This window comes from Pararge aegeria, chromosome 24 (genome assembly GCF_905163445.1).
Source record: "Pararge aegeria chromosome 24, ilParAegt1.1, whole genome shotgun sequence".
Lineage (NCBI taxonomy): Eukaryota > Metazoa > Arthropoda > Insecta > Lepidoptera > Nymphalidae > Pararge > Pararge aegeria.
The window spans coordinates 4,270,543-4,396,434 of record NC_053203.1 but is presented as its reverse complement, the minus strand read 5'-3'; the positions used below and the strand labels follow the sequence as shown (position 1 = coordinate 4,396,434).

General features: G+C 36.7%; 5 protein-coding genes across 16 annotated transcripts in view; 2 read left to right on the top strand and 3 right to left on the bottom strand.

The window, feature by feature from the left end:
* Positions 1 to 8,501: 8,501 nt before the first annotated feature.
* LOC120634487 (rho GTPase-activating protein 190) lies at positions 8,502 to 49,966 on the bottom strand. 6 transcript variants are annotated; one of them, XM_039905125.1, is made up of 40 exons: positions 49,872 to 49,966; positions 49,140 to 49,275; positions 46,567 to 46,679; positions 44,916 to 45,060; positions 43,359 to 43,564; positions 42,476 to 42,718; positions 40,990 to 41,090; positions 40,543 to 40,630; positions 40,209 to 40,336; positions 39,552 to 39,714; positions 38,792 to 38,901; positions 37,806 to 37,992; positions 36,241 to 36,356; positions 35,318 to 35,467; positions 34,043 to 34,145; positions 33,274 to 33,427; positions 32,032 to 32,138; positions 30,770 to 30,864; positions 30,075 to 30,230; positions 28,735 to 28,879; positions 28,083 to 28,189; positions 26,946 to 27,130; positions 26,441 to 26,624; positions 25,585 to 25,706; positions 24,981 to 25,058; positions 23,944 to 23,988; positions 22,789 to 22,901; positions 22,024 to 22,113; positions 21,658 to 21,771; positions 21,215 to 21,305; positions 19,865 to 19,979; positions 18,649 to 18,761; positions 18,001 to 18,092; positions 17,451 to 17,558; positions 15,812 to 15,889; positions 14,758 to 14,893; positions 13,926 to 14,057; positions 12,873 to 13,011; positions 11,604 to 11,811; positions 8,502 to 10,158 (listed from the first exon to the last, which is right to left on the bottom strand). In XM_039905125.1, the coding sequence occupies exons 2-39, from the start codon at positions 49,201 to 49,203 to the stop codon at positions 11,613 to 11,615; spliced, it is 4,815 nt and encodes a 1,604-aa protein (XP_039761059.1). In that variant the 5' UTR covers positions 49,204 to 49,275; positions 49,872 to 49,966; the 3' UTR covers positions 8,502 to 10,158; positions 11,604 to 11,612. The 6 variants fall into 6 exon arrangements, with proteins under 6 accessions (XP_039761059.1, XP_039761060.1, XP_039761063.1 ...); XM_039905126.1 differs by having other exon boundaries at positions 18,001 to 18,089; XM_039905129.1 differs by having other exon boundaries at positions 21,670 to 21,771.
* Positions 49,967 to 51,183: 1,217 nt separating this feature from the next.
* On the top strand, positions 51,184 to 92,147 carry LOC120634668. 7 transcript variants are annotated; one of them, XM_039905419.1, is made up of 17 exons: positions 51,184 to 51,317; positions 54,652 to 54,816; positions 56,307 to 56,544; positions 57,971 to 58,144; positions 59,527 to 59,675; positions 60,191 to 60,316; positions 61,078 to 61,266; positions 61,949 to 62,047; positions 63,748 to 63,924; positions 65,877 to 66,130; positions 67,757 to 67,923; positions 68,041 to 82,481; positions 82,624 to 82,788; positions 85,538 to 85,648; positions 86,741 to 86,867; positions 88,091 to 88,344; positions 88,780 to 92,147. In XM_039905419.1, exons 1-17 carry the CDS (start codon positions 51,231 to 51,233, stop codon positions 89,758 to 89,760), a joined length of 17,904 nt encoding a protein of 5,967 aa, XP_039761353.1. In that variant the 5' UTR covers positions 51,184 to 51,230; the 3' UTR covers positions 89,761 to 92,147. The 7 variants fall into 7 exon arrangements, with proteins under 7 accessions (XP_039761353.1, XP_039761352.1, XP_039761351.1 ...); XM_039905418.1 differs by having other exon boundaries at positions 86,741 to 86,885; XM_039905417.1 differs by having other exon boundaries at positions 86,723 to 86,867.
* Positions 92,148 to 92,313: 166 nt separating this feature from the next.
* LOC120634670 lies at positions 92,314 to 97,856 on the bottom strand. Its single transcript, XM_039905423.1, has 2 exons — positions 97,619 to 97,856; positions 92,314 to 93,501 (listed from the first exon to the last, which is right to left on the bottom strand). The coding sequence occupies exons 1-2, from the start codon at positions 97,800 to 97,802 to the stop codon at positions 92,996 to 92,998; spliced, it is 690 nt and encodes a 229-aa protein (XP_039761357.1). The 5' UTR covers positions 97,803 to 97,856; the 3' UTR covers positions 92,314 to 92,995.
* A 1,434-nt stretch (positions 97,857 to 99,290) lies between these two features.
* LOC120634542 (protein THEM6-like) lies at positions 99,291 to 108,733 on the top strand. Its single transcript, XM_039905232.1, has 5 exons — positions 99,291 to 99,438; positions 101,937 to 102,126; positions 103,584 to 103,798; positions 107,148 to 107,336; positions 108,444 to 108,733. Exons 2-5 carry the CDS (start codon positions 101,961 to 101,963, stop codon positions 108,570 to 108,572), a joined length of 699 nt encoding a protein of 232 aa, XP_039761166.1. The 5' UTR covers positions 99,291 to 99,438; positions 101,937 to 101,960; the 3' UTR covers positions 108,573 to 108,733.
* A 14,242-nt stretch (positions 108,734 to 122,975) lies between these two features.
* The window catches only part of LOC120634485 (nuclear factor interleukin-3-regulated protein), a 14,654-nt gene continuing 11,737 nt past the window's right edge, over positions 122,976 to 125,892 (bottom strand). Inside the window, exon 2 of the mRNA XM_039905122.1 lies at positions 122,976 to 125,443. Within this exon, the coding sequence (XP_039761056.1) occupies positions 124,295 to 125,398 (1,104 nt within the window). The 5' untranslated portion in view covers positions 125,399 to 125,443 and the 3' untranslated portion in view covers positions 122,976 to 124,294. The remainder of the gene's footprint in view (positions 125,444 to 125,892) is intronic.

Sequence of the window (125,892 nt, the reverse complement as noted above, 5' to 3'; positions counted from 1 at the left end):
CATCTAGTTTTTAGTAATGTGGAAACCGCTACAACATTTACCACTAGATGTTGCCCGCATTCTTCGTCCGATTTATCAACGTTTTTTTCACAAATCCCGTCATTGTTACTAGCTCTATGCCAAAAATAATAAATAAACAAATAAATGTACTACGACAATACACACAACGCCGTCTAGCCCCAAAGTAAGCGTAGCTTGTGTTATGAGTACTAAGATGACCGACGAATATTTTTATGAATAATATACATAAAAACATAGAATATAGTTTGTTTGGTTGTACGCGCTTATATCAGGAACTACTGGTTATGTAGGGCAGTCTATTTATCGAGGGAGGTATAAAAGATAACCTGATCATGCTGTACTCCTCGATGAATAAAACCGTCCTGCACGTACTTATCTAATTTAAATCTGAATTGTGCGTTATTTTTATTGCATTTACGTGTACGACATGTACGCAGTTCGCAGCGAATATGAATCTTATTTCGAGGAAGGTTGCTATGGCGAACTGCAGCTAAAGTTACAGCCTAGTTATAGCTCATGGAATTTAGTACAAATCGCACGAGAACAAAGGATTTTTTTCCTAAGTCAGGGTATATTCTATCTCCATTCCTAATTTAAGTCAAATTAAATAAATATACTACGACAATCCACACATCGCCATCTAGCCCCAAAATAAGCGTAGCTTGTGTTTATGAGTACTAAGATGACTGATGAATATTATTATGAATAATATACATAGAAACACCCAGACACTGAAAAACATTCATGTTCATCACATAAACATTTACCAGTCGCGGGAATCGAACCCACGGCCTTGGCCTCAGAAAGCAGTGTCGCTGCCAACTGCGCCAATCGGCGCATCATCAATTGGTTCAGTAGTTGGGAGTACTCGGTGTACTCTACTTTACTAATTATTAAAATTGCTCGTATGTCTTTACTATAAAACCTACTGCATCACTATCGTTTTTACATCCCAGTGTCTAATAAATAAAACACAACATTGTTACATAGATGGTTATTTATTATAAAATATGACACATTCTTTTGAACTGTGTTTTACAGTTGAGACGCACATAGCAAAATTGTTTAACGACTGAATCTTCATTGGCTGCTTCATATGCCAAGTGGTAAGTGACACTAAAGGACATTCATATTTATATGATGAGAATTGACAGGTTACTTTCTATAAAAAAAAATGAAATATGGTTTTTATCTTAATTTAATATAGAAAAATTATTGACTTTGCCAAGTTTTGTAAGATACCAATTTTATTGCGTATGCCAAGTTTTATATAATTTACCAAGTGGTTCTAGGGGCCTTACTTCGATCGCTCAAAGCAGTATTATCTTAAAACAACAAAATTATATTTGTGTAACAAAAGGTCAATAATATTAAATGAATACTGCTTTAAGCGAGTAGTACAAGGTCTCAAGGAAGCTTTTTTTTATCAATTTAACAATTTTTACTGAAGTGGCTTCATTTATCGCACTATATAGTACCTTTTATAAAGTAGGTCTAATTCGCCAAGTTTTCAAAGATATAGGATTTGCCAAATTGTCAAGTTCTAAGGGATCGGCTAGTTTTTTTTAAAGTTCTTAGAATTTTCCAAGTTTATAGTTACCTAGTTCAATATATAATATCTATTCTTTATAGTAAGCAGCAAATGAACCTTCAGTCATCGAAGCGTACATTGATACTACTTTAGAACAACCTACAAGAAAGGAATTTGGACGTAAACACAAAGCGTGGAAAAACCACTTTGTTTAGGAATTACAAAATCACTATACATTTTCGAAATAAAATGGCACATAGATTTAAAAAAAAAACTAAAGTGCTGTATTTAAAAAATGAATACAATAATAATAATAATTGAAAACCTTCTATAAAACTCATATGATTGCAAAGTTAATAACAAATCGTATGGCTTTCAATTCTTTTAATATTATTTAAAAAGAAAAAGTAATAAATAAATTACGAAAACTCAATCAATGTACAATATTTACATCGAATTTTTAAAGATAAATTAAATAAAGGCAAATGGTCACGCAACTATTCCAGTCCCTTGCCTCATTGAATATGTGCCGCCTAATGAATTAATACTATCATTGAATTATATTTTTGTAACCCAATGAGGTTGATGGGGATATAGTGTTTACAAATAAGCACATATTCTATGGAGCAAAAACGAGGATGACAACTCGACTCAATTAAAATTATTATAAAAGGGGGAAATCTCGAGTAGAGCAGTGAGGAGAAGCGAAAAACCAATTAAAACTTTAGAAAAATAATATTTGAAACGAAAGTAGATTTCTATGTCTTTTTCGATTCATAGTAAAATATAAAAAATTCCCTCGCATCATTCCCCTATTGGACACGATTATTCGGCCGCCATTTTGCGCGCACGCATCGAACAAGATGGCGGAACGCACGCGCAAAATGGCGGCGTGATATAATGATATTATATCGATAAAAACTTACATAAATACACCTTAACTATGCTTAATGGAGACATCTAGTATTTTAAATATTACTTATGAGTAGTTTACATTGATTTCACATTATTGCTGGGCCTATATTAACTTTGAAATTGAAACTATAAGTTAAACACTTGATATTTTACTTAATGACGCCGATATTTGACATTTCTTGTATATAGAGGTGTCAAATTATTTGTAGAAACACATCCCCAACACCCTACCGGACGTTACATTTTATACTCTACATATTGGGCAACAAGTGAGGTGTGAAAACACCCGTCGTATTTTTACAATCCGAGTCACTACTCATGTCGGGCGTTTTTGAATTTACTCAATACGCTTGGGTGTTGCCAATGTATTTTACCATAATTGGCGTCACAAAACAGGTTTAAATTACAGAATTTTACAATCAAAAAGAATAAAGGCCCCGAACGCAAACATAAATTTTAATATATTATTATAATAATATAGAAATTGCATTTCCTTCTATACGTTTTTTAAAAGCTTCACGAGGATACATTTTGTGTATAAGTTGTGGAATAAACTAAACGATTGCACTGGATACGTTTGTGATTAGAATTTTTAAATTAAAACAATATACATGTTTATTAAATGCATTTAAAAATATATAATTTAAACATTCAACATATTTTGGGTAACGCAATATGTTTTAAACGTTTGAACAAAGTTGCAAGTTCTGTCACTTAAAATTAACGCTAATGCTAATGGCGTGCCTTGGAAAATTAATACAATTATATACCTTCTTCCAATGAGTGTTGTTATTTATTTGTGTAACAAACATTGAAGTATGCTTATACAATATTGTGTTTGTTTGTCTTGCTTTTTTTATTTAAATTAAACATTTTTATTTTTATTTTTATTTTTAGCCTAACTTAATTCCATACTCAGTAAAAAATAACTGGACTTCGTAGACTCCCACCATGGTTTTAATTACAAGTTGCCATCTTTAGCGGCTTAGACTGTGTCATGTCTGTATGTCAATCAACGATGGTTAGACTATTAGAGTGAGGGAATAGAGAGTGCACCTTTGTTTACGGGGATTGACCAACGGGACCGAAATCGTTCAGGTAACCAGTTTTTGTTTTGTATGTAGTGAATCACGATACCGTTTTGTAAGTTTTAAAATGAAGATAAGTAAAATACCTCATTCACAGCTTTTTGTATAAACAAATCAATGTTAAGGTACTTTAGACCGCCAGCGTTCTGTTTAAGTGACGTCACTTATACCAATAATATTAATTTTAACATGTTAGGGACAAAATTTTAGTCATTGCAAGTTCGGTGTTCGATACAATGTTCTCATTGGAGATACTTACTGGAGAGTCCATTAAAAATTCCCAACAGGAATAAAAAAGTTAGTAGCAGGGTGTCACAAACTGCAACAATTAGCTTTCATTGTAATTTTTAATCTACATTGAATCTTACCCTCCAAAACAATTAATGTACGCAAAACAGAAATGTATAACTCCCAGCTCGTAGTAATTCCACTCCGAACTTCTATTTCGTTTTCTATACTTATAGTGCTGTGGGGCATTGTTAGTCTCGTTTTTTTTAATTACATATTATAAAAAATTGGTGGATACGAACATATTTAAGCCAATCATAACGCTCCGTATTTACGCGTGGTACTTCGTCCAGCCGCTATTGGTCGTTGCATAAACGTCATGATGGCGTCCGCTGATTTGCTATTTCGTTTAGTCAGCGTTAATTAGATTACTAATTTTTCCAAACGAATATTGCTGTAAATCAACAATATTCGTAAAATTTATAGTAATAAAAATTTAATTACGACCTCATCTTGCGGGTAAAATTTTGTCTTAAACATTAATATAAGCATAATAAATAAAAAAATGTGTAACGATGAAATATATAACTGGAAACAAAGTATGCTCGAAAAACGTTGATCACGCTTCGGGGTCCCTATTCATCAGTTTGTTCACAGGCCCCAGTTCCGAGCATACTAAAACTAGTGGGTAAATCCAATTAATTTCATATTGTATATTTCATTTTTACACTCGCTTGTTTAAACGTTACAAGACGAGTAAATAAAAAGTTGATTTATAAAAATATTCTTTTTGCAACGATTTTCGCACGAAAAAATAACTTCTACAGTCAGTCTATTTATAAAACACTTAAATATACAAAACAGGCCATCCGCTTCATAAACGGAGCACAATTAAGATTTCGCCTAAAATATATCAGATAACAATATTTCTTAAATAAAGTTAAAAAAAAAAAATACAGTGTGATGCTTGTAACATAAGGTAAAAGTAAAAAAAAGCATAAAAAAATAAAAAGTTTTTTTTTTTAAATTTTAAAATTAAAAACATTATATTCAACATAAATTATGTGATACAATGGTGCTATTTCGGTCGAACAACCATCTTTAATCATACTAAATTGACAGTTGAAAAGTAGTGCACGGTGGCGATAAGTAACTACAGTTGCAATGCACACAAGTGTGCATTGACGCATGGTGCTCTTAAGGTACGCTTCCGATCAACGCATCAAGCGACAGTCGTCTTTTAGAGACGTATAATAAGCGGCTGACGCTACTTAAGGTACACATCCGATTATAATGACAAGCGTCAGTGTCGGTCGCGTCCGACGGAAGATACTCCTTAATATCAATGCAGTTTTTTTGCTATCTGATTCCTAATGCCACAATTGATTTATTACATAAAATATTTAATAGTATCGACGCAAGGCGTCAAAATGGACAGTAATAAAAGAACTCTAAAAGGATAAAAAATTATGAATTATTTAGTCGTTCAACATTGATCATAACAATGAGAGTAATAACGAATGTCTTTCTGATCTATTCGTTAATCTGATCCCGTGGTGTTTTTTTTATATGATGAAAAATACACATTATTTTGGAGGATTCCTTTATATTCTATTACACTAGAAACCGCAGCAAAACATACGCCAGATTGGCTCCCCATAGGAATTAGAGTCAGACGTCAAGACTGCATCGGTCGCGGTTGACTGTCGCTTGACGTTATCACAGAAGTGTACCTTAATGGGACTGAAAGCGAAAGCTTTATATGTTATCTGTCTGTCAGCTAGGTACTGCGATCTCAATCGTCCACAGCAGTGCCGAAGCTGCCTTATACCACACACTATATTGAACCTTATCATTTTAATATTTAAAGTATAGTCTCTTCTTCAAATTCGCCGAATTTCACTCATTATCCGTAACAAAAAGATGGTACGACTTTAAGACCTGTCAGTTTAGTACAGTTAAGGATAAGTTTAAGAGAATAAGGAATAGTTTGGTGCTACAGACATTTGTCAAATCATCTATGTCACAGTAACTTTTTTGTAGTAGCCGACTACAATTCTTAACGGATTTGATCGAGACTGCATCTTCTAGCTATCTTTTACGCGCTAAAGTGTCAATTATGTTGACGAAGTTATCTTCGTCAACATAATCTGAAAGCGCACAATGTTCACATAAAGAACATATAGTATGTTTTTTTAGATTCCAATGTGTAATTTATCAAGTTGGAACTTTGGAGTAAAATCTGGTAAATATGTATGAAGATGTCAAAATTTGACGTCTGGTACTCCAAAATGACAGATTCGTCTAACGCTATCGTGAATGTGACGTTGGTATACATGAAAACTATCACAAAGTCAGAGAATCAGTTACTTTGACACAACATTAATGCTTAACACCAAATTAGACCTTATGCCAAAATGTCAAAGCAAAAGCGATTTTTGTAAATAATTATTAAAATGAGATCGTATTTTATCTACATTGAGTGTTAATTTTTTTTGTAATGTTTTTTTGTGTATAAAAACGTTCGCATCAAAAATTAACATATTACAAAAAAAATAAAGTCGGAACGATTATCATGAACATTCATAAGACATGTTAGTATTTATAAAAAAATTCTAAAATGTACTGGAAACATAGGATACCATTTTGGACGTAATCATGTGATAAAAAAGATAAGTTCTTAATTGAAAAAACAATGCGCAATCCGATAAACGCACGTTTTAGTTAGTGAAAATTTTCATATGAGAAAAAATCAGTCTCAATGTATAAAATTGAAATACTAAAGCTGCCTTTGCACTCAGGTCTATTATCTATTTATCATTATATTTTCCATTATGACACATGCCAAATGATTTTTCATAGCAGCCTTATGTTTTATTGCAAAGAACCTCCGCTGTATAACACGAATGCTGATTATACGAAAGTGAATGATAATATATATCCAATATCGCTTTCTAGAAAATATTAATGAACGAAAAACAACACACTAGAAATGAATGTTGTGTACGCGTCACCTTGTCGCCACGAACGAGACTCAGAGCACTCGAATTTTAACAAAGAATTTGTATAAATTTTAATCATTTAAAAAGAGGGAAGTTAATTACTTATTCGCAACTATTTGTATAAATCTATTACTTTACTTGTACTTTCGACCGAAGTGACGTTATTTCATCATATATCAACCCATTCCCGGCTCACTACAGGGTACTGGTCTCCTCCCACAATGAGAAGAGGGACTTCACACACCTTTGAGAACACTAGGGAGAAATCTCAGGTATGCAGGTTTCCACCGTTGAAGCAAGTGATATTTTAATTGCTTAAAACGCACATAACTTAGAAAAGTTAGAGGTGCGTGCTGGGATTCGAATTTTAGACGTTTCAAAGTAGATAAATAAATAAAAATAAATATACTACGACAATACACACATCGCCATCTAACCCCAAAGTAAGCCTGTGTTATGGGTACTTAGATGACTGATGAATATTTTAATGAATAATATACATAAATACTTAGAATATACATATAAACACCCAGACACTGAAAAACATTCATGCTCATCACACTAACATTTTCCATTCCTTGGACTCAGAAAGCAGGGTCGCTGCAAACTGCGCCAATCGGCCTTCAAATCGATACGATGTACTCACTTCGTCGCTCGTCGGATATTCGATACGATGTACTCACTTGAGATACTAGTGACATTTCTAGTGTCTTGTTATTATGATTTCTACGTATACAGTAAACGAAATGAAAAAAAAACGTATTTGATATTATCATCGCAATTTTCGTTCGTAGTTTCGTCAGTCGATATAATATATCGTTTATTGTACGCTAATTAAACTAACCCATCATATAAAAACAACCCAATTTAATTACCAAAACGGTTAACATTATTGACCCCTCGTTTGATGGCAAGAGTTCTTTCAAACGAATAAGCAGGTAAAAAACGGTTTTTTAGAATATAAATTTAAGCGTTGATGGCAAGAGTCGTTTTGTACAGTTTATTTTCAGTAACTATCCACGTTTCAATCTTTTATTTGGTTAGTAAAAAGGTAAATAAATGTATACATTTGATGTTTGTGATAAGTCGAAGAGGGCGTGAACAATGTTGAGGGGGTGTTAAATTATTGCCGAAAGTTAGTTTTTAAATCTATTTATATTATATCATGATCTGACAGCCGGACCGGTGACTTCGTAAGTTAACTCTTGTGTGAAAGTAGTGACTTGATGTAAGCTTCTAAATATATATTTAAATTGCGTGAATATAATTACAGACAGGTTGTCTTGGATCTTCACATAATACAAATTTCATTAAAAAAAATTGTGCAGTTAAATTTATCAAACACCACTACAATTTTGTTCAGACCCTCGCGGACCACAAAATAATATAACAAAATATAAAGTATAAAGCGAAATCCGTGTAAATATAATGTGCTAAAATACATGACTTCAATTTTGTTCGTACAACACACACGCACTTAAGTAAGCGGACGGCAATGTTACGCAAAATGCGTATTCATTGCGAATAATTCCAAACAAATAAAACTCAACGACAATAGTGCATGTACACATATTTCATATACGCTGACATATAATATCGTAAAAATTAGCATTTTGATATAAGTGGCACACGTTGCCACGCCCTTTTAATAACGAATGATTTGGATTTTGCTCAGTCAAGAAACTTTATAGAATAAATAATAATAAACATGTGAATAATGTTTTGAAAACACTTTGATTGTAATTTTTGAATATTTACATCATTTATTGTTGATGGAGTTGTGACATACAGTTTTCGAATGACTTAAATCGTTAGATGGGACACCGAAAAACATTTTTTTTCTTTTTACTCATTTTTGAATGATCTTTGCTTTATCACGTTCTTAATATCGCCATAAATATAATAGTCACTAAAGATGCACTGTAACGACCTTCGCGTACAATATCGACTCCACACAGACTTGTATCAAATTGTGATCTTTATATTAGATGATGTAAGGTAAATTGTTAACTGCTGGTACAGACCGCGTGTTGCCCGAGCGTCATATACGCAAAAACAACTTTATGTCACATGATATAAAGGTCACGTTTCAATGATTAGATATGAATCGAGTCGACGTTAACATGATATTATGGTATGCGAAGTTTATCATAATGCACTTTTACCGACCAATATATTTAGTCACGCGACAGTAAAGTGACCGTAGTATAGAAAAGAACATTAACCAATGTGCATTAAACATAAAACTCAGTCAGTCAGTGTTATATTATAACTGTTGTTATCGTCTGAGTTGTGTGTTAGTTTTTTTTATTTTTTTTTTTTTCAGTTTACGCACGCACTCTTACAGTTCTTGCGGAGGGCGAGAGGTGCTAATGTTAATAATAACTGAAAAGCTAAACTATAATGACAAATGAGTGAATTCACTAATTTCACAGTGGACTTATTTCATTCAAAAGGGGTAAATATGTCAAGATTTAAATCTTTGGTTCTCCAAATAATAAACTCTCCCTGTACACGACTATGCCATAAATAATTTTGAATATGTAATGGCCTTAAATGGCCGATTCGTTGCTGCCCGCATTAATAGGCGCCTTTAAACCATACACGCGTATCCCTAATTAATTATATTAACAATTATTCAATAATTAATTATTCATCGACTGAACGGAATGTGCACTTTACGTGGTGTTGCCTTTAATTGATAATTCAAATATAATAATATCATATTGTTTAATATACCAATAATACTTAGATTAAAAAAAGTTTTATTTATTTTTTTATTATATTCGTTAAATACTTTTTTGTGCAGGAATCTCAACCTTACGCCTAATAGAAATGCGATATAATTTGATTAACACCTACCATTAAAATACTGATCCGATTTTAGTCCACCGTACATAGTCAGTTCGCACGATCCAACGGCCAATCGGCCAACATTCCTTTACAGTTACACTATTCGACGTATAATCAAAAATAAAAGCGCTAAATATCGTTTACGGAAGCGACGCGGTGTAACTCTAAGCATAATATGATATGACAACACTTGTAAAAATAATCCGCCAATTTCATATACCGTTAAAAACCCTACAGTACAACAACAATAGCCGCCTGACTCCCCACCGGGACCGGCGGATCGGACGTACAAAAGTGGTCGGCGCGCCTCGGTGGAAACGTCAGAGAAATATAGACACTTATCCGGAACCAATAAAGCCTACAATCGCGTGTCCATAGCCGCCTTACGCACTATTATATAATTTAACCTCACTGGAACGGTACACGGTAATATAAACGTTACAATTCACGTTTTGCTACGTCACTCTTAAAGCTGACGTCAGACGTCGTCCATCACAAATGCAACCTGCATTGTGGGTTCCTGGAATGAAAACATACAGTAAACCATTGATTTTAAATAGCATTCAACAATTTTGTTTACGCGTTTATTGTGCCGCAAACTGGAACTTTGTGAACGTATTCAAAAGCATACAAAATCAATGCTTCAATGCGTTTAAGGCACTTCAATGCGCGCGACAATTTTGTAGTGTGTAAAGACTTACTTCAACATAGACTTATTATTTTACTGCTTATGGCCTTACGGGCTAAATATTTGAACAAACAAAATAGCACCAACTCATTGGTGCTAAACGTTAAAAGAGCAGCAGGTTAACCCACGGAATAACCTAGTACCGCTGATTTTACAGTCCATTTAACCGAATAGAACGAGCATCCTTATCTGTCGGTAGGTATTTTAGTATATTCCAAATAAGGTTATGCCGTATTAACTGTATAACAAAAATACGTATTTCATTGGTGAATGAATATATGTGGGTCGAATCAGTGTTCAATATTTGTTCGCAGTTGATATTCTATTAATTGATATATCCTGCTTTTGTTGAACAGATTCAGAATTAAGTTAATGTAAACCGTTGAATAGGAGACTTCGCGTTACAGAATAAATTATTCACCTTTAAGCGCGCTAACAGGGCACTTAGTTTAAGATTTGTAGCTCTAAAAGAAGTGGTTCCGTTCGCGAACAAAACACAATAACGTCATAGCAAAATAGACCTAATAGGATTCATCTTAGAGTCACAAATGCTTACTTCCTTTTCAAACTTTCTCCCAAGAACATCAACTGTAGAATTTAGAACAAATTTGAGCTTTAATAAAATACATATAAGTACTATTTTACTCTGATGTTGCACGCTTTAAATCTTACTAATCTTATGCACTCTAGCGTAGCACTAATTGAGAACTTTAATGAGATTCATGTAAGAGTAGCAAATGCTTCTCATTTATGCTTTACAAACGTTCTGCCAAGAACAACATCAACTGTAGAATTTTGGAATAATTTGAGCTTAAAAACAATATATGTAAGTTCTTGATTATCAATTTAGAAATGAGGAGATCCGTAGGAACACTAGATTTACCGACAGCGAGTCGCGAAGCTAAAGTGGCAATGGGCAGGGCACATAGCTCGGTGAACCGATGGACGTTGGGGTCTTAAGGTGCTGTAAAGGCACCGGTAAACGCAGCGTAGGTCGGCCCCCAACGAGGTGGACAGATGACATCAGGCGAGTCGCTGGGAGCCGCTGGAGGCAGGCGGCCCAGGACCGTGACCGACCATGTCCAGCAGAGGACGTCCATTGGTTGAAATGATGATGATGTAAGTTCAATTTTACTCTGGCGTTGCTCGCTTGCGATCATACTAATCTCATTCACTCTCGCGTAGTCCTACCCACAGCGAACTTTAAATACCGGCGTCCTTTCGAATAACCATATATTACATCTAAAGAGGTGTTGTACAGGATGGTATTTACTCACACACGGTCCTCACACCATTACAAAGGCTTCCTGACCGCGGAACAGGAAGGGGTGCTGGTCAATCATGGTCTGGACGATGTCCTCAAGGTAGGGCCGCGTCATCTCGAAACGGCCCATGTCCGAGAAGTGCACTGGCAGGAGCGTGGGCCACCAGCAGATGGCTAGGTTCTTGCTGTCCATCGAGTTAAGTTTTGAGTTGTCTGCGACCCTGTGAAGGAAGCATTGACATCCGTAATGTATCAAGGTCACTCCATCGTGGGTCTAAAGCCGGCGATTCATATAAAAAATCAAGCTTAAATTTGAATCAGATACCTAGAGAAACATTGCCGAAAAACATAACAAAAAATTCTGGAAAGTTCAAAGATAATATAAGCAAAATTTTGGCAATTCTTATCTTGATTCCTCCGTATATCATTGATTACTTCATTATGGCATTTTCCCCATTGCGATTCGTCTCTTCATTTTCGGCTCACAGTTCCCTTTGGGTGTAAATGTTGTGCATTTATATAAAATAGCCCTTCGCAATGCCTACATAGTGCCTACAAGAACCGTCTTATAATGTTAGTGTTAAGCTGTTTTAACGGACATAGATTATTATCATTACTTTCATCTTGCTTCATTGATGCTCCAAAATGTTGTGAGCCTTATTAAACTAACCTTCTCATCTGCTAATACACTTTTCCTTGAACGATTCTTCGGGGAAACTTAATTGAAAAATAGCATAGAATTCATAGATATAGTATGAAAACTAAGCTTACTTTGCTATACTCCGCGAAAAGCAGGAAAATCTGGCTTTTCAATATGAATTATTATTCATTGTAGTCATTGCCTGAGGATGCTCCGGTGTCGGAGCTAAACGTGCGTAGAAGTTACATTGCCGAGGATCTGTTTGGTGTGGAGTATAAAGATTGAAGTAATTATAAATGGTGTACATACAGACTCTTCTCATTTTCGCGGAATATAGCAAATTAAGCTTAATTTTCATAACTAACCAAAGTGTTTTTCTCATCTGCTTATACACTTTTCCTTGAACGATTCTTTGGGAAAATTGATTTGAAACATAGCATAGAATAATTATTCACATCCGAGCTGAAAATAATTTTGGGAAGACATGCTTCGCCGATGGTATTCTTATAAATCAAAGTCTATGGGACTAATACGTACGGACACTAAAACTGTCTCGTTGGTGAAGTGGTTGTTTGATGCTAAACACATAACGAGATCCTGATATAAATAAGGAGGATGTTGATGAATCTCCTGTGTACTTACCTAGCGAAATGGTTCAGCAAGTAGTCGAGGGTGGACCGCGCGGGCGGGGTTAATGCAGAGGCCAGTAGTGCGCGTAGAGCCAACAGCCTCCAACTGCGATCCTTGAGCTCTACGCCGCCCGCTATGCAGCCACGCATCGCTATCAAGACAAACATATTTTATTTTTACATATCTATATATATATATAAATGTTATGTTGGTTTGTGTACGCTTCAAAAACTCAAAAAGTTCTGCACCGATCGAGCTGAAATTTTAGCATGATATATAATACGCATCAAGGATTCAATCACAATGTGCCACAGCGAAGCGTGGCAGGGTACAGCTAGTACAACATACAAATGAAAACCGATACAAAACTTCAGAGGCTTTAGAGGTACATTATTTATTGTCTCTGACACTTATCCGTGAAACCGAAACGCCATAAGCCGTAAACCATTGCCATAGTTTTTACTGAACGAAATTAGATACAGCCCTAACATCACTTGCAGAAGTAATCAAAAGTATTAAGTTACTCCTATCACTTTATTAGATACGCGTCGCGTAGCGTAGGTACTATGCACGTGTCGGTCTTTTATCTTCAATAGGGTTGTCAAAAGTAAACACTTAGAATGTTTTGAATTAGTTTTCTACGGAAACATAAATACGGTTCGTTTGATTTAATATTGTTACAGGGTGATTCCCTATGAAATATACTTAAGCATCCTTCGACAGTATTTCGTAATTCCGAACTTATAACGGAGCGTGTTTATCTAGAAGATGCCTATTCACTCTTGATTTGAAGGTACTTATATAAAGGTTTTATTATTATATATAGGTTTTGGAGCAAGCTATTCGCCGGAAGAGCAAATCTTTGCGGTGCATATGAGAAACGAGGTAGCAAAGTTCTCTGTAGGTGTCCTTATTATATAATGCGTAGCTGTGCAGACCCTTACAATGCGTCGCAGTTCGATACTAAAAATACCTTGTGTTTTTTTTAATTGAATCTAAGTCCAACTCGCACGTAGCCGGTTTTTAATGAAAAAATATATATTTTTTTAATAGTTTAATATTTACCCGCAATGTCTTCTAATTGCGCCATGCTAGGCTCGTCCAGTAAAGGCGGTAATTTCTTGGAGAAGAAGTCCTTCAGCGCCGTCGCTACGGCATTCACGGGTATATCTAGTGCTTCTAAGTCTATGTTAGGATCTGGAAGGTAAAGACAATATAAACCACGGAATTATTAGGTCAAACTGAACCCAAACGATTTTATGTTCACTTTTTCTCTTTTCTTTGGCACTGAAGATTTTTTATTTATTTTAATACACTTTATTGTACGCTTAAACATAATACAAAGTTTAACAAGAACAACATAACAAATATTAGGTAAGTACAATAGGCGGCCTTATCGCTAGTAAGCGATGCGAAGAGTTACAGTACAGTTAGGGTTAGGGTGTCCACAAAAAAAATAAGATGAAGTAATACGAAAAGTAAACAAAAAATACTAGATTTAAAAACATTACATAACCAATATCTATAAAACATATAAATAACAAGAAATAACTTATTTTTTGTTAAATACATAAAATAATCAGAAATATTTCAACATAAGTAATAGTATGTACGACATAGTATTACCTGAAATTACCTCCTACTTTGCATCATAGCTATGATCCTTTACGGCTTTGGCTGTCTGGAAGACATCGTTATGGTGTAACAATAAAGTCAACAAATTATACCCTCTATACAACTGGATTCCTTAATTCGTACCTTTATTTGACTCCTTCCATATTCTGCAACTTTCCTCAGACAGTTTCAGTTTTCCGATGAATACCACTGTCGCTGTCAAATTACGCCTTTTGTATGTGGACGGCGAGTTTAAATATAAATTTAGTTTCATTTGGATTACCTTCATAAAACTTGCTAAACAGCATATCGACATGCGCTCGATTGCCGGGCACTCTGTACAGCCCTTCGGACGCAAGGCCCTCCCTCTCAATGAAGTCTACGCACTTCTCTACGAACAGTGGCACGCCGTGTGGACCCTGTTGAATAAAACCTCAATTGAAATCTATTTATCACCATCTTATCATACTAACCCTCCTGGAATTACGAGAAGGGTTTAGAATCGTATTTAAAAATTAAATTCTCAAGGACGTGTCAGGTCACACGTCCTTGAGAATTTAATTTTTAAATTTATAATTCCGCCAAGTGTAGGTAATAAAAAACACTAATAAGATAAAAATTATAAAAAAGCAATGTGTCATCTCTTGTTTCAAACGTGTCTCATTGTAACATAGACCTTTGGTTATTACATGACGCTACAGTCGCTATAAGACTGATGTAAAAGGCATATACTAATTTTAGGTAGCGACGGTAAGAGATCCGTAGCTTATTTGGAAAAAGCGCTCAGGCCGCGATTGCCAGAGAGTCGCAGGTTCAAATCCTGTCGGTTCCGAAAATTTTTATATGCATTTTAAATTTATAATTCCTCCAAGTGTAGGTAAAAACACTAATAAAAATAATTAAAGTCCTTGAGAATGTTATGAAGAACTCTCAGTCATGGAAGTTTTCTCACAATATTTAACGAACGAGTGATATTTGAATTGCTTATAAAAGTTAGCGTGTTGATTCCCGAAAGGGACGCTGAAGTCCTAACCAGGCTATCCTAATCTACAAATATTAAAAAAGGAAAAGTGTTTGTGCTTAGATCAATAAAATTAACGTTAAAGTTATTTAAATAACTTACTTTAAATATTTGTCAACTTTTATTGCTTTTTAATTCTATTTGTTTAGTTTTTTTAATTAACAAGTGGAAATTTATAAATCGTGTAAAATGTTATAAGAATTTAAAGTGCTCAGACCAGAAAGTTAACTTAATCGGCCTTTCGATGTTACTTGCCTTTATAATGACGTAAGGCTAAGGTAATTTATGCTAACGTAAAATTAGGATAAGAATTTACCTGAGGACCCCAATTTTGTACAGCGGGAGTGTTTTGTATCTGTGCTGCGTTCTTCTTGTCTTTGCTTTTCGAAAACTCCTGAAAAATAACGTGATTTTGTAGTGAGTGTTCCGCCAATTAGAGATGGGCTTAAACGTTAAAAATTAATAATACTGCTAAATGCTTATGCTAATAATAATTAACACCTAAAATTAGCAGTTATTTTTAGCAACTGTTAAATTTATCACAGACAGATTGTTACATAATTAATTCTCATTTCCTTCATACTTTTATTGTAGTAGTAATGAAGATCAGTCTTTATTTAACACTAATTAAATATAACATTTTCAATTTCAACAGTTAGCAGTTAGTTAAATCAACTCGACTAAATAACAATCTGTCTGACTGAACAGTGAACAGAAAATTAACAGTTTGCACTTTGCAGTTGCTAAGTTGAAAACAATTCCATAGAGAGAGACGGAACGAACATCATTGTCATCGCGTCCTTTTCTTTCCTTTGTTTCGTCGTCCTGCGCTGCGGCCTGCAGTAGTGGGATAAAGGGAGACAAATATATATACGCCCGTGTCATCACGCAGAATACATGTACACTGCTCCGCTGCCATTATTTTTATCTGTGTTCGTAAGAGTTGTGACTTGTGACTAATAGATTTAACAACTATCTCAGAATTTATTTAACAGGTGTTGACCCTAAAAAAAATCCTTCCACAATGACAAGGGGTTAAGGCCGTAGTACACCACGCCGGCCCAGTGCGGTTTGGTGAACTACAAACTCCTTTTCATAGCATAGGTGACATGCATACTAAATTTCAAAGCTGCCCGCGACTTATCTCGTAAACAATTTCCAATTTTACCTTGGGAACTACTTAAGAAATCAGTATAAAAAGTAGCTTATGTTCTTTTCCATGTGAAAGGCTACATGTATGCCAAATTTCATCCATACCCGTTGAGCCGTTTTTGCGTGATTGAGTAACAAACATCCACAGTTTCACATTTATAATATTAGTAGGATTACCTCTGCAACTACTTAGGGAGTTATCAATTTTATAAATTTAAAATGCATATAAAAAACTTTCGGAACCGACTGGATTTGAACCTGCGACTCTCTAGCAATCGCGGCCTGAGCGCTTTCTCCAATTAAGCAACGGCTCTCCTACCATCATTGCCGAAATTAGTATATGCCTTTCACATCAGTCTTATAGCGACTGTAGCGTCATCTAGTAGGAAACGTTGCAGTTTCGATCTACTTTTTCAAAAGTCCATAATACAATGAGACACGTTTGAAACAAGAGATGACACATTGCTTTTTTATAATTTTTATAATTTTAATTTTTATATGAATTTTAAATTTATAAAATTGATAACTCCTCCAAGTGTAGGTGAAAATACTAATAAAAATTATAAAAACTACTTAGGGAATCGGGATAAAAGGTAGCCTATGTTCTTTTCCATGTCGAAGGCTACATGCATGCCAAATTTCATCCAAATCCGTTACGCTGTTTTTGCGTGATTATGTAACATATATCCACACTTTATAATATTGGTAGTATTAGTAGGATTATAAAAGTTTTAAAACTCATCTAGCAGCACTCAGCACCTTAAGCGACGGAAGAAGGTTGCCAGGTTATATAAATACCATACCTTGTGTCTTCGGTCGTGTTTTCCGAAAGCGGTGGGTCGGCGACGAGAATCCGCCGCACTCGACGAGGAGTTGTCCTGCGCGGAAGACGGATATTCTCCTGATAATATCTGCGGAAGAGTAAATATTTAGCAAATTGTACCGCAATAAATAAATGGTTATACCTCATTGATTAGGGCTTCGGCCTCTTTTTCACATTATCCACTTCGAACTTTTCGGAGTTCTGAATAAGTAAATAAATATACTACGACAATACACATCGCCATCTAGCCCCAAAGTAAGCGAACCTTGTGTAATTTTGTACCAAGGTAAATGATGAATAATATGCATAAATACTTATAATAGACAGATAAACACCCAGACCCTCAAAAACATTTATGTTCATCACTCAAACATTTTCCCAGTTGTGGGAAACCCACGGCCTTTGACTCAGAAAACAGGGTCTCAAGGGTATCTCTTATGTACCATTTACACACATTAACTAGGTAGCCGTTATAAGACGAAAAAAAGTCAATATAAATTTAGTAAGTAATACAGAACGGCTGTATTTACCTTATGCGTAGGTTCATGATGCGGGGGCGGGGGCAAAGGCCTAGGCCTCCGCGTTTCGCCGTCCGAGCTGCCTTCGCTTGAATCACTAGCTGCTGTTGAAAGACTCAAACCATTATTACCGGTGGCGTCATCATGTCGCCGCGGACGAGACTCAGGAACACTATTTATAGTAAAATACTTTTTTTTTTCTTCTACAAGTTAGCCCTTGACTGCAATCTCACCTGGTGGTAACTGATTATGCAGTCTATGATGATGATGCGAGAATACAACAAGCGTATTCGCTTTTTCATAGTATCAATTGACGGAAGTAGCCCACCTCATGGTAAGTGGATAACCATCGCACATAGACAAAGCAACACTTATGTGTATGCCCGGAACACGTCCCGGAACGTCTTGTCCCGTGTCCATCAATCTGAGGCGTAGGTGTTAAGGCTCATGTGCCTGTTATAACACCGGAAACCACGCCCTTCATACCAGTAGGTTCCAGAACCACAACATTGCAACAATGCTGCTTTGCCTAGCTTTAAGCGTAAAAGAAAGCAAATATAGACAAACAAACCCTACACCCTTCGCCGTATGTTCATAACATCTAGCACAAAAAGCAGTGTTGTTCGACCTTCAAAAAATATAGCAGTCAAATTCACTTACCCTTGTCTTCCTGCGTTCTCGCCCTATATCCAGTAGGCAATTCGGGCGGACCCACGAACATGCCCAATTTGGGCACTCTAGGACTCTGTACCGCTACTAAGTTACCTAACGACCTAGAAACAAAACAAAATATCAAATATGTGACATTTCTCCCTGGGTGCAGAATATTCTTGATTTTGATTATAAATAAATAATAAATATACCACGACAATACACACAACGCCATCTAGTCCCCAAAGTAAGCGTAGCTTGTGTTATGGGTACTAAGAGAACTGATGAATAATTTTACGAATAATATACATAAATACTTATAGTATAAATATACACAGCCAGACACTGAAAAACATTCCTGTTCATCACACAAACATTTTCGAGTTGTGGGAATCGAACCCACGGCCTTGGACTCAGAAAATAGGGTCGAAGCCCACTGCGCCAATCGGCCGTCAAATTAATTACATATCTACATCATGTAATTAATAACAATCCAAATCAAGAATTACAAAAATGGTGTTATGGTCGACTACTGACATCCCTATCGCAAAGATTTGTGATATATCTATAGGGATATCACAAATCTAGCCAAATTAACATACTCCTTTTTTTTAAAAACCTAAATGAACCTAAATCTAAAGAACTGTCATAATAATAAATAGAATTTGCTTCGAAAGCTTCGAATACGTTGTCTTAGGGCGGAGACTTGGAGTGATATATTTATTAGAAACACTCAAAAAAAAAAATCATTAATTTAAAGCCGCCAAAAACGCAGCATTGGTAGACCCCAGGCTACGTGTATAGACAACAGCAAACACTGTCCAAGACCGCGGTATCTTGATCTCCAATAAAGAATTATACTGTTTTCTTTGAAATAGCTTGGTAAATAACTCATGATTTCATTTGTAGTGTGTAAAAGATAAAAATGGTTTCAGTGCGTTTCAGACTTTTTAATAGTCTGAAGATATACAATTCCGTACTACATTGATTTGATCTATCTCGTAAGTTTCAACCAGCTTCTGCACCAAACAGCGCACAAAAATACATAACGAACCTTTGAATTTCTTGGTTACATATTACAAACCTTTCGTTCAAACCACTCTATGTATTGCTGAAAACTGCATTCAATTCTGTTGTACATTTTAAAAGATCTAAGCAAACAAACGGCTGGTGCTAGTAAATTTTGTACTCTGTAAATATTTGGCATTTTAGTTTGGAAGAATACCTTTTCTTATAATGTCTGGGTGCATGGTGGGCGTGGTGTGCGTGTCTGCGTCTCACGTGCGCACGCGCTCCTCCCGAGGCCTCGCTCGAGCCGGAACTGTCCGTTTCCGAGAAAGCTGCGTGAATACAATGGGATATGTAAACACCATATAATTATGTAGAATGGCCAATGCGGTGGCTTCGGCTTTCCTTTTGTGGAGACCGAGTTCGAGCCCCTGCACGCACCACTATTTTTTGAGAGTTATGTGCGTTTTTAATTTAAGAGATTTAAATATCATTTGCTTTAAACAGTGAAGGGAAACATCGTGCCTGAGAGTTTTCCATAACGTTCTCAAGGTCGTGTGAAGTCTACCAATCCGCACTTGGCCAGCATAGTAGACCACGGCCTGAACACTTCTGATTCTGCGAGGAGACCTGTACCCTGTAAAGGCCGGTAATGGGTGTTGATGATGATGATCATGTAAGCATACGGGCTTGTTCGGGCCCTATAAGTAAACGTGGCATACCGTCGGAATAGTTTAATCAATCAATATAAATGGAACAATAGAAAAGGCCATGGGAAGGTTGGTCCGTAATCATTCTAGGTAGAGAGGTTTGTGATGCCACCCGTTCTCCGTTGTATTCCCGTAGTCGCCTCACACTACACCAGTGGGAAGAGCACGGGTGGTGACAACGGTATTCTGATCTACCGTCACTACACGACACGCTCTGACATTTTGACAGGTATAACTATTCCAATGTTACTCCTAGCTAAAATGCCATGTTTTAAACTATCACAGGCTAAAGTGTGCTGCAATATTATGATAGTCTCAAGTAAACTACGATAGATTAGAAGATACCTATACATTTTGACTTGAAGGTTACATTATCGGTATAGCAGAAAGTGCATTCCAGATCTCAGTAATGCGTGAGTCGAAATACTTGAAGGTCGTTTATCTATCTTATAACTATACCCAGGAGATCCGGCAACTTATCTTGTGAAACACCGATAGTAGAGCGACCTTGAATAAAATACTTCGCCTGTATATCTATAATATTTTTTATGCAAAAAGTGCGGGCAAGCTAGCAGGTGGCTATCTATTTCCCGAAATATACCAGTGAGCTTGGTTTAAGAATATATTATACTAGCTTAGTAAAAGTTAGGTATATGAAAACTAACGAATTATGGAGTATCTCTACGTCATCAAATCAAAAAGGAGATCAGCAGAAGATATGAAGTTACACGACACATGTCGAAGTTATGCAACGATAAAGCTACAATGGCATTACAACTTGGAGTATTGAAATCCCAATGAAAGGTCAGTGGACGTTCAAGGGTTGACTTAATGATAAAGCAATTTAATTTCCTTACATGGCTGATGTAAAGGTGCTTTCTCATGTCGCCTATGCCTTCTTAATCTCGTCATCGATGGCGCCTCCATGTACTCGCCCGTTTCCTTTATCTGTATAAAATTAACGTCATATATAGTTCATATAGATTTCTAAACCTTCAATCAAACAATGTGCAAAGCATATATGTAACATGGGACTCGATATAACGACACAAGACGCATTTTGAGTAAAGTTAAATCGCACTTTTAATGAAACCTGAATAGTGACTCTATATCGAATATGAGAAAATATGCTTTCGAGTTCTTTCAGAAATTCAAGGTGATTCTTTATAACATTTAACACAGATTCAGATATCACGTGATTATTTTACAGGCCAAAAAAACACTACGATTTTATTTGACTCAACACGCATCACGCTACGTTGCGTCGCGACGCCAGTTACAATAATGTTTTAATCCTTACATTAGTCAATACCTGTGCGTATTGCGCGTCCAGTTCGGTTTCCGAGCTGACGCCGGACGGATGGTGGTGGTGACCTTGCTGGCCGCTCGAATGTGACCACCCGGATCGCTGCGACTATAAAACACACCCAGCATAAAACCTTAAAGATTTCGGCCTCCTTTTCAGGGGAACGAGTTTGATCCCCTGCTTGCACCACTAACTTTTGGGAGTTATGAAATTAAACATCATTTGCTTTAACAGTGAAGGGAATCATCGTAAGGATTTTTTTCTCTATAATATTCTCAAAGGCGTGTTCGCCCAATCTGCCATTGGCCAGCGTGGTGGACTATGGCTATTATAATAATGATGATGATAATCAAAACATACCTTTCTCTCCCTTTGGGGCGGTCCTATCGTGATATGCTGAAGGGCGTCGCTGACCATCGTGTAATTGTTCATATCCAATTTACCAGGTTGCTGTAACAATTGATTTGGAAGATATAATTTCCTATTTAAAATAACGTCCCTACTACACACACTTGTGTGAGATTATTCTAAAGAATAATGTGGACTGAATTTACCTGACGGCAGATCAACGACATATTGTAGACTAGCCCCTAGCCTAGTTCGCTGCAGCTTCGTACGCTGTTTTTTGGGTTTTCATGAATCCTGCGATTCAGGAAACCGGAATTTTCCCGGATAAAAAGTATAATCTATCTCTATTCCAAAATTCAATCGAATTGATTCAGTAGTTTTTTTGTGAAAGAGTTACAAACATCCATCGATCCATCCATACAAACTTTCGCACTTATAATATTATTAGAATGTGTTACGGCCCTCGGCAATGTTTGGCATAATAGTCTGGTCCACAAATTCAAAGTTACTCAGCGTGCTGTCCAAAGGATTACAAAAACCAAGTAGCCAAGGGCTTTCCAAACCCTTGGCTAATCCATTGCGCGTCAGCCCCAATAACTCTCGGAACCAACAGTCACTGAGGTTGACCCGTTCTGAAGAACGTCCGCTTACCCGTAAAAGTCGTACAAATCTTAAGAAGGTTGCGGGAATGGTCTGGATAAAGAAACGGGAGAATTTGCGGAAAGCTAAGGCCTTCGCCCAGTAGTGAACGCAAACATGCAGTTGATTGTTTATTACCTTGAGTGTCTGTGAATGTCTCAGCCGCTGGTGATGCGGAGCGGGTGCGCGCGCTCGGCCGGTAGTGAACGCACGTTGACCGTACCCAGCGGGCTGCCAGAGACCCCCGCCATCTAACCAAGCAGAACCAAAAACATTATGACGTCTTCTCTATCCTAAACCTATCACGTTATATGTAAAAGGTGTTTATTAAAATGTGTGTTAATATAAATAATAATATAACTTAAAAGAAAATGAAATACCTATAAAAAGAAAAAAAATGCTTATGGTTACGGTGTCTAGTTTATGTAAAAGATAATTTTATGACATTAGGCCCTTATTAATGAACGTGGCATAGCGCCGGAATAATGACGCAGCTATTTTCATTCTTCAACTAACAGCACGTTTTTAATGAAGTCAGAACGTGAAAAACTTAAATGTTTATTAATAAGACCCTAAGGGTTTTACAGATATAATAATCATAACGGCGGAATAGTTACGCAGTGATTTTGTCACACTTCCACTGACAGCATCTTTCTAATGTCAGAGGGTAAGGCTGAGATTTTTAAAGGCTCTTAGTTTATAAAATTTATTTTGGACATATAAATCTACAACCACTACAAAATAATCGGAATCTTATACATTTCAAGTGTATTTATAAATTACATGCAAAAAGCAATAGCTACGTGTGAATTGACTAATATTAAAAATTAATACCAAATGTTTTAAAAAATTATACTAAAAAATAGTTAACATTCAGACTAACATGATAAATAATTCCAAACCCTACCCTATATACCCCTAGCTATTTATGCCCAACCCGAGATTCGAACCCAGGATTTCAGTAATGATTGTTATTTGTTAGTGATGGCAAAACAAGTGGTCCAATATGAACACTAAACACTACGTATACTTCATATTGAACTTGGCGCTTTCCGATTACTCTAACATTAACTCTACCACATAATCCTGAATTTACAAAAATAACATTTTGCAATTCATGCAGAAATTTAAAAGAATAAAGCCTCCGAATTGATAACCTCCTCCTTTTTTGAAGGAAGTCGGTTAATAAAAGAACCTAAAAGCGCATTCTTAAAAAAACACTATCTAGAAAAAGAAAAAAAACTACAAAGTGAACAAGGTGTCTAATCGCAATTGAAGTTCTCATGCAATCACCTGACTCGTGCGTGCTGAGCGAATCCTCCGAGCAGTTGAGATCGGCTGCGTTATAATAATTAAATATTTATTTTTTGAAGACCTCGAAATTTTTTTAAAATTGTATCATTGGTCTTTGTTCCAGAATACTCAGGGTTTAAATTAAAAGATTTTGTACACAATCATCATCGTAATGCCTTCAACCGATTTAAGTCTACTACTGGACATAGGTCTTTTGTAGAGAGTTCCAAATTCCACGGTCCTGGGCCGCTTGTTTACAACGGCTTCCAGCTACTCGTTTGATGTCGTCTGTCCACATCGTTTGTGGCCGACCAACGGCTGCGTTTACCTGTGCGGGGTCGCCATTCCAGAACGTTGGAACGCCAACCTCCATCGGTTCTTCGAGCTATGTGCCCCGCCCATTTATACTTCAGGTTTGTGACTCGCTGAGCTATGTCGGTAAATCTGGTTCTTCTACGGATCTCCTTATTTCTGATCACGTAGAGATACTCGCAACATAGCTATCTCCATCGCCCGCTGAGTGACTTTGAGCTTTTTTATGAGGTCAGGGACCACACGATGCGTGTACACAATAAATAAGAGAGAACTTTGGTGTAATTCATACATTTGTAACGCAGGCAATTTTTCATATATGACTAAGCCTTAACTGTCTATCTGTCCCTCCGTCAGTCCGTTCGTCTGTCCGTCTGTCAGAACGCTTTACCTTATGAACCATGATAATTGAAGAATTCCTACTCTATTTGCATGTGCAAGAAACCGTATAAAAAGCGGTTTGATATATCATTCTTAAATCAATATGATCGTTTTATTTAACTCAAATAAATATCGGTTTTTTTTAAGCCGGTTTCAAGACTTGATTACCTATTTCACTTCCAAAAATTTCCATACTCATTACGTCAATAAATATTATTCAGCAGATTTTCACAATGTAATCTGTTGTAAAACGTACCGCTTCGTGTGCACCCTTTCAAACTGTATAAGAGCATAACTAAATACCTGTGCCTATCCAAAAAAAAAACACAAAGGTGAATACTTACGTGACAAATCCGCGTGCATTCTATGGTCAGGTGGTGCTGGTTCCGGCGGGGTACTTGGTGGTGGATAGACGCTAAAACCTACAAACAAAGATAGATTTACTTAACAAAATTTAGCTAGTTTCAAAAAAACTAATTTAAAAGACTATTTGTCATTTTGTTTAACAGATGAAAGAAGAAAATACACATATTTAAATTAATGTTTCTTTACCATTTTATATCTTTATTTGTAATTTAAAGAATATCATATATTTTAGAGTTAACAATATCTTACCAACGATTAGAGTCCCAGATCCAATATAACAGTATAAGCAGAGCCATTCAAGAATAGATTAATAAAAGGCGGCCTATATCGCCCTTTATCATTCGCAAAATATTCGCACGACCGCGCGCAAGAGATTGCTAGATTTATTGAACCAATGCCATTAAATAAACTATTATTCAATGGCATTGGTTACATAGAATTGGATTCTAAATTGTATTAATAATACTTCCCCAAGTTTTTACTATGCTTCTATGGCTGTACTTTCGAGTGTTTCCTCAAATGTCATATATTGACCCGTATCACTTTATTAAAGTCGAATTTTTTATTGTTATTTTAACTTACCCTTTAAGAAGCCTCTGTTTTTGGAATTGTTTAAAGTATCGCTGTATTCTGAGTCGATGTCTGCACGTGAGTCGGGGCCAATGAGTAAATCCAACGAGTTAGTTAATTTATGGCCATCCATTCTGTAAATAAGCATAACAGTGATTGGCAATATGGAGATTAATGGAATGACTTGTATGAGTTTTTAATATTTACTTTTATAAATATTAGTAAGAAATATGAAGTAATATACTTTCGATCTACCGGTGATGAACATTTGGGCGGTAATCTTTCAAAATTAGATTACTTGTATACTCATTTTGGCTTTTAATATTAAATAAATAAATAAATATACTACGACAATACACACATCGCCATCTAGCCCCAAAGTAAGCGTAGCTTGTGTTATGGGTACTAAGTTGACTGATGAATATTTTTATGAATAATATACATAAATACTTATGATATATACTGAAAAACACTTATTGTTCATTACACAAACATTTTTCAGTTGTGGGAATCGAACCCACGGCCTTGGACTCAGAAATCAGGGTCGCTGCCCACTGCGCCAGTCGGCCGTCGAAATATTAAAAATACCGGTTGTCAGAGTTCTAAATTTTTTTTTTAATCCCATGGGATTTCCTTTGATAAACAGTAGCATCCTTTCAGCTATAACTCTGCGTCCTTTCAGCTAGATCAAGATGATCAAACAAACAAAAACACTTTGACATTTATAATATAAGTGTGGTGAAGGAAGTAAAGATAATGGAATCAATTATTTTTTATCAAATTAAATACGAAAAACAATACGAAAAATTCATTATCATTTATGTACATAGAGGATGCCCAGTACTGATACTGTGATGACTGTACTCACTTGTGGTCGATATGATACGAGTGCAGACGTGGTGGAGGTGCGGGTCGCCCGGCCGCAACGTCTGGTAGATTGTGCGGATTGTGTGCGTTATGCGTGCGAGTGTGCGGCGCCTCTAAGCGGAACGCGCGTTCGATCTCGCCTTTACGCTCCCATACTTCCTTGAAGAATGGCGTATAGAATGCCGCTGAAACGATTAAACAATATTATAATATCATTTTTACGGCGGCTTTGAGGAGCAAGTAAAACATTCTGAAAGTCCAGAAAACTCAAGGACTAGTATACTAAAAGTATAAAACTTTTCTCAAAACATACACAACTTCCACTCCAGTGTATAATAAAAAGTGGACTTAAGGGTGTGAGGGAGTTTTCGCACTGCTATGCTTCTGGAGTGATCCAGCGGTGACCCGCATTAGCGGCCCTACGTACAGCTCCGACTAACCAAACACGGAGAAAGACACAGGAAAAGAAGGAGAGAAGGGTGATGTGTACATTTTTATATACTTACATTTATTCTCAGCACTGGACGTATAGGTGGTGAAATGTGCACCCAGTCTATCCGCCGTGGCGTTTCCCTCCGTTATAAGAGCGTGCCCTAAATCCGTGCCGAAGAACGCGTTCGCGGCCGAACCCCCGCCGTCCGTCACCGCGACCATTTGTATTGGTAGATTCGGGATGTTCATAGAAAACGCACTGAAATAATGGTTCGAAAATAAAATCAGTATTGTTGTAAAGAAGGCGTCAAGTTTATTCAAATCTATTGTGTATCTATACTAGCTATTGGACGCGTTCTTCATCCTCCGTTTAATTCGGTTTTTTACAATTTCCCTGGGAACCGTTTGTTTCCTGTTTTACTCTCCATCTTTTTAATTAAATCTATGCCACATTTGGCATAGTCAAGTTGATTGGTTGCTTTAGGGCGTGAAGAACGGACAAAGAAACAACCAAAACCCACTTTCGCATTAATAATATTAGTGTTGGTTACAATTAGTTCGATGTAGCATGGTGCAGGTAACGTATGTTAGCCTCCCATTATCCAATAAATTAACAAGGTTAGATCGTAAGGTTGTGGGTGTAATAGTAAGGTTAGATCACGGATTGGTAGATTACCGACCAATACCAAGAAAACTTATTGTTTTTTTTCTTAGCTAAAACTGTAGTAAGATAAGAAGAAATCGATACGGAGATCAGCAGTAAACAATTTCAAGGTCCACAATATAGTGGTTTGTCTGAGATAGTAAACAAAAATCCTATCTGACTTAGTTGTCTACTAGTTCTCAGATCAGTAAGATTCGCGCCACTAGTTATGTCCACATTTTCTCATCTATCTCATAGAATAAGGTCGAGAAAATAGTAGACAAAATCATCTAGTGTCGGGCATGTTAACCATACAAAGCGTGTTCGAAACTTTAATAATGACCATAATGGTACTGTTCTTTTGCATGAATAAATTAAACATTGCTTAATTTTAACTAAGTTAATATTAAGAAGCGCATTCGGTAGTAGCTCGACTTCACTTTAGGGGGGCCGTGTTCGAATCCCAGCACTTATCACCGTTGAAGCAAGTGATATTTTAATTGCTAGAAACACACATAACTTATCTAAGTTATGTGCGTTTCTATTAATTATTATTTCTTCAACTTACTTTAGTGTCGCTAAACTGGCTTTCCTTTTTGCTGAGTATATTAAAATGAATCCATGTATTAGTTCTTCTCTGAATTGACTAGCGCCGTGAAAACTAGAGATTATGACCTGAAACAATTAGCATAACATATAGATTGCGGTAGACTAGTCTATCCATTATAAGCATAGATATGGTGGAGTGAAAGTAATAAACTGGGCCCGGAAAAGGTAGAGCATAGTTATCATAACTTCGAAGACATTGACTAAAGTGGAGACTTCCTTACAACTAAACTTCTTTCGGAACGTATGCGGCACAACGCTTTAGTGTATTTAATTTTTTTATTAAAACTGAAATAACTTGTCTACATAGTCTGTGACTCCATATGATCTAAAATTTTAACACAGCTGATATTACGGTTGTCACTGCGTAATTTTTTTGGGAACTTTGTACCGCTCGCTCGCATCGCACCGGAAAACTAAATCGCTTAGTGGTAGGTCTTTGTCAATAGAGTGGTAACTAGCCACGGCCAATACCTCTTACCAGACCAGACCAGAAATTATAAATTCCCAAATTTCCCCTGCCGGGAATCGAACCCGAGACCTCCTACTTAAATTCACAGTGCTCACCGTTGCGCCAGGGAGGTCGTCAAAACATAAACCAACAGTTAACGTACCTCGACTTTCCTTTTGGAGTCACCGAGAAACGTCTCGATGAGTATCGATCGATCCCCCGTGAGGAAACACGCTCGATGTAGAAGCAACGGACTCAAGACACGTTCTGGAGAGTACGGGTCGTCGCAGAACATGCATACCATGATGCTAGAATAAAAACAACTTGTCATGTGCAATAGTATATTGATGAAGATATTTTCTTTATCTCCCTTCTTTTTATTATTTACTTATAAGGTACTAAAACCCACGTTGATTATTGTTACAGTAAATTTAAATAAATAATAAATATACTACGACAATACACACGTCGCCATCTAGCCCCAAAGTAAGCGTAGCTTGTGTTATGGGTACTAAGATGACTGATGAATATTTTTATGAATAACATACATAAATACTGAGAATATACATATAAACACCCAGACACTGAAATACATTCATATGCTCATCACACAAACTTTTTCCAGTTGTGGGAATCGAACCCACGGCCTTGGGCTCACAAAGCAGGCCAATCGGCCGTTTATAAAGTGGGTATATAATTACACTTTTGATAACTATAAATTCATATTCGCCAGATATTTTATTAAATAGTTAATAGATAGTTTTCAAGAAACAATTAAAATTATATTTGATTAATACCCAATGTTCATGACATTGAGTTGGTGGGTATTTTGATATAAATACTACTGCATTATCGATACACTTCATTCCTACATGGACTCAAACGATGCAAAGATACCTCCCGGTGTGTTAGTCGTTTATTTATTTTGTTATATATTTATTTAATTTTAGTTAGAATTAGCAATTGTGCGAGACTTTGTTCACGTAAAAAACTACTTTTAATAAAAATTAATAGATACACGTTCTTTATTTATTTTTCATTAATTGTAGTAAGTCTTCAGAAACGACAAACTTTTTTTTTGGTTAGAAATATAAAAAAGTTTTAAACGACATTTATGGCCCCAATATGGCAGTTTAACCCCATAAAAACACAGAATATTGGTTCTTCTGTTTTCTGCACTTGTTTTGTAATTTGAAGGCGGGATTATGTTGTTTTCCTCTCTTGGACGTCCCTAAGCCCTTCGTTACACTTCGCTACCCTCGCGCGGGAACAATTTTGAATGAATAAAATAAAGTAAATGGACCTTATGTCACTTATGTTTGAGTCGCAAATCCTGTACTTCTGATCTTTGTTTTATAAACGTTCATTTCAGAGTAGTCGAAAATATGAGCTTTAACACAATGTAATAAAGATCAATTTCACGATATTGAAGTATATCCACACTCGTAAATACTCCTCGATTACGAGCGAGGATGTCTTTTACTCAAGCAGTACATATCTTACCGTATATCAGCGTCGAAGCAGACAATCAAGTCACGATACAGATGCGCGTAGCTGGCCTTCTCTCTGTTCGCACGTATTAGCTCTTGTATCGCGTCCGCTGTCAACGCCTCCGTGCCAAGTTCGCTCACTGACGCCTCCATGTATGAACAGTGTAAACTGGGGACAAATTACATAGAACTTTTATATATTTATTTATTGTATACATATATAACACCCAATACTGTAACTTTACTGTACTGCACTTTGCTTTAAGTAAATCTTTTTTTTTATTTCTCAGCAAGTTAGCCTTGAATTTCAACTGCCTCGTTGGTATATTGATCAAGGACAATAATAATGTAAAATAGAAATATGCAGCGGCTGTGTGCGAAATAATACTTCATAGGCTTTAGAGATGTAGGCTTTATGTACTGTCTTTGAGACTTATCTGAAATCGAAAACCTAATAGTTTTTTGTTAAACCACTGCCAGTTTTTACTGCAAGAATTTAGATACAGCGCTAACATCACGCTGCAGAACTAAATAAAGTGGCTCCTGTCACATTATTAGGTGCGCGTCTGCGAGCGTAGGTATTATACACGTGTCTGTCTTCAATAGTCATAATATTACATAATATATACATAGTTTGTATGGAAAAACAAATATGCTTTCTTTCTTATATAAATTTATAATATTAGTTAAATTATGTCATGTACATACTTGTCTGCGAGATTCTGCCCTTCCTCCTGTAACCTGGCAAGCTCCTTTTTGTCCATGCCATCGTCTTGGACAAACATCACTACTAGAGGTAGGCCCTGTCAACAAATAAATAATACTTTTAACTGACTACTATTATATATATATAATATTGGAAAACTTTTAACGACAAATAATAAATTCATAAAAGTTAAATTAGCAACTGGTTGCGCCAAGTTATAATTAAGTCTTAAATATTAATTTTAAATTTCATGTGTGTGTGTTCCTATTCTCCCATTTCGAACCTAAAACAGCACTGAACGATTCTTCACGAAGATACCGGCGCCCGCATGCGCCTCAAAGGCAGTGGCGTGCACTTCATACATGCACAAAAGCTCTGCCTACCCTTGAATTTGCGTATAACTTATAAATGCAAAGGATTTTCCATTTCATGGCATCTACCTTCTTTATGCATACCCTGGTCAAAATCCCTGTACACGCCACTGCTCAAAGACACTAGAACGCAGAGCTGTCACTTAAATTAACAGAAGCAAACGATTAAGACGTTTGCGAACGACTTGCATTCCGATTGCGAAAAGTAGCAGGCAATACGAGTTTACTGGCTGCCGTAAAATATCATAATCTAGCTTAGAAGGTTCAATAAGCATAATTCTTTATGTGTATGTGTGCCAAATACTATAACATAAGTGGTGGTGTTCGAGAAGAGAGGACTTTGTGAGGAATATTTGAATAACGGACGGCGTGCTCCTACCGGATACCCATGAAAAATAAGGTCAAGTAAATGCTGTCTTCCTTGTGCTCAGATTCCTTTGCATCTTTCTTTTGTACACCAATTTACCGCAAAAATTACAGACCGCTCATTCGAAATAAAAATCTTAAAATAACTTAATATAACTTGTCGCATACGGTAACTATATGATTACTACCACACTTAATACATTTTTTTTTTAATCCCAAGCGAGCCTTTATTCATCTTGGTATATTTAATTTCCTTCTCCCGGAATAAAATGGCTGCTATCTCTGTGCCAAATTTTATCAAGACCGACACATCGGTTGTGTCGTCGCACATTGATGTGAAATAAAAAAATACTACCACATATAAAATTAATAAGGAGGATTTTAACGAAAGCAATTATCGAAATGGCATTTTGAATTTTTTTCCTGATTGCCATTTTGTCTGTGCTACTAATAAAAATAAGCGGATTAAGTTTAAAGTTTTTCTTATTCAGATTAATAGACTAGAAAATTACGATTATTGTTTTAACCTGAAAGGGCAGTTTGTCCTCCTGTTCCAGACTAGATAACAGAGTTTTCTCGGCGCAGCCTCTGATGTATTCGAACGACTCTTGATCCTGGTACACGCAGAAATATCCTGAGAAACAATATTTACAATATATAAATGGGACCATGGGTTTTCTCTCCGAATGAGAAGGGTTTTTCTGGCGAAATGCAGATTGGTAGATTGGAAAAAATTTTAGGAATTAAGGCACGCAGTTTCCTCATTATTTAAAGTTACAGTTCGAGAAACGCGGCTAGCGTGGACGAAAATCATATCCACTGACGAGGAATAAAATTAACGTGTCCACCTTTTAAAGCACAGGAAATGGGAGAAGTTTACTACCATTTATTATTACACATTATATCATTTGTTAATAAAATTAATAAAATAAATTATTATTTATTATATCATTTGTATATTGTGACAGCCGATTGGCGCAGTGGGCAGCGACCCTGCTTTCTGAGTCGAAGGCCGTGGGTTCGATTCCCACAACTGGACAATATTTGTGTGATGAACATGAATGTTTTCAGTGTCTGGGTGTTTATCTATATATTATAAGTATTTATGTATATTATTCATAAAATTATTCATCAGTTATCTTAGTACCCATAACACAAGCTACGCGTACTTTGGGACTAGATGGCGATGTGTGTATTGTCGTAGTATAACCACTTGTGCGCTAATTTTTGAAGAGTTAATAAAGCTGTGGGAGAAGACATTTTTATTTTATTCTCTTTATTGCACAACCATAAATCACAAAAGTCGAACTTAATGCTAAAGCATTTTATACCGGCCAACCTTCAAACGTGCGAGAAAGACGAGTGAAGGTGTGGTAAAAATAATATATATTTATATACAGCTTATAACTAAATACATATATAACTTAAATAAGAGTTTTACGTTTTTTTTTTTTATTTAATTTTATTCATAAACATAAATAACCTACAATAACCTATGTACCAAATTAAAACTAAATAAAACCTAGAACGACTTCGAGACCACCGCATCAAGGCATAGTGCCTTACCAAAATTTTACTTCAAATTATTCTCTATAAAAAAGAAGCGTGGGACAGAAGAAATTAAAAAACTACATACATAAAACAGCGATAAGAGGAAAACATGGAGATAAAAGTGCTTACACCGCTTTAATTTTATCCTGTCCATGCCTGCGGATTGAAATGGGATTATGTACATATACATAAGGTATTCCTTCATTAACGATACATACCATTAGGAGCAAAGTCCCGTGGCGGTTCGGCGGCGAAATCATCCGTCCGTAGTCTTTGTTCGACACGCCACGAATGACCGTTTATGTTGACCCGCCTTTCGCTGTCGCAGCCCGCTATTAAACGCTTGCCGAATTCTCCTGCTATCCCTTCCACCTATGCGTATACAAACATAATGTGTATTAATAAATAACACTTTTAGTCTCCTCGTGTTATAATGAAAAAATATTTGACATGTGTATGTAATAGAGAAACTTAAACCTACTAAACCGATTTTAAGAATTCTTTTTGTTCGATTGACGGCCGAGTGGGCTTTCCTTGCCTGCTTTCTGAGTCCAAGGCCATGGGTTCGATTCCCACAACTGGACAATATTTGTGTGATGAACATGAATGTTTTTCAGTGCTGGGTGTTTATCTTTATATTATAAGTAAATATGTATATTATTCATATAAAATATTCATCGGTTAACTTAGTACCCATAACACAAGCTGCGCTTACTTTGGGGCTAGATGTGTGTATTGACGTTGTATATTTTTTTTTATTTCTTATATTTATTTATTTTCCACTATTCCCTTCCCTTTCTTTTTATTAAAATATTTAGGAGATATTTTCTTTAGGTATTATTAAAATTTCCGCCGGAAGTAATTGTGTTTTTAAAGCAAGCTAACGTGCCGCTTTATCCGGGTGCGCTGACTAAAAAATGACAATAACAATGATGCGAAGGTAGAAGGGGAGCTCAAAGATATCTTCGTAGCCCTAGCTCTACTTACCCCTAATATGATAAGGTTAATTAAGTTGGAATCAGTCGTTAATGCCCAAGGAGCAGCCGGAGGGCCCGCGTGGCATTGAGATTCACTCGACGAAGTTAGAGACCTGCAACAATAACTGAACTTTAGGGCACAGCTTAACGTGACTTAGGTACTAAACTAATGCCCGTTTTGACTAACAAGGAACAAGGCAACGCCTAGTCTAAGGAGATCCCTAGGTTACATTCATAACATACCATACCATTCACAAATTGTTATCACTTAAGAGTTGGCGGATCGTTTCTTTGCTATTGACATAAGCATAAATCTGTAAGCATTCGATTCAGCAATGCCTAGGTTTAGTGAAAACTGGCATCATACTAACGACGAACAAGGCAATGCCTGAATAAGTAACGATAAGCCTAATGATAGAAGATTCCTAGGCATACATTTAGGTTTCGCCAATCGATTTACACTATGCAGCTTATATAGCCAGACTTATCTGTGATTCTTGCCACGAGTTCGAGTTGCGGTATTTTGTGTTTATATTATATTTTTTTCAATTTTCGTATAGATCTAAATATATTAAAAAATATATCTATGTGTTTCATCTGTCAAGCGTCACGTTTCAAGTTTCCTGAACAATACGCACCACCAATTGGTGTCGCAACTTTAGATGGCACCCAACGTAAGAATTGGTGAATTTTTTTTTTCTCTAAGCATCACGAAATTCGATTCCTAGATTCCTAGATTCCTAGATTTCGTGAAAACGGACATTAAGCTCCATTATTAATAAACGTGGCATATTATCGGAATAGTTAGTGTTTTGTCACACTTCAAATGACCTTCAAACGCTCATATCGTACTCCCTATCTTCTATCATTTTATATATTGTCTTGCGTGATCTGTAAAGTCCTTTTACATCTTTCTTTAACGGGAAAAGATCGCCATGTAGCGAAAAAAGCTACAAAGTTATACCCTCTATCGAAATAGCACTATACATTTTTATTATCAGTTATTCGAACTTAGATAGATTTTACTAGAAGATACAATGAACAGAAGCTCTCTTAAAATCTAATAAAAAAATCGCCATGACTATATAGTCTTATAATGTTTAAACTATTAAAGGTTTATCTTAGCAAAATCTTGTTTTTTTGAATCCTATAAGGCTAGGTTGTGCATTGAAAATATACGAGTAAGGGGAAGAGAATTATCTCCTGGCGCCCATGCTAGTGAAAGCTAAGCAATGGTATCAGTTTTAATTATTTGGGCTGCAGAGTAACATGTTAAAATACAGACCCGACTCTCGTGTTCAGTATGACGGGTAGAGTAGCGTCGAGACAGTTGGCCGTGGCGGGGCAATGCTCTCGCATCGGACAGTGCACGAAGCCGAGATGTTGAAACAGCATCAGCTTTCTGTCCTGCTCCATTCTATCCAGCATTTTGTATCTGTGAAAGTTAAACTATATATCATCAACATAAAAGATTGCTTAAGTAATGTTATCTCTCTTTTTTCCCGTTTTTCTTTTTTTAGTATTGTTTTATATTATTTTAAATTTTAAAGATTTTAAACTAAGATGGATTTCGTGGTTAATCAACATTTCTTAAATACAGTTCAACGGGTACATACCACGATAATATTTTCGGATTTGTCGTCTGGGTCGTAATATCGATATATGGTATAGGTCGACGTAGGGTATGTATGTATGTTTTTTTAGCTGTTTACAGCAGCCTTATGTGCCCAGCGGATTCGCATGCTATGTTCGCATCGAGAAAGCACAATTGTATACACATGCCAAATAGTTTATATTGGAGTAAGCAGTTGATTGTCAGTCTTGCGAACTAAATATATAAAAAAAAAGCATGTGTTTACACGCGTTAGAAAAACTGAAATGTTGACTATAGCTAACTTAATGGTGTCGGTTTTTTGTTACGGTGTGCGCGCGCAACTAGACATATCGCGCATACAAGAACGTGAGGCTCAACACCTATGCCTTAAATAACGGACACAGAGCGGCACTTTGTAGCGGCACGGGTTCCTTGCATGCCCAAATTGATGCTCTGTTTATATGGGATTGTACTTACCATGAAAAAAAAAAGAGCCTCGTCTACTTGTCTGGGATCGCACATTTGTCCCAAACATTAGATTAAAAGTCGTAAAATAAGGTTACATACTGTACACGAGTTTGATACAGTACAATATTTTCAACTGAATAGATTACCTGAAATCATCCTGAAGAACATCTGTTATCTCTTTTATGTCCTCTTGAGTTATGGTGCCGGTGGGTGATATCCTCTTGAAGTGGTAGAACAAATCGGCGTGCTCCAATAACAGTTCCTAGAACAAGGAAATTAATTTTAATACTCCTTCAGTTATTTATAACAGTTCCTAAAACAAGGCTTATTCATATTAATATTCCTTCAGTTATTTATAACAGTTCTTAAAACAAGCATAATTCATTTTAATATTCCTTCAGCTATTTATAACAGTTCTTAAAACAAGCATAATTCATTTTAATATTCCTTCAGTTATTCATAGAAACATTGCAGTTAACTATATTACTAATATGGAAATAAGAGCAAAGGTTCTCTAGAAGAACATATATTACTAATGTAGATAAATGAATTGCATAAATAAAGAGGCATTGCATTGGAATTAGACGGCCGATTGACACAGTGGGCTGTTTTCTGAGTCTAAGGCTGGGTTCGATTCCACAACTGGAAATTTTTGTGTGCTGAACATGAATGTTCTTCATTATCTGGGTGTTTATCTGTATATTATAAGTATTTATGTTTATTATTCATAAAAAATATTTATCCTTGTACCCATAACACAACCTACGCTTACTTTTGGGCTAGAATGCGATTTGCGGTGTGTGTAGTATTGAAGTATATTTAGTATTTAGTACTGCTGCATAGCGGGACACATAAATCATACTCAGAAGAGTATGGAGAAAGATATCAGAATACCTCAACATAACCAAATCATAAATTAGGTCATCAGTTACCAAAAGATTAACGCTTTATGTAGGTGAAGTGGGTTGAATGGGTATTAAGATAGTGTCCGGAACGGATCCCCCACTAGGTAAATTAAGTTGTTAATTATGCTTCGCTCGTTTCGTATCTCCCTCTCTGCTAATAATCGAACACAATCTGCTGTTGTTCCTCAGTCAGAGCCTCTTAACATTCCCTCCCCATTATAATATTTCTCCTTCTGACAGCTGCTACCCCATTGTAACATAGCCGTTCAGTTTTGTAAATTTATTTTAATTAATTTACTTGTAAATTATGCTTCGATCTTTTTTGTATCCTTCTCGTGATCGTCGCACACAATCTACAGAGCCTCGTAACATTCCGTGCCCATTAAGACCACTTATGTCAACTGCTTCCCTGGAATGACGTAGCCTATGGCTTGTAGAGGATCCTTATAAAGTAAATTACCTGTAAATTATGCTTCGCTCTTCTCTGTATCTCCCTCTCGTGATCATCGTACACCCTCTGTTGTTGTTCTTCAGTCAGAGCCTCGTAACATTCCTTCCCAATTAACAGATTTCTTACTTCTGACAGCTGTTTCCCCAGTGTAACGTAGCCGCTCACTTTTAGAAAATTCTTTAAGTTAATTTACCTGTAAACTATACTTCGATCTTTTCTGTATCTTTCTCGTGATCGTCGTACACAATCTACAGAGCCCCGTAACATTCCGTGCCAATTAAGACAACTTCTGTCAACTGCTTCCTTGGTATGAAGTAGCCTATCGCTTGTAGAGGATCCTTATAAATTAAATTACCTGTAAATTATGCTTCGCTCTTCTCTGTATCTCCCTCTGGTGATCATCGTACACCCTCTGTTGTTGTTCCTCAGTCAGAGCCTCGTAACATTCCCTTCCCATTAGCAGCACTCTAACTTCTGAGAGCTGCTTCCCTGGTGTGACGTAACCAGTCTCTTCTAGAAGACGCTTGAACTGTTGACACCACCTACAAGAAGAATCATTAAATATTGCTGAAATAGCACTAAATAACCTACTTCTAAAGACTCATATCCTTTATAACAACTTCTGTTGATCCAGGTTTCTTATAAAGGCGTCATTCATGAATGGATCAAATTCCAGTATTGTACTTTTTCTACATGATTATATTCTCAGCAAAAATCTAGGCAGAAGATATATATACAAAATCGAAATAATACTTCACAGGCTTTAGAATAACATTATGTTCTTTCTCTGAGGCTTATCTGAGAAACCGAAAACCTACCTTTTCGAGTAAACCACTGCCACAGTTTATACTGAAAGAATTCAGACGCAGCCCTAACATCACACGAAAATATAAAACCATGTACTATATGCTACCTAGTAACGTTAAAGGATGCATAAGTTTTCGGTTACACAGATAAGTCCCATACCCAGTACATAATGTATCTCTAAACCCTGTGAAGTAATATTTCGGTTTTAATATGGACGTCGTTGTTTAGATTGCACTCTATATGAAAAAATAATTTTGGAGGATTCCAAAATCCGGAAATGTCAGTTTTTTTATTTAAATCCCTCCTCAATTCCAAAAAACTTGTTAGAAAGGGGTATGAATATACCGGGATTTACCATTATTCATGATACAAAAACTTATGTTTCACATCTTTAATCTGGGAACAGTTCTTTTATATAAAAACTGAACTTAGTTTAAATAAAAATATACGCTGTGACAACCATGTGTTTACTAAAAATAATTTTGGAGGATTCCGAAATCTGGAAATGTTAGATTAACGTAATTGCGCACTCACTCATAATTCCTCTGCTTCTCTTGCGCTTCGTGGAGGTACGTCTTGAATATCGCTGCTGCTTCGTTCGTTTCTAATATTTCGTACGGTATCTTTTGAGACTGCCCTAACGTCTAAGTACAAAAGGGGACGATTAGTATTGAGTTTATTACTCTTAACCATTATTATTCACTAGATATTAGCTTAATCAACCTTCTTAAGTTGCAAAATCGACCAGTTTTTTTTTGTTTTTTTTTAATTTGGACCATCACATCACCATCAAAGACGTAGACTGCTGGGCATATGTCTTCTGTGAAGGGTTCCAAATCAATGTGGTATGTCTATATTGTTAGATGACAACCAACTAGGGGCAGGTGGTTCACTCCCGATTTGAAACTTATTTTGTAGAGTTTAAGGGTATTAAGGGTTTTCTGAGAGATTGCTTAAGCAATTAATTTAGGTTTATTGGTGAAATTTACACGCTTTTGGGAACATTACAAAGAACTCTGAGGCATTCAGGTTTCGACACGATGTATTCCTTCATTTAAATGAAAGTAATATGTAATTGCTTAAAACGCACATAGCTTCGAAAAAATAACATTAATATCACATCAAGCACCCGATGAGGAAAAGTGCCTCTTATCAACCTTTCTTCTTCTCGTATTATAGGTCGGTAGGACACAAAAGTCAGAGAGGCATTGAAGATCTTCACGACCTTGGCATATCAATTATAAGTTTTAAGCATTTCAAAAATGATAATGAATGAATAAATTGAGAAAGTTACCTGGTATCTAGCCCTCTCTCCTACCCTGAGGGTGGTGTCAGCGTTGAGTGGACTTTCGGGCTCCGATCCTGACCCCGAGCCCCCGGAATGCACCCGGCTTTCGCTGAAGTACACGGAGAAGTCCCTGTGACCTCTAAGTTGACGTAATACCACCCCCCAGTCGCTGGAGCAATGAGAAAAAGATGAGTAAACAAATATTTTTTAGCTACTATTTTTTTTTATTTAACTCTCCAATTCTTAAAGAATAGTTAGAAAGGGGTATAATACCGGGTTATATGATGGGGTGTGTAATACCGGGGTTTACCATTATTCATGATAATCATAAACTTATGTTTCAAAACTTTAATCTAGGAAAAGTTCTTTTAGTATGGACAGAAAAATAACGCGATACAAACGTGCGTGAAAGAGTTATGATTTAATTTAATTAGGGTTCTTGTTCTTTTTTAATTACTTTCATAATTAATATGAAATATGTTACTTGAAATTATAATAATACCTTAAAAATGAGTATTCGTGATACTTTTTATATTTAGTCCTATATTCTTTCTTTGTTCCTGTCGTCTGAATTTTATTCTGATATGCCGTCACCACACGTAAATTTAGTGACGTCATATACGACTCCATTTTAAACGACCATATATATCTAAAGGAACTTACTTCTCCTGCAAATCATCAGTAGGCAGTTGCATTCGGGCAAGCACTTGAGGTAGCTTTGATAGTTGTTTGCGCAGTTTCTTCGCCGACCGCTCCTCCTTTAGCCTTCTTATATGACGACGGAAGACAACCTATGGAGTCAATCAGATTTTTATGTTAAATAGTTGAGAATACAAAAAAAAATTGAAGTTTAGTGGTAGTAGGTACATGTCAGTACTCGCCAATCAGTCAATCCGGAGATTCCCTGAAAGTTTCATTGAAATCGGTCCAGCCGTTTCGCAGCCTATACGGAACATACCCACACACTTTCTCTTTTATATATATAGATTAAACATACCTGAGTACCATCGTTGCCAAATTGTTGGACAAACTTGATCCATTCAGGATAGTGACACAACCTCTTGCTCACAGCTGACCATATTTCTCTGCAATAAATCATTTAATTAATAGATTTTCTACCAATTACGGGTATCGCTTCAATATAATTGCCATATCAGTTAGCCTGTTACCATATTAGCGGTGGCGTGCACAGGATCTTCGGCCGGGGTATGCATAAAGCGTGAACATTGCATACAATGGAAAAGCTCCCTTACAAGTCATGTAAAATAATTTGGGTAGGCAGTGCTTTCGTGCATGTGTGAAGTGCACGACAATATTTGTTATTTATTTTTATTTAAATTTTTTTTTACTATTTAAATTTATTCAAGCAAGAAATAGTGGAAATTCTAAAGTGCATGGAGTTGGCAACTTTATGAAATGTCTTAAGGATCTATGAAACACTCACTTGTGATCTTGGACGTGTATTCTGATCAGTTGCGTGAACGCTTCGGTCACGAAGTCCAACGTTTCGCGCCTTATCCGTAACGCCTCAGCGTAGTTTGCGACCTGTTGAAATAACACGGTTCAACACAAAATTTTACCTAGACTTAAAGTATTAAATTATGATTCTTCAGTTCGTAGTTAGACGAAAAAGTAATATATAGAATGAAAAAGTTTGCTTTTGTATTTAGGAGACCGATTTAACTATATTTATAAAAATCCGTTATCAGTTGAAGATGAAGTGCCATCAAGTTAATAATAAAAAAAAAAAACAATAAGTATTCTACTTTAACTATTACAAATGCAAACTTTATACCAAAAAAAAGGTATTTTCTTGTCATTTTTGTGTATAATTAACCAGAAAATCATAATATTGGATAGAAGCAGGCGTTACTTTGCGGAAATCCATAATATATTATAAAAATTAAGATTAATTTGCTATACTCCGCGAAAAGCAAACTGCATGGTGTAATTTATAATTTCTTCAATCCGTGCTGTTCGCGGGGTATAGCAAATTAAGCTTAATTTTCATTATAGAAAATCATAAAGTAAACTTTAGGACTACGAGCAAAGATTATTTCGTAGAGAGCCGTTTAATACATATAATCATAATGTATTATGAAAAATAAAAAGCGGTGATCGCTTAGAGGTTAAGGCAGGTTATTCGGCCCCCGTTTCGGTCAACCGAGTTCGATGCCCGGTGATCATCTCTATCTTTTCGGAGTGGCGGGCGTTTTAAACAATTTAAACAAGTATCACCTGCTTTGCAACAGTGTATAAAATCATCACGAAACCTGGATGCCTGATAGTGCTCCATAACATACTCAAAGGCGTGTGACGTCTACTACCGCACTTGGCCGGCGTGGTGGGCGTCTTAACCCCTTCTCATTGTGGGAGGAGACCCGTGCCCTGTAGTGGGCCGGGAATGGGTTGATGTGACGATGTATAGAAAACAGTGATGCAGATTTTGCTGATGGTTTCCAACACTCTTGAGGCTCGGAGCCCTGTCTATAATTTTATCGATCCACGCATATCATCAGGTTTTCTCACTAAGACTGAACAATAATGGGAATTTATACTAAGCTTTCATTATGAAATTTATGATAATTAAGCTTTATTTGCTATACTCTGCGGAAAGTAGGAGAATCTGTACGGTGTTATTAAAAATTTCTTGAATCCACGTATTGCTCCGAAACAATAGTATAAGTAACTAATAATAACAGTATTGTTAACCTACGTAGAACTTTAAGCCTCGAGGGGTATCGCGTCAGATTAACCTGGTCTAATTTCAAGGTTCGCTCAAAATGTATGATGTTCTTGAAAGTTAAAGGACAAACTAAGGTATGCATAATATGGAACTCCTTCGATCAGTTACGAGTGGTTGTAAATAAATCACGCACGCACGCACGCACGTCATCGCGTACGCGGTTCGTGCGCTTTAAAAACCTTACCTTAATTCTGGCCTTAGACTTGTCCACCATTTGCGCCAACAGAAAGAAGGCATGGTCAACGTTGACGTTGTCGTGGCTGGACGTTTCGACGATCGGAATGGCCCCCTTGAACTCCTTTCTTTGGACGAGCCTCTCTGCCTCTCTCACGCCTTGTTCGCACGCCTCGTCGTTCTTAGACGTCACCAGTACTACGGGCTTCTTTAGTTTGATTATGTTTTGGAGGATGGCAGCTAGGACCTCGTTCTAGAACAAGAGAAATGAACGGTGATATGTTTCATTTAATTACGGCTCTTGATAACTGGTAGAAGCCGTCACGTAAGACTCGAGACGTTCGGTTGCCTCCGAATTTTATGGGGGCTGAATGTGGTCAACGCGAACACGAATTACGAATGTTTCCAACATTGGATGGAAGCAGATGTTACTTTGCTCAATTCCGTGATATACAATGAAAAATTTTGCCTTATTTGATATACTTGTACGAGATTCCATCCAATTTCTTTTCAAAATGTTTTCCACGCTCTGAAATTTTAAAGGCGCTGCCAACCTTTCAAATTTCAGTTCGTGAAAAAGCAATGCTAGGGTCTATTGCGACGTTATGCCACGTTTATGCGTACGCGGCCGATTGGCACAGTGGGCAGCGACCCTGCTTTATATGCAAAGGCTTTTGACTCGATTCCCACAACTGGTAATTGTTTGTGTGATGAACATGAATGCTTTCAGTGTTAATCTGTATTTTATAAGTATTTATGTACATTTTTCATCAGTTATCTTAGTACCCATAACACAAGCTACGCTTACTTTGGGGCTAGATGGCGATGTGTGTATTGTCGTAGTATATTTATAAATAGGCCATAAGACTTTGTTTCGTTTCGTCAAACAATACCTGTTTCTCCCAACTTCGGCCGGGCACCAGACTGACGTCGTACACGCACAGGAACCCGTCAATGCTCAGCTTCCCATCTGGCATCAACTTCTGCTCGTACTCCTTCTCGATGCCGAGCTGGTTCTTGCACACGTACATCAGCTTCTCGGCCGACTGCAGCTTGGTGGCGACGCATCGCTTCACGAACGCCTCCGTTTTGCCTACGGCTTCGAATACATGTCATAAAATTAAAACTTAAAAAGCCCAGAACCAACTAAACTAAGACTAAGGTAAGAAATACAATGAACAAGTTTTAATTTATTTATGAATTGCGTTTGCGTTTTTCGTTCACGTTTATTCTCAAAACTCAGTGGAAACCGTTAATTTTCCTGGGATAAACAATAGCTTAGCTAGCTAATGTTACTGTCCATATTTTGAACTAACTCAATGTCAAGAGTGAAGTTGGTTGGTTGCTTGGTTACGGCGTGAAGGAAGGTCAAACAAACAAACAAACTTTCGAATTTATAATATAATAATAATAACAAAGCCCTTTATTACTGAAAAAAACTTAGTTGTTAAAAACATAAATATCAAAACTATTATTTAAAACCTATTATTTAAAACCTACTATTTATTTTTAACAGTTTCGCAGTTCCTTTCCATGCGTAAATTATTTTTCCTTTCATTTTTGTTATATTCTCGACCTTCTTTAATGGGTTTCATCCTACTATAATTTTTCATAATGTTCTCAAGGGCTTGTGAAGCCTACCAATCAGCAGTTTCCCGGCGTACTGAACTACGGCCTCAAATCTTATTCCGAGAGGAGAACTGACACACCGGACATCCGGACTCTATAGTGTTTCGTTCCCATAGTTAACTGGAAAGAAACCGCGGCGAAACAGCAAGTATATTATAATAACATGCAAAAACCGCATCGAAATAGGTTCATCCGTTTGAGCGCTACCATGACAAAGACAAACTTATAGCACCAGTCTTTTTGTAAAAGTAGGTATAAGTACTACCAGTTGATAAGGAATGTTAAATGACATAATGAGTTCAGGAAACTCCAATTACCTACCTAAGTTCTCTTACTTCATACAATTTGTACTCATATCTACTCGTAATGTGCTATAGAAATTATATCCATCTTCTAACTATAATATAATTATGGTAGATGAGTAATTGTGGACTTTGTATTTGTCTAGTGATTTTTTATAATTGTTTTAGTGTTTTTATCTACACTTGGAGGAAATATTAATATTATGTATTTTTTACAATGCTTATGATTTATTTTTTATTTCACTATTAGCCTTTGACTGCAGTCTCACCTGGTGGTGAGTGTGACGACGCAGTCCAGGATGGTAGCGGGCTAACCTGTTAGGGGGTATGGCTGATATATTTAACCAGTACCCCGAATTGTTTTCTACACGACATCGTACCGGAACGCTTTATCGCTTAGCGACACGCCTTTGTCGGTAGATTGGTAACTAGCCTCGGCCGTAACTTCCCACCAGACAAAATTTCGAAATCGACAGGATTCGTGTTAAGGTTGTAGCATTCGCCATGGTATGCACTTACCTTTGAACGGCTGGAAGCACGCGTCGTCCACAAACTCTGTTTGCTCAACCACCTCAAAGCGGTACTCCTGCTCATCCTGTTCTTTATGCACGCTGCCCCAGTACAGGAAGTGGTCGTTGTTCACCACGCGACCGCTGAAGTCCGACTGTGTACAATCATTAGCATTATCATCCGCCGATGCGTTCATAGGCTGCGCACTCACTTTCCATATTATAGACGGTATTCTGCATATTGACAATTTAAAGGCTAGGAATAAGGCTACACACACAGTCCATATTACTATCAATATTTATTTTCGTATACTATTTATTAGAGGTGGTTCTGCTGCTCCAATGTAGATTGGTAGGCTTTAACGGCCCTTACCACATGTTAGTGATAATAACCAAGACCCTGTCGGTCCCAGAGCTCCCCGAGGTTAGGGGGTTGATACCACCATTTTTTTAATACAGGCTGGTACTAATAAAATTGGATAGAAGCAGGCGACTTTGCAGAAATCCATGATATATTATGAAAATTAAGCTTAATTTGCTATACTCCGCGAAAAGCAGGAGAATCTGTATCGTGTAATTTATAATTTCTTCAATCCTCCAAACCAAAGAGATCTTCGGCAATGTACCCTCTACGCATGTTTCGCTCCGAAACCGGAGCATCCTCAGGAGATTTTGACCGTACAATGATTCATTGTCAAAAGCTAATAAAGCTTTCTTTTCATAATAATGCTACTGAAAATTGTTCTATAGAAAATACGTAAACCTTAATACAGTTTTTGACCCGATCCGGAATTCGAACCAAGTATCGCACCATCCGTAGTTAAGCACACTAACCATGAGAACTATGCAGTAACTAATAATAAGAATTTAATAAATTATACAGGAGTGATAGCGGCTTCGGTCACTGTATCTGAGGAAGCGAGTTCAAGGCATGCACCTGTAACTTTCTAGAGTTATGTGCGTTTTAAATTTATGCAATTAAATATCACTTGCATCAACGGCGAAACCTGCACGCCTCGGAGTTCTCCATAATGTTCGCAAAGGCCTATGAAGTCTACCAATCCGCACTTGGCCAGTGTAATGGAATATAGCCTCAGCCCATTGTGAGACGCGATTCGTAGTGGGTCGGTAATGGGTTGATGAAGATTGACGATGTTTTCCTTCATCCTTCATCATCCGCAGCCTATTAATGTCCATCTACTGGACACAGGCCTCGTGATAGGAGAAACGGTTTTAGAGCATAAGCCCACCACGCTGCTCCAGTGCGGGTTCGTGGGCCTTTACGACTATTGTCAGTAGTTAGTGATAACAACCGGTAACAACGGCTTTACTGTCCGAGGCACGGGGCTTACACCACCAACTTCCTAACTCCGGGCTGGTACCAACCTGGAAAATACACCCGCCCGACCCGTAGTTAAAAATGCGAACCACCAGATCAACGAGGCAATTCCTACATCGTTATACAACTCCTTAATTTCAAGTAATAATTTAATTGCTTTCATTAAAAACGCATATATAACTAAAAAAAATTAGATGCGCGTGCCTCGGATCGAACTCGGTTCCCCAGAAACACAACCGAAGCTCTAACCACTACGCAATCTCCGCTTAACCCACGTACTATAAGGTACCGGTTACATAATTTGAACAGACTTGGTACTTACTTGACTGAGCACAGATATGTGATCGACATTGTAATCATCAGCATCTGTGCGGACGAATCTATTGCACAAACAAGACTTCCCCACCCCTAGCTGCCCCTTATCCTTTTCAGTGCCTGTTGAAAAAAAAAAAAAACAACTATGTTAAAACAAACTTCACCAGTGGCCTGTAAACTTTAAATACAACTTTACATAATATCGATTCGTCAACGGATTTCGTCAGCGTTTTTTTTTCAAATTGCGCGGAGCCATTTACTTTCCCTTCACCGTTCAAGCAATGATACTTTAATTGACAAAACGCACATAGCTAGGAAAGTTAGAGGTGAGTGCTGGGATTCGAACTCGGCCCCCTGTAAGTGAACCTCCTCCGCCTCCGCACGGGGAAGAAAAACATCGTGAGGAAACCAGCATGCTTGAGAGTTCTAAATAATGTTCTCAAAGGTATGTGGAGTCCACCAATCCGTACTAAGCCAGCGTGGTGGCCTTAACCCCTTCTCATTGTGGGAGGACAACCGTGCCGTGTTGTTGGCCGGTAATGGGTTGACATGATGATGATGATGATGATGATGATAATGATGACGATGATGATGATGATGATGATGATGATGATGATGATGATGATGATGATGATAATGATGATGATGATTTGCTTTTCCTGGCCAAGAAATATGCTCTATATGTCTTAAAGATGCAAGATATCTCTGTTTAAAACTAGTTGCTGTTAAGCTGGTTTTAAACTCTTTCATACTGAAAGGAATGCTTTGTCCTATAGCGGGCCGTTAATGGGTTGATAGAAATATAAAGATAGAGATGTTAATATCTAGGAAACAGTCCCCGTGAACTTTCTCAGGATAAAACCTATCTTGTCTGGGATGCTATCATATATCAGAAGTATTGTATGCGGACAAACTCAATGGCCACACTTCACACTTGTAGCTAATAATTGTCAAATCAGTTAAACCATGACAAGAACTGATATTCAAACAAACTTATCGAATATTTTTCTATTTCTAGTGAATATTTTTCTATTTCTAGTTTGGTTGGGGTCCTTTCAGCGTGGCTAGTAAAAACCCAACCGATAAATAAGTGCCGCCAAGAAATTTAGCATTCTGGTATAATACCGCATTAAAGCCAGGTAACGGTTTATTATAACTGATGTCTACCTTACCCCTAACAGCCTGCTACCATTTTAGACTGCATCATCACTTCACTCACTGACTCACTTACCAAGAGACAAAATTGCAGACTAGAGGTAAGTTATAGTAGAAAATAAAATTGTGGTAAACTTTAACCTTTCACCAATGGTAACAATAGTTTTAAATATTTGGCCCCTATGATTACAAAGTTCAATATATCCTTAACTAGACATCAATTCAATTGAGCTTATTGTGTCTATTGTAATGTTATCACATCTTGTTCTCTACTTCCTGTGTCACACTCTTCCTTTACGTCACTTACTTATCAATCAATACACATACCACATAAGTACTCTTACTTTAAACTTTGTATGCATATATTATGCAGTGAAAAAATACCTTTTTACTTCCAGTGGTCAAGGGTCCAAAATGTATGTAGTGGAGGCAGTTTGGAAGACAGTTGTCGCTGCCCCTCCTTTTTTATGGGTGTTGTACAAGTTAAGGAAGGGAATATTATGTAGAATCCTACTACCATCGAGGATTTATGATTACACATATATTAAAGTTGGTTTGGCTAACTGATTCATAATCTATTGATAGCAACATGACTGGAATAATCTGGTTCTTGCCCAAATCACATGTTATGAAGGGTTGGCATACATAGGGTTGGTTTTTTATCAAACTTGAACTTGACTGGTTTTGTTTTTGGCATATTTTTTACGACTGACTACTACAAGGTTTCAAATGCAACATCAGTCAACCCTGTAGCCCGTTTTTTATAATTTTTTTATAGGTTGAAATGTTAAGCAGTCAGACTGCAATAGACACAGATATGTGGCTTTAAATTCCCCTGGTTCTAAAAATGTTATATTCATTTTAAAATTAATCACATACTACACTGGCATACAGGCAAAACAGTTATAAAAACATAAACTGTCTACCAATGTACTGGCATACAACTCTACCAGTATATGTGTCAGTACACCTGACAATGTATATACTCAGAGATGTCCCATCATATTCTATGCCCTACTAATACATACTTTGTGAAAATACACTCATAGGCAATGTATGAAAATTAGTAGTGTCAAATCAGGGTTCAATAGACCATACTGGCCATCAACATGCTAAGAAGATATGTAAATAAAGATAAATAATCATATAAAATATATTATTGCTTATTTCTAGTAAGTCTACAATATCCAGAATCAACTTTGAAATTTCAAGTATATTTCTAGTAAATCTATTACAGGTTCAGGAGGGCAAGCCCTCTGTATTATTTTAAAATCCCTAAAATAAGGATTACAATAATTCAGAATTAAAATCAACAATATTGCAATAACTCTGCTTTAGGTATGGTGGTAAGCCCCCCGAAATGCGGATAATTTCCAAATGTATCTCTCATAGTCAGAAAAAAAAAATTATATTTAATCTACTCACCAGACAAACCAACAACCGAGATTGTCACCAATTTCCCACCAGCATTCTCAGACTTCTTGGCCATTTTTATCACTCAAATGGGTTATTGCACGAAAATGTAAAAACGCTTAGTAAACACATCACAACACTAGATGAACTGAATTAAAAAACAAACAAAACTACTGATTATGTACATTAAAATAAAATAACCTCACCTTTAAAATTTACCATGTAATATTTTTAAGGGTTTCCATTGTACGTTTCTCATATGTACGCAAATAAAGATTCAAGTAAAATAATTATATATGTAACTATACTAAATCCGAGCGAATACATAATATCCTGGTACAGAAAGATTTCGCGATGCTATAAATCCTGTTAGGTGACAAATAAAACACTACATTACATCATTCAAACGGAAATTATAACAAAGTAAAGCAAAGAATCAGAAGAAAACTTGCCTTCAATTAGTGAAAACGTTAAGAAAATATACGAAAACGTATCTTGTAACAGATGTAAGGATTGTTAATAACAGATAACATTTTAATACAGTAAATATGGCTATAATACGTATATTGGTTAATTAAAATGGATAAATTGATCATGTTTAATAAAATATCCATCGAATAATGAATCCTACAGTATTAATTTATTGTGTTCTCGTCATACAAATTGACATTGTGAGACACAATAAAATTCTGTTCACAACTTAAAAGAAATCGTACACAATTATAAAAATAAATTATTACATACATAATCAGCAGTTTTTAAATCGTATAAATCACATTGTTCACTAAAATTCTATTTAATTTCTAGATGAAAAACGCAATAATTTTTGACTGACACAAATCGCGTTGCTTTGTACAAATCAGTATTGCCATTTGCCAAATCACAATTTCACAAATGCGGAATGTATATTGCCAACAAAAAAATTTTTTACTTGATTTTCTATCATTTGGAAACTAATAGGGCAGTTTTCTCATCATTGGCTGATGTGAATTCTAGATTGTAGCATAGTAGGTGGGCAGCTGACTAGATTATAAGACTCTAACTGCTATTGTTACTGTCTGAAAATGTACCTTTCTTTATGTAAAGCAATTTATTAAATCGGTTATGTAGTTTTTGAGTTTATCTATTACATTCAAACAAAGAAAAAATAAAATCTTTACTCGTTATACATTAAGTATACTTAATGTAATACGAGTAAAGAAGTAAGTATACTAAATGTATAAATAGTAGCACGTATATTATTTAACTCATAAATTTAAAGAAAAATGTAAATCAATATAAAAAAAATTATAATAAAGCAAAAAATATATTGTTAATGAAATAAAGAAATGAGAGAGAGATTTCCTTACACTTGAAATACCATTCTACCAAGGTAATGTATGGATTTTATGATAATATAATCATTTTAACTAAGCGATGATAGCCTGGTCACTAGTGGGTGGGGACTGAGTTCAAGCCCCAGCACGCACTTCTAATTTTTCGGTGTTTTTAGATGAAGTTTTATTTTATTCAATTAAATATCACTTGTTGTTGAGAGTTCTCCATAAAGTTCTTACAGGCGTGTGAAGTCCACCAATCCGCACTTAGCCAGTGAGGTGGATTACGGCCCTTTTCATTCTGTCTCGACCCGTGCTCTATAGTGAGCCGGTAATATGTTGATGATGATGATAATCATTAAACCTAACCTTGGATAACATTCTAACGCGTGGTCCCCGTAGTTGTACAGCTAGATTGTATCTGATATATTTTAGTGCTGTTGAATCACACATTTATTCGCAGTTAAACAGAGTCCAATCGCATTAGCTCCAACTATCCACGTGTACCTAAATCTGTATCGATTTTTTACCGAGAGTGTACAACATCTAGGTGTAAGAATTCGTCAATTCTCTATTTCAGAAAATTTATTAACCTCTGAATGACGTGCCGAAGCTCCTTAGAGTATGGATGGTTTGTATACTGATTGTTCAAGGTGTCAAATCTAAAACAGATAACACGATATGATAATTGTTGATTGAATGACAGTGGCAACATTGGATTTAAGTTTGACAGGCCATTACGAAAACACAAGCGCATAAATGTCTCTCCGGGATAATTTCTTGAGAAATGACTTCCACAAATGATGGAAAAGACGTGAAAAGTATTCAAACAAGTGGCCAAAAAGGCAAGACATATTATATTGAACTTTACAAGGTAAGTGTTATTCTTTAAATTGTGATTATAGTAAGAAATAATGTGACGCCGTTCTAGCCGTATAGTTCTCTTTGCGTCCGCCATATTTGTCTCCATCAAAGTCTTGTTTTCGTAATTTCTTGAATATTGCCTTAGCTTTTTCATATAATTAACGTGCTAAATGTATGGATAAATTATACGATTAAGATTTAATTAAAAATTTATTTCTATTCGTTATGTATTTTCACTTTATCGTACCTAATAAATACTGGTACACCAGAACCCAAAAATTGCTGATTCGCTAATAAAAAGCTCAAATTTAACTTTAATATGTGCGTTAATGCTCACACTTTTGATCAAACAACGATTATATAGCTATCTACAAACAATAAATACAAATGATATCTGTATTATTATATGATATTTGTGTGACAAGCCCTTAACCAAGTCACGTACTCATAATCTATGTACCTACAAAATTAGATACCTACAACATTATTTTGCTGTGATGATATCATTGTCAATAGACTGATCTAGTGGTCTCAAATAACTCCTGCTTAGTTTAATTTTTTTGCTTGTACTTCCATATTATAGTTAAGTTTCTTACTTTGTATGAATTGTAAACAAAGTTTAAATTTTATCCCAAAAAAAAACTATTACCAATGTAACAAATAGTTTTTATTTATAACGCCAATATAAGTAATAAAAATATTTGCAAATAATAAACTAGGTATCATGAAAAATATTTACTTTACGTTAGGCAAATTTTGCCATAAACTGTGTTACTACCTTCCAATTTTTTCATGGCTATGATATATTGCTGGTTAAGTTAATATTAGATCTTGTTGATACCTGTATAATATTGTTACTTTTTCTTGAAATATTCATTGTGGGATAAAAAGGGCTTATAAAATACTTTGTGCACACATACTGTGAAATTGAATAGGCTAATATAATACTTTGTGTCAATGATCAGCAACAGACAAAGTAAAAGTAAGATATTTCTTTGTTCAAGTTGATATCGTAGATGGCACTTTGATGCTTTTGTTACATCAAAATGCCCAAACCCAAGCTTACATAAACTGTAAAAAGACTTGGTAAGCTTACATTTAATACAAACTTTTTGAGAGACATTTCCAGTTATAAATGCAAGTTCCATGAAAACATTATCATCATATCCACCCATTACCGGCCCACTACAGGGCATAGGTCACCTCGCATAATGAAAAGGGGTTAGGCTGTTGTACACCACATTGGCCCAGAGTGCTGTGTGGACTCCACATGTGTTTGTGTACAATACAGAGAACTATAAGCATGCAAGTTTCCTCACAATGTTTTCCTTCCCCATGGAAGCAAATGATATTTTAATTTCTTAAAACGCACATAACTTTTGGTTGGGTTTCAAACTCTGCCTCCGAAAGTGAAGGCAAAGTCTACACCACTGAGCTATCACTTGTATAAAAACATAGTCTGGTCTAATAATTGTTTGTGCAATTTGTTAGTCTGGGCTACAATCAACCTGTGTGCATTAAAGTTTTGTTAGCTGCATAGGTAAAACCCAGAAGTCTAAGATACAGATGATTTTACTCTTACTTAAGATACAGTTCCCACAAGACAGCATAATACAGACAAAGTAGCAGGCAACTGCTAGTTAATTATATATGGTAGAGAGATTACTTTTGTGACTTCTGCAAACTCTTCTAATTTTACCTATTCACATTTGTTAGTTAACTGAAAATTTGGGACATTGATGAGATGTGTCAGTAAAATTGAAGATTCAGTGATGTACAAAGATTTGTACCGGTCCTTAAAATAGATGTAAAATATCACTGATAAAGATAGAATATTTTTATCTTATCATAAGTTTATTCAACCGAGCAAATCACTAATTATTATGATTTAAAATTGAAGATGTGACAATTATTGTGTCACAATTAAACTGTTAAAAGGACTATAGGTCTCAGGTGTAAGATTTCTAGCAGGGGTTAATTTATTTCTTAGCTCAGGTCTAGTAAGAAAGACAATGATAGTAACAGCCATTGCTGTGCTTAATCACCACTCTATGATGAAATCAATTCTATTAGGAGATTACATATTATTTGATACATCACTAAATAATATTTAATTCAGTGTATGGGTTCAATATGGGGTATATTTCAAAACTATGCATTTGTATGTTAAATGCTATATATATATTTTACAATAAACTACCCACTGACATCTTGGAGATGTCTCTTAAAAAGTTCAAAGTTTTGTATTAAACATAAGCTTATAGATAGACTAGGTAATCGATAAAAAGCTTGGGTGTGTATTATTGCTCTGAACAGGTTGCTCTTCTCATAATTTCAAATGACAATGTGATATGGTCATAACAGAAAAGAACACCCGGCTACGTTTGTTGTTAGTCGTAGCTTTAGTTTTAAGTTTGCCAATATGGTCATGTAATGAACGCATCAAAAGTGTAATTTATGGGCCAACTTGAATAAAGCTATTTTTGACTTTGACTTTTGACATTATATGCATAAACAGATACTCCCCTTCAATAAACAGACAAACATTTTTTTTTTAAATATTCATTTATACTAAGATTAGCATGTTACATAGTTTAGCTTTGTTTTATTAATATTGACTGCTAGTTTTCTGTAATAATATGAATAAAGAATTCTTGGAATATTTTTTTTTGCAAGCACTTAATGTTTTTGCAGAAAACAATACTTCATTTGAAACGTGAAATTTGAACTTGTTATCTAAACATTATGTTATTGCTTAAGTTTGAACTCCCGTGTTTGGCAAGTATTATTTTTGAAAAGATTTTTATTTGTTACGCCAAAGAAGTATAACTTATAACGCGTGTACATAAGTACACACACGTTTTAATTTATTTTTATTTTTAACTAGCTGTTGCCCGCGACTTCGTCTGCGTTTGATTTTGTTTTTGATGTGGCATTAAATTTAGTTGTAGATCTAAAAAAATTAAAGTATTCAGTATCGTTAAGCCTTAAATAAGGGGTTTGCTGCTGTCCGCTGAGGAGTTCTGTCCTCTATCTCCAACCACAGTTTGGGCAAAATTAATCACATATTATAACCTCTATAGTACAAAAATAATTATTTAAATCGGTTATAATTTGTCGGAGTTATGGTGTAAAGTCGTCGTAAAAAAAAGTTTCCTATATTACTTCTAACACTTCCAAGAATATGTGTACCAAGTTTCATGAGGATCGGTTACGTAGTTTTTGTGAAAGCGTAACAAACAAACTTACATTGACATTTATAATTAATAATTAAGGATTGATTCCCTAATTTTCCGGACCGCGACCCACCAAAATAAGGAATTCGAATTATTAACTTGTTGCAGTCGTTGGACACACGCCTGAGCGGCGAGTGTTCGGGCGAAGATCGCACGCGGCTGGTGTGCGAGGCGTGGCGCCTCGTGCACAGCCTGTGCCAGCACTCCACACCCTCAACACAAACACACTTGATACTATGGCTCCAACAACACACTTCACATACACTACTGCAGGTAAGAATCCCTTGATATCGTCTAGAACTTTTGTCTGGTGGCTTCGGTCGTAGCAAGTTACCATCCTTTTTTTTATATATCGTAGTATATAAACAATACACACATCGCCATCTAGCCCCAAAGTAGACGTAGTTTGTGTTATGGGTACTAAGATGACTGATGAATATTTATTTTTTATGAATATAATACACATAAATACTTATAATATACAGATAAACACCCAGACTCTGAAAACATTCATGTTCATCATACAAACATTTTCCAGTTGTGGGAATCGAACCCACGGTCTAAGACTCAGAAAGCAGGGTCGCTGCCCACTGCGCCGCTAGGCCGGCGACTCGGTTTTTTGTGTGGTGGAAAAGCTTTATTGCTATCTCCGACCCTTGGGCAGGATGGAGGTTATGTGGGACTCCCCCCTCTAAAGGTGGTATACCCAAAGCTAGTTACCACCGTACAGATAAAGACATGGCTTAGCAATTGTTGATTGTAAAGTCAACATCTCCTGAGCATGCTCGGGTGCAGAAAAAGATAGTAGGTGAATTCAATAAATAAATTAATAGATATTATATATTACAACGTACAGATTCTCCTGTTTATCACAGAGTATAGCAAATAAAGATTAATGTTTATTGCAAAGACATTCAGGAAACTGAATAGGAGTACACGTCAAGGGCTTGTTTATAGAAACCAAAAAAAATTCAAGAGCCTCATTCAGAGTGCCTAGAGTGAGATTTTATACTTATTTCATAGTGTAAAAGTTACGGATGGACCAAACCAATGAACAATGAACCAATTATTAATCGAAATATCCAATCAAAATTCGCGTGCTGACCTTAATCGTAGTGTTTTTTTTCAAAGATTTGTTGATATTGTTTGTCATTTAGCGAACAAAAATGGTGACTTAGAGATCATGACGAGTTAAATTTGTCCTATAGGTAACTGGGCTTGCTCAAATAACTTTAAGTCAGATCTGGCATATATTTTTTTTTTATTCCACGTCAAAGATGATGATGATGCAGCGGTCTAACCTGTCAGGGAGTACGGTAGTCATACCCTAATCGGTTTCTACGCGACATCGCACCGGAAGACTAAATCGCTTAGCGACACGTCTTTGTCGGTAGGGTGGTTACTAGCTACGGCCGAAGGCTCTCACCAGACCTGACCAGAGATAATTCAGAAATTATAAATTTCCAGATTTCCCCTGTCGGGGATCGAACCTAGGACTTCCCCCTTAAATTCACAGAGCTCACCGTTGCGTCATAGAGGTCGTCAAAAACTTCGTCGTTCTAACTTATTTTTGTAATATTCCCATGAATATTATGGACAGAATGCCAGACACCCACTTTGTAATTTTTAGTAAATTTCTAGGGAGTGCTATAAATGGCATTGTATATATATGTGCTAAGTTCAAGTCAAGTCAAGTCTAGTCTGGCTTGTTGCAAATACCGTGTCGGTTTCGCTTCTTTTTAAAATCCTCCCAAATATTGCAGACAGAATGGCAGGCACCTGCAAGTAAAGAGCAACACACTTGGCTGAAGGATGCCATCAACGCCTTCGTTGCCGAGTGTCGAGATGGTGCCTCCAAGAGGGAAGGACTAAACCTGTTCTGGGAGACTCAGCTCCTAAATAGGGCAGAATGGTTCCTGAACGTGCTTCCCAACCCATGGGGGCACCAAGTATTGAAGGCTTTACTGGACCCCAATGGGAAACAGCCATCAGACGACGAAGGTTAATACTCTTTCATCCTTGCATACTGGAAACTTGATCTAGCTGTGGCTTCTCCCTTGTATTACCACTTCCCTACTTTTTTATTTAAAATTTAATTTTTTAAATTATTTTATAATTAAGAGTTCAGCCTCCGGAGCCTAGGAGTTGCGTTTTAAGCAATTAAAGAAAACATCGTGTAGTAAAGACACAGTAATTTCAAAGGTGTGAAGACTTCTAGACTGTCCACCAATCCGCACTGGGCCAGCGTGGTGGACTACCTTTTGGCTTTAACCCCTTCTCATTGTGGGAGGAGACTGCACTGGGCCACTGTGGCACTGTAGTGGGCCAATCTGCATATGGTTTGCTATGGTGATACGCTCGACCGTTACAATAAGATCTTCCTCCAAGCGGCTGATCGTGCTCTGAGACCTAGGTCAAAGTTCAAACTATTTATCTTTGTAAGTGGTATATATGGTAATTGTTGTGAACACTTCGTTAGCGCGATGCAGGATTTTTGTGGCGCCATCTAGTTTGATAATGTGGAGACCGCTACAGTTAGCATACAGATTACGGCCTTAACCGCAGTGGGCCAGAAATGGAATAATCGTGATAATTAATTACGTAAAAAAAACATTTATCTATTAAACTGATAACAAACACATAACATATTTATTATCATGGTGATATAACAAAAGTTAAACGGAGTATTCTAGAAATGTCAACTTACCATGCATAAAATATAATTGCTGCATTAAAGTAACGGGTCAATAAATAAATAATAGAAATTGAATAGAAAATCTTTATTGGAGCAAAATACAACAAGAAAACAGATATAGTATTTAGTGCTAGGGTGCAAAGGCGGCCTTATTCCTAATAGTGATCATTAAGAGGCAACCTGATCATGCCAAGCTGAAAAAAAAGGCGGAAAGTTGATCGTGCATTAAGTATGTAAATTTAAATAAACTTACTTGAACTTTGATAGTATATTTACGTACTATAAACACAAACACGGGTATAAACGTATATATACTAGAATAGATATTTTTATGCTATCATTAACTTACACAATACTCAATTACATAGTTAAGTAATAACTTTTTAATAAATTAATCATTGAGTCAAAATAATGACTGACTGACAATCTGCGTGATGACATAGATTTTCAATAAATTCAAAATTCAAACTCAAAATTTCAAAAATGTTTTATTCATGTAGACCTTATTACAGGCACTTATGAAGCGTTCATACATTTAACATGTTACAGCAATGTCAAAAGTGATAACTGCATTTGTTCACTTAAACCAACCTGGTCTAAGAAGAGGCTCACAACAAAGTTAGCCGGGTGTTCCTGTTTTTATCACTATCTCACATTGTAATTTGAAAATATTTGAGAATCAACCAGGTTAGAGCATTATCTACTCTAGTTAAAGTATGTTTCCGCTCCCAGTTCTAGAATGGCTGAAGGAGGAGCGGGGGCTTATGTTCGTGACGCGGCTCCGGCAGCTGGCATCGTCCAGGCGCTGCGACGACCTGGCGTTGCTGCTCGCGACCGCCGTCATGACCCGAGTGCGCTTCACCACCAAGATCGTGCCGGACGTAGTCCAGGCCCAGGAACCCAAAGGTAACTAACTATTTATATATCTTCACTCAACTACGGGCGGGTAATGTGTTTAAATAAAAAGATTTAGACAACAACAGCCAAGATGGAATATATTTGTTTGTTTTTAGCTTATTTATGCGTTGTGTTTTTTTTTTCCCAAATAAAAGATATTATTATTATTGGACCCGGGTTTAATAACAGTGTGCAACTACTAAGTCAAACAATGTTGGTTGGTGGTTTTACAGTCACAATTGGCAGTGTTGGAATGGTACCGTATAATACAACTTCACTATGGCCACCAACTAGGCCTTTTTGACTGACTTACAAAAGTGGAGGTTCTCAATTTGGTTGTATTTTTTTTTTTTTTTCTATGTTTGTTGCCTCAGAACTTTGTCATTTATAATAATAATATATCAAATTACAAAATAGAGAAAAGAAAAAAAAGAAAAAATTAACAATATACAATATGGAATTAAAATTAAATATGCATTATAAATTTATTAATATGTCATGTCATAAATATTAAACAATAATAATGAAAAATTAAAAAAAAAATTAAACAGACAAAACATAAATTTCAATTTTGTTCATAAACCGATTTGAAAAATTATTGATTAATACGAAATGTTTAGGGTTTATTTCTATTTATGGGTGCCTACTTTTTTAGCTTTTAATTTAATATACTTTGGTTTAAGCTAGTAGATGCCAGAATTTAGCTGTTCTTTTTCAACATCAGTATTTTGCTATTTAATAAATACTAATTGTTATGACTTGTGAAGGTTGGCAGCAAAGCGGTGAGGTTCTGAGCGACCTTGTCTTTAAATTCATTCTATGTTTTTTTACTTTTAAGCCCTTGGTTGCCTGGAAGAAAACCCTATGTTGCGATAGGTTACTATAGAATTGATTAATGAATGAATCTATGTGTATTCATTCGCTATAGAATTGATTGATGAATGAATGAACGTGTATTCATTCATTCATTAATAAATTTTATAGTAAACTAACGGTAATAATGTTATGTTATGTATAATGCATAACTTTAACGTCATTATTTTAATAATAAGCTATGGAATCATTTTATAAATACACTAGCTGAGTAAAACTAAATACCCCAGCGCCACCTGTCGGGCTGGTTTGTGAATCTAAACGATCCAGTATGCCACCCCAACGCATACCGAAATATTCATTCAAATCGGTCCAGCCGTCTAGGAGGAGTTCAGTGACATACACACGCACACAAGAAATATATATATAAAGATATACTAAACATATGGCATTCCAATCCTTAAGTCTTCTGACATTTCTTATCAATTACGAAGATCACGACTTAAAGCTGCTCCAACAGTGTTACCATTAGGTAATATCGTTCATAAAGATTTTGTAACATAAATTGTTGTCACCAGATAAACCAGAGGCATTTAGCAACGAGCCCACCTTCTACAACATACTCAGCGAGGAAGCTGACTTTACACGGGATGTATGGGACTTACTCACGGACATAGAATTTGTGTTACATTTCAAGGGCGAGACACGCGCGCGATGCATTGAATTGGTGAGTAAAAACTACATCATACAATTGACTGACATTACTTAGACTTGTTTTATAATCCATCATTGCAAAGTGTAATTTTCAAGTTTTAAAACTTGACTTTTATTAAATAAAAGTCAAGTTTATTGCTTGCTTAGTTTTAGGGTGTTAACCAAGCTCAAACAAACAACCACACTTTCGCATTTATGATATTCATGGTAAATAAATAAATATACTACAACAATACACACATCGCCAGCTAGCCCCAAGGTAAGCGTAGCTTGTGTTATGGATACTAATATGACTGATAGATGATAGATAAACACCCAGGCACTGAAAAACATTCATGTTCATCACACGAACATGTTCCAGTTGTGGGAATCGAACCCACGGCCGTGGACTCAGAAAGCAGGGTCGTTGCCCACTGCGCCTCTCGGCCGTCAAAAAATAAAGTTTATAAATTAAAAAAAAAAGGATTATTTACATTTATAAACGATATCTTTGTGTGCTTTGTGAAATATTTTTCAAATGTTGTGTAGGCCAAACAAACGGAACTGCGCCATGCATACCAGCTTGTGGGTCGACTGCACAATCGACTCGAGAAGTCGCCGCAGGACAAGAAACTGTGGAAGAACGCCAAAGACGTGGCAACACTTATAGCGCAGGTATGGATCTGTCCGTAATTTATTTGTCGCAAGCACAGCATTTACTTAGAAAAAAAATAATATACTACGACAATACACACCATCGCCATATAGCCCCAAAGTAAGCGTAGCTTTTGTTATGGGTACTAAGATGACTGATGAATATTTTTATGAATGATATAAATAAAAACTTATAATATACAGATAAACACCCATACACTGAAAAACATTAATGTACGTCTCACAAATATTTTCCAGTTGTGGGAATCGAACCCACGGCCTTGGACTCAGAAAGCATGGTTACTGCCCCCTGCGCCAATCGGCCTTCAAAAAAAATAAAGTATGTCCAGGTCTCGGAACTGGTTTTCATTTACGGGAAAATTTTGGTTAATAACCGGTTTATTTTAATGTTCTGCGTTTAACCGGTTAAATCATTAAACGAACCTAATTGCTATAATTAAGCGAACGATATTATGACGTTTTTTATACCTAAATTAACCGGTTTATGAAAGACGCGCTAGTTCCTTTGACAAATGCCCAGCCTAGTTGGTGGCGCTTGCGAGTCCTACTTCGCTGCAAAGAACAAAAATATAAATTATCATAATAATAGTCATTAGTAAACACTTTAAAGGTTTTGAATTCGTTTGTATCGAAAAATATATATGAATGAATGAATGAATGAATGAATGAATGAATGAATTAATGAATGAATGAATGAATGAATGAATGAATGAATGAATGATGCTGGGCCCAAAGTAAAGGTGAACAATGAAATTCCACAGGTGGTGATAGCGCGGTGCATGGTGGTGCCGGTATGTGCGGGCGTGGTGCACGACGCACTCTACCGCTGCGTATATTCGCTCGCACAACTGCTGCCAGCGGACAAACTGCCGGCCGCGGCCGCAGCGCTGGCCGCACCGGCCGCTACGTCGCGGCACCTCCACACGCTGGCCGCCGCTGTGCACGCGCAGGTACGTCACCTTCACACAGCTGCCTGCATAGAGGGTATGCACGGGGTATGCAGATGTATACCCTGTGCGTACCCTCTATGTATTTATTCTCTTACTAGCTGTTGCCCGCGACTTCGTCTGCGTTTGCTTTTTTTTTTTGATGTGACATGTGGTAAAGTACGTAGTATCGCTAAACCTTAAATGAGGTGTTTTACTGCTGTGTAACCACAGTTAGGGCAAAATTAAACACATATTATGACCTCTATAGTACAAAAATAATTATTTAAATCGGTTATAATTTGTCGGAGTTATGGTGTAAAATCGTCAAACACTCATCCCCTCTCCAAAAGGAACCGAGCTTAATGTGGGGATAAAAAGTATCCCATATTACTTCAAACACTTCCAAGAATATGTGTACAAAGTTTCATGAGGATCGGTTAAGTAGTTTTTGCGTGAAAGCGTAACAAACAAACTTACATTTACATTTATAATATTAGCAGGGATTGCATTTTCTACATATTTTGCAACCAATAAAAACACACATCAATGAATGTGTAAGGGCCGTTTCCCCACCACGTTAAATAGATTCAGAGAATAGTCTACAAAGGAAGGCTCTACGAAATCCCTTCCAGCCACTGTACCACCCTTCAATCTTAAGTTGCGAGTAAGATCATTTTCAAAGGTGTTTTTATAATGTTTACAGTGTAACGAGGAAAGGAAGCCGTTTGTGTGCTCGTTGTACGTTCGCGCCATCACTGCGGGCATGAATGAGCTGGAGAAACTCAAACTGGAGATTGAAAAGGTATGGATGAGTTTCTAAAGTCTTTATATTATAAACGGGAATGTTTTTTTATTTATTGGTTTTTTGGTTTGCCCTTTGTTTACCACCCTAACCAAGCAACATATTAACTTAATTTTTGGTTTTTAAAAAGGGTGGAGAGACAAATAATCTACTTTTAATTTTATTTAAATTATTTATGTACCACAAATTGTGATTACGAACATTAATATATACTAAAAATAGGAAAGCTTCCAGCCATCTTAAGATGATTTTATCTCAGGACATCAAACGGTTCATACGCAATTTGTAAAAAACCGTAAAAAACCGTGTAGTCTTTTCGCGGACTATAGCAAATTAAGCTTAATTTTCATATTCATATATTCGGGTTCGGATTCGGATTTCCGCAAAGTGACGCTTGCTTCTATCCAACAGACTAAGACAGTCTAATATAAATAGTGTTTATTGTTTGTTTCATAGCAGTTTAGATTGCAATTCTCTGTCTATATTTAAAAAAAATGTATAAATAGGCTAAGCATACATATCATTAGTTTATTGTTAAAATTAAAAAAAAAAAATTGGTTGTCTGTAAAGTCTATGGAGGGTAGAGGTAAGGAGAGTCATCTGTGTATATGAAAAAGTGTCGTCAAAATGTATTAAATTAGGATGGCGCCACATTTGCATCAGGGTAACTCTTAAAAGAAGCGCCATATATAAATATTGTTAGAGTAGGCTTGAAAAATAAACAAGGAAGTATGGAGATACAAGGAAGTAAGGTTATATTTACCACAATATTTTGTACAACGTAAGTTGTTGAAATTCTCAATAATTAACTACTATAGTCGATAATGACATTAAATTTTTTAACTCTGCATACTTCAATTCATCTACGATTGCTACATTCATACCATACCCTGTGCATCCACCAGCGCCATTGTGGAGGATTTTTGAACTGTTATTTAGCGCATACACTGGACACTTTTTCAACTTTTCTCCCATATAAGATGACTCTCCTTACCTCTACCCTCCATAGTAAAGTCGGTTTACTGACGATAGTTGAAAGTGACAACTTCATAAGAAAATACGGGGAATGGTTGCATCCTTCAAAAGAAAATTTTATTTTTATTTGCTTGATAGCTATTTTGTATGGATATAGAGAAGGAGGTAAATGGAAATCACAATTGAATTGATCAAGTTATATGTATTTGTACGCATAAATACAATTATGTCAATTTTTTTTTTTAAATGTACGAATATTTGACAATATATCACTGAACATATATTTAATATCGAAAGATTCATTACCTTTATCGCCGCAATAATCGATGGTATAAACAATTGACACCACATTCAATTTTCACTGCACTTCATACTTGACGAAAACATGTAAATGTATTATTATATATAAACATGTATATAGCAGCTGTCCCCGCGGACGCATCGCTCATTCAAGTAGGAGATAGACAGATGTCGAACGCTGCCGAACGCGGAGGCTGATTGTGCCTCTTTGTCCCTCGTTCCGCGATCTTGCTTGCACTTCAAGCCTTAAATGGAACGCCTCTGAGCGAGATAACGCCGCATGAGTCATTTTTTGTGCGTGCAGCCGGCTGCATCGAATTATAAGTCGTTGTCACGTAAAAACACTCTCATTATTTGTATAACTTTGTAAGTAAATATAAGCGAAATCTGTGACTTTAATTAAAAATAAATCTTTCTTTTCGAAGCAATCTGAAGCACGTGCGATAGAACAGATACTGGCTTCGTGGTTCATTCAGCTCGGGACCTTGTTATCGGCCAGTTCAAGGTTGAGTTACGAATGTATCCTCACCGCATTCTCTGTGCATCCATCGCCGACTATGTATGAAATGGTCAAGAGGGCCCCGCTATTGCCACCCCTTATGGTAAGTTTTAATTAGTTTTTTCTACACCCAGCAGCTTTGGCCGTGGCTAGTTAGCACCCTACCGACAGAGACGACGATTGGCGCAGTTTGCATCGACACTGCTTTCTGAGTCCAAGGCCGTGGGTTCGATTCTCACAACTGGAAAGTGTTTGTGTGATGAGCATGAATGATGAGCATTTGTCTGTGTTAATATGTGTATTTATGTGCATAAAAATATTCATCAGTAATCTACCCATAACACAAGCTACGCTTATTTTGGGGCTAGATGGCGATGTGTGCGTTGTCGTAGTATATAAATAATATATAAAAAAAAAGACGCGCCGCTCGATTTAGTGTTCCAGTGCGATGTCGCGTAGAAACCGATTACTATAATACTTCCTAACAGGTTAGCCAGCTACCATCATAGACTGCATCATCACTTAAAACCAGGTGAGGTTGCAGTCAAGCTCAAAATTGTAATGGCATGAAAAAAATTAAATCAATATAAACTTTTGAGGCTGGAGTTCCTTGACGTGACTTGCTAGTAGATATGGTCACGAGTAAACGTTCAAGGCGTGTACCGGGTCTCGCACTCGGGCCCGCCGCAATTGAAGCCGTAGTCCTAACCGCTATAACATAACACATATAATACGATGTAATATGTAGCATATTACATCGTATAAAGACGCGACTTTTAAGGTGCAAAAGATATGCATACGAGCAATAAACAAACTTAATAATAATGACAATTGCCATCCATGTTTGTACATTTATGGGACTACCATTTTTGTTGAAGTAAAAGATGTATGTATAAACTATACAACCCATACAGCAAAATAGCTCTTTTTTCAAAAAGCTTTTTCTCCACCAGTCCACTTTTATATAATCACTTACCTAAACATATAATTGAGACGCGCGAATTTCCATCATCTGAAGGAATTTAGTGTGATGTCTTACGGGATCTTATTATGGGGCAAATCTGCTGATATTGAAACTATATTCATATTGCAGAAAAGAGCTGTGCGGTCAATATATAAACTTAAATCACGTGAATCCCTCCGTGAAAAATTTAAAGAAATAAGTATCCTTACGGTAGCCTCACAATATATTTATAACAATATAGTATTTGTAAGACAACATATTAGTCTTTATAAACAAAAAGTGGATATAAACAGACGACTTACAAGAAATGGTCATAAATTAGTGACATCTGCATATCGTCTGCGAAAGGTGCAGAAGTCATTTGTGGGACTGAGTATACGCTTTTATAATATGATTCCTAAGGTAATTTTGGACCTACCAATGCATAAGTTTAAAGAATGTGTTAAAACACATTTATTACAGCGAGGTTATTATACAATTGATGAATTTCTTAATGACAAGGTTGCTTGGAAGCATCCGGCTCCGCTTTCATCTCTCACAAGATAGAAAAATGAATTTTGAAATGTAAAATGTAAATTGTTAATGTTGGAAAAGAGCAACTGCTGAGTTTCTTGCCGGCTTCTTCTCGGTAGAATCTGCCTTCCGAACCGGTGGTAGAGTCACTACACACAGACAGACTTGACGTTTCAAAAGTGCTTATATTAGGCCTACTTGAAATAAATGAATTTTGAATTTTGAATTCTTAAGGAATAGAAGTTACATAGATAAGGTGTAACATTAATCTGACATGACGTTTACTATTATACCAGCATGATTTTCATGCTGTTAAGCGGATTTTGGTTAAGAGCTAACCGTAATATTTAAGACCTGTATACTAACCCAGATTCGCAAATAAATAAATAAAATATATATTCTCATTGCTACTACTACCATTTACTGCGACCACCTAAACGTCCGCCCAGCACAGCATAGTGACTATGGCAGACCCTCTCATTGGGAGATGCTTTAGTACAGGAGTGAACCTGATATATGCTGTAGATTATAATGATGAATCGAGGATTGTCATGAAAAACTATTGTATTACATTTCAGCTGGACGTCCAAGAAAAAGGGCTAGATACAAACACAGAGTACGGAAGCTGGGCGACCGACAGTCGGACCCAGACCAACTTAGTGAAAACATCCAAGACTCTGAAGCTAAAGCAAACTCAGAAACAAGCAAATGTGCTCTCAACCGCCATCTTTGCTGAGGGCGAAGGCCTGGGGCTTGAAGCAGACCTATGCCAGGACCTTGCTGTCCTACTCTCTGGGCCTCGAGTTAAAACTTTGTACTGGGATCTCGACAGGTAAATAATGCGTTTTTTTACCAGATCTCACGATTTTGCTTGGCTGGCCTAAAATTAGCTCTCAAACAACAAAATCATTGAATTTCTGAAAATCCACATAGAACAGCCGCTCGCGTCTTTCTTCGACTTGCTTAACCCATTAATTATTCAAAAAAATTGGTTGTCTGTAAAGTCGGCTTACTGACGATAGTTGAACGTGACAACGTCGTAAGAAAATACTGATGGAATGGTTGCATTTTTCAAAAGAAAATTTTAATTTTATTTGTTTGATAGATATTATCGTTGCTATAAACAATTGACACCACATTCACTTTTCACTGCACTTCATCCTTGCCGAAAACATGTAAATGTATTATTGTATAGAAGTTGTCCACGCGGACGCATCGCTCACTCAAGTAGGAGAGAGACAGATGTCGAACGCGGAGCCTGACTGTGCCTCTTTGTCGCTCGTTCCGCGCTCTCGCTTGCACTTAAAGTCATGAATGGAACGCCTCAGAGCGAGGTAACGCCGCATGCGTCATGTTATTTCGTGCGTGCAGCCGGCTCCATCGAATTATAAGACGTTGTCACGTCAAAAAAAAAGTCAGTTGTACAATAGTAATTATTTATTACCTACTTTTTTATTTTTTGCATTCACGTCACTTTTCAGAGAAATGCGTATAAAAAAATTGATACCACCTATCATGGTTCTGTAAACGGCATTGGCTTTCTAAATAATTTATCTTTATGATACAGAAGCTGCAGTCTCCAATAAATTATATAAAAACGGAGAAAATGCGTAAAAATTCGCGACACAAACTTTCGTTCTAATGAATGGCCTTAACCTCCTACGGATAAAGCTTAGGCTCGCTTGAATTTGAATTTCTATACTGCTTTTTCTTGTATCTTTTGATCAGTGTTTAAAACGCGTTTTGAAAGGATGGCCAGAGCACACTATTATTCACACAAAATTTGTATTCTAATATAAATTGCAATTTAGGATGTCTATTAGTGAGTGAGTGCAGTGATAGCCCAGTGGGTAGGAGCTCGACTTGACTTTCGGAGGGCCGAGTTCGTATCCCACCATGCACCTCCAACTTTTCTAGTAATTAAAATATCACTTGCTTCAACGGTGAAGGATTCCTCACGATGTCTGAGAGTTCTACATAATGTTCTCGAAGGTGTGTGGAGTCCACCAATCCGCACCAATACGGCAGCACGGTTAAGGCCGTACTTTACCTTAACCCCTACTCATTGTGGGAGGAGACCCACAATGAGAAGGGGTTAAGGTCTGTAGCGGGCCCTGCAGTGGGCCGGTAATGAGTTGATATGATGAATAATAAATAAAGTGTTTACGAAAACAGTTCAATGAGTGGGATGTGAACCGATGAGCATCTTTATCCATCTGATAAACCAAGAGACTAGCACGAGGTTTTGATAATAGGCAAACAGTTCATAAAATTAGTGTTTTCAGTTCCATCAAACATAATCATTGGTAGTTGCTAAAATTATATCTTGAAATACTGCAAAATTCCTCGAATGGTATTTCTTGTATTAGAATTATAAAACTTGACGTCATCAAATACGATTCGCTTTGAATTTGAAGGTTTTTAATAATTTTACTTAAGTTATTGTTGCTTTTTCCAGGGAAGTACTATTGGAAAACTGCCGGACATACATGGCGCGTACTCACGATGGCACCCGTGCTCTTACCACAGAGTTGAAGTACCTCAATCTTGACCCCAACTCCTTTCAGCACCTACCTGAAGAGGAGGATGAAGAAGAGTCAAATATATATTATGGGATCGAGAAAGGTAAGTTAAGTTTTATTTTAAAAAAAAAGGATTAAGAAGGCCCTTTGATTGTAATTGGTAACTTTGTATTTTAAATTATCAGCATAGTTGTTCATTCCCCATTTTATTCGAAAACAGGTTATGAACACTTGGTAGAATTTGAAGACGCAGAACCAGAAGATATTATGTGTGACGAAATTCTGACAGATTATTCCTACACTTCTGATTCGGCTTCTAGCATTATAGAGCTTCCAATGGTTATTCAGAAACGGAAGAAAAAGACAAATAAAGATCTCCATTTATCCTCGCAGGAGGAAGTGGATCCATTGAGTCTTCCTACTGAAACATTGAGTATCAATAAAGATATACCACAAAGCATTGAGAGTTGTAAATACAAAAGTAAAGAAAGGAGCGAAAGTAAGACCAGGATAGAACATACAAAAGAACAAGATGGAAACATTGGGATAACTAGTCAAGTAACTAAAGAGATACAAAAAAAGGCTAAGAAAAAAGAGAGGAAGGAGCGTAGAAAGATAGAGAAACAGTCTGTCTGCGACGCTAAAATTGAAGAACAAAATTTTCAGTCTGCAAGCAATTTATCAAGGCTTGTTGGTATGAAAATTGCTAGACCCAACGTGAATGAGCAAGAAAGACAACAAATCGATTCAAATATTAATAACACAGTTAGCATTACCGACAGTGACTATGACAGTCAAGGGAAATCATCTATCAATTCAGAATATAATGATAATGTTCTTACTGATAGTCTTTACTCAATCGATAATGTTAATTCTTCTAACAGAGGACTAACCGATTATAAACAAAGAACTAATTTTCCACCGTTTTCTTATTCCCCTCATACCGTTAGCTCTGTCAAAGAAGAAGTAAAAAAAGGTATTCAAAAGCTTATTGAATATAGACGAAAAAAGGTATTCAATGAAAGTTCTACAAGTTGGCATTCACCTGTAAACCGAAGTCCTGATTTTATTATAGATCGTAATTTATTAATAAGTAAAAATCTATCTAGTAACATACTCTCTCCTGTGATTAGTTCCAAACTTATCAATGATTCGAGTTACATTTCTGAGACCAGAAATAATGAAAGAAATATTACCAGTGAAAAAGAAATCGTGAATATCGCCCATTTAAACATAAAAGACAGGCCAGAGCTCTCGGCTAAGGACAGATCAGTGATAAAAGTTCAACCCAAACTATTTAAACCCAAAGATCCATCAACAGTAATAAAACAAGCTGAAGATAATTTGCCGGCAACACCAAGTCAAAAACAATATCAAGACTTTTTGTTGCAGCGAAAATGGAATTCTATTCAAAGCAAAGGACATTCTCAATCACAAAGTCAGAAACAGTTTCAGGAATTTCTTAAAAAGCAGTATTTACGAGAAAGCGAGTTGCCAGGAAATGTGTTGTATAAACCATGCAAAAGTGAAGAACTACAAAAACCACAAACTTCACAACAAACCAGCACGAATGTATCGCCCAGTCAAAAACAATATCACAATTTTCTTAAAGAATTGCAAGAGACTATAAATGCTGGAACCAACACCATGCAGGATTCAAAATACTTACCAAAAAATGCCCCAAAAAAATGTATTCAACCAAAGAAAGTGGATAATGCAGCTAACACATATTCACGACTGAGTTACATGCATAAAAATAAACAAAGCGACATTAAGCTCAAATTAGCGAACAACCAAGTCATACATAAGACCCCATCCGTCAATGTTACAACACACGATATGCAATATAAAGGAATGCATATAAAGGATATGGATCTCGAAAAAGTGTCTAACTTACAATCAACAGGTCAAATAGAAAAACCTAAAAACAAATGTAAAGATGGAAACTCAAAAGTTATAGTTCAGAAGATAGAAAATCTTAGTGGATGTGAATTGTCAGTAAATCCAATGTTATCAAATATATTATCGTCAGATATACCAAAAACTGAATGTACTTTACCAAAAAATGAAATTAAAGTAATTAAACAATGCAATAAACCTAAAAATTCTACATCGTTTTTATCAGAAAAAGATCAATTTGATTTATTATTATTATTAAGGCAACAAAATAAGATGAATCTACCTAAGATGCCAGTTAAGACTGAAATTCCTAAGAATAATCCGAGTGATATATTATCAAATAAAAGTGCTGCTGGTTGCGCAAGTTCTAAAAAACAGTGTTTTACTCAAAACCAAAGGCCAAGATTAAAAGAAGGTTCTAAATCAAAATCCTGTCCAATATCTGTTATAAAAACTACAAATAATAAGTCATCGAATAATGGATGTGAGTCAAAGAAGAATCGTGTTAGATGTTCTAAACAAAAAGTAAAGACCCAGATAGAATCTGACTGGAAAAGTGTAATGGACGACCTTTTGGCACATAAAACTCCAAGTAGGGGGCCAAATGCTCTCGATATTGTACTTAATAAAGACTCATTCGAAAAAAGGTTATCGGACAATTTGAGCAACCCTATCAACAAAAAAGTTGTTACTAAAAGTCCAATCCATAGCGTTAATAATGATAATATTGCAAAAGAGTTCACTCATAGCGCTTCAACAAGCAGAGAAAATTTGGTTAATTTAAAAACAACAATTAAATCATCTGAGGATTTGAAACAGAAACAGGAAATAATAGTACAGTCTATTAATAAAATCAATTATGTTGAAATGAAAAAAGGACCTGTACCTATTCAAGGAAAGCCATTTCCTAATATAATTCAGAATAGCGATCCATTTATATCAGGTATACCTAATTCTGATTATGATTTATTAGAGGAATTAATGGATGATGACTTGCGCCAGGAAATTGGAGAATTAACGTCTGATGAAGAAACTTATCGTACTCCACATTTAAGTACTTCTAAAACGAAAAATAACTTTCAAACGAAAGTATTAAATTTGCCGATTAATAAGACAAATTCTCCGCCACTGATTCAAGCCACTGGCAATCCATATAGTTTCAGTTCCATATTAAGCTCTGATTCTGTAAAAAATACATATAATACAAATTATTCTATTCTTAATAAAGAATTGCCTTCAAAAAACAACAGTCTTCCAAAAGGCATAACACCTAAGAAGCCGGCTATTACTAATGAAGCCAATTTTAAAATAATAAGTAACGAAATAATCTCGAGCTCAAAGTTTGTTAAGAAAACGCATTTTAGCGGAAAAGTGTTTAATAATGTTTCTGGTACGACACCTGAAGCATGTCACGTTAAGAAGAAGCCTGTTATCAAAACTTCCAAAAGAAAGAATTCGCATAAAAAGTGTACTAAAATTTGTAGTAATCCTAAAATATCAAAAACAGTGGAAAGGACCAATGTAAGTAAAGTAAATAAAGTTCCTGAAAGACGAAACTTGTTGGATCCAGCGCACGTAGTAATAACTGTACCCAAAAGAAATAATGCACAGAATTTAATGCTTGTAGGAACAGATTTAATTTACGATCCTTTTTCTACAATACATCTGAATCGGGCAACAAAATCTGGAAACTTATCGGACTTAAACAGTAATAATACTAATGTTGCTAGTAATCAAACGCCAGTTAATGTAACTTTGTTGCATTCTACGCCATTTGTTGCTCCTGTTTTAAGTCCTGTAATTATTGAAAGTGCTGTTTCCTTGCCGATTGTTCAAAATGTGTCGCCAAATATTTCCATGAATTTGACAACACAGAATAATGAAAAATCTGAAATAAACACAGTCTGTAAAGAAAACCAACAAACGTATGGAATAAAGACTGAATTGATCAAACCAAACGCACTAAAGGAAACAAAAAGTCACAACGATGATTTAGAAGCATCTAAATTCAGTAAACGCAGTAGCCCTACAGAATTCGATTCTGACACTTTCACATCAACACCAAAAGCTTTAAACAAAAACGTTTTATCAGATCCGGTTAAATCCAATTTATTAAACTCCAAGAAGTATGACATTACACCCGAAGTTTGTGAGTCATCCAAAAAGTCAAATATTAAGCAAAGTATCTATCAATCGGTCCCTATTTTCAATACAAAGTTTAATAAAAAAATTCAGGAAGATAATAAGTGTGCCATAAATTATGGGGCAAGTGTAGATGCATTGTTAGATAAGACACTTACTCTTGACCACAAAAATAAATTGTCCATAGATAAAGAAAGGCTACATAGGAAACGTTTGTACATATTAAATAGATTAAATAACTCTTACAATCGTTGTCTTGAGAAACCGATTGCTCTCCCTTATGCTTCTATTATATCGCCTAGAAATGTCACAGACGAAAAAGAAATCAAACTTAAGGCGACATGTAATACGGAAAATATGCGTAATACCAGAACAAGGCGAAATATTTCAAATAAAACAGACATATGCCAAAAAGAAAGCATTCCATTAGCGACGGTAAGTAGTGGTCCTCATGTACCTTCCTTGGGCACGGATTTAGCGGTTACCGTCCAAGAAGCCAAAAACGTTGCTAATGCTAAGGAAACAATAAAACAAAACCCTGTAGACAATCTATTATTGTCCAATGAGAATAATGTTAACAAAATTAACTTACGCAGTATCCAATCAGCTAAGCACAGCGAAAACCATACGTTTGCGATGAATAAAAGCGAACACAAAAAAGATAAAAGTCAAAATGTCACTAATATGCTTTTAGATTCTACAGAGGAAATTGTTAGTAAGGAAAACATTGAAGAGGAAAAACAGAATGCTAAAGTCATTAATGAAGGTAATGATTATGTAAAAGGTGGTGAAAATGACACGCATTTAAAATCAAAAGAAATTCAAACTGATTTAATGAAACAAACTTTTCGAAAAATAGATAATATTTGTAATGAAAATATTAATAAACCCGCCTCTCAAAGTTTAATTAATGAAGATGCTAAAAAAGTAACGAATATTAGCAATGAAATTCCGCAACATGTACAATTATACAATCGCGAAGAAACACAAACCAAAATGAATGATTCGAACAATGAATCATGCATGGGAAAAAATATTCACAATAGTGAAGAAATGAAAGTGTTCAATATAGATGAGCAAACAAAACCAGATATGATTCAATGTATGAAAAAAAAATCAGATGAACTGTGTAATAATAAGATTCCTTTAGAAGATAACATAACAGTCATACCCCAAACTATTAAAGAAACAACAAAAAAATTAAGTGAAAAATGTGAAAATAAAATTCCTTTAATAAATAACAACTATACGCCACGTAAACAAGAAGTTACTTCCTTGATCTCTCGTGGTACTAATAAGGCAACTAAGGAATTGGATGAAATATGTGTAGATGGCCCGCCACATAAACAAAATATGCCGTGCCCAATTTCCCAATATGATTTGCACAAAACAATATCAGCTCAGCAACAACCACTTGGTGCAAGTAACATTACAAAAAAAGTTAAAGATATTCTTAGTATTGAGAAATCTGGCACTAAGGAAAGTGTCACCAGCACTCAACTAGAAACGGTGGGACTTAAAAAAGGGAAAAATGATGATTGTAATAGAAAAAGCTCCTTAATATTACAAAATGAGCCATGTAAAACAAAGAACTCTCAGTTATTAGATGCTAAAATTACTTTTGATGAATTACCAAGTGATGGTAGTGGCCCATTAAAAAGGTGTGTCCGAATCAAACTTCCAAATGGGAACACTTTTAAAGCTACGATATCCGGAAAATTGAACGTCGACATTAATTCTATATTTGATGATCCTACCGTGAAATCTCTGTTATGGAAAAATATAAATAATAATTCAAAATGCACTTTGAATATAAAACAAGTCTCTTTACAAAATGAAAAAGAAGAGATTATGAAAACTGAAGTCAAGAAAATAAGTTATCCAAAACCAGTTATAATGACTACAGATACGATTAACTTAATTAGCGACGATGAAGAAGAAATCAATCCTCAAAAATTCAAGACAGAATTCGGTAACTTTAACATTGCGTCAATTGATCCAAGTATACAAATCAAACACCAAAAAAAATTATCTCAGAAGGCTGTGGTGGTTTTAAAAAGATGTGATGTGCTACAAGAATTTGTTCCAATAGACGTAGTAAATATTACGTCGATCGTACCAGATATAGATGCAATACAAATTGAGAATCCTTTATCTATTCCCCAAGAAATCGTAACAGATTATATCGAAATAGATGATTCATCGAATGATAGTATCTCAGTAATCTCATCTGTGTCAAATACAAATGAAAAAACGACAACACCTCTTTATAGTAAAAAAGTTTGCGACCTTAAAAATTTACTACTGCAAGATCTGGGTGTTGAGGTTCATAACAGTAAAACTCAAACAGAAAACATTATGAAAAATATGAAAGAAACCAATAATAGCAAGGATACGCAAACAGAAATCCAAAAAATAACAGATGCAATTGATCAAAAAATTGGAGAAGTTAAGATTCCAGTTCAACATGAACAAGAAAGTAGTAAATCGAAAAAATGTCTTTTAAAACTTATAAAATGCGACGACCTCGTTAAACAGTTACAGATAAAAAAACGAAAATGTTTTGTCAGCTTAGTTAGATTTGATGAGGGCATACGAGGTTTTGAAAATAAAGTTGATAACAAGGTTATTGATAAATCGCTTGGGGAAATTAATTACGTAGAAAATGGGACAATAACTGAAACAACATTAAAACGAAGTGACTCGTTTTCTATTTTAAACGAGTTTGATAATTCTTTAGTTAATCTTCCGATATTTAACCAAGATATATCTCAACCAATTAGACCATTAGTTATTGAGAATACAAATATTCCAGAAAATAATGGTTATAACATTATCAATAGTATTAATATTTTAGCGAAAACATCCAATAAAAAATGCGACGCTGAATGGTCTATAACAAAATCGTTTTTAAATAAATATGAGAACATGATAAGGCACTTACCACTAATTTCCCAAAATGATTTTAAGGAATTTGAAAACCATGAGGATAATTTGACCGATTGTGACAGTGACCTCGATGTTAGTTTTTCAACGGATGAAAGTATACAAGTGCCTAGACTTGCTACACTTGTCTTTAATTTCCTTGTCAATGATTCTGACCTGTTGGATAGACTTATGAATACAGATGTAACACAAAAAAATGTAACGAATTTTTCGCCGTTAACTGATTATGACAGTGTCCTTAATACTTGTTTGCCAACGAATAAAAGTTATCAAGTACCAAGATTTAGCACACTTGTCTTTAATTTTCTTGTCCACGATTCTGATGTAATGGAAAGGCTTATGAATACAGATATGAGATTAAGAAATGTAACGAATTCTTCAACGTTAAAAAGAAAATCGACTGAGAATGGGGAAATCAATCGACTAAATAAAATTTCTAAAACCGTATATGAATTAAGCGCGGAACAGGTACGCCACAGAATACAAAATTCTCAAAACATAGGAATTCATAATAAAATAGCTGAAGAAAGTTTAAACCATTGTTCGTTGAAGCACAAAGACGTTATTTCAGTATTAGATGATGAAATGAAAGAATCAAATTTAAAGGAAGACTCACAAAATGAACATGGACCTATCCAGAGCCAAGAAGTCATCTCTTCATTGCAGACAGAGAGTGTAGAAAATAGAAATGAAGTAAGCGAGAATAAGATTTTAGAAAATATCGCCCATACATCACAGCGTTTGGAACAATCATCAAAAAATAATTTAAGTGCAGATACCCATTCTGAAAATACTTCTGGAATTAATTCAACAATGGTCATGGAAATTGAAGGAAGTAAGGGACGTAATGAAAGTATTTTAAAAACTAATAAAGATCTCTTGGCGGGTGAAAATTTTTCAGAGGAAACTACTTGCCCTATCAGGGTTTCAGTAAATGCAGAGTACCTTAGAATTAATGAAGACACGAGTCGTAGGGAAGGGGTTATGATAAAAACTAATACGTGTACTACCCAAAATGATGCTTTCATACCTATTCGTACATTAGATGATAATAATGTCATGCAAACTAGTACTAGGTTTGGGATACATAATCGAAGCACGATAAAACCTTGTTCAACAATAATAGAATCTGATTCTCTGTTACAATCCAAATCGAAAATTAAATTCAATAACCTACACGTGACCATGTCTCCAATTGATATTGTTGTTCAAATCAAAGATAAAGAAAATTGCGCTAAGAAAGATACTAAAAATTCAATCCAGTCAAACGAAACCGAAAAGATCAATCTTGATAATGATACGTTTAAAATAAAGAATGACTTAAAAACAAATCATATAGACATTTTGAATGAAAACGACGAGGCGCAAAGTAATACCTCTCCTGAAACTACACTTACGAAATACTCTCACTTAAATGTTGCCTGCTCGAGCGACCTCACGCCTGATTTCAAGACAGATAACTCAATTAATCACATGGAACTTACTATTCGTAGTAAAACAAGCGAAAACATAGACCATATAAAGGTTTCCCAAGCGAAAACCAATATAGAAGAGTTTAGAATTGATGAAGCTACACAGTTACAATCAAAAATACAGGGTAAAATTCAAACTGCACATTCAAAAGATAAAACATTTATCGACTCTGATAAAGAAGTAAATGGAAGTCTGAATTTTATTGACAAAGATGTTAATGAATCAACTACTAAAGCCCTAACTCTAAAGCAACTAGACTTGATAAAACAAGATATTGGAAAAAAAATATCTTCCTCTACTTGCGCTTTCATAAAATCGGTACGACAAAACGACAATAGTCAACTTACCGAAAGCGATAAGTACACAGATGATTCATTAAAAATTCCTGAAAATAATATATTCAACGACACAAAAATTACAGATACTAAGACTTGCTCTGAAATTTACGCTGAAATCAAAAATAGGGACTTCGCCGTTGCAACTGACACTGGCATGAATAAAATACATTCGGGAGTTAGCTCAGCAAACACCGTGGCCTCTGATGCTAGAAAGAAAGATGAACCACTTTTGCAACAAAACTTCAACTGTAAGAATTGTTCTCAAATTAATGACGAATCCTCCTTGCATAGCGGCATAGTTTGCTCCTTGGAAGAAAAAGAGAGAACATTAGACGTTAATAAAAGAAAATTTTTGCATTCTGAAGATGATAGAAATTCAATAGAAGTCCAAATAGAAAACACGCCTGTATCACGTGGCTTAAATCGTCTGTCATCCCTACAGAAAGCACTTATAAACTCTTCTACAAATCAGAATCGTAAGATAGATCAAACAGATGATTTAGCAGAAGAAATTATTCGGAATAAAATATCTCTGGCATTGGGTGATAGTTGTTCTAACAAAAAAGAATGTTCTGATATAAAAAAAGAGAATAATGTTTCAGAATTCAGGAAAAAGAATTATAATGAAGTTACATCCAATGCCCTTGAAATTAGTACTTTATGTACAAATATCAAAGTTAAAGTTTGTGAAGATATTGGTATCAAGAAGACTGAAATCGACAGTAAAATCAGTTCTCTGTCCAATTATTGTAGTACACCCAAAACTACCAATATCGATGAAAGTTATCAAAATAAAGCAACTAAGAATGCACAAGGACATAACGACAATCTGGATTCTTTTAAAGAAAAGAGAATTGCTAGTGTTTTGAAATCTATTGACCTTATATTTCAGACAAATCAAGGTATAACTGAAAATACTGAATGTTCTAATGTTAAAAATAATAGTTCCTTGAAAGATTTGATTAATGAGTTTAATAATAATGGAACTGATGGAAAGGTAGAGTCGAATACACCAAATAATGATACTAATACTAAATTCGAAAAAAATGTAACGCTTGTATATAAAGGTGATTCTAATGTTATATTAAAAGGCTCTCTATACGAGGATTCAGCGGTTGGGACGTGTTATGTGTTCCCAGTTCTAAATAAAACGGTTTCAAATCATGAATGGAATTCTAGCAATATTTGTAATGATAAACAAATAAATAAAATAGAAATTTTAAAAGAAGATACGGCTAATGAAGATTGTGATGTACTAAATGTTTTGGATGACGTTCTAAGCGCGGGGAATTTTAACGTGATACTACCAAAATTAACGTACTCGAGACAAATGTTAAAAAATAAGAATATTGATACAGGCGATAAAAGAAACAGGAAAAATCTTAAACGTAAACTCAGTTGCTATGATAGTAAGCTCCATGGAAAACGATATAGAAACGGAAAAAACATTGACTACCCAAAAATTTCCGCAGCAACAATGCTCGAGTCTGCATATAGTAAAGAGTATAAGCGCCTAATGGAATATTGTACGTCCATCAAATTTTCATATTCGCGACCATTTCATAAAGAATATATAAACGTACCTGATATATTTAAATGTTGGCCAATAAAAGAATTAGACGAGAGTGAGCTAGATAACACAGATTTTGAAAAAATACTCTTCTCAGAAGAGCAGTGTTATAAGAGTAATCCATTTGATCCTTTGCAGTATACGTTAGCAGAAGAAATATCACACTGTAAAGAACATCAATACATTAGCTATGATGTTAGTGAAACTAATTTTAGTATGGGTTTTGGTGAGGGGTCCGACAGAGTCATACAAATATTGGAAGATCGAAATAATATTTCAAATGTTTCGGCTGCGACTCTGTCGGACGTAAAACAATCTCAGCCGTTTTTAATGTTGGAGGATTACGTATGTGACCAAAATCAAAAGCTTTGTATGTCTCATAAGCACCAAATAGAATCTATTCAACGTTGTAACTCCTTCATTAAACTGAGAGATAAAGTACGTTCATATTTTAAAAAGACAACCGAGGAATTGAATTATAATTGGCTTAAGGACAATATGAAAAGCAAATATGAACACTCGAATAAAAATTGCAATTATCTTAAAAGCGGTTTCCCGTATGATCTCATTAATTCGGATTTTATAATACCAGCTCCAGTCGACCCAATAGTACAAGTCGTTCAGGTTGGCCAGTTACCTGTCAGTGCCGCAGCACAAAATCCTATAACATGTGATCCACGAGTTACGCAGGTTACAGACGTTAGCCCCCAGTGCTCTATTGAAAATAGCCCTCATGGTGACTCTCAGTCACCTATAAAGACTGAATATACCGAGTTAACTACAGCAGATCTTAGTATGCCGGTAGCTCACGAATATGCTCGATATAATATTGAATCACAAGAAACTTCAAGAATGCCAAATAGTCATCACGAAGACATTCCAGTGGAAACTGAGATTTCGTCAGAAGTTAAAACCGAAATTACTATGGAATTAACACCGTTAAAAGAAGAACCGCTTGATTACAACGATAGCGATGATTTGCAGTCCTTGGTAAACAAACATATAAACAACGTTGACTATTCATTTGATTCAAATGACAACAGTATACAGGAACCGCAATCAATTAGAGATGTTTCCTATGAATCATTTGAAAATCAAGATTTTTCTCCGCAAGAAAAACGGCAAAGAGGTTTATCTGAAAAAACAGATCAAATCGCTCATGCTATGAATGCTGCTGGTATAACAACTACACCAGAAGTAGTGGCAAATACGGAGTCGCATGTAATAGTTGATATGATGTCTCAAAAAAACTGTCAAGAGGGACCGGCTATTACTACATCTTCATCTACGAATAATTATTCAAAGACCCCTTTAAATACAATGACATTGCATCAAGCACTCTCACAATTATTACCTTCATCATTGAATCAGAATAATGTTCATGAAAACAACCAAACAAATTCGGCCTCGTCGGTGAGTTCACAAGTTTTACATATTGTAAAAAATACAAATGGTAATCAACTTTCACAGAATTCTGTCATAAGTAACTCTAATACGCCTGTGCTACATATAGTTAACAAAGGAGCTAGTACCAATTCAACATCCAATGCGAACTCAGGACAGCACACAAATTCTTACAGTGGACTGTCCTTAGTAGACACAGGACAAGGAAGTAATCAGCTTCTTCATATTGTCAACACGGGAAACCAAAAGAATAATAGCACAGGTCAGTTAATAAAAAGAGTTAACCTTTTGACTAATCTTCAAGGGTCTAATGAACAAAAAATGGTACAATTCGTTTGTAAATCAGCAGACGGAAAATCTATTCACTTGAATGCCCCACATCAAAGAAGTATGGTTTTGAGATTACAGCCAATCGAATCGCCTAATATTCAACTAAATCCAAAAGCAACAGAATCTCAAGATAATACAGGTACTAGTGCCACGTCTAACGCCAATAATGCAACATCGAATAAAGAATTTACGAATGCACAAAATGAAATAAAATCTCGATCTGTATATGAAGAAAACTACGCCAAGTTTATACAAAATTCTTCCAACAAACCTGTGGAAAAATCTACTAGTCTGCCAAAATTCGGTCAAGCTTTTGGCAAGCAGGTATATCAGGATGGCAATCAAAAGGGAAACGATATAAATTCTAATAATTCTAACGTGCCTTCTATCAATTCGAATTCTGAAAGTTCTGAATGTCAATCCAATGATAATTCAGTTAACCTAGACCATATTGGGCAAATAAACAACCCACCGTTATTACTAAGAAAGTCTCCATCACAGTCTGCTCAAACGCAGCCATCACAGGCAAATTTAGTTCAACAATTAAAACAAACCATTGGCCCTATGAATATACAAACAATGCACGGGGGTGTTATTTACACACGCCAAATACCAGTTAACATAGGAGGTGGTCAGACAATCAATTTAATAACAGTTCCCAGTACTGAACTTATAGATGATGGCAACCAAAAACAAAAAAGCGATGTAAAATTCGTCAATCAAAATGACCTAGATTCGCCAATCATAAAAATTGTACCGCAGCATCAAAGCACGACAAATGCAGAAGGGACGCAGGATGACACCAATAAACACACCGGGTTACCTAACGAAAATCCTCAAAGTACCCCTACTCAACATCAACCTGTCTTAACACAAATGCGAATAAAATTACCAATGCTCAGTAAAGCTCCTCAAATGGTTTCTGGTGCCAGAGTAGTGCGACCGTCTTTCTTCCAAATACAGCGCAATGTCATCGGCGGTGCCAATCAACATGTCTATCAGCAATTGGTTCTTACGGCAGCGCCACCTCTTGGTCAACATACTATTCGGCTACCAACAGCTCAGGCCAACAGGCAACCTGCAAAAACATCTACAGATGGTCAATCTACTTCTGAACCTCATATGAGTTCATCAACACTCGAACAGCTGCGAGAATTTGATATGGTGTTAGAACAAGTAAAGGAAAGAAGTACAGTTCAACCTAATTCGAATTCAAATGGTACTTTTACTAAAGTGCAAACTCCGACAACTGATACGAGTGATGGAACTTCCGTGACATCTACTGTGACAGAGTCAACACAACAAGTTCTATATTCCATCGGATCTAATCAATCTTTAAATGTCGCATATATAAACAGGAAAACAGTTGCTACAGCACCGACAACGTCAACTTTCGTCCGATCCCCTGATTCATCTGGAGTAATAGAGTCACCTTCTTCATCGCACTCACAAATTCCTCACACTGTCACTAGTGAATCAACATTAAATGAAGCCTCTGCTCAACCAAGCCAAGCGAAACCGGCTAAACATGCGTCAAAATCTAAATCTAAATCAAAATCTTCTAACCCACCGCAACCAATGAAAATAGGTATACCTCCAAAACCTACTCTAAAACCACAAGAAGACGAACAGACAACTCAACGTATACTTTATATATTGGCGGAATATAAAGAGCAAGTGGAAAACTCTCCAGATAAAGATAAACCAGCGCCACGGAGAAGAACGAATCCTCCCACAAATCCGGGTTCGTCGAAGCGTAAAAAAGGCTCAAGTAGCTCTCGACGCTCAGGCGGCCGGGACTCAAGTCCGGTGAATGGCGATGACCCGTGTCGTACCATGGGTTCGGAAGATAGCAGCGGCGGAACTTCCCAGGGTGACTGCAGCGAAGGGTGTCGCGACAGCCACTCTCCCCAGGACGATAGTCCTCGCAAAGTTGTCAGAAAACTAACATTTGAAAATGAAACTGCCTCCGCCTCCCAAACTAAACCGCATCCTCAGCGTAACGTCATAGTTGCTGATGGGCAAACGATAACCGTCGCGAGAGGAACGTCGGGCAAGCCCACCACAGCCGTTTTAATGCCGGCAAATTATATTTTGCCCGTGTCGATGGTCAAAGGTGGTCAGCAGATAGCTATAGTGACGAACCGTGGGCCAAAACTACTAACAGTCGCTGGCGGTGAAGGGACCACGAACGCGCTTTTGTTACAACGACTTATCGGGCCGGCTGGTCTCAAACCGGTGTTAACTCGGCCTGGAGTTCGGCAGCTCCGTTTGCCGACAGCAGCATTGCATAATCTTCAAGCTTTCAATTTAACCACTGCGACACCTGTTCAGCCACCGGATAGCACCGCTCCGCCAGCCTCGACACCTGCCCCTCCAGGGCTAACAGAGACGAAGCACCGTAACTCTCCGTGGATCGACCGGGATTCAGATGTAAAACCTGAGCGAGACTCCAGCTCCGAAGGATCCGAACCGTGGAATCTACATTCATCGGCTGACCACCACGACTATACGTACCAAGAAAGAGTTCGGACAGACAACATGAACAGAACTGTGCTTGTAAGTTTCTCAATATTTTATATTATAATGATTTTATTATATATCTATATAAAGAAAAAAAATCCCGCGCAATAACCACTCTCAATTGTACATCTCAAAATTAGTAGTGAAATTATTTTTGACGCACATTTTAAAACTTCAGGAAGCAATCCCAGATCGATACAGTCCCGATATGGAGGCGCAAAGGATATTTGATAAGATGTTCGACGTCGATTCGAAAAAATCATTCCTCGATACGCACGACGATTCGTCCCGTTGCGCATACGATATTGACGCGTCAGATTGCGACGATAAGGTCTACCACCAGGTGATAAAATCGTAGTCCTGACGCCGACCCCTCAGAATTAGAAAGCCTCTTAGTAGACATGCACGCCTCGATTTCTTTTAAGTGCTTTTCTTTCGTTCGGTGTTAGTTTGCCCTAAAATATAGATGCGACATGCTTGCGGATTCTCGTCTACGATAACCATTACTTACGAAAAGAAATAAATTATAGTTCCGTTGTAAAATGTAACTATTGTTTAAAAGATGCTTTTAGTTTGCTTATGGTTTTTACAATATTAATATAATACTATTGTTAAAACTGAATTTTCAAACCACTCCATTATACTTTAAAGATTGTCGCTTCTATAATTTATTGTTTGGCATTCTGCACACGTAACGAGGAAAAACCATATTGTTTTGAGTCTCATAAATGTCTTCCCGATCATTTAATAGTCTTTGTATTTTTGATTTTTATCTTTTATTGTCTATGTTCTCGAAGGATGTTTTAAAAGAAACTTTGTTGTTTAGCTTATTTTCAAATTTCTTCCGTCATTCATTTTAGATTTTGACCTTTCATAATTACAACGACTTAATTTTTGCATGTGGCAATGACTCCTCGATATATTCCATAGTCAAATACGGTCTGCATCATCGTGCATGTTACTCATCTTCATTCAATGGACGACATTTTGTTAGATCTTATATTTTCAATAATTTACATTCCTCCAAATGTGCTGTTCTTTAATTTTTACGTCCCCTTAGCCCACATGTAAATTGGGAGTTGATTGTGTTGTAGTTTCCAAACGGAAAATCGTATTATTTTATTCTCGTGCTGTATTCCTTCTTGGTGTTGTATTATGTTAAAAAAAAAAATAGCTTTAAACATATTATTAAATAGTTGCGACATTAATTATCTTATCTTATTGGTCGCTTGCAGTGGCGTGCACTTTATATAGGCAGAAAAGCACTGCCAATACAAATCTATAAGTATTTTTAAAACGAACGTATAATAGCGTCAATGTATCTAATCTTTGTTGGCTTACATGCCTTACCTGTCAAGAGTTTTGTGCACGTCTCTGGTCGCTTATGTGTTTATCATTACAATAAAAAATAAATAAAAATAATTTGAGCATAATTATTGATTGTATAAATTTATAAAACTAAAGCTTCGTTATTAAATGCTTCTAGCAATATACAAAAGGGTTACTTTAATAGGGGCAGTAATTGCGTAATGCACTCGCAGTCAGGATAGTATTTGACCATTGATGCCGTAAACAATTAATTAAAAAAGAACCACTCAAGGGAAATGATCAGATGCATATTTTATTACAAATTATTGGATACATATTTAGTTCAGTCATTTGGTACTTTTACTTGGAATGGTTTCGAGTGGCTTTAAAAGTTAGTATTTTTAGCAGTTCTTAATATCTTTCTACTATGTGTTCATTGGTACTGCAGCTATCAGTTTTGGAAGTGCTGCTTTTGAACTGTGATTTTTCCACTTTTTAACTTTGCCGTCCGCAAATTCTTATTTTTGAAAAAATTCCATCCATTAATAGTTTTTCGACCTGGAAAAAATGTTTGATATAAAAATAATAACGAATATTAACATTTGCTTTTCACGCTAACCAGTAGTGAAGATTTTTTGTTAATGTTAACAATATCCATTTTCAAATCACCCGAACAACTTTCTACTTCAACTTCTGTCGTTGATGACTATGATAAGAGTATATACATTAATACTTAGCTTAGGCGTCATTAGCCAAACCTTACTAACCTTAGCTTAGGCATCATTAGCCAAACCTTATTAGCCAAACGTAATTAAAATTTTGTAATTTTTATAGAACAATAAATTATTTTTATTTGAATTCCGAACACCAAATGACTTGACTACATGTATCTTGTTAGACGGACATTAACGTGTATTTATTTCAACCTTACATTAACACTGCGGTCTCCACTATGAGTTTCGAGTGCATTAACCGATGGGTTTCAGATTTTCTCTTTTTACGTTAAGCTTAAAAGCTTTACGTTTATCGTTTTAAATGAATATGACTGTACTTTTGGTATAAGATTTGCATGATCGCAATGGGGAAGTACAAGTTGGAACTCAATATTCATGCAATTGGATTTTTATTTATTTGGAGCGTTATGTGCATTGCAACAATGTATGTTATTATTAAATTTAAAATATAGCTGATATTATAATTGCGAAAGTGTGTTTGTTTGTCTGTCCTTCCTTCACGCCCTTACCAAACAACCAATCAACATGGTGTTTGGCATATAGTTAGTTTTAATTAACTCTATGCCACGACGGACGAAGGGTGATATATGCTATTTTTTATGCCAGAAAAACAAAACTGTTGACACGGCATTTGTAAAAAAGCGTATTAAACGCGGGTAACAGCCAGTTGTTATATAAAATAAATGCAATGTAAATTTTGATTTGAGACAGACTAAGTGACAGCCACAGATCCATAACCACAGACTGATGACAGCTAGTAAGAAAGAGAGCGCCTTCTGTCTAAAAGTTTGCAGTAATCTTCCTCATTGTAGAGTCGTTATAGAGTATCGACACATTGTAAAATGAACCTTATGTCACTTGTTTTATAGTCTCGAATTCTGTACCACTGATTATCTATTTTACATTTAGCACAGTGTTGGAATTAATTTCGAACAGGTTACATAAGTTCAATTGTACTCTGTGAAAACAACGTACAAATCTTATACTAAGAAGGATACTGTCTGTAAAATAAAACTTATATGTGTTATGATATAGAGTAATTTTGCACAGGTGGTTCACAAAAAGGACGGTTCAACGCAACGACATCACAGATTAACGCACGTGTCGGCGGCCGCCTTAAGACATAAATACGCTATATTGGAGCATGAACTACGTTTGCAGGTATGTTTTGTCTAATGCAACTTTTAATTATTTTAGTTAAATTTTATCAATATTTTTTGTTTTTGTTTTAATATGATAATAATGTTATATTTTTTATGATATTTTAATTACGTAATTAAAATATTACTTGCTTGCGGTAAAGGAAAACATCGTGAGGAAACCTGCGTGTCTTGAGAGTTTTCGATAATGTTCTCAAAGGTGCGTGGAGTCCGCGCTGGGCCAGCTTTACGGCCTCAACCCCTTCTTATTGTGGGAGGAGACCCGTGCCCTGTACTGGGCCGGTAATGGGATATGACAAAGCAAACATTTTCCAAGTTAATAATGACTGTTGCCGACGGCTTCATGCTCTTCGAGACGCGAATTTACGCTAGTTATAGTAAGCCGAAAGATCGTAGGTCCCAAAGTACTAGAATGGCGAACCTCGCACCGGAAGAAAAAGGTAGCGTTGATATACCCTTCACTAGGTAGATCATTAATCGAGCCTCTGGGCACAAAATCCTAAAGTTACAACAAATTACCCATGTCCAGCGGTTGATATGAATGATTCCCACCATCTACTTAGGGTAAAATACTTTAAAAATTTTGGTTATCGCTGCGAAGGTTTGTGCAAACACAACTTAAACGCCATATACAGCGTATCTTGGATTTTTGTGCAACTGTGACTTTATGGTTGGGTCTCTAGCTCGATTCCCCAGGATTTAATGGGCACTATTTCTAAATTGGCTCGGTTGCCTTCTCGGAAAATCGAAAATTGTACGATGCCGGTTAGAGTTATAGTTTTAATTAACCGCTATACCCATTTTTCATTACCAAACTTAAATTTATTAATGCATCACTTAATATCAGATGACATTAATTAGCATTAAGAGCATTAATTTGATAACGTGTCGTCCAATTATGAAAATAATTACTGTGACGCAGTGAGATCTTCTACAGATCTTCAAAGGACTCAAATGGGACCTAACTAACGCCACTTCAAATAGTTAACATACTTTTTTCTTTATTCCTAATTAATCAAACTAGTAACACTCGATATAAGGACGATCTTTATTGAATCTGAGACCTTGGCCTCAGGGTTGTACCTTTTTCCAGAAATCTCTGTCAGAAGAGTGCGAAGACCTCGGCGTCGATTCGCCTTCCGCCTCGGAACTGTTCCCAGAAGCGGAACTGCTATTCTCCTCGTCACCAGCGCATGAAGCCCCACATCATTCACACACCCGTAAGATATCACTGCATAGTAAGTATAAAGTAAAGTCGTAAGTGGACCATCTACCTCGATTGAGTCGCATGGCCAGCGGTACACATACAATCGGCACACGAGTCTGTCTAATATGACGCAATACCTACATCCAGCAGTGGAAGTCCATTGGTGGCGTCAACAACAGCTCGCCGCATTTGGAAGTTTGACAGTGCTGAACAGATGTTGTCAATATTTGGGCCAACAGATTCAGCCAAGGCCTTCCGTTGTCGAACTAACTATTAACAATAAGAGTTAAAAGTTATCACCAGCCAACAGTCTACCGTTTCTGCTGAGAATATACCTGTCTTTTAAGAGGATAGAGAATAAACATCAAGCTGTTCCAATGAAGTGATCATATAGTTTAGTGTCAGTACTCATTACCAATGGTATGGATGCCGTGGACAGGCAAAGGACGTGTTTGATCTGATACACCCATGCAGTTATCGACTTGGTTCAGCTCTTTTTAATGCAAGCTATTGATTTGCGCGGTAGCAACAAGGCCACACAAACCTCCATTACAAAAGACCAATAGAACTGTATGACCTACTGCACCTATAGAGCATCATACTTTTTCTTAAAGTTACTACTGAAGGAAGAGGTTGATACAGTTATCAACCTCTTAGCCGCATACCTAACCCTGAAAACGTGTATTCTGACACGTTTTCAGGGTTATCTAGTAATATTATTACAAATTCAATGAATTTGCGACGGATACCTGCACGGCGTTTAGTTTTATTAGTCATACTAAAATATATTTATCATCATCATCAACATCATCGTCATAATTATCATCATCATCATCATCATCATCATCGTCGTCGTCGTCGTCGTCGTTATCATTCGTATATCGTATTGAGAAGAAGATCCTATAGAAGATCGGTTTTAGGACATGCACATTAACAATCTTAATTGAGGTATTTTAAGGTCAATTCCAATGATATAGTCATCCGATTTAAATGTCCATATCAAATGCAGAAAGTAGATCAACGTTATCATATTTTTGTAGTAATAGTAAAACTATATTGCGTATTAAATTTTAAGTTTTATTAAACTCTTGGTAAAAGAGTATCACACAGATATGCAAAAGCTTCTAGCTTACCCACTCTTTTATTAAGCTACGTTGCTATCCTACTAGGCATTACTTTTTCGCAATCAGTGTCATAAATAACTATCAATCCTCAAAAGTGGTGATTTTGTTACAGCTCAACCAACTATACTCAACCAAAGCGGTATACCACAACCAGATATAGATGACCAGATAGCGACAGACGAATTACTCCAACGTGAAGTTCACGAAGACCAGCAGGAGGAGTTGGACGTGGCTAGCCTCGGCCTTGACGACGGTATAGTGACTGTGAACGAGGATGGGCATGCCACTATAACGTTGGACCAGGAAGAGTTTGCTCGGTCGCATCCTAACACAACCTTCCATCGCGAGCCTACGGAAGAAGGAGAAGTAAGTCTTCTATTTCCTAACGTAACCCAGCTAGTTGGGCTAGCATGCGCGCCACGAGATATTATGTCTACCCGAAACTTATATTTTTTTCTATACAGATAAACGAGATAATGAGTAGACAACTCTCTCGTAGCGTATTATTTTTTATTAAACATTAATTAGTATTCTGGTACAATATTCTAGTAATCTAATTTGGTAATATGTTAAATAAACCTTCATGTCCCTTCTAGGTTAGTTTAGTTTTCGAGGCTATGTCTTGGTTACGGATTTTAAAATAGAAAAGGTAAAAAAATCTTTCCGATATGCTGACACTCCACTTTTGCTCCAATATACAATATTGGCTAGATACATTTTTGCATAATAACCGTAGATTTGTAGCAGGCGTTAGACATATATATATATATATATATTTAAGTTGTTTTTCTCTCTTCCCAGGTTCAACCATTTACAATAGTAGGTCAAAAGGGGCGTCAAATCACATCGACAATATTCCACGCCAGTAGAGCTCCGGCCACTGTGCTTGTAACAGCACCCCAGACCACAGTCATATCGCAGGCCAACGCGGACCATTCAATGCAGAATCACGCGAAATACATCAACCAAATAATTAACCAATCCTCAACAGTTTCGCATGGAAACCTAAACCTATCGTCAGTTCTGGTCAAGGACAATAGACTGACAAAGTTTGACAGCATACTAACAGATTCAAGAGAACTCCACCTCTCTAATACAGCTTCAGCAATCATTCATTCGACCGGAAACGCAACCCAAGTAATAAGACGAGTTTGCTACGAAGATGATAAAAGAGATACGCGGTTCCTAATAGACGAACCAGAGACAATAATTGCTGGCGATGACGCAAAGATGGTTGCCGAAGACAGTTCTAGAGATGCGACTTTAGAATCCATCGCCGGGGACGAAGATAATTCTTTGCCGGAAAGACACGCGGAATTATTCTGGGAATCGAATTCTGCTTCCGAGCGATCCGAAAGCAGGCGTCCCATGGACTTTAGTAGCGACAGCGAAAAGTGTTGTAAAAGTCCTTCATATGATGAGACGAATTCAACAGATTCGAGTGGAGTTGGTACCCATATGAGACTAGACTCGGTAATAAAAGACGCGAGGGGATTGGAACGCAGTTGTAGTGCCGAAGGATCGTCCGCGGACGATACCCATCCACCCCTGCGTACGTATCCAGCCAAACGAATGTATCATGCCTTAGATGGTGACATGGAACGGAGCGTGTCGGGGAAAACGAGGGCCGGTGAAAGTTCTCCTTACAGTTCAGAAGTTCCAAGACGGGCCTCCGTTCGTGGGGTTGTTAAACGAGGATGCCTTTGCTGTACTGGATCCCCAGCACCCCCGAGACCCAAAAAGTCCCGGCAGAGGAAACCTACCATGGATTTTACTAATTAAAGACGTATAGTGATTATTTGTACTTCTCGCATCGTAGCGATTCAAACGAAACTACGTTTGCGAAGCGATTAGGTGGCCGCGCCAGACTGACACAGATCTCTTCAGATGAGGTTTCTTTAATGTTTAAGTGATTAATTGTTGAAATCGTTTTGTATATAACAATAAAAAAGTTGGCTTTTGTTCACAAGTATTTTTTTGTTGAATTTTAGCGGGTAAGTTTAGTTGTTCGTTTTATGACGTGTTATGTTAGGTTTTATAAACCGTTACCGGTCAGTTCAAATGTATTTTTTTTACTTATGACTTGTATTTCGTAATTTTATCCATAGCTATTATTTTATTTCAGAAGAAGATATTGTGTTTTATTGTTAACTTTTCGTGTAATATATCTGTATACATATTGTATTAGTAATATATTAATTGTATAAAAAAAAATGGTATTTTTTAGGTTACCTCAGAGCAGGTTAAGCGTTTCCGTTAGATGATACAGGCCATACTCAAACGTGACTTTGTCCTAGATTTATAGATGTACGATTAAATTTATTAACCCTTCTTAATAATGCTAGACTGATAAAAGTGATTTTTCCTTAGTGAATTGCAGTTAGGGTCGCCGATGTTTTGTATATCTACTTTAATTTTCTATACTGTGTACTATATTATTAGATTTAATTAAAAATGGCAACTTCCATGGGAACTGCACAAATCGATCGCCTTAATGGCGTAGAGCTTTAAACTTTGGCGGTTTATTTTTCGAGATTACGTTTTGAGGAAGAATCGGTGCGAACGCGCCGTTATAGTGCTTTTTTGCGTTTACGAAAGGCAATATATAACTCGTACATTATTAAGTAGTAGAATTTATTAAGTGTGAATTTAATAACCATATTAAGCGTGTAAATAACTACGTCCCCAAATATTGTTCCGGGGACCGTCTAGTCAGTTTCGTACCGTTATAGACTATGTAGACTCTACGCGGTGTCAACGGGACTTTCCCGATTTTATGGCTGTAAGCCACAAAAACAGTATTCAACCGCTTTTGTATATAAACTTATAGGCTGCGGGGAGTGCGTTTGTGGAGAGTGGGCTACCCCCATTTTTCGATAAAATAATTTTTTCGTGGTACTTACGCGTACTAAATGTACATAAATGTGGAGATGTGGAGTTAGTTAATTTAGCGAACTCGACCGTTCTCAAAACGGTCTTAAATTATAGTGAATTGTAACTAATATGTTTTATGCGCTCGTAATCGAGTCGAATTCGGTATAAACCATAGTTCACGATGTTACTTCAAGTAGTGATAAGATAGTGGTGTTAGGTAAAGTTCATAATATACGCCTTTAGTCGGTTCTTCTGATGGTTTTGTGACTACACCCTAAGTCCAAAAAAATTATGCTGGCTGGAATTTTTACGCATTAATTATAGCGTTTACGTTTGATAAGACTAACTTTGACGGGTAAACGTAAGTTTTCTAGCAGCAACGCGACACTATCATCAAATATATACAGAGTTACGGATATGGAGTAATTACAGTATGCTACATTGTTATTTGCCGGCCTATAAATAAAGGGGTTTACTACTACCATCGCCTAGAGCAGTATTATGTTGATATTGATGACGTTTTGTTTCTGAACACTATGACTTTTGTGTTATTTGAAAGGTCACATAAACTGTCGTTTTCAAATAACACTACTTTAAGCAATGGCAGTGATGATACCTCACGGACGAATTATTGCGACGATCTGTCTTTATAGAATTATCGTAGTACAGGTTATGTGTCCAAATGGGAAAATCTTAAGCGCCGAGCTAAGCGCGTCGCTTACACGTTTCTATAAGAACAAACTTGCGATAGCTTAAAAAAAATAATTATGTCCTTTCGAAGAGCAGCGGTGGATCATCGTCTCATAAATTGAATGGGACGATTATCCAAAATCCTTTCAAATTCATAAGCCTTTATTAGTGAGAAAGGATTTTGGCTTCGATCATTAACATAAGAGAAGTGTTGGTAGACAAAAATTTTACAAAATGACAGTTAAAAATGTATGCACTCAAAATTGGAGACTTATTTTTGTTAATTTGCTAAAAAGTTAGTGAGTTCCGAAAGAGAAATAAAAATTACCGAAAATCTTTTATTAAGTAAGGACCTACATATTTTTTATTACATAATCCTCAGTAAAAAGAAAAAACACTTGTTTTTGCTACATTTTGTATGGTTTCATACAGATCCAGTACATTATTGACCGAAGGTTTTTGGAGGGCCCACTAAAGGCAACCCGTTTGTCCAAATATCGGGACTAGTTCTCCATAAGTTTTTTGGAAACTTTAATGTATATTTATCTCGGAAAAAGAAAAAAACAGTTTTTCTGCCATTTCTTAACATTATGTATTCGAATTTTTTATATAATCGCCGTACGTTGTTGTTCGATATTGTAGAACGGTTTACCTGCGATATTACTATCAGACTACATGTGTTGTTTTTGTTATTTTTCACTTAGACGTTAAATTTATTAGCTGTAAATGACTTAATAATGTTTAGGAAGTTTCATTACTATTTCTTTTTTATTTTTTTTTATTTCATCCAAAATGTGTTTTGAGTAATTAACGATTACTGTGTAAACATTATTTTTAAAAGTGCTACAAAAATGATCATTAAAAACTTATCTATTAAATAAATCTTTCATTTACAAACACTACAAATTAGATCTCATTGTATATGTAGTAAAACAATAATGACGTAATCTTTATAAAACCGTTTGTAAAACTAACTGTAAATGTATTTTACCTGGGAAGTGTGAGATTATTTACCTAAGTTTACCTATTCGATTTTGTGTAATTTCACTGCGATTTATACGTACAAAGGTACCTAGTGGCAATACTTGGTAACCGAACTATCACTAGGTGGCGCTTAAGGAGGCGTTGCCTCGAGGCCCGTACCCCCAACCGACCTATTGGCCGCTTGGAGATGACCCGCACGCGCTTTTTCGATACTATAGCGACACAAAGGTAGATAAGCTTACACTGCACTTAGAGTATGGTATTTTCTAGGTTTTCTGTTTGTTATCAACATCTAAATAATCAGTAATAAGTATTCAATCACCTGATATGCTCCTTCAATGTAAGTGTCGCTCTGTTTATAAGTGGGACTATCTGCTTGGTATATAAAAAAAAGTTAGGTAAAGATAGAATTATCTGCCTAGCGTTCCCAGTGTGTGCTGGCCATAAGTCTTACATAATATAGCACAAATCACCAATTCCTCTTCTCCTTGATTTTCTTCATAACAGCCAGCACCTCAATCCTAAACTCCAGTCTTTCATCTTCAGAGTACTTTACGACCGATGGCAGAAGGGAAGCAAAGAATGCTTCGTCCTCATTCATAATCCTCGGATCATTACATTCGTCGATTTCAGCAAAATCCGCTTCCATTTTTTCATATTTCTCGTATTTCTCATAATTTTCATATTCTTGGCTCCTTTTTGCTTCTTCGTCACTATATTCCAGTTTCTTTGACCTTTTCCTAGAACTAGTGCTTGGGATTTCCTTTGGACTTTCTCTCTCCGTTTTCATATAGGATGTGATGTCGTCAGTGCTCAGTTCGACTTTGAAGTCTTCCTCCGTGTTGGTAACTTTGATGAGGAATTTTACGTGGTCGTACAGTAGATATTTTCTGCGAGGTCTACCCATTTTGGAGCGTTTGAGAGTCTTCACGAATGTATCCCGGATGTTTGTCCACTTGTTCAGAATTTGCTCACCTGGAAGAAGAAACGATAGTAAGTATCCTTTTCATCAAATTTTTCACCGTAAAATTGATTTTTTGTTTGGTAATAATTGACAGACCAAGCATACTGACCAGATGATGGTTAAATGATACATAACAATCGCCTATAAATACAGCAAGATTTCTCAGGATATGCAACACACGTTTTACAAAGTGCCGCCCTGTGTCCATCAATCTGAAGCGTAGGCGTTATGCCTCATGTGTTTGTAATTACACCGGTAACCAAGCCCTCAAGACCGGTACACAGCGTTGGGCGGCAGAAGTAAGCACAGTGGAAGCACTTCCTCCAAGATCTTGGATCGAAATCATTTCTAGATATATCTTTAAAGAAAAGAGTAGGTACATAGATATCGAGTTATTACTCTTATTTCATCATTATCCATAATTGACCATGCGGCCAGATTGGTAGACTAAGTGACCCTTGTTATGTAAAATATCAGGCATGCAGGTTTCCTCATGATTTTCTTCATCGTTAGGTATCATCATAATAGCGACCGATTACTGGCCCACTACCAATTTTCTATTACGATCTCTACTTTAGTCTTTTACTTGAACCTATGTTAACACACACACACTTATTATACCTTATTGCCGTAAAGTACCTATCTAGAAGTTTAGGTAGGTTACCTACCTACTTACTAGCTTTTCAGCGAGTTTATTTTCTTCGGAGATAAAAAGGAACACAATAGTAACATATTAAATCAATGGTATGACAATTTTAATCTATACGAATAGATACAAATAAAAACTAAAGGGTACGGGTCTCTTCCCATCATGAGAAGTAGTTAAGGCCATAGTCCAACACGCTGGCCCCTTGCTGATTGGTGGACTCCACACGCCTTTGAGAACATTATAACTCTCAGGCATACAGGTCTTGTCACGATGCTTTCATTCACCGTTGAAGCAAGTGATGTTTTAATTGCTTGAAACGCACTTAAATTACAGTAGTTGAGGTACCTGCCCGGGTTCTAACTCGCCCAAAGGGAAGTCGAGGTCCTACCCACTGGCCCCCACTGCGTTATAACCGCATCGTTAAGTATAATATCAACTGATATTTAATTACTTAAAACGCGCTTAACTCCGAAAAGTTAGAAGTGTGTAAAGTCCCCTCGAAAGTGAGGTCGTAAGTAACTCATGCAAGTAATATAAGTGGCCGAGAAAAGATAAATAATGTAACAGCTAGAAGATGTCAAAAGCATCTAGAGTTTAGGAGTTTTAAATTGCACTTGCAGCCAGATAGAGTTACAATAAATTATTGTACATTTTCTATTGTAGATCTTTCCGTTTATAATAAATCTATAGATTTATAACGTATCAACGTTGTGATCGTTAAAATATCCATACAATGTTTAAAAAAATAACAACTTAGCTAAGCAACTTATCAACATATTACAGATAGGTAGGTAGGTCCTTCCCTAGATTGAGTATAGAACCACAAAAATATGACCACCAAAACCACAAAGATATTCTCAAAATCATAAAAAGTATGAAAACGAACAAATCTGCAGGCTTTGACCAAATTCATCCAATTAATATAAAAACTCTTTCAGAAAATATAGCACGCGCCGTAGCGAAACTAGTCAACTTATCTGTAAAAAAGGGAATCTATCCTCTAGAATTAAAAACAGGAATAGTCAGGCCTATTTTTAAAAAAGGTAAAAAGACCGAATACAAAAATTATCGACCTATCACAATACTACCGGTCATTGATAAACTAGTAGAAAAATACATAAGCAATAGAATGCACGAATTCTACAATAAAAATAGCATTTTATCAACAGCCCAATTCGGATTTCAACCAAAAAAAAGTACAACGCAATTATTATCGAAGTTTACAGACTACATATGTGAAAACCTCAACGCTAAAAACCACGTAGTTGCGGTTTTTATAGATTTCAGCAAAGCATTTGACACACTGCGACATGACATCCTAGTAAAAAAATTAGAAGATACGGGAATTAGAGGCCCTTTACTAAAATGGAACCAAAATTACTTAAAGGATCGCTCATATTTAGTGAAAGTTGGTACATCATGGAGTGAGAAAGCTACGGATCCATAGGAACAGCTCAGGGATCTGTGTTAGGCCCACTACACTACCTAGCATATGTTAATGATATAAACAACGTTATCAAAAAATGTATGACCTTTCAATATGCAGACGACACCTGCATATTGGCCGTAGATAGAAATGCTGAACAAGCACTAGAAAAATTACAGGAAGATTTTACAAGGATATGTAAATGGTCTCATGACCATGGCTTATCCATTAACACCCAGAAAACTAAGCTAATTCACATTCACTCATGCCATCTAAGAAGCGCGGGACAGTTAAAACTAAAAGCCCACCATCATGACTGCTTGCACGGAACCTTCACCAACTGCAAATGTGATTTGATCGAGCAAGTTACACACCATCCATACCTTGGTCTAATAATAGACAACAGATTAAGCTGGAGGCCCCACATCGACAGTGTATGTTCTAAATTGCGTGCGATATTATCAAATATTAGTCTACTAAAAAGAAAAATCCCGTTCCAAATCAAAGTACAATTGTATAAAGCTTTAGGGGAAAGTATTATTCACTATGGCCTTAGCAGCTATGGACGCACTTTTAAAACATACATTGAACAGATAGAAAAATTACACCTGAGAATATTAAAACAAATTGTACCTCACAATTTAAAACTAAAACACAAACACGACGATACATGGATTTATAAGCAATGCAAAACACTCACAGTAAAACAAAAAATTAAATTACAATTACTCATCGAGAACTTTTTGAAATATAATGAAAACAATACGTATAAGCCGGCAATAATAACCAGAAGAATACAAGAAAAAAAAATAAACCTTACAGGAGCGAATAATTATTACGGCAAGAGAACCACTAAATATATGCTACCTAGATTAATAAATGAACTACCCCTAACGTTGAGAAATTCAGTGACGATGAGTAACGTAAAACGCATTCTAAACAAATATTACCATGAAATAAATGTAACTTAAAACCTTTAAACATAGTAATATTGGAACACCTGTATAACGTATGCATTCGGGGCAGCGCCAAACCGGTCGCTCGTATCTACTGAGCGACGCGATGGCTCGCAGTACAGAATTACCTACACTGGATTTATTAGTGTACTACCTGCTGTATACTGTATTGCTATTTAATGGTTAATATATGATAAACTTATGAGATTTTAGAGGAATGTGCAGCGTCCAAATAAACTCATGTGAGTTTCAGGATGCGAAGATTTATAATTTTAGCAGTTTGTGTAATAAATAAATAAATAAATAAATAATGAACATACATAATCCTTACTCAGCTATTATTGCATACATTTTGTCAAAAACAGAAAAAGCCCCGAGCACGCATCACTTCACACCCGCGAAATCTTGCTAGCTCACAAACTTTCCCATTTTCCCCAATAAATGGTAAACGTTTAGAACATTAGAGGTAAAATAATTACTGCCAACTGGTAAATAAATAAAGTGACTATAACCGTCGGTTGGAAAAACACGACTAAAGTGGAGTGGTTTCTGATAACTCAATATTAGTCGTGTACACGATTTCTGTATGTTGTTTATTCTGACAACTGACTAAATAAATGTTTGCCGCACTTAGTCAAAAAAAATAATTCAGGCCTAATTAATAAACACTTTTGAAACGTCAAGTCAGTCTGTTTGTAGTGACTCTACCACCGGTTCGGAAGGCAGATTCCAGTGAGAAGAGCCGGCAAGAAACTCAGCAGATTGCTCTTTTCCAACATCATTTTAGAGTTTAACAATCTTTAGAATTTTTCTGTTTTGTGAGAGATGAGAGCGGGGTGGCCTGCTTCCAAGCAGCCTTGTCGTTCAGGAATTCATCAATCGTGTAGTAACCACGATTTGTTAAATGTGTTTTAATATATTGTTTAAACTTAGGTAAAGGTAGATCCAATATTACCTTCGGTATCATGTTATAAAAGCATATACCCATCCCCACAAAGGATTGTGTACTTTTCTCAGGCGATATGCAGATATCACTAATTTATGTCAATTTCTAGTTAGTCGACTGCAATAGTATTACAATCTTAGTAGGTACTCACCGGTGATTCGTTTTTGTTCTGACGACATTCCCTCGTAGTTATCTTCTAATAGACTAAAAACCTCCTCCCATGCGGCACGTCTTTCAGCTCGGTCCTTGTATACTTCCGCTGTTTTATCCCAAAGGCATGGCCGGTCTTTTACCGCGTGAATTAACTGCACTACGTCGTATTTAAACTCGCGCATTTCTAAATGTATCAATTTTAAACGCTGTATTCATAAAGATAATGCAAGACTAACACGTTTGACAACGAGAACGTCACTGACCGGCGTCAAAATGTCGGATCGGATGTAGTAGGCGTCTCTTTCTAGTATTACACGATAGAAAGAGATAGATTACTGAAGCCGAGGTCACCGACTTCGAAGCGAGTCTCGCCCGTCAATAGTTCGCATTACTCGGCCATTTTTTGTAGAACTATTTTATTTTAGCGTATTCTCTTTTTCACAGGTCTTGTAGTTTTGGACTGTTTATTAATATTATCGGATCTAGCTTTTACTATTTTGAGAAGTAAATAATAGAGATAATATTATAAAAGACTAGCTTTTACTAAGTGTAGGTATTCTAACTGAAATTATCTATTACGATCTCTACCTTAGTCTTTTACTTAAACCTTCGTTATTCACACAATATTATTATATATCTATTATAATAGTTTTCAGCGAGATTTTTTCTAGAGATAAAAAGGAACACAATATTTAATTAATAGTATGACACTTAAAATCTCTTGAAATAGATACAAATAAAAATGAAATCGAAGTCTCTCGAAAAGAAGTAATATAATAAAAAAAATGTATGTTTGTTTGTTCCGGCTTATCTCCGAAACCAAGTTGCACAGGCAGGAGGAGGATTAGCACACCTACTTTGCATTTCGGAAAGCTATCCCTAAAGGAGTCCCATGTTATAAAATTTATGAAAACTTTCCCTATAGGGGTGGATTGGGGGCTGGAAGATTGTATGCAAGCCATATGTTTTTTTAAGTTAAAGCATTAAAATCAACATTTTAAGAAGTGAAAGCAATACTCTTAACGACCTCTCCGATCTTTTTTCTAGTGGGAGGACGTGCCGGCTCTATCCTCGGCAAAAGAAATTTGCGAATTAAGAATTCATACGGCTATATCACTTCGTGGCACGTACTTGTAGTTAGAGTGGTAACTAGTCAAGTAAAAATTAGTAGTAAATTAAAAATTATAAATTCCCAAATTTCCTCCATTTACAGCAGATCAACCCCTTTTCTTAGATATAAGACCACTGAGCCAGGGGAGGTCATTAGCATCACTAGCTTCGTGTCGTCTGTCCACCTTGTGGGAGGTTTACCAACCTCTTACAGTAGCTACTCCAGATTGCTGGACACATAGTCCTCCGAGCACATGTGCCCCGCCCACTGCCACTTCAGTAACGCAACTCGCTGAGAGATCTCCTCATTTCACCTCTCTTCCCTCCCACATAGGGATCCTCTGAAGACTAGTCCATAACTCTTTCCGTCGACCGCTGAGTGACTCTGCGTTTTCATAAAAGGCTACCTACGATCAACAATTAACCAACCTCCTGAAAATTCAGAACTATATCTCCAGCTATAAGGTCCAAAATACATTCGCGCACCATTGTCGAATCTCATATCGATTAGAATGCGCGCGCAATGTCTAAAATGTCATGATTTGTCAGTCACCGCTGCTGCATCGAGGTTTATATTATCAAACGAATTTTATTTTAAAACAATCAAGTAATCTTTAGTTTTGAACGGAGTGTTTCATTTGTAGTTTACGTGTTTTATTTTTGGTGTGCATTGGTTTCGTCTTGCAAATGGAGGAAGCGAGGAAATTGGTAAGTTTTTCGATTTTTTTTCTTGTCCCTATTTCGAAACCATAAGGTTTAGCGCTGATAGGTCCGTAACCTTGTAATCTGCTATTTCTGTTTAATATATTTACAAGATTTTGGATCGTCAATCCAGAGTAATCGATGCAGCGCAGCAGAGGTTACAGCGAAGCACTTGGCAACAATATTCCTGAGGGTTTATTCCTGGTCTAAGATGGAAACGCGCTGACCTGGGACCCAAGTCTGCTATTTTAATTGTGTCTAACAGGTCAAACGATGCGTGTAACCTTTAAGCGCGATTGAAGTAAAACTTTTATTATTATTTATTAAAGACAGAGTTAATAATTTTTATTCACTTTGCTGTTCAGAATTGATCCGTTTGAAAATATTGGAAATTTATAATCCAAATGATACTTGCCACTAGCTGGCGTATAAGTCAAGAAGTGTGGAGTATGTGACATTTACTTAAGACCAATCCAAGTTATTATATCGGAATATATATATAGCGGAAACTACACAGACGTCTGACGTAAGCGTTACTTCCGTCAGAAAAAAATCTTAGTTACTCCTAGTAGCGCCTAAAGAAGTTTAACTTCAAAAATGTTTATATTATACCCTAAATAATTTATCTAATAAATAAAATTTCTGCTGGTACCTTGTACATAGCAATATAACTAGCTTATATCACAGTTGCTAATTAACTATTTGTGTTTACTTTTAGCTCGGTCACCGTGAGTTTAGTCACAGTGTAAAAAGCTTATACTGCTGATAAGGAAAACGCGACACAAACAAACTTCTTTTTTTTTTATATAATCCTAAGTAATATTATAAATGCTGAAGTGTTTATTTGTTTGTCCTTCTTTAATGCCACTACTAAGCCACCAAAGAATTTGATGTTTGGCAGAGTTAGTTGAAAGGACGGAGTAGCATAAAGTACTTTTTATGACAGGAAAACAAACTCCCAGGGGAGTTTTTAAAAACCGTAAGAAATGCGAATGAAGATCTTAGGCAGCAGCTAGTACTACCTACTTTTATAATTAATAAGAAAACGTTCGTTCATTTTAACTTTTTGTTTCATCAATACATGATGTCGTTGATCGACCATTGACACACAAGGGCAATGAAAAACTTGGGGCCATGGAGAGTGTATGGCAGTTGAAAACACAAATAGGACAATTCCCCTGAACAAATAGTCAATCTCCAAAGAGATTTTCTAACTACGAGAAATACTTATTGTATAGAAGGAGGTGTTACTTCGCCATGATATATTATGAAAATTAAGCTTAATTTGCTACACTCCGCGAAAATCAGGAGAATCTGTATGGTGTAATTTATATTTCCTTCAGTCTTTACACTCCACACCAAACAGATCTTCGGCAATGTACCCTCTACGCACGTTTCGCTCAAAACCGGAGCATCTTCAGGAGATGTTAACTTCACAATTAATAATTGTTACACAACAAAATACTATACATTATTTTTTATTTATTTTATTTTATTTTTATTTATTTATTTCCAACTTACGACTAGTTTACAGGAATTTCCTCGTGCACTAGCGTAGATACTGATGCCTACCTACACACTAAACTTTATCAGAGTAGCAAATGCACCACAAAGCAACTTGTAACTCTGTGCCAATCACGAATAGTATTGAGCTCCTAGGTATCAGCATTTCGTCCAATCTAAGCTTTGGACAATGCATCGAGTCCAAAGCTAAAACTGCTGGCAAAAAACTTGGCATCCTCAACAAAGTTAAGCGCTACTTCACGCCAGAACAGCTTCTAACCCTGTACCAAGCTCAGGTTCGGTCGTGCATGGAGTACTGCAGCCATTTATGGGATGGCTCTGCCAAGTACCAGCTCGATGCTTTGGATTCGGTGGATCGTCGTGCTAGGAGACTCATTGGCAGCGACCTTGTAGTCAGTAGACTTCAAAGCCTTGAACACCGGCGCAAGGTTGCTTGTCTGGCTGTTTCCTACAAGATACATTTCGGAGAGTGTGCTCAGGAGCTATTCGATTTGGTCAAACCATCTCCTTTCTACCATCGAACTGCGAGGCACCGAAAGAATCTGCACCGTTACGTGGTTGAAATACCATTTTGCTTCTTCCTTTCTGATCCGCACCGCAAAGGCCTGGAATGCCCTCCCATCTTCCGTCTTCCCTGATACCTATAATCTGGGTACCTTCAAATCAAGAGTGAATAGGCATCTTCTAGGCAAGCGCGCTTCATCTTAGGCTGCATCATCATTTACCATCAGGTGTGATTGCAGTCAAGCACTTGTCTATATACTTAAAAAAAAAAAAAAAAACTTGTAATAATACATGTAATAATCCAATAATGAAGCGGTGATAGCCTCGTGGTTATAACTTCGCCTACACTTTCTAAGTTATGTGCGTTTTAAGCAATTTATTATCACTTGCATAACGATAAAGGAAAACATCGTGAGGAAACCTGCATGCTTGAGATGATGATGATGACCAATTATTATTACTACTTTTTGTTCTAGATGTAAGGATTCCATTCTACCACCATGTGGACGGTTTGCGTCCCCGGCTGGGGGGCCATGATGGTGGCGGGGACTCTGCTCCTTTACGGCACTCTGGATGTGGCCTACTTCGCGAGAATGTTTTACACTGTTGCCAAGGCGAGGTACTTCAGGAAGAAGATTTGTATTCTGGACACCACTGAAGTAGAATGTGAGTTGAACATCGTCAAACATTTTGATCCTCCCAAAAGAACTAAGCTTAATATTGGGATAAAAAGTATCCTATGTTACTGAATTGAATGCGACACATGTCTCTCAAATACAAACGCAGACGAAGTCGCGGGCAACAGCTAGTATTTTATATATAAACTAGCTGTTGCCCGCGACTTCGACGAGACGAGGCTAGTAGTATATATATATATATATAACATGTGACTGTCAATTAATTATAGACAAATAATTTGCAATAAAAAAAAATTGCTAAGCTATCCTATCTCTTAAGTTCGACCAGACTGCTCACGGTGTACCAATTTAATTTGAAATCGGTTAAGTAGTTTAGGAGTCCATCGCGGACAAACATCGTGACAGGAGATTTATAAATATTAAGATTGAAAATTTCATAGACCCTCCTCCAACTTTCAATATAGTGTACATTATTCTACTAGTCAGTCCCTTTTGCGTTGGCTGTCATCTTGGTTTTGAAATTTTGTCATAGTGCAAAAAGTCGTAAAACAAAAGTTGTAAGTTTTAATGGAAACAACTATAGACCGAGAGCTATCTCGTATTTGTTATTTAAATATTAACCCTGTATACTGGGTAGAACTTTGTAATGCCACCTGAAGGGATAGTTCTAGTCTTAATACTGTATATAGAAAATATTATAAAAAAAAACAACATTCCATTTGAACGGAAAGAAAACTGCATTCAATAATTTTCGAAAATTCGTATAAATTACAACCTATACCTTTTTTTGCATCGATCGTTAGGATCAATTATAAGAATGAAATCTCTCTAATAATTGTTATAAATTAAATAAAAGGAAAACGATGAAATGTGGACTTATAAATTCAATGAGTAAAGTTAAAACTCTTATAAGTACTTACTCAAAGATCCATTTAAGCAAACAAAAATTATTATTGACGTCATTTATACTTTAATATGATAATGTAAGTGGAATAAAAAGGCACCTTAACAAAACTATATACCTACTGCCATTATACTTAATATTAGGCTTTTTAATTTACCTCAATATTTGTACGACAAAATATGCTTGAAACACATAAAGTTAACATCTATATACAAGTGTTTATTTAGATTTCAATCTATCATCAATTTATGTATCCGCAACACACATGTATATTTTCTTGCACTTTTTATTTTTATTTTTATAGACGAGCGCTTGACTGCAATCAAACGTGATGGTAAGCGATGATGCAGCCTAAGGTGGAGCGCGCTTGCCTAGAAGATGACTATTCACTCTTGATTTGAAGGTACTCGTATTGTAGGTACCGGGGAAAATGGAAGCTGGAAGAGCATTCCAGATCCTAGCGGTGCGTAACAGAAACGAAGATGCGAAGCACTTCGTACGCGTCCGCGGTATATCGACCACGTGGGGTTGCAGATATTTACTGTGCCTCGTAATGTACTGAATAATCTTTACCCTTATAGCGTGGTGCCTCCTCAACGACATAGATACGTTGCTCTACCATATGAACAACGCGCGCTACCTACGAGAGCTCGACTTTGCGCGTGCTGATTATTACGAGCGGAGCGGTCTCTACGCAAACATCAAAGCGGCGGGGGGCGCGGTCCTCCAGGCCGCTACAACCATCCGGTACAGGCGATACCTGAAGCCGTTCACCAAGTTCACTATCACCTCTAAGGTAAGCGTCTATACCTCCTTATTCCCGGAAATAATAAGATACACGAACTATCTGTATCTAGGCGAGACAATAAGTTCAAAAACGTGGTGATGCTTGATCACGCTTCCAAAAATTATGAGCGATAGCTCATTTGATTCGGAATGACGTCTAGAAAAATGAATCGATATTAAATTACCGTTATTAGTTGAAAACTAAAAAATTCCATCTTCATGAATTATAATTTTCATTAAACGCCGAAAATTAATCACCGGTACGGTATGAGGGCAACGCCGCGAGCCGCTTGAAACAGAATATCACAAAAAAATATATTTTTTTTGTATTAAATATACATATTTCACCAAATCATCACGGGACTAAAGGCCAATCCTAACGGGAGTGTTTACCCATACTCACAAAATCAAAATTATAAATAATAAAGATAGAATACCAACAGGCTCGACTTTTTTACAGGAAATTTCCTCCTATTTAAGGTTCTTTAAAAAGTATTTTAATCGTTTTTTCTCCTTCTAACTGACAATATAGTTTTTATTTGCAAGTTGTGGCAGTCTTTAAGTGGGTCTACAATATTACATTTATATGTTATTTCATTTTTTGTTTAGTTTTAAGAGTTGTTGTTGTAACCTGTTGATTGTCCCTTAAATAAATAAATAAAAAATAAATAAATAAGTATTAGGTTTGAAAAACGAAATGCTATCTTTTTGTTTTCTTAATTTGGTAATAACAATTGCAATTTTTTGTGTGCTTATTTATATACTTTCCATACATTTTTCTAGCTGGCATTCCGAATTGAATGAGCTATCGCTAACTTTTTTAAGAGCTTGATCTAGATTTAACACGTATTTGAATCTGTTGACTAGCCTCTAAACATGCAGACAGCTTGTGTATCTTTTAAATATTTACTACTGGATTCATAGAAGCATTTTTGTATTGTATTGTTATATAAAAACCTATTTCTATTTTTTATTTTTATTCCACTACAAGTTAGCCCTTGACTGCAATCTCACCTGATGGTAAGTGATGCTACAGTCTAAGATCGTAGCGGGCTAACCTGCTAGGGAGTATTGTAGTCGTACCTCTAATCGGTTTCTACGCGACACTAAATCGCTTAGCGGCACGTCTTTGTCAGTAGCCACAGCCAAAGCCTCCCACCAGACAAATTATCTTGTATTTTACTTGTTACCAATGTTCGGCTCAACCTTTGCCCTGATCTTAAGAGATTGGGCACAATTTGCGTCCAGCAGACAGACGGGCATAAAAAACTTTTCATCCCGGGAAACCCAAAGGGCCTACGGTATTTTTGAACACAATGTGAGCGGCATATTCAAGAAACAAGAAGATGAAAATTTATGGTTGATAAATGTTACCTATATTCTCAGAATACATGATTTGTACTTTGTGAATATGGATATTATTTATTGACGTCTCAGCAACGACTTGGACTATAGTGAGCTAGCCTGCAGTGCGAAAAACGTCCGCGCTATTTTTTATTCCCGCTTTTTGTTTTTCGCGTACGGAGTTTAACCTCATTTGCATCTCGTTTTTGTACCCGCAGTTCTTTTTACAGTCCGAATTTAAATTGCAAGTGCTTGGTATAATAATTAATAATAAGAAGAATCCTTTATTGCAAAACTCAGCCTCACCAACAGTTTGCTCCAGTGTAAACTAAACAAACAACCGTGTCGCACGTTGCGCTATTTCATTACACTATTTTTATAATTAAAGATTTTGAAATAGTATTAGTAAAAGATTGCATGAGCGGTTTTTTTCGCATTGCGGCTTTACTCTAAATTAATCATGGAAAATTCATTTGGATGAACCTGATGCCTATTGAAGATCGTTTAGAAGCACAGCTTTTTCCTTGCCGATATTCTTCTAAAAGATTTTTTTAGCTACACTATGGAAGTCATCTTCGGTCAAAGAATCTGTATATCTTCGGATGCTGAGCCACTTTAACCAAGAAGATTTTGAAGCAGGATTCAACAGGTTTTATTTGTTTTACGTGACGTTTACGTTTACGTTTCTCTATTAGTAAGAGTAAATGCAGCTGTCTATATCTCATGAACCGAATAATAGACAATTTTCACAGCGTTTTTAATAAAAAAAAACCAAGACAGCGTATTTCAAAATGGCCGCCATGCAAATGAATAATCATTAAATGTTCAATTAAATAGGTCAGTGTCTACTGTCCAAAACAATTAATAATAATAATAAATATAATACGACAATACACAACACATCGCCCTCTAGCCCCAAAGTAAGCATAGCTTGTGTTATGGGTACTAAGATGACTGATGAATAATTATATGAATAATATACATAAATACTTAAAATATATAGATAACACCCAGGAAAACATTCATGTTCATCACACAAACATTGTCCAGTTGTGGGAATCGAACCCACGGCCTTGGCTCAGGAAGCAGGGTCGCTGCTCACTGCGCCAATCGGCCGTCCAAAAACAACAACAACAACAAAGGATAATAACAACAATTTAAAATACAAATGTCGCTTGTTGAAACTAAAAAAAACTATAGCGATACCCGCGCACGAATCACACGAATTTTCCCCATTTTATGGTAAACGTTTAGAACATTAGAGGTCAAATAATTACTTTTAACTGCTAAACTGTATGTAGTGTACTAACCGTTTGTTCGAGAAACAACTCTAAAGTGGAGTGGTTTTTGATGCTTCAATTATTAGTCGTGTACAAGGTGTCTGTATGTTCTAAATTCTGTGTATTTTTGGCATGCAAATTTTAAGAAAGATAACGTCTTGTTTTTTTTCAAATTTGTCTATGCGTCCTCAGCATATAGCCGTAAATAAGGTGAGTTATTGGTCACTTTAGACCTATAATTCACCTTATTTACGGAGGCCTTAGAGGGCCAGATTTTCTTATATAGAAAATCTATTCAAGAAAAAGAAATCATAGCAACATGTCTACACTAGTTATCTTATTTTATTTTAATTAATATATTTTTTTAATGTATTTAGATTTCTTGATAAATATCCAGTGAACAGTGGTAAATTTTAAGTTTTGGAGGTGGGCGTGATCAATGTTACGCAGTTTCATACTTTTGCAGTGATCATCGTTTCATTCATTAGCGGTTACGTTATGTTATTGTTAACAAATAAATAAAAATAAATACCAATATCACTCGAATATGATAATAATTAAATAAATACAATATTAAAGTGATTCCTTGTTACTGTCATCAAGTCTATTGTGTGATAAAACTTAATGTAGAGTGTCACGTGGGTTTGCAACGAAGGTTTGTCCTTGTCGAGCGGCTAGGCCAAAGGGTAGACTGGGAGTAGCATTCCCAGTCTACCCGATGCATTTTACTTGCAGGCCATCTACTGGGACGAGAAGACGTTCTTCATGGAGCACGAGTTCATCGGGCCTGGCGGGTTTGTCCACGCGGTTGCGCTTTGCCGGCAGCGCATCATCGACACGTCGGTGGCTGCCATTGCGGAGCTTCTGCTACAGCTGCATTGCGCTGGTACCTGTAGACCTGTCCCGGAGAAGATGCCGTCTGAAGTAAGCTATTGTTTTTCTACAAAAAGTTAGCGCTCGCTTTTTTCGGATTTGCCGTAAATATTTTTATCGCCGTGTTTGCTCTTTGAATTCTTAAGGCGCTTGTGCAAAAGCTCTCTAAAAACCTTAAACGACATCCGAGTGGCGCAGTGGGCAGTGACCCTGTTTTCCGCGTCCAAGGCCGTGGGTTCGACTCCCACAACTGGAAAAATGCTTGTGAGCGAACATGAATGTTCTTCAGTGTCTGGGTGTTTATATGTATATTATAAGTATTCATGTGTATTATATTCATAAAAATATTCATCAGCAATCCTAGTACCCATAACACAAGCTACGCTTACTTTGGGGCTAGATAGCGATGTGTGTCTTGTCGTAGTATATTTATTTATTTATTATTTATTATTAAACAAGCTCTCAATAATTGTCGTTTTCGAATATCGAAACATTACAATGTTCAACTATTTATTTAGCGTTCCTATATTGAATTCCTTAATATATTTTTATCTTATAAATGTTCCGATAGAAGTCTGGCTATGGACGTAAAGCTTAAGTTGTCATCATCATCATCATCATCATCATCATATCAACCCATTACCGACCCACTAAAGAGCAAGGGTCACCCACAATGAGAAGGGTTTACGCCGCAGTGCACCACGCCGGCCCAGTGCGGATTGGTGGAAACCACACATCTTTGAGAACAGTATAGAAAACTCATGTGCAGGTTTCCTCACGATGTGTTCCTCTACCGTTGAAGCAAATGATATTTTAACTACTCTAGGGGTACCGGTTTATTAATGAGGTATGAGTAGATATTCATACTTTAGCACTTTATTATAAAACCCATGTAGGTTTTTTTTTTACCACTGCCATCTCACCTTTAGTTATATGATTAAATCTAAGATGGTAGCGGGCTAACCTGTTAGGGAGTATGGTAGCTATACTCCTAGCCCCTAATCGGTTTCCACGCGATATAGCACCGGAACACTAAATCGCTTCGCGGCACGTCTTTGTCGGTAGGGTGGTAACTAGCCACTGCCAAAGCCTACCACCAGACCGGATCAGTCGATATATATATACGGTTTTCTAACTATATCTTTTTTAAACTTTCAGCTGGAACTCTGGGTGCAGAGCAATGAGCTTAGTTCAGCTAAACTGCGCCCAACCGCAAGCGCCCTTCCTTCACTGGAGCCCCCAAATAACCTCGGCTGTGGGGAAATGCTCCCTAAAATGACCGAGTGATACCAGCTCAACCCGATCGAAGACTTGAGGTTAAGGAAGGATCTTTAAGGCTCATATTTCGCTATATCGTTACTTGCATCCCATATTGTGCTCTGGAGAGGTGGCAGTGTAATCTCGTTACACAATTACAAAAAAGGTAGGTTACACACTAGGTAGCTTGTATCGTAGATACCATGTCCGTACCAAGGTTAATAAATAGCCTGCCTTTACCACTTAGGGATTCGATCACCGAAAAAAATATAAAGAATGTTTCGAAAAAGTATTTTCAGAAATTGGAAGAATATTGATATCTTATTCTGGAAACAATCTACGTATGCCTATGCAGCGCTGTCAGCTGGCGGTGGGACTGCATTATATGGTGCGGTATCTCGAAAAAGTGTTGTTTTGTTTATGCGCGATTGTTTCCCATTTAACAAAATAAAAATAAAACAAAATTCATTTATTTAAAATAGGCCTAATTTATAAGCACTTTTGAAACGTAAAATCAGTTTGTTTGTAGTGACTTTACCACCGGTTCGTAAGGCAGATTGCACTGAGAAGAGCCGGCAAGAAACTCAGAATTTTTCTGTTTTGTGAAAGCGAAGTGGCCTGCTTCCAAGCAGCCTAGTTGCAGGGAATTCATCAATCGTGTAGTAACCACGATTGGTTGAATATGTTTTAATATATTGTTTAAACTTAGGTAAAGGTAGATCTAATATTACCTCCGGTATCATGTTATAGAAGCATATACTCATCCCCACAAAGGATTTCTGTACTTTTCTCAGACGATATGCAGATATCACTAATTTATGTCTACTGTTTATATCGATTTTTTGTTTATAATTACTTATATTTTGTTTAATAACATCAGGTGGGACATCTTCTTGGTCCGCCAATAGCTGCTACAAAAGTGTTAAGAGACCCCAAGAAGGTATTAGTTAATCTAACACTGCTGCCATGTCTATGTCTCCAACTTGGGAAGCAAGAAAACAGTATGCCATAGTGTAATATGAATCTTGAACGGGAGAGTTGTAAAGGATTTCGTTCGGGTTATTTTGTCGGGCAGTGATATTAAATGTCAACGTCTAAATGACATTACAATGACTATTAATTTATTAAACCAGTGCGGCTGTATAATAAAAAAAAACTTGTTATGAATGCATAAAGGTAATCGCCCGCGGTGACGACTGATAACGCATTGCTTTGCGAAACATTATGTCGTGTTGTATGCTTTTTGTTTCTTTTTCGCGCTGAATTTTTTTCCGATACTCTGTTAAAGCTGTAGAAAAGCGATAAATTTTAGCAAACAAATGCGTTACAGCCGAAAAAAGTTTCGTAAATGGCTATTTATGGAATGCAGATATTGCTTTGAAAACCGAAAGTGTGTGACTGAATTTATTTATTGTTCTTCCTTATATTTTTATATAAGAAAAGAAAACTCACTAATTTTATTGGTTAACTACAACGTGTAACCGAATTTCGAAATAATATTGAAGGACGCAATAAGAGTCTAAGAGAATACTTAATAAGGAATCACCATGTAAAAATATTAAATCGAAATAAGCATATTTCATATCTAATTTCGTTCAGTAAAATCAATGGCAGTGGTCTACTCAAAAACTAAAAAGTTTTCGGTTTCACAGATAAGTCTCAGAGACAGTACATAATGTACCTATAAAGCCCGTGAATTATTATTTCGGTTTTCATTTACACGTTGTATATTCTAATTGAAGTTGTTTTAAGGTCGGACTGTTTTTTGGACAGTAGATTTAAAAGATGTTCTCAATGGATTCGACGACGATTCGTCGGATTTTTGTAGAGATTTCCATAATACTCCAGCACTTTGGTACTGCTATGTCCATCCATTCCCTTTTCATGGCCACTTTATCTTCGCAGCTTTTGATCGTATTTCGTTGACTTAGTTTCTCTAGGGATCTCTTCATTTTTTATTTGTCCATTCTTTCTGTCTGTCTTCATTGCCCTCTGCCTTTGAGATTTCCTCATGTAATGTTTCCTATCCATTATAGACCTTCTTTTTAAGGCCTTAAGCCATAACTGGCAACACGCAATGTCTTCAGAATAGCTTCCAAATCGCTGCTGATCCAAGTTGAATCCAGCAACTTACCTCTTTCTCGAAATAGGATCTATCGAGCTGGATTATCCAAGGTATACATATATTCTTATTAGGTATACCTATATTATTTTGACGGCCGATTGGCCCTGCTTTCTGAGTCCAAGGCTGTTGATTCCCATCACTAAAAATGTTTGGGTGATGAACATATTTTCAATGTTTTTGTGTGTCTGGGTGTTTATTTGTATATCATAAGTATTTATGTATGTAATACATAAAAATATTCATCAGTCATCTTAGTATCCAAGACACAAGCTACGCTTACTTTAGTGCTGGATGGCGATGTGTGTATTTTTATTTAATTATTAATATTGTTTCATAATTTATTGTTTCATAATTTTAAGTGCAGAGTTCTCAGAATAACAAAATTATTATCAAATAATTTACGGACATAAATAATCAACATCTTGATCAGAGTGTAATACTCGTTGGTTTATCTCGAATTTATCTATATTCCAACAAGATTTGTTGTTGATAAGAGTTCGTTTAACCCAAATGGGTGATACGTTTTTTGTAATTTGTCATGATAAGAATTCTGCAGTCTCTCGCTTTGGGGAAATTTCACTTTTTGCACGAAGCTAATTGTCAACATGTGTGTGCTCGCCACACCTTCGGGCATTCGGATCAAATCGAATATACTTTTATAGGATTGGATGTCTCACGACTCCCCCATCCTCAGCTCCCATGCCATCTGTGTTGCTTCTATATGACTGTCGGTAGGTATAGGGTAATAGTCCGATTTTTTAAAATTTGTTTTACGTAGAACAAATTTTTCTCCTTGATCGTGGTAAACATGACATACCAGTAAGATTGTTTACTCCTGTTACACAATTAAGTGATGCAATAGAGCCACCGTAAAACATTTTAGCTTTAACACCTATTCAGAACAGCATAATTCTTATAATTCTTATGTACGCATCAAAAGTGCCACCTGTGGGCCTACTTGAATAAAGATATTTTTGACTTTGACTTTGACTTTGACATACAACTTAGTTACTACTGAAATATTAGTTCTCAATGACTTGCTCTAACTATAAATTAACTTTGGATAGTTACGCTATTTCTCCTTTAAAAAGTTTCGGCTTAAACATCCATTTAAAATAGTTTACGACCTCCAGATAAAAAAGTTCTACATACCATTTAGGCAAAGAAACAAATGTCAATAGTTACGCTATTTCTGCATGCATACAGCCTGTCCTTCGTGTTCTATAATGTATTAATCTATGATGAACTGGTCAGGATACCGTGAAGTATACTGAAAGGAATTGCTACGTAGGAGTTGCAATGGAAATGTAGGGATGCAGAAATCCCTAAATTTCCTTTTCGTTATCTTCGTTTGCTGATTTAGGCTGTGGTAATTGAATACGTGTCGATTTTATATAGGACTTCGTTTTCTGTATAATCGTAGAAATGTACCGTATCTTTGCACAGAAAGAATGAGTGTGAACGATCGTTAATGTAGGTTCCTTTATGTAATTGTAAATCATTGCGCTTTTTGTATTTAAAATATCAATAGCTGCGCTATATATTATCTAGTAACTAGTAAACCACGGAGCCATTGTTTTGGCCGAATACACTATAAAAAGTAAGGCGCCATTAAAAATGTATCATTGGTGTTTAGCGTTAAATATAATTTTTAATAGCATGTAAAAAGCGTGGTTTTAGGACGATGTTATGTGGTGCTACTTTTTCTTGACCTATTTATAAATTATTATTTTTGTCACTAAGTATTTATTATTTTTTTATTCAAATAATTTACCATGGTGTTATAATCGTAGAGTTAAAAGTTCTTAATTTATGTTCGACTTTTAATGGTTCTTTCTTCACCGACTGATCGGTCAGAGACTGGATTTGTATTCGATTGCTTTTTCAAGAGCTAAAGTAACCCGACCAGCGTCGGGGTTTGGAGTTTAAGCGTCGGGATGATGTCATATTTGTCAAATATTTATTAATTTCTCTATACTCGTATTATTATGCTATTTGTAGATAATGTAAGATCTTTTGTGTAAGACACTGGATGGAATAGGGGGATATAACACGAGGCGTGTGCGAATTTCTTTAAGCTTATACGTATTTAATTAATATTTTCAATTAATTCGCTGTGAGTCTTCGATTTTCCATTCGCGCAAATGTATGTCAATGATACGAAGGTATATTGAAAAAATAATATTGTATACCATACTCTTAATAAGGAAGTTTATGTAAAAGAAAGTTCTGGTAATTGGAAACAAAATTATACTTAAAAAAAAACAATTTTCGGAAACCCTTATTTAAATAAGTTAAAAGGCGCTGTAAAAATTCTGTTATCAAGCAAAAAGTTTGAAAAAAAAAACTGAGAATTTAGCTAAGATAACAAAATTTCCTAAGAGTTATATATAGGTAGGTAATATGAATCATAATATTATTGTATATACTTCGTCTATGTACTTAAACAATATACCTATTTAAATAAACATATAAAACGGCGGCATTTTTTATTTTCATATATAAGTTTTTTAACTATTATGCCTAACCCTCTGGCGTTCATTGGCTTTTAAACCTTAAAACATTAGAGATAAAAATTAATTTCCATTAAAAGCGCAGAATGGACTTCAATATTATGCAACACCTTGCACAATATTTTGCAAACAAAGGGTTTGGAACTAATCCACATAAGAAAAAGGAGATGGGTTCATGCTATAAAATCGTCTCTCTGAGAGGAGGAGATTTATGCCGAAACGCACGAACATCCCCCCAAACCGTTACATTGTTCCTAAGCTAAAAGGTTCCCAAAACTAAACATATCAGTACAGTAGGTCTCTAACCAGCAGGGCTAGCACCCGGTTACCCGGTTACCGGTTTTATATACCGGTAATTTTTATTTGTGAGAAAATACTTATTCATGTAGATGCTTATTATTTTAACAAAGAAATATTTCTTATATATATATATATATAGGCAGCCGAGCGGCGCAGTGGGCAGTGACCCTGCTTTCCGCGTCCAAGGCCGTGGCTTGATTCCCACAACTGGAAAAATGTTTGTGTGATGAACATGAATGCTTTCCAGTGTCTGGGTGTTTATATGTATATTATAAGTATTAATGTGTATGTTCATAAAAATATTCATCAGCTATCTTAGTACCCATAACACAAGCTACGCTTACTTAGGGGCTATGTAGCGATGTGTGTCTTGTCGTAGTATATTTATTTATTTATTTATGTATTTTGTGTCGGTAAGGAACTCTTTGAAATCTGCTAATATCCCCCTCAATATACTTATGGTTCCCTTAAAACCTACGGGTCGTTGGTGAATAGGCCATCACTCTTTTAAGGCCATTTGGGCTTACTACCATCACAACATAATGTTTTATTGGGTGGTTGAGCAGTTTGACAGCAAATATAGATACAAATTATTATTTTTAAATCTTTTACTAATATATAAAGCTGAAGAGTTTGTTTGTTTAGTTACTTGAACGCGACGACCAGAGGAAGTACTCGTCTGATTAATAAAATTCTTTCAGTGTTTGATAGCTCATTTATCGAGGAAGGGTATTGGCTATTTATCATCGCTCAGACCAATAGGAGCATAGCGTCAATGAAGAATGTTTAAAAATACGGGCTTTCATACGGGCTTTCACAATTATTCATTGTAAAGTCAACATCTCCCGAGGATGCTAAGGTTTCGGAGCAAAACGTGCGTAGAAGGTACATTGCCGAGGATTTGATTGGTATGGAGTATACGGATTTAAGTAATTATAAATTACCATACCGATTCTGCTGCTGTTCGCGGAGTATAGCAAATTAACCTAAATTTTCATAATATATTATGGATTTCCGCAAAGTAACGCCTGCTTCTATCCAAAATAGGGGTTTTTTTCTTTCGAGAGCTTCCGCTGCGTGCGCTACGTAAACGGTTTAAAATACGATAAAATCATGTATGACAAAGTTGTTCCCATTTAAAAGTTCTAAAGAAAAGTCCGCGACAGTATGTCTATCTTTTAAGGTTGACTTATAAGTGGACGAAGTCGCGAGAGACCGCTAGTGTGTATGTATTTCACAAAGAATCGTCAGCAATTCCCAATCATCTCAATCATCATAATAAATAATATTATTATTCGATAATTACTTTTCTTGCTGATTCACTTTCTACTGAACAGGTTCTTTATAGATTTTGCATCGATGCTTACTCGGTGAATTTATTGAACACTGCCCTGCAGTTTCGCCTGCCAAACGACGGGACACAGCCAACTACAGCAGAGTCAACAAACTTCGTCAGTAATTTTTTTTACAGGTGCAGTACATACAGTAGTTCTTAGTACTTACAGATAGTAAGATGCGATGCAACTCCTTTCAACATATTTCAACAAAGGACTGAGCTGTGCGTAAATAATATATTATACTTATCAATTCTTACTCCTGGAGATTTAATCACCCACAAATTGAATCATATGCACTTGAATGTATAAATAAAAAAATACACTACGACAATACACGCATTGCCATCTAGCCCCAAAGCAAGCGTAGCTTGTATTATGGGGACTAAGATGACTAATAAATATTTTTATGAATGATATACATAAACACTTAGAATATTAAAAAACAACTTTCATGCTCATCACACAAACATTTTCCAGTAGTGGGAATCGAACCCACGGCCTTGGACACAGAAAGCAGGGTCGATGCAAACTGCGCCAATCGGCCGTCATATTTATTTTATATTGCTTTGTATACCATATACAAAGAAATAAAAACACAATTGAAAGTAAGTAAAGGTACAACAGGCGGCCTTATCGCTTAAAAACGATCTCTACCAGGCAACGAAAAAAGAAGTTAAGAAGATAGGTTTTACTATTTGAATAATTCCTTCAGCATATCAACCTATTAATCGCCCACTCTGTGCACGGGTCTTCTCCCACACTGGGAGGGGTTTTTATATAGAATTTCATTTGAATTCATTCTGTGGTTTCGGCGTGTTACGCGACCAAGAACCAGACAGACGGCAAGACAGACAAAAATTTAAAAAATAAATAAATACAATTTTGCTTCACAAATATTTATTTTTAAATATCTTCAACGTACGGAATTTGACTAGTTACAGTTTTATTATAAGTATATATGTAGATATGTAAAGTGTAATTATTGCTGTCATAAGTTTATGTCAGCACTGCATTTTTGAACAACCTGTTAGTTAGTAATTGCACCTTAATTCAGCAAATATGGTAAAATAAATCATTCAGTCATCAGTAATAACTATTTAATCGATACCTCTTAATCTGGTGTTTATAAACATCCATATTGCAAGCTTGGCGCACGGAGTTTAGAAATTTACAGTAGTTTAATTTTGGATTAAACGGAGTAGCTATTCATTTCGGGATTCAGTATTTTTGTACCTATTATTTCTTCCTGAAATGTCGGTCTTAAGTTACTCTTTTCTTTATTCCACTACATTCCATATTGCAAGCTTGTCGCACGAAATTTACAAATTTACAGTAGGTACTGTAATTTTTGATTAAACGGAGTAGCTATTCATTTCGCGATTCAGGCTTCCTGTAGGTACCTATTATTTCTGGCTGAACTGTCGGTCTAAAGTAACTCTTTTCTTTATTCCACTACAAGTTAATTCAATCAGCGCCAGCGCGGACAGGGGATAAAAATTATGTTCCCCGATTATATCCTTTAACAAGGCATATAATTAACGTGTCGACCTGCTAAAGCACGGGAACATGGAATAAGAGAAGTTTACCCCAGTTTATTATTACACATACATTATTTGGATTTGGATATTATTTCCACTTGTGCGCCAGTGCTCTGAGAGTTGATAAAGCTGTGGGAGAAGATACATTTTTACCCTTTTTTCCTTTCCCCGGGGATATAATTGTCTCCTGCCCATGCTAGACGTGGTGGTGATAAGCGTTGGTGCAAAGTCTAGATGGTAATGTTAAACCCTTACCCCTAATCGGTTTCTACGCGACATACTGGAATGCTAAATCGCCTCGCTGCATGACTTTGTCATACAATGCAATCGCGGCATACTTTGTCAGTAGGGTGGTAACTAGCCATGGCCGAAGCTTGCCATCAGACCAGACCAACACACCACCTCCCATGGCTCTACCACGCCCGGTACTTGCTTGTGGCGTGTTCTCGGGATGCCTTCAAAATTCATTTATTTCAAGTAGGTCTATAATAAGCAAATTTGATACGTCAAGTCTATCTGTGTGTAGTGACTCTACCACCGGTTCGGAAGGCAGATTCTATTGAAAAGAAGCCGGCGAGAAACTCAGCAGTTGCTCTTTTCCTTCTTGACTTCCTCCCTTGATCAGACCAGACCAGAGAAAATTCAGAAATTATGAATTCCAAATTGCCCCTACTGGGTACGAACACGGGACCTTCCACAATAGGAATGACAATGAAATGAAATTCTATAATGATTCAGTTGTTTGGAATTGGTTTTTGTGTTTATCCATAACATACAAACACGCAAACTATATATAGGAAGTAAATAGGCGTATATCAAAACCATTTAGTAGAACTCGTCCGGGGTAGTAGTACTGCCATGCTTATTTCTGCCGCACAGCAGTTTTAAGGAAAAGTGAAAGTGTAACCTTTAGACTGACTCAGGTACTCACCGGGCATGGTTGTTTCGGGGAGTACTTGTGTCGGATTGGTCGTGAGGCGACACCAAAATGCCACCATTGCGGAGGAGACCGGGACACTGCGCAGCATACACTCGAAGAGTGCCCTGCCTGGGACCAGGAGCGCCATCTACTGATCAGCCACGTTGGAAGAGATCTTTCTCCTGCAGCAGTGATAGCAGCAATGCTCGCGGAGGATAGAGCGTGGAAGGCGGTAGTCTCCTTCTGCGAAACTGTACTAGTCAAGAAGGAGGCTGCTGAGCGAGATCGAGAGCGAGCCAATCCTGCTCGTAGAAGACAGCGCCCTACAGGTAATCGGGAATCATAAATCTTCCCGGGACGAGCTATAAGAGTTGTGCAAGGGAGGCACCGGTGCGTTCCTAGGAGATCCCGGAGCCTCCCATTATGTACTGAGGCTGGCAACCGAGGGGGTTTTAGTGGGTAGAAATCCCACATAACCCAAATTCTCCCATAGAGAAATAGAGAATTGGGTATCTTTTGAGAAGATTTCCCCCCCGTCATCAAAAAAAAAAAAAATGGTATATGAGTAAATTATAGGCGTATTTAGGGCCAAAAGGTAAATGCCCGGGGAGGAAGGCTGCGAGGGGTAAGCAGAAGTTAGAGTGAAAGAACATCACTCTAACTTCATCATTACGGAAATCTTTATATTAAATGTATTTATGTGTATTATTCCTAAATTTTCATCACTTATCTTAGTACCTATTACACAAGCTACGCTTAATTTGGCTTTATGTATTATATAAGTATACAACTTGTATATGAAAACCGTAATAATACTTCGGACGCTTTAGAGGTACATTATTAACTTTCTCAGGGACTTATCCGTGTAACCGAAACGCTAATCGTTTTTGAGTAAACAATTGCCATAGTTTTCACTGGAAGAAATCAGATACAGCCCTAACATCACATGCAAAAGTAAAATCAAGTGACTCCTGCCACTTGATCACTTTATTAGGTACGCGTCGCGTAGGTACTATGCACGCGTCGGTATTTTATCTTCAATAGGGCTGTCATAAGTAAACACTTGTTTGAATTAGTTTGTATGGAAAATTAGATATGTTACTTTTGATTTAATATTTTTACAGGTTGATTCCTAATGAAATATACTTATGCACCCTTCAAAATTTTTCGTAATTTCGTTACACGTTGTATATAAATATTTATTAAAACAAAAAGCTTCGTTCTTATGGGATAGAGCTAAATCACCTCGCCACGCATAAACACTTTTGCATTTATAACATTTCTTCTCAGTATGTACTTATGCGAATAGTACCCGCAGAAACCGAAGTCGCCTTCACTTCATACATCGAATAAATAGTCTTCAGTTTCTTTCTTTATATATGGCTTTTTAGATTCTTCTATCATTAGTTCAAATTAACAAACTGTTGGATTTTTAAAACCCCGACGCAGAAACGACGAATATTGACGAGTGTGTTACGATTTCAATTTTTGTTTGAAAGCTTAATTAGTCGGAAGTGATCTTAGCTATGTATGAAATGAGTCCAAGATGGCCGCTGCCAAAAAAAAAGGAGGTTACGTATTTAAAAATAAAGGAGGTTTCTAAAAATGGATATCAAATGAAAGGACTCGACTAGAAGATCACAATAAAGTGTGATCATCTAAAATTTCATTTTTTTTCACAACTTCCTGAATATGGGTATCAAATGAAATGGCTTGACTGTGGAGGTTGCCACATTAACTAACTAGATGGCGCCACAAATGTCTTGCATCGCGTTAGCGTAGTTTTCACAAATAAGGACCGACCGAAGATATATATACAACTTCCAAATTTGAATTGTTGAACGTCGGTCCCCGAGCACGAACACCAGCTCGGAGGAATATCTTCCTATTGGTACGGTCGTGCGTATCCAAGTCGGAGTTCTTTTGTAATTTTTAATATAATATACTTAATTTAAAATAAACTGTGAGTTACATTTGTATTTCTTTTAACTCTAAAATATAATTTTTATTAATACATAACTATAACCTAAAATAAACTATTTAAAAACTAAATAAAATCTAAAACGTCCTCGAAACCACCGCAGCGAGGCACAGTTCCTAAGATGCTGGCAGCATTGCCCCTTTGGATGGCCAAACTAATTCGTTGGCCAAGGTAACTGCCCGCTCTAGGATCACCGGTAGACTCGATAACCCTTTTCGATAATTCTTTGAAAAGGGCTCTTGCCGCCTCCGGACCCCACGGTCCCAAAGTCTCTACTCCAAAAGGCAAAATTGAATTTTTATTGTAATCAACATTGATTTAGGGGGGGGGGGGGGGGGGAATCTTACCAGCTTAGGGCGCTGAAGCCTAAAATACGCCACTTTATGTATATAGATAACATAATTGTGTAAACTGTAAAGCAATATAACCAATAACCGGGTTACAGAAAGCGTCGCGCGTCGCTGCACTCGATGTACTTGAAACGTTATTTGGGTAAACTGCTGTCGTTACATATTACTAACTTACCCACCGGTTACCAGTAACCAGGTGTTGCTGAAAACCGGCTTTTATTTAATCTATAGTTAAGTTCACAATAATGCCAATTTGGTGATAAACAAATCTTTTTTGGAGTAAAACTTTTTTACAATCGTTGTGATTTTAAACTGGGCGAATCGAGTATGCATCATGATAAAAAATAAATGATTTAATGTATTTTAATATATTTGCAGTTGTGATAGCTCATTGGGTAGGAGCTTGCCTTCACTTTTGGGAGGCCGAGTTCGAATCCCAGCACGCACCTCTAACTTTTCTTAGTAACGTGCATTTTTAGTAATTAAAATATCACTTGCTTCAACGGTGAAGAAAAACATCGCGAGGAAACCAGCATGCCTCAGCGTTGTACATAATGTTCTCAAAGATGTGTGGAGTCCACCAATCAGCACTGGGCCAGCGTGGTGGACTACGGCCTTAACCCTTTCGCATTGTGGAAGACCCGTGCTCTGTAGTGGGTTGATATGTTGAAGGAATAATACTGACTGTGATCTGTTTTGTAACAGATATAGAAAGTAATAGATAAAACTGGTTACTGTAGGGTATTCTTTGGAGATAAACATATACTATTGCGGCTTTTTTTTTGGCGGGAGACAAATTCAAATATAGGCTAGCAGATGATGTAGACTACCACTAGAATAAATACAAGCTCATTCTTAGACTGTGTTTATAATGGTTTTTTACCAATTGGGAACCATTTTTCCTGGGATATCTTATTTTACTGCTCTTCAATTCATCTTTCTCTATACTAATTGCTTTTGTTGTGACCAACTTGTGAAAAGTATATAAATAGCGCCAATTATGTTCTCTGTATAAAAGCAATCACAGTATTAAGAACATTCAGAAACCGTGTATAAGATTAATATTGGAGCATCAAAAACTACTCCAGTTTAGAATGTTTCCTCGAACAAACGTTTAAAATATGTGTATAAACACATCTAATACAGCGCGGTTACATTTGATGAATTCCTTAATGACAAGGTAAATTTGAAACAGCCTTCGCTCTCATCTCCCGCAAGATAGATGATTGTAAATGTTGATGTTGGAAAAGAGCAACTACTGAGTTTCTTGTCGGCTCTTCTCGGTAGAATCTGCCTTCCGAACCAGTGGTAGAGTCACTACAAACAGACTGACTTGACGTTTCAAAAGTGCTTAAATAAATTTTGAATTTGGAATTTTCTTAATTCAATGAAAGCAATGTAATTTATTATAGGTAGATATTTATAAGTAACTAGCGTACCCAGCCCGCTTCGCCGCGCTAGATTTTGCTTTATTTTATTTAAACAATAAATTTACATAATTACATTTTTAATGTAAGTCTCATAATATATTAAATCATTTATTTCTCTCCGTATTCATTCTCTTCTCGAGCGGGTGAAGATCATTATCTACACCCAACAATAGAATATCATCATTGTAAATAAAAGCTGTATTTGACAGTTTGACAGTTCAAAAATAGGAGTGCTCCGATCGTCACCAAACTTTACAGGATTACTCGCCAGGTCAATCCGGAGATTCCCTGAAAGTTTCATTGAAATCGGTCCAGCCGTTTCGGAGCCTATACGGAACAATGTAAGAGATGTGAGAATAAAAAAGGCTTTTTATTTTATTTTTTATAATTGTTATTAGTGTTTTACCTACACTTGGAGGAATTATCAATTTTTATAAATTTAAAAAGCATATAAAAATTTTCGGAACCGACAGGATTTGAACCTGCGACTCTCGGGCAATTGCGGCCCGAGCGCTTTCACCAATTAAGCTACGGCTCTCCTACCGTCGATGCCGAAATTAGTATAAGCCTTTCACATCAGTCACAGCCTGATGGATCTTACAGCTTATAAGTACTCTCATTTTCTCTTAATCGTTTTTTCTCCTTCTAACTGACAATATAGTTTTGTATTCGCAAGTTGTGGCAGTCTTTCAGTGGGTCTACAATATTACATTTATATGTTTTTTTCATTTTTTGTTTAGTTTTTAAGAGTTGTTGTTGTAACCTGTTGATTGTCCCTTAAATAAATAAATAAATAAATCAGTCATAGCGACTGTAGCTTCATCTAGTAGGAAACGTTGCAGTTTCGATCTACTTTTTCAAAGGTCCATATTACAAGAGACACGTTTGAAACAAGCTTTTTTTTTTTTTTAAATATTAGTAGAATTTTTTTATCAGCGGTTCTGATCCGGTCTAAAGGCCTTGGTTGCTGGCAGTGGCGTGCATAGTCCAGTAATCTCCAGTACGAGTTATAAATACTTAAGGGTAGGCTTTTTATAACTCTTACAATGCCTATCCTTAAGTTTTTTTATAACTCGTACTGTAGACTTTTTTCATTTTATATCATCTGCATACCCTGTGCATACCCTCTATGCACGCCACTGGTTGCTGGTGTAAGTACAGGCGCATGAGTGTTAACATCTACACGTCAGAATGATGGAAACAGGACGGCACTATTCAGGACGTGCCCCTAACATACTCTGGAAGTGTCATTCTGTCCATAGGCTAGGTTTCTTTGACTCAATTATTAGATTTAAAAAAAAAATTGGTTGTCTGTAAAGTCGGCTTACTGACGATAGTTGAACGTGACAACGTTGTAAGATAATACTGATGGAATGGTTGCATTTTTCAAAAGAAAATTTTAATTTTATTTGTTCGATAGATATTATCGTTGCTATAAACAATTGACACCACATTCACTCTTCGCTGCACTTGATCCTTGCCGAAAACATGTAAATGCATTATTGTATAGAAGCTGTCCACGCGGACGCATCGCTCACTCAAGTAGGAGAGAGACAGATGTCGAACGCGGAGGTCGACTGTTCCTCTTTGTCGCTCGTTCCGCGCTCTCGCTTGCACTTCAAGCCTTGAATGGAACGCCTCAGAGCGAGGTAACGCCGCATACTTCATGTTTTTTCGTGCGTGCAGCCGGCTCCATCGAATTATAAGACGTTATCACGTCAAAAAACCGGTTGTAAAACTGTCCAAAAAGTTATAGAATATAGCAGAGGTGTCCTAACTTCCTATGACATTGTACGTGTAATACTACGCGGGAAATGAGTTATGTGACGTCAAGATTGATATCTTTGCATAAAATAACTTGAAAAAAAATCATCAGTTATACGTGCTTCAATGTCATAGAAAATCGTGTTCCTGGTAGGGGTGAAATAAAATTCATTTGTTTATTTGTAATGTACACAATTTATTTATATCGTATAGTGTTTCTTATACAAAGATAATAAATTGTAAAATCCTCTTTCACGGTCCGAATAAATAAATACTTAAAACTCCCTTGAAACGTCCCTATCACACGCCCCTTGGGCAATAGGAGTATATCTTACAATACACATCGAATACTTTCCATCAAGCCTACTTAGGATTTCATACAAGCCCAAACCATGCGTCCAACTCGAAAACGAGACGCGAGGCGAAATAAAATGAGTGAGACGCCATGCGAATCAGTTTTTAGAACGACTTTAATACTCACTATCGACGCGATTTTATCGCTGAGATGGACACGTGGTAGGGGCCACTTACGGTATAGACCATTGAAATCGATTTTCTAACAAATGTACAAAAATATTATTTATAAAGGTAGCTATTTAAGGTAGGTAGGTATGTATTGTCAAAGGCACTGGTATCCTTATATCCTGATTATCCGATAATACTCTGAAAGATATTAATTTTAAGTGGAAATTATGACTATTAAAATTGGTTTGCGATTTCCTGACAGCTAGATGATCGATCTCATTTTTTTTTTGGTTTGGAACATTCCGAATGAGAAAGACTAAACATTAAACATTATAAATAAACATCTAAGTTGGACTTAATTTTAACTTAGATCAACTTAATACTAACTTACAAGAGAAATAGTCTTTAGCCATCGATTTTCACTACCGAGTCTTCGAAGAGATGAAACAGATCTACTGCGCTTACATATAATATTACATATACATTACACATAGCTCAACACTAAAAATGCATCTTTTTTAAAATCTATCACTGAGTAGATAAGTTTTCTCTGCTCGAAAAGTCTTTAAACCGAAAGAATGAGTCTCATACATGGGGGTCCACGGTCGCGATATACGGGGGTTCCCCGAGCGCGATACATGCGAAGTCCATGATCGCGATACATTGGCGCTCCACGATCGCGATACGTGGGGAGTCCACAAGCGCGATACGTGGGAGTCCACGAACGCGATACATGGGAGTCCACGATCGCGTCGACCGAGACGACTAACCTTACCCTACTACAGATATCATACAGTACACCGATACACTATTAGGAAGGATTACAATTAGGCGTTGCGACTTAGCCGCGTACAGCTGCACAATATCATACAAATATATATCTTCATCTCTTTACAACGTGGTAACTTCGACTACGGAGGAGGGGCGGGTGAGACAGTTTGTACGAACAGATCGCCGGGCGGCGCGACACGTGGCGCGGCTGCGCATTCCAGGCGCAGGCGCGGGGCGAAGCCAGGCGCGGCGGGACCGCTCAGTGCTCCAGCGCGCGCGCTTTGTTCTGGTGCATCATGTTCTTGAGCGTCGCGACCTCGGTCGCGAGCCGCGCCAGCTCCGACTTGAGGTGCGCGTCTTCCTCCTCCGCCATCCGCTCATCCACGCGCGGAGGTCTGTACTCCGCGCCCAGGGAGATCCCGGAATCCCTCTCGTCGCTGGACCCTTCCCCGTCCCAGGAGGGGGACGAGCGCGGGCCTGGCTCCTGCTTGATGTGCTGCAGGGAGAGGAGGGCGCTCGCGACGTCCTTGTCGCCAAGGTGTGACTTGTGGCGCAGTTTGAGAGGGAGACAGTTGTTCTCCGGGGCGTACTGCTCGGCTGTCTCGTCTCCGGAGCCGGAGAGGGAGGACAGCTCGTATGGCGAGGGTGCGCGGCGAGATCGGGAGAGATTAAGAACTGAACCGGGAGGTTCATAATGTGCTGGGTGGGGGTAGTACGCTTCGGGCGCTGGGAGCCTCTCTTGGTAAGGTTCGGGGGCACGCTGCGGCGGCGGAGACGGTGGCGACGTTGGGGGTATTGGGGGCGGTGGGGGAGGTGCCGGGGGATATAGAGCGCCGCCTGAAAGCTTGCTCCTCTTAGTAACGCAGAGAACCTGGTCGCACGTGGGCAACGTGGCCAACACTTGATCGATGCTGATGAGCGTCTCCCCGCAGATCCCGTATTTTTCCTTAATGGCATCAAGTTGCGCCTTCAGCACGTGGTTTTCCTTGGAGAGTTCGACGACGCGCTGCTCAAGCACCATGTCGTTGAAGCGGCGCTTTTCGCGCGAGCGCTTGGCGGCCTCATTGTTCCGCCGCCTGCGGTCCCAGTAGCCGTCATCTTTCTTGTTGTCAGGGATGAATTCTCTCTGCTTGCGCTGGCCGAAGAAATCTTTCCTCTTATTGAAATCGAAGTTGCCATAATCGTTGGGGTCTCCGGGACTGCCAGCGGAAGAGGGGGGCCCGGCGTCCATGGGGAAATGGGGAGAGACGGAGAGACGATTGCGTGGCGGAGGCGGGATGCGGCCCGGGGAGACCGAAGGGCCCAGACCAGCGCCACCCGCGCTCATCAGCTGCTGCTGACTCAGTATAAACTCGGCGACCATGTTGCGGCGGACGATGCCCGGCCCGCACGGATCTTCACTGTGGTTCTGTAACAAACGAAACATTACGTTAGCACTCAGTTGCAATGCACTAAACGTCTTTACAAATTACGCTTGCAAAAATTTGCTGTCGCAAGATCCAGGCCGATTGCACGTGGATCACCTCTGTGTAACCGCGTTGCCACATTGAAGAAGTTTTTGTTGCCTTCATACTACATTTCGGTTTATAAATAAATCATATTCTCTAGCCTCACGTTTAGTCACGATAAACACGTCAGGGATCACGGGATTCAATGACACCATTAAAATTCAATTTCCAACGGGAGTTATTGCACTCACGAGTGATGTTTGAAAGGTGAAGTTTATTCTGGAGCGGCGTTTCAGTCAAGTAGTAGACAAAAGTCAAGAGTAACAAGCTACGCTTGCGGCGATGTGCCTACAGTCGACTAAGTGCTGTATTAGCTAAGCACAGTTCCAGTGCAATAATATTTAGATTT

Bases quoted from the DNA above. Each gene is read 5' to 3' on its own strand.
- LOC120634487 (XM_039905125.1), bottom strand. From the start codon at position 49,203: ATGGCCAAGAAGTCTGAGAATGCTGGTGGGAAATTGGTGACAATCTCG. The intron at 40,631-40,989 runs GTGAGTGTTTCA...GATTTATTGCAG, and splicing joins ATACACGTCCAAGATCACAA to AGAAATATGGTCAGCTGTGA. The intron at 32,139-33,273 runs GTATGTATCGTT...ATTGTTTCTCAG, and splicing joins ACGGGACTTTGCTCCTAATG to GATATTTCTGCGTGTACCAG.
- LOC120634668 (XM_039905416.1), top strand. From the start codon at position 51,231: ATGACTTCCACAAATGATGGAAAAGACGTGAAAAGTATTCAAACAAGT. The intron at 51,318-54,651 runs GTAAGTGTTATT...AACTTGTTGCAG, and splicing joins ATTATATTGAACTTTACAAG to TCGTTGGACACACGCCTGAG. The intron at 60,317-61,077 runs GTATGGATCTGT...GAAATTCCACAG, and splicing joins TGGCAACACTTATAGCGCAG to GTGGTGATAGCGCGGTGCAT.
- LOC120634670 (XM_039905423.1), bottom strand. From the start codon at position 97,802: ATGCGCGAGTTTAAATACGACGTAGTGCAGTTAATTCACGCGGTAAAA. The intron at 93,502-97,618 runs GTGAGTACCTAC...TTCTTCTTCCAG, and splicing joins AGAACAAAAACGAATCACCG to GTGAGCAAATTCTGAACAAG.
- LOC120634542 (XM_039905232.1), top strand. From the start codon at position 101,961: ATGTGGACGGTTTGCGTCCCCGGCTGGGGGGCCATGATGGTGGCGGGG. The intron at 102,127-103,583 runs GTGAGTTGAACA...TTACCCTTATAG, and splicing joins GGACACCACTGAAGTAGAAT to CGTGGTGCCTCCTCAACGAC. The intron at 107,337-108,443 runs GTAAGCTATTGT...TTAAACTTTCAG, and splicing joins CGGAGAAGATGCCGTCTGAA to CTGGAACTCTGGGTGCAGAG.